At 46.0% G+C, this 144179-nt stretch overlaps 1 long non-coding RNA gene across 1 annotated transcript; it reads right to left on the bottom strand.

The window, feature by feature from the left end:
• Positions 1–65555: 65555 nt before the first annotated feature.
• On the bottom strand, positions 65556–91924 carry LOC138489027 (uncharacterized). The gene is made up of 2 exons (XR_011274744.1): positions 91371–91924; positions 65556–68532 (listed from the first exon to the last, which is right to left on the bottom strand). It is a non-coding gene; the product is annotated as an uncharacterized lncRNA (long non-coding RNA).
• Between the last annotated feature and the right edge of the window lie 52255 nt (positions 91925–144179).

The following is a 144179-nucleotide window of genomic DNA, read 5'->3' as shown; positions in this document are numbered from 1 at the left end:
GCAGGAGGAGGAGGAGGATAGCCAGGCCCTGCATTTTTTTACCCAGGACCAGCCTTTTTGGGATGCCTGATGACCAGGTCTATGGCAGGTATAGGTTTCCACCTCATATCATCCTAGACCTGCTCACTGAGTGGGAGGATGACCTCACATCACCCACCCTGTGCTCCCAAGCACTGAGCCCCTTGGAAAAGGTGCTAAATGTGCTGCATTTTTTGGCCACTGGGTCATTTCAGTGGACAACTGCCATAGTTGGGGGCGTCTCACAGCCCACGCAGACATGCTGCCTACACAAGGTGTTGGAAATCATAACTACACGCCCCTCAGTCCACAGGCACATATACATGCCCAGAACACCCGCAGAAAGGCAGGCCATGGTCCAGGACTTTTACAGGGTGGCACACTTCCCCAAAATGCTTGGTGCCATTGATTGCACCCATGTGGCCCTACGTTCACCTAGGGCCACTGAGCACATCTATCGCAATCGCAAGCATTGGCATTCCAGTCCACCCATGATAGTTTCATATTCAGAATGTCACCCCTAAACCGGGACCTGGAAACTGGGAGGCATGGCAACACATGGCTCATTGGTGAGTACAAATGCCTGTGCTCATGCATTCATGTCACACACAGACAAACAGAAAAACTCTACTAATGACAACCATTATCACATCCCCAGGGGACAGTGCCTACCCTCTGAGCTCCTACATGATGAAGCCAATACGGAACCCCACCACACCACCCCAAGTAAGATACAATGCAGCCCATATTGCAACCAGCGCCATAGTGGGGTGTACATTCGGAGTGCTGAAGTCATGCTTCCGCTCCCTTGACCACTCCAGTGAACAGATACTATATGCACCACCAGTAGTGTGCAGGATCATTGTGGCAGCATGTATCCTGCACAATGTTGCAACACGGCGGGGTGTACCGGTGGACATGGTAGTGGCCCCACATCCCCAACCACATGCACACCTGCTGCGCATGAGAGGGGAAAGGGCACGTGGCGAGGCTGCCCGTACCCAGCTTGTGGCACAATTTTTCACCTAAAATCCCACCCCTGCGGAGTGCACAGGGGCCTGGCACATTCCCGGTGACAATCGATGATGAAAAAGGGACAATCAACTGTCACTACCGTACCACCCTGAGAATGTATCCTTGGAAGTGCTACATTGTGTGCATCCCTAGCTACTTAAACCAACACAATCCCATGTGACCAAAAGGCACACGTTCAAGATGCAGTATGCCACTAACCCCATGCAAAACAGCACATCCAAATACTGGTATGTCATATAAACCCTTCCAAAACCCATGTTACCCAGCCGACACACTACACCATGGCAGGCAATGTAAAAAGTCAAAAGTAAATGCACAACACATGGCACAACTGTTCCCTCTGACACATCAAAATGAAGCCATACACAGGAACATCCATTTACCAGCATAACATATCATAAACACAGGACCCAACAGTGACAATGTCAGACAGTGACCAATCACAATAGCACAAGTGACTCAATGTGACAAAGCCACCACACGGACCCCTTCCATCTTGAGTGTGTCTCTGCTAGCTAAAGGGGGCAGGGTAACGCATACAGCATGAAGGGTATCAATGATGGAGACAGGCAAATGAAGATGTAACATCATAAAATACACATTTACCAATATCCAAAGTAAAATGCATGCTAAACATGCACTGCTCAAGCAATCATGAATCCCCACAAGGGATGTATACCCAGGTTGGACTTCAGACTGGCCACAGAAATTACGGAAGCCCAATCCCTCTGTGTAAGTTACTGTCACACGCTGCCCTCCTTGCAAGCCCATGGAAAGGGGAAGCAGGAGTGGCATATTTGTCTGGATCCCAAGCCACAAACACAAACACTAGACAAGCCTGTAATGGCCCAGCCGGAACACACAGTGGATGCCTACGGGTGCCACAAGAAGCAACACACTGTTACATGAATGCACAATCGACAGAAAAATTATACAAAAATGTCCATGGTGGACCAGGGGGTGGTGACTTTCCAGGAGGGAGGAGGTGCAGGGTGCTCCTCAACACCCACATGTGTGGATGATGAGAAAAGAAAAAACCCTCCATGGGTTCATGGCCTGCACGGCTAGCCTATAGTGGGAGAGCTCTCGCCGCTGTTGGAACCCTCTGGTGTAATATTACAAGGTGAGTGTGGCAAGGGGGGCTGACCACGCATAGTCCTGGTATGCTCCTCAACGGCAGCAAGCATGCAGGCCTGAAAGGTTTGATTCTGCATGATTACGGTACGGAGGTCCCCATGCAGCACCTCACGTGTTGCATGGAGTTCCGCCTGCAAGGCCTCACGTGATGCACGGATCTCCTCCCGGGTTGCATGGAGTTCAGCAGAGATGTTGTGTGTCATCTGCTCCAACTGCTGTTCCGCCCGTCTACCATGGCCCATCCCAAGTGCAGCCAGAGTATTTCTGAAGGAGGTGTTCTCTTCCCTCAGGGCATCCCTTTGGGCCTCTGCCTCTGCAGTCATGGCTGTGCACAGAGCCCCCAGTTCAGCCTGTCGGTCCCTGTTGGTGGCCAACATGTCCAGCCTTTGCGAGTGGCATGTGGACCGCACTGCCTGCTGCTGGAGCCCCAGCTGCCTTTCAGGGGGGGTAAAATGAAATTGGCCACCCTTTCCACGCCCTGAGCCATCATCTCACATGATGCCCCCTGTTGCTGTGCAATGGCATACATGGAATTCTCCCACACAGTATTCCCGGGTGGCACACGGCCACCACGTTGCCGGACACCACACCTGTGGAGCCCAAGGATACCTGGCCCTTGCTGCGCTGGCACTGCCTGTGGCTGCAAGACTGCATTCCTCCCTTGCTGAGCTGCCCCAGGAACAAGAGCAAGTAGTGTGGAGCATGACCCTGCATCCGTAACCACCACAGACAGACATACTAATACTGACTGGCCCCTTGAGGGGTCTACCCCCACTGCAGGTGTGTCAGACCAAAACAGCATCCGCAGCAGAATCACTCAACTGTGACAGAATGAGGGTTCAATTTCCGATTCTGCACCAGAGGCATAGGGTTCTTCAGAGGTGTACTCAGAGATGCCCCTGGCCAGGATGGTCTGGAGCACCAATGGATGTTCATGGGCTACCACCTCACGGCCTCCACTGGTGCCTGGTTGGGGCTCTGAATACTCCACCCCCTCCACCAATTCCTCCTCCTCCACTGATTCCAGTGCCTCATCACCTGCACAAAATCAAAAGAAGACATGACCACACATGTTAACAGCATAGGTCACACACATAGGTATTACAATGTTGACAGCCAACAAATGAATAAGCCATGTGACACATGACACAAACTCAGGCATGCACGCAGTGCCAATGTAATGGAATGGGACCCTGAAAGCAGACATGGATGTGTGTCAAATGGCAAAATAAGACATGTACTGCATGGTGAATAGCACCTGCATCACACACAAGCTTGTGACTGGCATAGTCCTTCCACAAACATGACAGATGCCAAAACACAGATGACACGTAGCATAGCCATGCCCAAACTGTCAACCAGACCCAGATGTAAGCTCAATACTACTGTCCATGAGCCATGTACAATGATTTGACATTTCATTGAAATCACTATGATGAAACACACATGTGTCACAGGCTGCAACGATGCTAGGGTGTTGAAATACAGTGAAGGAAGGCACATGGATTAATGAATGGCAGGTCACTTAGACATGACGCAAGTGAATAGGCATGTGGAAGGGGAGAACAGGATTCAGAAGTGTGTGGGTGCAGTGCAGTACACGTGTATGGTGTCAACTATCATTGAGAACCCAGAGGCAGTAATGTGAATGTCGTGGACTGATGGCAGTGTAATGGCAAGTGCACTAATTCTGTGTAAAGTGTTGGTAGTGGATTGTAGGGATACAGTAAACCCCACCCCCAAGGGCGGGGGATGGCTTGGAGGCAGTGCATGGCTCAAAATGGTTGTTTAGAGTACCGTGTTGTAGCAGACAGTGTGGGCAGGTGTCAATTGCATTCTTTCAGTTAACTGGGACTACAGCAGGGGAGAGGAGGACAGTAAGCACAACACATGAGGAAGCATCAGAAGTGCCCCCAGTCCCAGAGAAGCAACAACAGTAGTTGCATCGAGGCAGGAGGGCTATAACAGAGGAAGGATTATGCTCGACACAGATGAGAACCCCAAACTAATGGCCATGAGGAGCAACTGACCCTGAGTGAGCAGGAAAGGGATGATGAAATACCATGAGAAGGCCACCCTGGCCAAGTCCCCCACCGCGGCCATTGTGACAGGGTGGAGCCCATGCTAGCCAGGATTGAGAGGTGGACACGCGCCATTCGGGTTGACGTGCAGGCTTCCAATTGGGGGCTTGCACGTCATCTCGAAGAGGTCTGTAGCCTCATCAACTGGCTAGCTCAGCTTGTTTAGGGAGTTTACTTTGTGTGCTGGAAACAGCTGCAACCCCCTCCTCCTCTTCCTCACTGTGCGCCAGTCATCCTCCTGCCGTCTTCCGGCCCAGATAACACCAGGGCCCCCTGTGGACCTGTCCCAACCATGGCCGCCAGTCTGGTGGAGACCACATCCCTGCCACAGTCGGGAGTCGGAGGATCATCAGAGGTGGTCACCCCCAGCAACAGGACCAGCGGCAATGGAGGTAGTGCAGGCACCTTGCAGCAGGGCACGTGCACGACTGCCCTGGAGTTTGTCATCATCCGGGAGGCAGTCAGAGGCGCAGGCACAGGGCTTATCGGCGGCAGCAGGCTTGATTCAGGAGGCGACAGGACTCGGGGCCCTCAACATCACAGGGGCAGGTATCGGCCATCGGGCAGGAGGGTAACGTGAACCTTGGAACAAGGATGTCTTCTGTGTTGCAGCAAATTGGCTGGCAAATCGGAGAAGAGCGGCAGCAGGCAGAAGGGGCACAACTCACCATGGCCAGGGTGGAGAACACCCTGCGTCGGGCAGAGAGGCGGGTGGAGTTCCTTGAGGAGTCTCGCAGGGAGTTTGAGTGGAGCACGGAGGAGTCCCTGCAGGCCCTTGGGGTAGAGCACAGGCCCGCCTCCGGGAAATAGATGCAGAGTTCAATGATGCCCTGGCCGGAACTCTTGGGGGAAATGGTGAGTCGTAGGACTAGGAAAGGACCTAGGCTGTGTAGCCGTCAGTGTGGGCCGCACTCCTAAAATACCCAAAAGGGTTTAGATCACTTATGTTGTATCCTTCTTGAAAGTAAAAGATGACTCCAAAAGTGTTTCTACGAAGTTCTTTTATTCATAGAATTATTCTTTTCATTTATGGTAATTAATTTCCTTTTTCTGGTAACGATTGGTTAAAAGTCACCAATTCGTTACAGGCTGATATATAGGCAAAGATAAAGAACCTAGGGCTAGGGCTAATGCATTTCGGAAAACTAATTTTCCTTCTTCAGAGCCAGGTTAAGTACAAACAAATCTTTCTGTTAGAACATTACAGTAAAGCATCAGATATGCATACATTTAGTAAAACAGGGTACCCACAGTTAACAAACAGAAACATATAACACAGAGAAAAGAGAACATATATTATGTAGTTAGTGACTTTTGTAAAACAAACTGCACATATACCATTACATTGTGAAAGTTCACGATTTAGATCATTCACATTTATAAAAATTCATATCCATTGTCTGATTGCTTTTGTGTGTCACACGTTCTCGTTATGATAAATAACATAGTGCAATGCTAATACGTGTAATTGATAGCAGGTCCGGAGGGACAGGTAGTATCTAATTAATCAACCTGCTTCACCTAGTTATGACACTGAACTGAGGATGATGTTAGCACTCAGCTTGAGCGTGAGAATAGCGTTTCTTCGTGCGTTCACTGAACGCTGCAAGAAAGTGTTTACGGTGTGTTTAGATTTGTGTCACCAGTGACCGCGGATCATCTGTTCAAACGTTAATTTGCCTAATATCATGTCGGTACTGCTTACCTTGCGAACGCGTCTCGCGTTCAAGAAGCTGCAACTTCAGTGACGGTCAGTTAGAAACTGTGCTCCCGTCTCCGTGTCAATGTATAGCGTTCTCTTGGCAACGTTGATACTAAAATGGCGGTGCGCGCGAGCGTGAACCTGCCATATTGGTATGGGCGAATGTCTGTAATTGTTGAATGATGTTTTGATTAAGGTACACTAACCAGTACTATAATATGGGATAAAGTGAGAATTATGAGAATCGTGTTGTAGAAAAACGTATGCTGTATCTACAAATTGCTACTTTCTAGGTAATGTGTGTGTGAGTGTAGATCAATAAACTTGTAGACATAAAAAAATGTAAACATTAAAAACGAGGAACGGGACCTTTAGCTGTAAAAGGATCCCTAATCAACTTTACAGGGGAAAGCTGCATCTTCAATTTAAGTTCGACTTTGCACTATATGTTGTGTGGCTACATAATCAATGGTCATGCTACAATCATTAAAACTAGTCTATTCGCAAGACCTAATGCCTGTCAAGCATGGAAGGGCGGTGATATCCCATTAAGTGATACGTGAGTAACACAATAATATATGAGTAACACAATGTAATCAACTTTGAATTCGTATGCATATCGTGCAGTGCCTTAATTATGGTTCCTTAATCACAGTTACATAAATGTTCAGAAATAGCAAACATTGGCGAAACAAAATATTCAAAAATAGCAAACATTGGCGAAACCATTATGGACAAGAGTCTTATAAGAAACAATTAAGATCGAACTCATTGCTCATTCCTCGTGTTGAAAGTGCTTCCAATCTGTCGATCCAAAAAGATTCTCTCTGTTGTCTTTTCTTCTTTGTGTCCATGGAAGTGTTCCCAATGATTTCTAGTACCTGAAATTTGATTTGTGAAATATTGTGCTTCTTTTCGTTAAAGTGCTTGGCCACAGCTGAATTTAAGTTTTTGTTGCTTATACACGATTTGTGTAGGACTAGCCCACTGCCTTTGTAAATAGTTATTAGTGGTAGGTTTCCTTTATTTTTTTTTATGATTTGGAGTTCATGGACTTTGCTCCACATCTTGTGAATATTTTTTAGGATGTATATTTGGATTTAGGGATCATGGACCCTTCAGCCTTGTAAATAGTTGGACATGCTTTAATTTATTTGGATTTGTGTTCACCTTGGAGTAATGTTTTTTTTAATGATTTTGGTTTGCAATTGGAGGACAGTCATTGAACATGGACCACTTTTTGGAGTTTCAACTTTTTTAATAACACATTTCTTTTTGTTTTAAAATTCATTTTCATTTGCATTCCATTCATTATCATTTTCATGGTTAGCTTTCAGTTGGTGTGAATTTTGCTACTTAATGCATTTTTATTCCTTACAATGAAAGTGCTGTTTGCTCTCAATGGTTTGGTGCATTTGTCACTCTTCATTGGCTCTGTTACGTGTCCCTGCTGTTGAGAAATGTTGGTCATGTGTTTGCAAACATGCATGTGTGCATTTGTGATTCGCATGCCACGGGGAGTAGGACCAATGGATGGGTGTTGAGTTGCACTGTGGGGGAGGCAGCGTGTGGTGGCATTTTGGTGGATTTTTGCTACATGATTACATGGTGTACAGATGTGGGGGGTGGGGGGACATGAGTTGGGGCCTGCCTGCAGGTTGCCGTCACTGGTGGGGGTGGGGGGACATGAGTCAGGGCCTGTCTGCAGGTTGCTGTCACTGGTGGGGATGGGGGGATTTGAGTCGGAGCCTGCCTGCAGGTTGCCGTCACTGGTGGGGGTGGAGGGGACATGAGTCCACACCTGCCTGCAGGGTATGGTCACAGGTGATGGGGGGGTCCCATGTGGTGTAGGCTGCCTGCAGGGTATGGTCCCATGTGGGCTGACTGTGGTGTATGGTCAGAGGTGATGGGGGGTCCCTTGTGGTGTGGGCTGCCTGCAGGGTATGGTCCCATGTGGGCTGCCTGTTGTGTATGGTCATGGGTGATGGGGGGTCCCTTGTGGTGTGGGCTGCCTGCAGGGTATGGTCATGGGTGATGGGGGTCCTTTGTGGTGTGGGCTGCCTGTGGGGTATGGTCACGGATGTTGGGGGTCCCATGTGGTTTGGGCTGCCTGTGGGGTATGGTCACAGGTGTTGGGGGGTCCCATGTAGTCTGGGCTGCCTGCGGGGTATGGTCCCAAGTGGGCTGCCTGTGGGGTATGGTCACGGGTGATGGGGGGTCCCATGTGATGTGGGCTGCCTGTGGGGTATGGGGGTCCCTTGTGGTGTGGGTTGCCGGCGGGATATGGTCCCATGTGGGCTGCCTGCAGGGCATGGTCACAGGTGATGGGGGTCCCATGTGGTGTGGGCTGCCTTCGGGGTATGGTCCCATGTGGGCTGCCTGTGGGGTATGGTCACGGGTGATGGGGGGGTTCCTTGTGGTGTGGGCTGCCTGCAGGGTATGGTCATGGGTGATGGGGGTCCTTTGTGGTGTGGGCTGCCTGCGGGGTATGGTCACAGGTGTTGGGGGGTCCCCTGTGGTGTGGGCTGCCTGCGGGGTATGGTCACGGGCGTTGGGGGGATTCCATGTGATATGGGCTGCCTGCGGGGTATGGTCCCATGTGCGCTGCCCGTGGGGTATGGGGGATCCCTTGTGGTGTGGGCTGCCTGCGGAGTATGGTCCCATGTGGGCTGCTTGTGGGGTATGGTCACGGGTGATGGGGGGTCCTATGTGATGTGGGCTGCCTGCTGGGTATGGTCCCATGTGAGCTGCCTGTGGGGTATGGGGGGTCCCTTGTGGTGTGGGATGCCTGTGGGGTATGGTCCCATGTGGGCTGCCTGTGGGGCATGGTCACTGGTGTTGGGGAGCCCCTTGTGGTGTGGGCTGCCTGCGGGGTATGGTCCCATGTGGCCTGCCTGTGGGGTATGGTCACGGGTGATGGAAGGTCCCTTATGGTGTGGGCTGCCTGCGGGGTATGGTCCCATGTGGGCTGCCTGCGGGGTATGGTCATGGGTGATGGGGGCTCCCTTGTGGTGTGTGCTGCCTGGGGGGTGTGTTCACGGCTGATGGCAGCACGCGCGGCCCTTTTCATGCGATTTGGCTGGCACGAGCTGGATACACAATTTCGCGGGGGTACGCAAGGCCCTTTTCATGAGATTTGACTGCCGCAAGCGGGGTACGTGATTTTGCGGGGGTACGCAAGGCCCTTTTCATGCGATTTGACTGGCTTGAGCGGGGTATGAGATTTTGCAGGAGTACGCAAGGCCCTTTTCACGTGATTTGACTGGTGCGGGCAGGGTATGCGATTTTGCAGGGGTAAACAAGGCAATTTTCACGCGATTAGGCTGGTGCGAGCTGGGTACGCAATTTTGCGGGGGTACATGAGGCCCTTTTCATGCTATCTGACTGGCATGAGCGGGGTACGCAATTTCGCAGGGGTACGTGAAGCACTTTTCATGCGATTTGACTGGCGCAAGCAGGGTTTGTGATTTTGCGGAGTTACGCAAGGCCCTTTTCACGTGATTGGACTGGCGCGAGCGGGGTACGCTCTGATTTATTGCTCGATTGCGATGGACTTGAGCTGTGTGCTGGGCCACGGATGGCGCTGGGTCTTGCGCCGTATTGGACATTTCACTGGCATTTTTTCCTGCACAAGGGGCGGTGTTGGGGGCGTTACTGGCGCAGATGGACGTTCACTGCGCCAAGGCTGGTAATGGGTCGGGCAAATCATGAATACGAGTGGTGCGCAGATGCTGGTTTGCGCCCCAGCTGGCGCACGCGTGGCGCATGCTCCTTCTCTGCACGAAGCGCTTGCACTGCTTCTGCGCTGGATTGTATGAATTGGGCCCCTTGTCTTTCCCATAGCTCCTCATCAACTTCATAATGACTTCTGAGTGGTATGGGGAATGGGTGGGGACCCATTTTCCACTCTCACTGCATCAAACGAGAAGAGGGTAGAGAGGGAGCAGCAGCTGCATCATTGCAATGTATCACACGTTGAGATAGAAAGCAGCCTGAGACAGTGCCAAATGAGAAACCTCAGGCCTGGTGTTCAATCCACGATCCGGTATAACAAAATAAAAGTGCTGTGATAGTGCATTTGGCACTGTCTCAGCCTCCTTACTCCAGCACATAAGGCACTTTAGAGTATAAGCTGATGGGGAAGAGGGGTGTGTAATTATAGGTGAAGTAGAAGGATTTGGAAGAGACCATTGCAAAGGTAAGGGCAGCAAGGCAATTTGTGTATCCTATGCACAGGGTGGGGGTGCGTGATTTGCACCTGCATCACCGGTCACAACGGGAGCTAGAAGATGTGAATGTGTGAACAGGATGGTGTTGGTCCAAGCAAGACATAAGTGCATAGTGAAAGTCAGAAAAAGCAGGGTCAGTGGAAGAGGCATGAATATTGGTGAGAGACAGGAGAGAGGTCCTTACATCATCCAGAGAAGGGGTAAGAGATACAAATAAATACAAATACAAATCGTTGAAAGGATCATCAGAGCAATTTATTTGCTATAAAAGGTATATAATAAAATGAACCTTCTAGGCCATTACAATGTGTCTTTTTTGTACATCTGAGATTCCCAAATGGGGACTGGTATAAAATAAATGCATCCACCAAGCTAATACTTAGGTATGAGAGATCAAGTGCTCTAAGGTGTCAGTGTGATGCGTGTTCTTATTTTCTGCTGCTTACAGTAAAGTAGTGCAGATGGGTTAAGGATGCGTGTGTGGCATATGTTTGGGGGAATGTTTTTGTGACAGGAACAGGAGTGCGTGCAGAAGGGGATGACATAGTTGAATGGAATGTGAGTAGACTTAGTGATGTGGTAGGGGTTGGAATGTGGAATGTACCACTGGGGTTTTGGCAACAACCAAGTCCCCAAGCAGATGGCAGCTAGAAATGGTGTGCCTTTGCTGCAAATTCAAGAAGAACCTCTAAATAAAGCTTTGCAGTTTCCTGGATGTGTTCCAAGCTTTATTGCACTTGTTTTTATGAATGTAACCTGTAAATAGCAAACTAAAAACCTAATTGTTTGTAGGACTATTTTGATATCTGCAGTCTCATGATCTGGTGGTGACTGAACGAGTGTTGCCTGATGTCTACGTATGTAGCTCTAAGTCAGGTAGGCCAAGAGTGAAGTCCTGATCAAAAGCAAAGTTAGCCAAGTCTGCAAGTGTAAGGGAAAGGTGACCTATTGTTTGAGGATTTGTACAAAGGTGCATTTACCTTCCCTCTAAACAAATCAGTCCATAGATTGTGGGAGCTCCTAGACGGCCCTCATTATGAGCTGGCCGATGTGGAATTAACATGCCAGTATTATCACATACCAGCACGTGTCTGCACAGGCCAACTGTATACAAGCTGGCAAAAATCACTGGCATTACAGTCGCCAGCAGCACCAGAGCCTGTAGAAATGGCAAATCCCCCATGGAGTCCAAACGGACTCCATGGAATGGGGATTTACCACCATCAGCGGCACTTGCAATCTGGTGAATATTCGAGAACTGGCAACAGTATTACAGTTTGCTGGTATGCTGGCAGACTCGTGATGTGGGCCATGCTGGGAACATAGGTGGATGTCTTGGTAAACTGTTAGGGTAGTGGAGCAGAATATTCATTTTAATAAAAAGCTGGGTGTTTTGTAGTTACATTGGTTGTCAAGGACTGCGAGTGATATTCTGTCACCATGCAAGCCACCGTGCCTATTTTATCTTAAGCCCCAAAGGGTTTAGCTGATTTATTCTGAACGTTTTGAGGATTTTTGAAGGAAGTGTTCGAGGGTTAGGGGAAGTTTGCTTTCTTTATGTTGTGTTATTTTCTTTTATTCATGCCGTCAGGATCAGTTTGTGACATTCTGGTGGTATTACTTGAGAGAGAAAACGTCCTACAGTAATTGTGGTGCAGATTTGTCGTATGGACACCAAGGCTTATTGGAGTTTCTCAAATAAAGAAGATCTCACAAGAGGAGAACTTTCATTCGTTAAGGGCTTTGAAAATGAAGTTCCTGTTGCCCAATTTGGATAATGTGTTGACATAGGTGACCGCATGCTTTAAGCAAAATGCTATTATTTTCTCTGTGGAGTGTCACATGCAAATCCTGTTGAAGGAGCCCACTCTCCGAATCCTGCTCAAAGCACATCACATGATTCTTTAGGTGGTGGCCAGTTGACGCTGTATTGGAAATGTGCCATCCCTAGCTTAAACGTTGTGTGACTGATTCTAATACAGGGCTAAAGATTCATCTCTTCAATTAACATTATCACAGACCACTAGTCTGCAGAACTTCTTGACCCAGGCTGCATCCTCCTTTCCCTCTCTAGCCTGTATTGTCTGCCTGTAACTCCCTGTATTCCCTGGCTTTATATACTTCCAACTGTACCCTTTCACTTGTGCCCATGTCCCTGCATCCTACTACTGTAGCCCCTTGTGCACAGCTCTATTGATTGCCAGCTAGGTTTGTGCTGTATATGAACCAATACATAGTCACAGGCATGCCATTGAATTCTCCTAATTGAAGTATATGCTCTTGTTAAAAATATAAGCCACTCGTTCATTCCGAATCACACTTCATACAGTAACAAGGGTTTAAGAGTCTGCTTTGTCTTCCCGCATTACCATGTAAAGAAGTTGCTGATTCAGTGCCAGACGGGGTGCACACCTACCAATTACGGGAATAAGGGGGTTGAGCTGGGACACCTTCTAGGGGGGAAGCAAGTAGGGGCCTCAAGGAGCTGTAGCCAGCTTCAAGAACCAGGCATGGAAGGGAACAAGCAGAGACCCTTTGTATATAACACTCCATGGACACAAGGGAAGCAGCTGCACAAATAGGAGAAAGGTGAATCGGCAGTTCAGCACTTTCCATGGCTGCACCGCAGGTGGACTTCAACTCGTATGCTCACTTTTTGATCACATGGCCTGTGCGCCATGGCATGAGGGAGATTTTGAATACGATCCAGGGACATCGCTAGCTCTCGGACTCAGCATCGTATCCTTATACACAAACATCCCACAACAAGCCACACTGGACACCATTGAAGAGATTCTGTTAAACAAGCAAGACAGTGACCCGGTCCCCACCTCATTTATTCTATGGTGTGTAGAACTAGCTTTGAAAGGTAACTATTTCAGGTTCAATGTACATTTCTACCAACAGACTGAAGGGACTGCTTTGGGGGCCACCATGGCACCAAGTTCGGCAGATCTATACGTGGAGATCTTTGAAAAAACCCACATATATAGCAAGACCAATCCGTTCATTGTTAACTTCAAAAAATGGTCTTGCTATATCAATGACATTTTGGTCATCTGTTTGGCTCAACATACTGAACCCCCATCTCCAATTCACCTTGATGGCTGATAAACTATCTACCAACTTTCTTGATCTAACTATCTTCCATAGAAATGGTGTTCTCAAAGTGAAAACCTTACCAAAAACCCACCGATAAGAACTCTCTGCTAGACTACAGAAGTCACCACATTAAACACTTGCGAGACAATCTCCCGTTTGGGCAATTCTTGTACCTGAAACGCAACATTTCTGATCATGCCACCTGTGAGGCTGAAGCTAGACTACTCACAAAAAAACTCCAAGAAAGAGGCTATCCCAAAAGAATGGTTAAACATGCAGCCAAACGAGCCTTCAACAACAAAAGGGAAACGCTGCTAGAGGAAAAACCTGACAAACCACAGGAAGACAGAATCATCTGTGTGAACACTTTCATGGATCAGAGCTTACGAATCAAAAATATCATTAACAAGCACTGGAGGGTTTTGAAGACATCTGCTTGTCCTATACCATCACCTATATTTGCCTATACGAAAAGTGCTACTATAGGGAAAAGAGTTAGTAGCAGCAGACTTAAAAACAAAAAACCAACCACACTGAGTCTCCCGATGATGTGGGGCTTGACGCCACCGAGTGGACACTTCCCATGTGGAGGCTGCAGAGGTTTTAAATTAACAGCCAAATCCAAAGAAGTAGACATTGGAATCAACAAACCATGGATACCAAAGAGCCTTACCAACTGGAACACCCAGAACGTGATATATCTAATCAAGTGCCCATGCAGATTACCCTATGTAGGAAAGACTATCAGGAAAGCTAAACCTGCATCACGGAGCATAGGAGCTGCTTAAAAAATAGAACTGACAATGCACCACTGGTGAAACACTTCGCACAAATGAATCACAGTTTCGAAGACTTCACCTGGATGATCTTACAGTCGTTTAAAGGAAGCCAGACAGTGGCACTGGAGAACAGACTTTTTTAAAAAGAACAAGAGATGATCTACATGATGAAGAGTGACACAAAGGGATTTAATGACTCAGTTAATTTGGCACAAAATTAAGAACTAATTAATGCCGGCAATAATAATAGCTAAGAATGGAATCACAAGTGGGTAATGAACTGTATACTATATAGACCCTGTGACCTCTACTGTAGATCCACTGTGGATTGATAACCATGTGATGATGTTTATGATGTGTAGTGGCCTAATGCAGACAAGTGAATTGCATTTGATTGGGGTTGTTTCATTCTAGCCGTGGGGGACACTGGCTGTTTAATAGGTACACCATTTGACCTTCAAGTCTGACCTATAATGGAGTTATCACCATAGGATGTTTTCTGTGATTAGACAGTGGTTTGACATAGACATGTTAAATTAATACGATTTAGTAGAGTTTCAAGTTAACCCTGACATATGACCAGTGGGTCCTCAAAAACTCACTCCCCTCTTCTTTCTGTCCACTGTTCCAACTCCACCATCTAATAGGGCAAGTAGGATTTGGCTATCAGCGACATGCACAGGTGGCGGGTCTGCACGCGCAAGTACCCACCTGCGTGTTTTAATTTCGGTTGGGCCGCCCACATACTAATTGACCCTTTCCAATTACACATGAAAGAATTTGGGCAGTTACCAATTCTGGTTTGAATGATGGGATTGTCACAAGAATTGCCTGGCATCAATAAGCCACCTACAGCCGTAGAGACAATTGCCATAACTACATTGTATGATCTTTGATATTAGCTTGATTAAAGAATATGTGAGTCATGACTAACAACCCTGCCCCAGGAGAGGGATGCCCATGATTCCTGACATACAGGGGATCTCATTTCATAAGATTGTATACTACTAGGTAACATTCCAAGATGGCGCCCGATCTTTACAACCATAGTAGAGGAAGGACTCGAGCATACACTTGCATTACCATGGTAAATTGTATACACAGCCACTCGGCGGCTCTACAGAGACAAGCCTGGTGGTCGAGGAAGAGGCGCAGTCGGAGCACGGATGCATTCCTAAGATTCCATTTAGAGGTAAGCCCCATCCTACGGCCATGCGAGTATACTCGCCTGTTATTACACAGAGTCCCCGATAACCAGAAGAGTGATCGATTCCTGGTTTTCTTTTCTTCTTTTGTAGCATTCGCTGCTTCGTTTGTGTATCACGCCCCGCCTTTGCACCGTACGACCAACCACTTGTACACACATTCAAGAGCAGTACTTAACAAAATTAACTAAACTGAGCGGTATGAAGGCTCCCTTTAAATATTTAAATATTATAATGACTGTACGACTCATAGCCATCAGTGTGAACTCATTTGGGTCCCTGTCCCATTTTTAGGTTTTCCATTCTCAATAGGTCCGGTCCATCTTTCAAATAGGACCCAGGTCCTCCTAGGCTCATGGGCCCAATCGGGCAGGAGACTTCAGCAACAGCTCACAAGGTACATTATTGCCTACCATGTGTCTACTTAGTACAGGGTCCATTTCTTCTGCAGATTAGGACCATACACAACTTCATGTGGTCTTGACAGCAGATGCCTGACAATTTTATCTTACAGTTGAAACCTGGATTGTGATACAGTACACAGCCAGAGCCCAGATGCCAGCACAGTCCATGAACACATGACCCAGCGCTCCACCACCTGAACCCACCTACTACTTTATTATTGGCTCACACACCCTAAAGGTGAGTGGGCATAGGAGATACCTCCATGACAAGTATTTATGGCACCATGTTTTAAGCACTTTAGAAAAGCTGAGCTGTCTGCTTTTCTTCGCATGTTGAGGCAACCAAGTACTAATGCGATTGTACTTCCTTATTCATGAAGTAGTGTGCCCCCACAAGAATCTTTCAAGGTAACTTTGTAATCTTGGATTAAGGTTCTTAGTTCGAGTTAACGAACATTGAGTGGAATTCTTTAGTAATTAGCTTTTCCCCATCTTTTTTTAAGTCTATAGGTTGTATGTGATTCCCCTTTCTCCGCTTGGAGCCTCTGAATAGGATTTTGCCCATGAATATATTTCTCCTGAAGAATGTTCCACATTGATTTGTAAAGAACAGAAACATGTTGAGACTACTTTACTCTGCATGTTAGCAGAGAGAACAAACATTTTTGCAGCACCTTTGTCAAGCCCACTTTACATCTGTGCCTCGAAGGTGAGTCTAGTGTTTTTCCAGGCCTCTAGTTGCTTTAAAAATGTGATTTGCCATTTTTAGAAATCACCATGCTCTCCTGTGCTTTGGTTTCAGGGTTTGAACCCTGTTTTGGGCTCCGTTGGTGTTTCCTGGTTTTGCCCCTCCTCCCAGCACCTCTCGACCCCTGATTGGCCTCCCAATCCGGTATTGTATGGCAGGGGACCAGCCCTGCAGCACCTTCGTTGAGCACACTTTACATCTGTGCCTCGAACGGGAGTCTAGTGCTTTTCCAGGCCTCTAGTTGCTTTAAAAATGTAATTTGCCATTTTTGGAATTCACCACACTCTCCTGTGCATTGGTTTCAGGGTTTGAACCCTGTTTTGGGCTCTGTTCCTGTTTCCTGGTTCCCCCCTCCTCCCAACACCTCTCGACCCCTGATTGGCCTCCCAATCTGGTATGGAATGGCAGGAGTCCAGCCCTGAAGCACCTTTGTCGAGTACACTTTACATCTGTGCCTCGAAGGTGAGTCTAGTGCTTTTCCAGGCCTCTAGTTGCTTTACAAATGTAATTTGCCATTTTAAGAATTCACCACGCTCTCCTGTGCCTTGGTTTTAGGCCTTTGAGCCCTGTTTTGGGGCTCAAAGACCGCAGTCGCTGGAGACAGCACCAAGTGATGTAATCTAGGTCGGTGAGCCAGTCCCACGGCTACTCATGGGAGCCGGGGAAAAATCGATCTAATCGAGAGACGTACTCTCATGGCACCAAGGCGGTTTCAAATCACCCCACGGCCAGGGGGAATGGGAATGAGGAGATACAATGGAGGGCACTCCAAGAAGAGCCACTCAGACTGTAAATTCTGGTATACCTGGAAAGTAACAAGCCCACAGATTGTCCACAACAGTGTTTGTGAAGTTACTATCATGCAGGTGCTGTGTGAATGTCTCCCTTCCCACTAGTTCAGGGTATCTCGTGTTCCTTCCTTTCTGGTGCTGGCCAATGGCAGATGAATAAAGACCCGCAGGTCAGCACAATTATGTTATTACTAATTGCAAAGTGTTTACGGGGAGGAGCAGGAAGCAATGTGGTGCCAAACGGGGATGAGATGGGGTGAAAGGGGGTACGTCTGTTTGCTCCAATCACGTCTAACTAATGCATGTTTAGTTTAGCTATAGAGCTATGACGTAGTTTAACCAATAAACTTCTTGGGAACCGAGAAGTCGCAAAGTCTGAAGTCCAACTGTTTCTAATTGTACAAACATTGTATTAGGGGTATAAAACTACTGTCCATTGTGAGTCAGTTTATCAGCTCTCATCAATCAGTTCTGTTCCACTGTGTTGTTTGTTTTGTGCTCGCTCAGCTCTAAAAAAAAAACCAGTGTTACTTCTTTCCCGCTGTGCACACCTTTTTGGACTTCTGGTGGTAATTTATTCATTGTTAGCCCCAGAGGACCCCTGATAATATGATATGATATTTTATTTGTATCACGATCGTACACAAGTGTTTCAGAGCGCGACCAGGCAAAGGGAGGAGAACAATGGAGAAACAAAAACAACGACCTTACTAGGCCCAGTGACATTGAGAACACATGGAAAAGGGAAGAAGGGGAAAGTGAGAGAAGTGGAAAATGCGGAACAGAGGAGAGAAACAGAATAATAAATAAATAAATAAATAAATAAAGGGGGTTAGCAGTGGACATGCAGCCAGCAAGTGGCAAGTGCTAGATTAGTCAGATAGGGTATATCTGATAAGAGCAGAAGAGTGGGAGGGGGACTTTATGGGTACAGATACAGGCCTCAGTGCAGGGGTGGCCCGAAGGCAGTGCAGGAAGAAGGCAGGGTGAGCAGATAACTGGGCCAGAAGGTCAGAGGGTGGCCAGGTGCATAGTGCTGAGAGATAAGACAGATCAGCAGGGAAGAGGAGCGGTAAAGGCAGAAGCAAAGAGGAAGGTCTTGAGGTGCTTCCATAACTGGAGATGGTTCTCCTCAAGTTTCAAGGTAGCCAGGAGGCTGTTCCAAAGGGAGGCCCCACCCAAAGACAGAGATATAACCCCAGCTTGTTTCTTTGAAAAACGACAGACCCTGAGGGAGTTAGAAGTAGAGGAGCACAGGGCTCGAGAGGGGAGGTATTTACGGAGGGATAGTTGAAGGTATTTTGGACTCAGGCCCCATAAAGCCTTGTGGACAATGGAGAGGGTTTTAAATGTAATCATTGCATCCACAATGAGCCAATGAAGTGATTTCATAGCTGGAGAGATACGATCCCAGGGCTTGAGGCCGAGGACAAGTCTCGCCATCCTGTTCTGGATAGGTTTGTAAAGGGCAGAGAGTGGAGGCAGGTACATTTAGAAAGAGGATGTTACAGCAGTCCAACGTAGAGAGAGCCAGAGCTTGGGAGACAGTGAGCTTCTGAGGGAAAGAGTGGAAAGGCAGAGTTCCTCTAAGGTGGTGCAGTAAGAATCTTGACTTTTTAGAGACCTCAGAGATGTGTGCAGAGAAGGAAGTGTGGAGTCAAAGATGACCCCGAGTTTCTTAGTCTCACAGGTAGTGGTAGGAGGAGGGCCAAGGGAGGCCGGCCAAAGAGTGAGGGGAAAGGATGGAGAAGGTGTACCAATGAGGAGGATCTTGGTTGTATTCGCATTTAGACAAAGATCATCGGCAGCACAACAATTTTGAAGGGCGGTTAGGCAATCAGAGATGAGGGAAGAAGAGGAGGTGGCTGAAGGAAGCCTGAAAATGAGTTGGGTGTCATCAGCATAGCACGATAATGTTTTTGAGGCCCCAGCAAGATCCACAGTTCTCTCGGTCATCGGAGTGTATTCCCGCGACCACAGACCTGAAAAATGCGCAACATTCAGGAGGTGCTTCTGACGCCGAGTTCATGAAGGTCTGCCTGGTCCTGAGCGTTGCCAGCGCTCAGGAGGAGGAGTGAGCCCACACGGGAAGCTCGGTGCTAAGGGGGCTTGAGGATCTTTAGGACACGTGAGTGTAACCATGCAAGAAAGCGCTGAATCGTAGTTTTATGCCCACAGAGGGGGGTGGGGACTGTAGTTTATGGTGTGTAGGATGCATTCTCAAGGTAGGAGGATGATTGGCCATAGTGGTCATATATTCAGTACACGCCTTCCAATAAGGAGTGGACGTGTAAATGTGGGTACCACTGCATTAGAGCAGAAGGTTTATAGTCATAATGTCGACAGTCAAAATGTCGACAGTCAAAATGTCGAAAAAAAAATGTCGAAAAATAAAAAACTTTTCAATGCATTTTTTTTTTATATGGGGGGTTCCCCCCAACCCCCCTTTTTTAATTTTTTTTAAATGTTTCCCTTTTTTTTAGCTCCCAAACCCCTAAAATAAATATATAATTAAAAAAAGAGAAAGTCGACATTTTTTTTTTCGACTTTTTTTGTCGACATTTTTGTCTGTCGACATTTTTTTTTCGACATTATGACTGTCCACCAGAGCAGAAGAGGTGCGTAGTGATGGTGGACCCCAGTAGTTAGGAGTTGCGCATAGTACAGGCAATTGTATAGTTGTGTCATTTATGGGAGTCGGGTGTCACTATATAATGTAGTTGGAGTAGTATTTTGAAGAAGACGAGAAGGACACACACATGGTAGTAAGTGTTGTTTGTTTTGTCTTAAGAGCGCTGACCTAGGTGGAAGGGTCATCACCGACAGGTACCTTGTGTATAATAGCACGCTTGTCATTTTTCGCTGTAGGCAAAAGCGATAGTAGAGGAGGAGACTCAGCACCTACCTTTACTAACATAGGAGAAGGGGAGCCCATGTAGAGAACCATTGCTTACTAACTCGGAGTGAGTGGTTGGGCCTCAGGAGAAGGCCAGTGTGTTGGGTGAAAGTGCATGGGTGGGCCTGTGGAGAAGGCCAAACCAAAATTGTGAGTGTGAGTGTTGCGGGGAGAAGGGTATACAAAGAAGAGTGAGAGGGGTGCCTAGGGTAATTAGGACATAGAGAAAGGGCAGCAAAAAGGCAGGTCATTATGCCCTATCTGGATAGCCTTCTCAACCATGTATAATTTTCAGTGGGTCCAGGAGACTGCAGGCCAGTCTTTCCATATGTGGCCCAGAGAAGGAACGTTTGCTAGTAGAATAATAGAAAATATGTTCTCATATTGTTAACAAAATACAAGGGCTCAAAGTTAAACAGTAGGCAGAATATACTGGGGCTCTGGAAAATGTACAAGGAAACAAAAGGGTAGAAGATGATGAAGGAGGGAGAGGGGATAAAAAAGGGGGACAGACCAAATTCTCTGCCTCCACCCTATGGTGTCTATCCGACATTACGGCCTGCAGCAGGATATACAAACCTGCAGCGGGGAAACCCAGAGGGGGAAAAAGAGACGACAGAGAATAAGAAGCATAGAGACAACCAGCGGGATGAGGCACACAAAAGGGAGGAGAGGAAATACTTAGCAGACAATGAGAACAACATTCTGTGATGCTGGAAATGCATTGGAGGGACAGGGCCTCCATGTCCTTGTCCTGAATTCCCTTATCATATGTGTTCTGTGTTGTTGTCTGCAGAGGATCCCAATTGGGCCTCTTGGCAATGCAGCTCTTCCTCTTTTTGGTCATGGTGAACAGAGACCCTTGGGATACCCTTGTGGCACCCATGGGTGGGGATACAACCCTGTAACCCTACTGTATGTTTTTGAACACCTGTGTGTTGCCCACAGAGCAGCGTATGGGCTGATGGCATCTCCATGCTGAATGTGACAGATGCTCTGATTATGCTCTATTTTGGGATACCCAGTCCCTGACAAAGGAAGCAGTGGATTCCTGGTATAAGGCAAGATGGCCCCTGGGGCCTCCTGGTTTCTATTGTCTGTTACATTGATTTCCCAAAGTCCTGGGAATCCTTGACTCTGTCCCTTCCTCTTACTGGCTGTTGGGTGGAAGAACCATATATGGTATTGTGGAGCTGTCCAGGCCAGACTGGCTGGAGTCATCCCAATTCCCGTATGTTGTGGGTAAACCCTTGGGGTGGGATCTGTGTAAATAGAATGTGTGACCAATATGCATGCAATATTATGGGTGTCTGGTTTCTGTGTGTGTCACACAATGAATGAGACATCCCTGCTTGAAACTGACATGAATGCAGTGTGGTGTGCTGAAAGGCTGGGTGCTTGCCCCAATCCACATCCCTTGTTATGGGTGTCTGGGTGGAAATTAATAGCCTGAATGCACGTGAGCCTGATTGGCTGGCTGCATGCCTGCATGAATGCCCTTCTGTGGGATTGGCTAACTACGCCTGGCTCAGCCATAGTGAATGAGGGACAGATGTGTACATCTGGGGAGCTCTCACTTACCAATTTGTTCAGAAGATGAAGTTGAAACTTGAAGCTCATCCTTGAAGCCTAGCTGGAAGAAGAAGAATGGCTGCTAAAATCTGAAAGCTGTCAAGACTGTCGAGGACTGATCCAAGAGAGGAACTGGCTAGTAGACCTCTCCCCTAGCTATGAGGGACCATCGTGCAAAACTGCTGCTCTTCATCGTGGCACCCTGGAAGCCAGTCCTAAAAGGCTGTCGACTGGAGAAGGGGTCCGCCGAGAATCTTGAAGTAAAGCCTTGATGTCTATCAGAGTCCATTGCCATCGACCAGTACTTGGAGGATTTCCAGAAACGCTGGGAGTGAGTCAAGTCGAGTTGTGTCACCCAGAAGCTGGGACAGCTTGACGCCATGCTGCTCAATGACCGGAGCTGCAAAAGCTACACCTTGCCTCAGAACATTTGAACAAAGGGCTCCCCTGTCATCACAGCTGACCACTTTGTCCCGCCGGAGAAAGTCAAGGTCGTGGGCTACCAAGAAAAGTCAGCTGGTGTGTTTCCCGCCACTTGAAGCCGACAAAGGCATCCCAAGGACACTGACGAAGTGAAGATCTGAAGTCCAGCCTGTGGTCAAGTCCCGATCGTTGAAGCTATCCCAGGGAACTGTGTTAGCACATAACATAGTGTATGGTCATTCCTTTGTGGGGGTTTGGGGACTCACTGTACTTAAGAACCAGCCTGCATCACCTCCTGAGAGCGTAAGCCTTAGTTGCTTGTACAAGTTACCATATGAAGAGCCTTCGCTGGGGTGTTCTGTGCCTGTACTCTGCCATATATATGGCAGAAGTACAGATAACCCCCTAAAGTCTTTACACACATGTCAAGAGGTGGATGCATTATTCAACAAGAGGAGGTGCGGAGGAAGAATAGAGGGGAAAAGGGGGAATGGTTGTCAGGGAGGATAAAATTAAAATTGGACGATGAGGAACAGGAACAGGGAGAGGAAGAGACAAAGGGAGTGGCGAGAATAGTACAGTCTCATATGAGGAAGTAGTAGGGGGAGACTGTAGTGAAACAGAGAGTGGGCCCCGATAAATATGGGAGAGGGGGGAGAAAGCAAAGAAGAGGACAGGACAGCAGTGAATCCAGGAAGGATGGGTCAATCATCCTTTTTATTATTAAAAGTTTTTATTAATTGATTTTGTTTTTGATGCTTACGCATCTTTACAAAATTGTATCATATATCGACATACAATCCTTACATCATATTAGGAAGAGTTTTAAAAATTCACATATATCACAAATCCAAATATATCCATACAACATATATACAAGTTAAAAACATAAAACAATCATCGCAAATCAGTTCCATCACGAAGATAGTAAAAAATGGTTAACAATAAAGCAAATGATAGCAACACATCTCTGAAGACAAAGGTCCAGTATTGGGAGCTCAGATTATATAGATAGAGTTGTCTCAATGATTTTCACTAAGCGAACAGTTGCAATGATTATGGAGTTGCATGAACCCCACATACATCTAGACCAAATTAATTCTCGCCCAAATACAGTGAGTGTCAAATTAAAAGAAGTGTTGGCTTTTAGTCTATCTGCTTCAAAAACAGGACAGAAGAGAAACAGATGTTTTCAGGTTTCTATACAATCAGCATTATTGCAAAATCTGCAAACGGTCTCGATTGACTCTGCCGAATTACTAAACCAATGCTTGGTTCTCGCTTTAGTATGAAAAAGATCTAACCGAAAGCGCAAGTATAGATTCCGAATTTCCTCACTGGGGCAGAGCGTAAGATATTGCAAACATGGCAATTGTCTATGTCTATATAGTGCATATTCCGCAAATGAAGAGTAACAAGCAATTTGTGAAGATGTGAACGACCAATCATTCCAAAAAAGACGTTTGTGTGCTAAGCGCAATTTAGATTGAAGATCCTCTGGAAGAATATTAATACCAGAGAGTAAAGTCAATATACGCTTATTAAAGTTTGCGATGGATTGTGGATGGGAATCTCTCAACATCAAGTGAAAATCTTCATATAAGGAGTTTGCTATTGGGAAGCGCATTTGTGCGTAAGTGTTTAAAATGTGCCAGTTATGACGGGAGGCCAAGGAGTTAAGGCCAAATTTGTGGCGCAAGATGGCATTAGGCAGATATGCGGGAAGACCAAGAGTGTTTTTCCAAAGCTTAGCTTGTAATTTATTAAGAAAAATAGAAAGGTCAGGAAGACATAAATCCAATCCATATAGGAGAATTGCTTTGACCTTTTTAGAGTAGAATTCAAAAAGAGGCTGTAAAGAGAACTTGCAATATTTCCGAAAGATGATTTTCATTTGGTTTTGGAGCGGTAATACTTTTTCAATTAAAGCCTTTTGCCAAAAAGATGCAGACGAGTTATTTGACAAATTATAACCTAAATAAGTAGACTGTATGACAATCTGAATGAGATGTGAATTAATGTGCCATTGAAATTTGCGTATCTTGTTCCGTGCCGAAAGTACCAAAATAGATGATTTTGAAGAATTGATAGCTAGATTATTTTCTAAGCAAAAATGATGAAAAGATTCTAGTTTGTTCTGAAGTCCAGAGTGCGTGCTGTCAAAAAGGAGCACATCATCGGCATAGGCCAGCCATGATGGTTGTAACTTACCGAGACGGACCAAGTTGGATTTGGAAGAGTCCCATATGCCTTCGATATCAGCTAGATAAAGATTGAAAAGAAATGCAGCCAAGTTGCAGCACTGTTTTACACCAATTGCTGTTGGGATAGGTTCAGTTAGTAGCCTGTTGTTTGCAATACGCACTCTGAATGAAGTATTATGATGCATTAGTGCAATAAGTGCCACTAATGACGAGGGAAAGTTGTACTTTAACATTTTTACCCAGAGTCTACTGCGAATTACGCAGTCGAATGCAGATGAAAGGTCCAATGAGGCTATGAAAATGGGGCCGTGAGCAGGAATATGTGCAGCAGCTATAGGATGAGCAAGAATAGATGCATTAAGTTGTGTCCCCATATGTTTCCTGAAGCCTGTCTGGACTTTGTTGAGAATGTGGTTTTCCGCTATGTGAGTTTCGACTTCCTTTAAGAGTAACAGGGCAAATATTTTGGCCGCAACATCAATAAGGGCAATAGGCCTGAAATTTAAGGGATTATTCAGAGGTCCTTTTTTATGAAGCGGAATGATGATCGAACTAACCCAAGACGGAGGGAGACATTTATTGGCAAAAATTGATTGAAAAATCCTCAAGAAGACAGTGGCCCAAAAAAGCTGGTCATCTTTGACGACACAAGGTGGCAAGCCATCGGGTCCTGCGCACTTTGAGGATTTTAATTTTGAAGTTGCGACAAGGATGTCCTCTATAGACCATGGACAAAATGATGGAATGTGCGTAATTAAGTCCAAGATTTCAGTTTGTGCAAATCTCGGCGGAAGTAGATATTTTTGTTGGATGAACGTAAACCATGATTTGCCATCAATCGCTGAGTCGAATTGGGATGGGAGCCGATTAGTAACCGTCCGCAGGATTTTCCAAATATCGCGAATATTATGTTTGCAGATAAGTTTAACCATGTTTTGATTCCCTATTAAATGAAATACCGCACGGGCCGCTTTTATACTGTTCTTGTGTTTGCGTTGAAGAATTTTTTTGGCTGCATGATAGGTTGTGGTGTCGGTATAATGGAACTTATTCCTCAGTTCTTTGAATTCATGGTTTCTTTTTGTTTTCAACTTAGTGAGTGTGTTCGAAAGTAGCAATGATGAATGAGAGCTGTTTTGCTGCTTACAATTAGATTTTGCAATAGATTCGAGGTGAAAGCGGATCATATGTAGGTTCCATGAAAGAATAGACTGAGAGAGAATATCATTGTTAGGATCAGGCCACCAGTCGCGATTAACTAAAAAAGTTCGTTGCCGACAAGTTGCAATGTTCCAACGAATAGAAAGGAGATGTCTATCTGACTGAATGATAGAGAGCGCATGCATTTTAACAAAAGAAGTTGTTTCAACAGTCATAGTACAAGAAAGAATGGCGTGATCACCATAAGAAGGAAATAAGGGGATAATTGGAGAAAGTATGCCCGAAAGATGTTTAGAGGCAATTATATAGTCGATGGCAGAACTAGCATTTCCCCTTTTCCATGTAGTGAAAGACTTTAGACAGGATGATTTAATTACATGAAGATCCCAATACAAAAAAAAATTAACCCATCTTGCTCCATTTGCATAGGCACTCTTAAAGTATTTAGTGGATGTGAGAGAGGGGGCGCATTAACGGATGCAAATAGATAAGCATTAAAGTTGCCACAAATTAATAGCTCTGCTTCGGGTTGTTTGCAGGTTATGTCCATGATGGTATCATTTAGGACGTTAAGTGCTGCATCAATTGAGAGAGTCGAAGGATTCCAGTAAATTGAAATCAGCACTAAATTTTTAACTCCACAAATATTGATGTTAACGTCTATTAAGAGAAACAATTGGGTAGATAGAGTGCGATTTGTTCCCAACATGGGAGGCATTCAAGGAAATAGTTTTTGTGTCATGATTTGCAGCTGAACTGTCTACGGAGGAGCTTGCATGAGCGTTATCCTGAGAACATTTTTTGTTCATATTAGATTTGTTTCTGCGTTTTACTGCTCGCTGATGAGCTTTTTTCATTTTTCGAGACGGATGGTAGAGTTTTTTGGAAAAATCCATGGATTCAGACATCGCATTGGATTCACTCACGTCCAATATATTTATAAGAGCAGAAGGGCTGTCCGGGGAAGTGCCAACCATCTCCGTGGCTCGCATTTTGGAGCAGGTCAGCAGAGAACAGATTCGATTTAAACATAATTTGTTCAATTTGCAAGACTCTTTCATGTTATAATTTTGCAATTTCTATAGAATCAATTTTAGGGAGCAATCAACTCATGCAAGGGCAGGAGAGGGGCCAGGCTCCTTCGTACAAGCTCGGCAGTACGCTCGGGACATGATACATGAAAGTTGTGGCATGCTTCTTGAGCTAACATAAATCCTTCAATTTTAGAAAGTTTAGAAGAATTAGTTATTATACAATCTTTCATGTCTTTTAAGAGTAAATGAGTAAGTTTGTGTCCTTTGTCCAGAAGGTTTAGGATCCGTGTGAGGATTGGAAAGGAATGTAGTTTGCGTTCTAAAACATGTGAAGAATTCTCATCGTGAAGGATAGAGGACATCCGAGAATGAGGAGAGATTGGAACAGAAACAGCTTCTCGAGGGAGCTGTGTTATGGAATAATCATGTAATAAGGGATCATCAAGTTGTAGTTCCCTATGCACAGGGAGTTCATTGGATGGGGAACTTCCCATTTTGCTGGGTGCAAAAAAGGCATTAGCAGAATCACTGGGAGTAGTTGGGTTTATGAGAGGAAGTAAAGAAGGGAAAGGAGTAGGATGAAAGTGCACATGTTCCCGAAGCCCACATGAATCAGTGACAGGAGTAGATGGGCCCAAAGAGAGGCTTATTTGCATCTCTAAGGCCGCAATGATGCCAGGTGCTAACATCGAGGTGTCGGACAGGGGAATAAAAGGGTTGTCCGATTCCTCTGAGGGATTATCTGCATAGAAGTCAAGTTCATTTGCAGTTTTCAGTGTAAATGAAGTGTTTGCATCTGTTGTAACATGTGCCTCCAACAGGGCTGCATCATTGGGTAGTGCGCAGGGCGAATGAGCCCGCGAGGGGACTTCAGAACTAGGGCACGAAATTACGTGTGAGGATACAGAAATAAACGACTTCTGATCAGAGGGAATGGTGTGCATGGACTCTGGTCCTGATTTGGGAAGTTTTTTAATTAAAGAGGATTTTACAGAGTCTCGCAGGTGCTTACCATTCCTTAAAGTGGTAATGGTGCAATCCATAAGATCAGAGGCGTGTGTTGACACTGATGGATACGCGTAAAAATTGCAGTGGACACTCCAGAATAGTAAGTATCCAGGCATTAAGGAAATTCTGCCAAAGACAGAAGAAAAGCAAGGGCTATGCCCTACCAGACAATCGATGGATACTGCGCACCCGAACACCGAGCACCGCGAACAGCAAACAGTACTTTGCATGTGCGGCGCGGGTGTGCCTGGGTAATGCTATTTGAAAGAAAACAGAGGGCGTCCTCTGTGAGGAGGGGGCGGGGCTGTCGTAGCTGGGAAACACCTTCGAAAAAAATGAGAAAGGAGAGAGTGGATTAAACACACTGCGTGGCAAAGCTATGTGAGCCAACCACACAACACACAACCTTAAGTGCACAACCTCAGTGGCTTGCAGTGCTAACAGTACTCTAGGCACACAATCACCTCTGCAAGGTCAGGCAGATCAGTGTCCCGGTCAAAGACGTCCTCCTTGAGAGAAAGTAACTGAAGAACACCAGGGCTCTTTCGGCGAGGCGAGGCAGCAGAGCGGAGACAGGAGACAGCAAACAGTACTTGCTTGTGCTTCGCGGTGCGCGGCGTGGGTGCGCCTGGGTAATGCTATTTGAAAGAAAACAGAGGGCGTCCTCTGTGAGGAGGGGGCAGGGCTGTCGTAGCTGGGAAACACCTCTGCAAGGTCAGGCAGATCAGTGTCCCGGTCAAAGACGTCCTCCTTGAGAGAAAGTAACTGAAGAACACCAGGGCTCTTTCGGCGAGGCGAGGCAGCAGAGCGGAGACAGGAGACAACAAACAGTACTTTGCTTGTGCTTCGCAGGCCACAAAAGGGGGAGGTGGGAGAGGGCCCAGGGAGAAGCAGGTGCTGCTGTTACAAAAGGGGAAAAGGGATGCACATTACGTATCATGGCAGACAATGGACTGAGACAACTTAATATGTAGCCTGCCCTCCCTTGTGTCAGGGGCCAGCAAATGGATACAGATGCTTATGGAAAGACAGCTGGGGTGACGTTGGCAATAGGGGATATGAAAAGTTTATTTGCAGCCATAATAGGAGAAAAAGGGGACAAAATATGGAGCAGGTGGGGTAGAAAAGGGTGAAACTAAGCACTAACGCACAGGGTGGGGCCCCGTTCAACTGTCGAGCACATGTGTGGGAGGTTCCGAGAAGCATGTACCCAGATAGCTACGACTTAGGAACAGCAATGGCAGACAAGATGAAGCCATTTGAGGACCCGGCAGGATATATAAAACATGTGCAGGATCTCTGGATGCAGGAAACATGAAGGTGCTTGCATGCCCTTGTTTTACCATATACTGGTCAAGGGATTGCTGGCAGATGTCCAGGCATCGTTAGACAAGATTGTCGGAATAGAAGCAAAGGGATGGCAGGAAATACAGGCAACAACAGTGCACTACTGTAAAAGAAAGCAGGAGAGTGAGAAGCAGGTGGCTAAAAACGTTAGCACTTGCGGCTGCGGCATTTGCAATAGAAAAGGCAGTGACAATTACCATGGGGTGCCCCATAGTACTGCACGTGGGGCATTCGTTATATGCCATTTTGAAAAAATCTAAAATCACATTAACTACACAAAGGGCACCAGGCAATGAGGTAATACTAACAAACACAGCTATTGTGGTAGTGAGGTGTTGTGTGGTAAACCCGGCGACTTTCAGGGATGAACCTGTGGAAGAATGGGACTACGCACATGACTGCACAGCACATATAGACAGAATGGAAGGGAACATACTGGTCAAAGAAGAAGAAATAGAAGGGGCAGACATAGGGCCTCATTCTGAGGCTGGCAGCAAAGGGTTAATGGCACCGGTAAGGGTGCTGGTGCCGTTAACCCCTTACCGCGGAATACGAGGTCCTTTAGCGGTCCCGCTAAGTGCGGCTGGTTTTACCAGGCGCCCTTAGTGGGAGCCGCTAAAGGACCACAGAGCTAATAACGGGCCCGTTATTAACGGGCCCATTGTTAGCTCCCTCCCCATTCCCATTGAGCCAAATGGGGGCTCGAATGCGAATGGGGATGGGTTCCTTGAATGGGAAAATACCGGGGCCTCCAAGGTTGGAATGGCCCGGAATTTCCCCATTCAGGGAACCCGGACCCGCTATGCGGTATGGGGGTAGCCATGGCGCTATTAGCACGATGGCTACCTCCATACTCGTAATGACCCCCATAGTCTTCATTGATGGGTCATCAAGCATAGACCCCAATAAGGAAGGATACATATTAGAGCCACAGTAGTGTGATACAAGAACAGAGAATATGTAATAGCATCCCAGCAGAGGTTACCATTGCATTAGTCAACACAGGCAGCAGATTTAGTGGCAATGATCAGTGCATTAAACATGACAGAAGGGCATGCAGCTAACATATTTTCAGAATCAGCTTACGTAACATCCACAATACAATTAGTATTGGTGCAGAGGATGAGAAGGGGGTTCAGGAGAAGGAGCAGTTGCTTGGTATAATGTGCTGAGTTACTCAGGCAACTGATTGAAGCACTAAAACTGCCAGTGAACGTAGCCATAATAAAATATGCCTCCCATGCAGGTGAACAGGACCGAATATCTTTAGGGAACAAAATGACTGACAGTGCAGCCAAAGAGGCTGCCTTCTTAGCTGAGGAAAGTAAGAGACTGTATCTGGGTGTGAAAGGGAGAATGCAAATAATGGCAGTCAAGAGAGGAATGGGTCAGGTGGAGGAAAGTGTGGAATGTTTCAACACAGTACCAATTGTACAGATTATAGAGCTGCAAGTAGAGGCCCAGCTGGGGAAAAAAGATTTATAGATACAAAGCGATTGTTCCCTTTCACCCACCAATTTGATGTGGAGGCAGAACAGCACAGGGAAACCAATGACGCCCAAAGGATTGTTGGGCGTAGGATTAGAGCAGCTGCACTTTCCCATCCATGTGTCCAAAGAACACACAGCGGCAGAACAAAGCAAGTGATGGTTGTCATGGTCATGAGACCCACATCACAAAAACCTCACAGGGGACCAGGATGGACACAGTCCTGGCGCCTTTGGCGCCAGGCTCATGAACATCAATAAACAAGAACAATTCATTTTGGCACAGGAGTGCTTTTATTATTGGAACTTTCCATGTACTTTACTTAGGAGCAGCCCCACGTGTACAATATTGGGTGTGGCTGCTTCTCTGGGTTGCCTTGCACATGCTGACTCAGGGAGTGGCAGGGTGTGGCAGGGAAGCCAGGCATGATGGCCGTTCCCCACGAGCTCAGCTATATAAGCTGCTCCAATCCTAGAGGCCGGCGCTTTGCGTTATTCTGCACTTGCATGCAGTGTAACGCCCACCGCCGCCTTGGTGCAGACTTACATCGTGGAATCCAGCTTCCTGCGTTCGCACTTACCTTTGGGGACCTGCTCCCACCTGCATGAATCTTCCACTGAACCCGGCACCATTATTCCATCTTCATACCTTCCAGAACGCAGAATCTTGACCTTGACACTGCAGCACGACGCGCTCCTCATCTATGAAGACAACTCCTGCAAGGAACACGAAAGACAAGCTTAGACATTTAAAAAACCATTCCGTTTAAGGTTGTGCTACGATCAGACCTCGTGCTCATCCTTAAACCACCACTTACTTACCTGTTGTCAGATGATCGCGGATTAATTCCTCCTCGGGCTCCGAAGCTGCCGCTTGGCCGCAACTTCTTCTATTCGGAAGAAAGCAGAAGAAAGACATTATTTGATGAGCGGATGACAGTATTGAAAACAAGATTGGAACGAACAATACAAACACTTTAAGAAACAACAGGCAAGAAGAGACAAGAGAAAGAAGAAAGACACTAAACAATACGAAGTGGCATAGTCGCAGCTGGACTGGACTACCACGTGCAAGGAGCCAGTGAAGGAACTTGCTCCCATAGTACAAGTGCCCCTGCCAGAAGAAGCAGGACGGAGAGCTCATCCTCAATAATTACCAGGTGAGCTTCTGTGGGTTGGCGCATGCTCACCGAAACCACGCCCTAACTATATATCAGGTGAGCCTATATGGGTAAATGCTTACTTACCTCATTTTGGCACGAAAGGTCCGAGGGGAGTCACGATACCTCCACACCCTTCTCATTGCCTCTCGTGTTCCCGCAGGGGCAGTACCAGCATCCAGAGCAGTATACTTGTCAGCAGGTGGGGGTGAGAACCTATCCCAGGGAGCCGAATCCAGGGGGGGCTCCAACCATGCCCCAACGTCCCCGCAGACACTAGGTGAGCATAACAAGATGATCCTTTGCTTCGGGACTTAGGGGGTTTTCAGCACGAGATGGAGAAATTGTTTGCATGACATACTCAAGGACAAGCTCTTGACAACAAATCATTGTAGCTCAGACAGGGAAATCAGGATCTATTCACCTACATCACATACTTCAATCATCTCATAGCCCAGACAAACTGGCCAGAAGAAAAGAGGACTATGCTCTCTTATTGAGGGTTCCATGGAAAACTTAAAGATGTGTTAGCGCAAGTGGTGAATCCCCCTGAGGGATGTGCGGAATACATCATACTGACAGTGCATCTCAATCACAGGTTGCATGATTGCAAAATGGACAGAGCAAAAGCCGAAGGACGATCGGTCTCTGTGCAACCCCGTGAAAATGAAACCAAATCACACATACCGTCTGGACCAATGCAAATCGGTGGGTTACGGAGCCCTCTCACAGAGGCAGAAAGGGAGAAAAAAGACAGCAACAACTGTGCTTATACTGTGGTAAAGCAGGTCACTTCCTCCGAGAATGCCCAGTGAAACCCCCCAGGAAATTAGTTGGAGCAACAGACAAAAATGAAGAAGGACAGGACTCGGAAACTCCAACGCACGGCAAGCGTAGGGGTCCACTTGTTGGACGATAACAATTAATCTGTGCAGACCTCACATCTAGTCATCCCTGTGCTCTTGGTGAACCACAAACAACCATCAAAAATATATGCCTTGGAGGCATACATTGACAGTGGAGCTCATGGAAATTCCATTGACCAAGATCTGGCTGTCCAAAAAGGCCTTCCTCTCCTGTAAAAGCAGAAATCGGAGAATGTCACAACAATGGATGGATCTCAGCTATCATCCGGTCCAGTGACGCAGCATACCGAAAAAGTCAAAAAAGTTTGGTGTAGTGCTCTACCCATTGAACCTCTGGGATAGCATTCAACTGGTCAACCACCGCCACATCATCTTGGCTGGAAAGAATAGCCCAGAATGCCCTAAGATCTCTTTTGACAAGTACTCTAAGCATAAGCTCCGCATCATTTTGTAGCAAACTAGATTTTCTTGATTTGCAGTAGTTTTTATATTTTTGGCGGATAGATTTAATTTTTATTTTTTTGTTATCCCAGTCTGTATCGAGAAGTTGAGCCTCTCTGATAAGTTTCGAGTGTAGGCCTTTTCATTGGCCAACTCCTGATCAAACCCATGAGCATGAGATTTTTTAAAGATACCCTTCCCAAGAGAGCCAGAGATACTGCTGTGGAGAGCATTGAGAAAGCTATCAAAATACAGGGTGTTGAATACTGCAAGTTTCCAGGAAAAAGAGGTATGATTAAACAAAGAAATCAATTTACAGTTGAGGAGATTGATACTGGCAGGTGACCAAGGTACCCCTGTCCCTTGTCCCACAGTTTTAAGATTACGTGGCCCCCCAGCGGGCAAAAGCTTCATGGGAAAAGGAGAAAGAAATGTAACCAATAGTGACCCATGGTCACTCCATGGGTTGAAGAAAACCTCAACCTCAGACGAAAGAGCGGACAGAGAGTGATCTACATAGACATAGTCTAAAGTAGACGTTGACAGACGTCTATGCCATGTAGGGAGAGTAGCCTCATAAGAGCTATTAAGACATGTTAAACCAACTGAATCCAAAGCGAGATTCCATATTCTACCCCATACATATTTCTGGCCTCGCCGATTGTCATCCTCCAAAGCCAAACCCAGGTCGTCATAGTTGGCCTCGGACGAGATAGAACAGTCAGAGTTAAAATCATCAGCCAAAATCAATTTCCCCCTGGGATATACAGATCTCCATGCAAGTACCATATCCGTTAGACTTTCCAAGAATGGCTCGAGGGCGGCAATGCCCTTGTGCCAATATACATTAATCAAAAGAAGGTTAACCAGTCGATCAAGGGAACTGATCTCCAGAGCCATAATCCCAAATGGCGTATCCACAAGGACCTTGTTCCTGAAGCCAAAGGAAGTTCTAATTCCAATGAGAAGACCCCCAGAGGCCCTCCCTCCCGAGCTAGATTTAGCATTTTGAGAATGGATATCAAATCCATCTACAACGGGAGAGAGCAACCAGGTTTCCTGTAGGAAAAAACAGTGTGAAGCACTGATCATAAGTACTGTGTCAGTATTCGTGAAGATATGATTATTTCCCCTGGAATTCCAGGAAAGAAAAGTTAATTTATTCGGGACCAAGGCATTAATGGGTGTAGCAGAGCACTTAGAGGAGTGCTCATTTCCACAGACCTGAGGTAATCTGGGCCCAGTTTCTTGCATTGCCATTGAATCTGGGTGTAAATTGCCTCCGTTGGTGCTGTGGAGCTCTTTCCGGGTGATACACCATTGTAAGGTTTCCCCTATACTCTTCACACCCTCCATATTTACCGGGAGGCTGATTAGATTGTAGCAGATTTGCTTCAAAACCAAGCTGCATTAAACTTTCCCTTAGGCCATTATTAGTTTTAATACCACTCTTGATTTCAGAATAATATTGCTCATATCTACAAGTCCTTGAGTGGGAAAGAAAATCCTTTCCATATCGTAACTAGAAATGAGTGAAAGAGAAGGAAGTTGGTGGAAGATTTTTAATATATTTCCGCGGTTGAGACAGATAGGCATGTCTTGACCCCAAAGGCTAGTAAGCTGCAGGGTGTCCAAGGGATCTTTAGCCTCCACTGAGTGAGGTAATGAATCAGTTATACTTTTTGTAAATTGAGTTAAGGAGTCAACTTCCAGATCAGTACCCCTTGCACCCCTTATTATGGTCCTATTTTGAATTACACGTGGTCCCACAGGAAATCTTTCATACAGATTGGGAGAATTCCTATTTTGAAAAGGTTCGGGCCCGGTGGTTGGGCCTTCATGACCATTGAATGAGCCTCCATTTGGCAGTTTAGGGTGAGCTGAATTAAGAGAGTTGGGAACATAGAGACCCCCCACTGGTCTAAATCCCGTAACGCGCTCCCCCGTTATAGACTCTATGTTGGTCACGTGACCATTAAGATGGCAAGAAGGGTGATCATCTATAGAGGAAGAAGGAATAGTGGGGGCCCTATCCTGAGATGAGCCTGTAGTTGGGTTAAGAACCACCACAGTAGGTGAATTTGTACTAAGGAGCTCCTGAAATAATTGTTTCACCATGTCGAGGTTAACCATATTTGCCGGAATCAGAGTGGTAGTAGACTCAGGGTAGGTAGGATCTAAACTGGATAAGGAATTGCACGGCACGGAATAGTTGAGGATTCTGCGTCGAAGGATTCCATCGACTTACGTACAGTTTGGGTGTTCAATATAGTTGGAGCAGAGTTGTTTATAGGCTCCAGTTGAGTTGAGACTATTTTTGGATGGCAGGTGACAAGAATTTCCTCAGCCCGCCCAATATTGCCCACCACCGCAGGAGGAATATTATCCTTTGGCATATAACTGACTGCCGAAGGATCGGACTGACTGGGTACAGCTGGAGTAATATGTAGAGGGGTTAAAGTGACAGAAACATCAGCCGTGTTAGGGATAGCGGTCACAGATAGCACTGGTTCCACCAAAATCTTAATCTCCTTAGAAGGGGTAAGAGTTGTTGCACACACAGGAGCACTTGCCAGAAAAAGATTTTTAAAGAATTGATTGGAAAAAGAGTTTATTTTTTTATATTCTTCTGATTTTTAATTTTCTTTATTTGTTGGTTATGTTTTTTTTTACTATGTGAGCAAAGCCCTTTAAGTGTACCGCTTCTTTTGTGAGGTCAATGAAGTCAGGTGGCTTCTCCAGAGTAAGATGAGATTTAAAAACAAGAGAGGAGGCAACATTGTCTCCCTTAAGTGATTCAACCATTTCTAAAGTAGTAGGTTCACCAGAAAATCCCTGGGAATTGGAGGAAGGAGAATCAACGATCAACCCCTCTTGGGCTTTCTCCACTAGGGGTTTAGTAATCGGTTTTATGGAAGTGATAGGAAGTTTTACATCTGGGGCGTAGTCCGCTTGGATGCCCTCAACGTTTGTGGGGGGAATCAGAGAAGATTGATCACAGGTACCCCTGTCCGAACAATGAGGGTCAGTAGTACCTGGTACCATATTAGGAACGTTCCCCGAGAAACTATCCTTTTCCACATTAGTGGCTTTTTTAACCAGAAGCCCTCCATAATGGGTTGGCTTTGGAGGACAGAGTCTGGAGACTGTTTTATTATTGAGGGATTGTCTTCCTTAATAATTTTAACCAGCTCTTCAAATCTGTCTAGTCCTTCTATCCTATTATAGATTTCAGAGAGTAAGAGGGAGTGTGATCTAACCTCTGACCATATATTGTCATAGACACTCACAAAGGAACCAAGAACCATATTCAATGCAGAGAGTGTGGGTTGAGTTAGTTTTATTCTGTCGTCCGCTTCTTTAATGGTATGATGCAGAATAGACTCACTGGCATGAACCTTTTTTATATTTGGGAGTAAACCCCTTTCTCTAAACCAATTTTGCTTCTCTGTATACTCATCAATAAAATTAGTGAGTTCAGAAGGAGAACCCATGTAGGAGGCATCACAAGTTTGCTGGGTTACATTATTTGTGTTAGTGGAAGTAGGATCCAACTGACTCTCAGCTATTGCCTTATCTGCACATTCTATAATACTAATGTCATCAATATCATTATCTACAGGATCTTCAGTCTCCAACTTCTTTGCTACATCCGCCAGATGTGTATGGTCCAGGGTAGCCACTGTAAAAATTTAAAGCAGAGGTTTGATGAGGGTACTAGTGGCAGTCCTCCTTTTACCAAAAAAGTTAGAGATTTTTTTGCCCTTGGATGGGTTTACCCTGAGTACCCATGTTAGATTTTGTTTTAGGAGTATAAGTGGGGGTTTTATGAGTGGAGTTCATACACTATGGATTTCACTGTGGAAGTATTGGCAATACCATCAGAAGTAGCAGAGAGAGTAACATGAATAGAAGAAGTATGGTTAACCCCTTACCAGAGGAAGATACCTCTGGTGATAGATTAATGGGAGGAATACCATAGTTTCTGTTGCCCTCTGGTGGGGGAAGTTGTTGAACAATAACCTCTTTAGACAGGACAGGAGATTCTGTAGCACTTGCAACATTGTCACCCAGCACTGAGACAAGTAAAGGCAGCCTAGGTTGTAATGGGACGGGGTTGGGTGTGCAGAGTTCACCGTACTGTTATTCGGGTGATCAATGCGCACCCTTGCCCTTGGTAGACTACCCCCTTCCTCCAAATTCAAAGCTATAGTGGCTGCTCGGCGTGCTTCCTGCACATCTATGGATATATCTTGTTTTCCACTGAAGATGCAGCTGTTATTAGCTGGAGTGTGTGGGGTAATAGCCATCATATTGAATAGGTCAGTCCTATCTTGTGAGTGAATTTGGGCATGGACCAAAGGTTTTTGAAGAGAAGAATCCTGGGAGCTGTCTACTAGTGTATGTTGTGGCTTGCCCAGAGAAACAGGGATGCGATTCACTGGTGCGATACAATCTATCAAAGGAGGAGAAGGAGCCGCCACAGCAGGAAAAGCAGAATCAAAAGAAACCTCCATAGCTGCCTAGCTCCTAAGACCCTTACGTATCATCCAAACAAGTGGATAACCGGCAGGGGCGAAAGGCAGGTAACAGGAGGTGTAACAGCAGAGTAGCTCTATGGACGATAAAGTGTGGAAACTCCTAGAGTTAATGTTAAAATAGCAATCACAAGCAGGAAAAATCACAAATACTAAGACAAATGTAATAGCAGACCGTAATTTAAAAATGCACTGAATACAAGGAGTAGCTAGAACACATCACACACTACCCCAGGTACACTTTAGAATAAAATAAAAATAGATATGGATCTCTTTCTAGAATAGAGAGGATAAGGTATAAATGTATCATCAGGTATGTCCTTTAATTATTTCGACGAATAACTCATTAACTGAGTAATAGTCTCATAAATCAGCATAGAACTGAAGGAGCACCTAGTCTCAGGTAAGGAACGCCAACAGCTTGAGGAGCTGCCAGAGTCCGACACTCCCCCCTTACCCTTGAGACTGATTAAAATGTTGCAAGTAAGGTGGCAGCATATGACCTCAAGCTGGGTTACTCACGGAGCCGTTGCACAGACACAGGTCACAGCCAAACAGCAAAACAGAAGCTCCAGCCCTTACTGCCTCCAGAGCTTCATGCCGCAAGGGTGGTTGGGCCGGCAATTTGTGCAGGCTGGAAATCATGTGGTCCGTCACGTGCTCGGCAAGGGCTCTTCCCCCTCCAGGAAGCGAGTGTAACAGCAAGAGCTCAGCTCGCAGTGCTGCTGTGATGAGGAAGACTGCAGGCAGGAGCATTAGCTCGGTAAGTAAAGCACACCTTCAAAGTAACAGGAAACACGCTGCAAGGGTGGTTGGGCCGGCAATTTGTGCAGGCTGGAAGTCACGTGGTCCGTCACGCGCTCGGCCAGGGCTCCGCCCCCTCCAGGAAGCGAGTGTAGCAGCAAGAGCTCAGCTCGCAGTGCTGCTGTGATGAGGAAGACTGCAATCAGGAGCGTTAGTTCGGTAAGTAAAGCGCTCTTTCAAAGTAACAGGAAACACCTTTCTTGCCATGTTATATGCGCTTACCGCGTTTCGCACAAATAGGTGGCCTGGCTCCAAAATGGCCATGCCACGAGGTTCTTTGTCCTGTCATTTGGCCATCTTGCCCCTTCACCCTCCCAGGTCGAGTCGACCCGGGTCAGTCCTTATTTGGACATGCACTTTCCCGCAAAACCCAAAGCTTTCGCGGGCTTCTGCATGCCTTGTATGTGTGCCTCCAGGATGTGGGCTGGGATGTCTGTTCCCAATACACATCCTGGGTGCCAGAGAGTCTGGAGTGTACTGAATGCCTGGGACCACTGTGGTCCATGATTGGTCCACGTATGGAGTGAGTGTTTGTGAGCAGATCTCCCATTGGGTCCTCTTCGTTTTGGCGCGAAGGGAATTTTGGATAAGAGGAGGCCGAAAACACCACTACCATGTCGATCTCATGAGTTCACAAGAACAAAGGATAAGAAGCCAAGTATCCTGCAACAAGAAGCCGAGTCGAGGAACCGCTGGTGACCCACTGGAAGGTTTGGCACCCTGAGCCCGCTGTCGTCCTCCGAGACCCCTCTGCATCTGATCATCCTAGAAGGTCTGCGAAAGCGCTTCGACTCATTGGAATAGTGGGACCAACTATTCTCTGCACCTTCATCAAACCCTGCAAGTAAGCCTCTTCAGAAGTGTCCCTGGGCCATCCAGTGGGCTGACCAGCTTGCGCAGGACATTTGCTCTGTCACCGCTGCGGTTTCCAGGAAGCCCTTGAAACTTGGTATACTGCTTGCTCTGTGTCCACAGCACCCTCACACCGAATTTCGTACACTTGGCATTCCCAGGTCTGAAGTGAGATGAGTGCGCCCGGACCAGAGTAAACGCAGTTACCGTGTTGCCCTGATGTGGCAACGACCTGTGCACGTTCGCTGCACTCGGGACCCGCTTGACCCTGAAGCCTGCTACCGCGGAAACTACACGGTGTCGCGACGTCCTGATTGTCGCATTTGAACCTGCCAGCGAAGTGGACTGTACTGGCGAAGTCTGGGTCAGCCTGCGTCGGGGACCGGTCAGTAGTCCATACCCCAACCGGTGGCCCCTAGCACAGGAGCCCATTTTTACGCACGAAGTGGCCCCCGAGGGCCCCTTTCCTTTCCACCACTATTTCGAAATAGCAACTCCATCCTGCACTCTCAACCTGCCTCTGCCCGCAAGTGGAGGGCCTGCTTGAATAGTGGGGACTTGTTCTTCATCGACCTTATCCACCTTCCTGAGCTGCTACGACCCATGAAGAGACCCTACCTTGTCCATTGGTACAAGCGCGTGCATGTACTATTGAGCATAAGGCTCCTCTCCTCATAGGGCTTGGACTACCTCTTAGTTAGGTGTATCCTTGATGTGTAACTGGGTCTATAGATTACTTGCACTGCCTGTTTTCCTCCCCATCTAGGTGGTCTACATATTTCGTGTTTCTTAATCCATTAGACCCCTCTGGTCTTGTATATATATCGTGTTGATTATGATGTGTTGTTTTACTTCAGTATTATTGTGATTCTTTGCTATGGTCTATATTACAAAGGCCTTGTAATAAACGTGTCTGTATTTTTCATATAACACCTGTCTGGAGTAATTTGTAAGTGTCCTTGCTTTGTGTGCTCATTGTGGTCTTTCTTCACCCTCACCCCTCTTGAGACTTAGGGCCTCATCACGACTTTGGCGGTAACCCTTAAATCCGGCGGTCGCGCTATTACCGCCAGATTTAAGGCTCAGCGAAATCAGGACTTCGGCGGATTTCGCCCCAGCTCTTGGCTGGGGGGAAATCCGCTGAAAATTCACGCTATTACCGCCGCCGGGAAATCCGCGGGCGGTAAGACCGCAAATTTTCCCCATTGAGCCCAATGGGGAATGGGGCATTCCCGAATGGGCTCAATGGGGAATGGGGAATTACATTACCGGCGAACTCGTGATCCGGTGCTATTAGCGCCGGGGAGTTCGGCGGTAGGGCTAATACCGCTGGCGGTAATACCGCCGGCGTTACTGCCAAAGTCATGCTCAGGCCCTTAGTCTTGACCGCCTGCCATAGCTACCCTGATTGGTCTGGTTTGTCCAGAGGGTACCCTGTTCCAAGAAACTAGGTTGGCCTTCTGAACCTCTGCCCCTCCAGATCAGAGTTCAGAAATCCCTCTTAACAAATTGGTGTACAGCGGTGGGATAGGACTGAAGGAATCCAGTGTTGCGCACAGGCGAAGGCATTTCGAGTTATTCCTACCAGGACACATAGTGAATTGTTGTAGTATAACTTTTAAAAGGCCATAGTCCTATCTAACAGTATGGAAACAAGTACCTTGTTAACTTTAAATGCTTCGAAATCCGACACATTAAGAAAGATGTGTGCTGAAGAGGTGTTTCCTCTCAAGGCACAAAAGTAGAAATGATCCAGAGAGTCATGGACTGGCAAGAAGCTCAGTTTAGAGCTATAGCGTTCATACGCATCAACAGGCTGTAACGAACGGGGAGGCCCAGTCCCCCAGCATTTCAGTGAAACTACCCCAATACCCGCGATTGAGAATCCTGACGCTGCAACTCCGAGCACCCTGAGGAACTCCCCGCCCTCCAGTACTCAGCCCGAGAAAACAGACTCATCAGTGCTCCTCCCTAACTCTAGCATCGAGGGCGCTAAAAATGATCGACCCCCCCTCCAGCACCAAACACCACGGTCCCCGGGCTCCCGGGAACGGCTGGCCCCCGGATTCACACTTCCCATCTCCGGACTTATAAAGAAGCCAACCCAGCCAGAACCAAGGCAACGCCGAAAGTCCGCAGCTGGGTTACCGAGGTTAGCATCATGCCAAACCTCAGAGGAACCTCCATTTCAGCCAGAGGGGACAAGTCCAAATCCTCGGGCCCCCCTTGACAAAAAACTCCAGGAGGCAGCAAACCAGAAACTGAACAAACATTGCACCCTCACACCTCACCAAGTGGCGCAACAACTATCGCTGGACGAGATCTTTGCGACACAAATCAAAGCCAGAAGAACCAGCGAGGTGGCTCCACAAAGCAAACTGGAAACTCCTGGCAGGAAACATGACTCCTTAGCCCTCATGTCAGCAATAACAATAGCTCTCGCCCCCTTCTGCAAGCTCTACGAGGCATTGAGCGACTCACTGAAAGATTAAACCACCCTACTCGCAATGACCCACACCAAATTGCTTTTCCTTGAAGGGTATATAACAGTCCTGGAGGTCCGCACAAACGAAAAGATCACACCTGTCTCAGAGTGCTCCTTAGTGCTCACGGGACAGGACAGGCAGGTACCAAAGACCCACTTAAGGACAAACACCGCCTCTCAAACAGAACCCCGTTGCCCACCAAGGCGCACGGCAGAAAACCTGTCCACAACTCTAAAACAAAAGCGGGAAGGGAACTATGCGCTTTTCAGCGCGCCTACAATCAACCCTAAACCTACTCCGACGACAACAAAAGCACTGGCACCAACACCGGATAGCTCAATCCCCATAATGGAAGCCGGCAAGGTCCCGGCGGCAAAGTCAACTCGCTCCCAGGGTGTCAAGAACAGTACCACAACCCCTGGGTCCAACCCTGCACAAATTGTATTAACTCTCGGAGTCCCGCCTAGCTCAATCTTGGCAATCGACCGGCCCTCCCAAGAGCTGACGGCTAAGAACAAAACACCACCGGATAAAGCACCCGCTTCAATCGATAAACCATCTGACAACCAGCCCCCTTCAACATCACCTAAATCGGTTGACGACTTTCTGAGGGACAAGGTCGCGATGAACATCTCCCAGCACTTCAACTCAACGGCCGACTCAGACCTTATAGACCTAACATCTGATAAAGTCTATTCTCCCATCCAGCCTCAGACGGGGAGAAATGGGAGCCCGGGACCTTCACACCCCAGGTCGAGCCCCCGGGCAAGACCAAACAAAGAGACCCACCCGAAACAGCCCTCCAAACAAAAAACAGTCACTCCCCTGGCGGAAACATCATGAACCCGAGCAAAGAGAACCCGGTCGAGGTCCCGTGAAATTCAAAGAGTCCATGGAAGACCGAAAACAACTCACCTCCTAAACAAACAGATAACACAAAGACCAGAGCCGCAAACAATGACGTACAAGCTTGAACAGAAAGCCTGGAATAAAGATTTTCAAACTCTGAACAGAAACACCATACTTAGAATCTCCAGAAAAACAAACTCGCTAAAAAATCTGAGGTCAGAAGATCTGGCACTGGTAGAACCGTACCACAAAAAGGCAATAGGTAAAGCATACATACACCTAAAATCGTCCTTCCAGATAAAATATTTTGAGGAGGTCCAAAGAGAGCTACACAAGCAAGGAATCAGGATACTTGACTGGATGGAGAACAGAGGTGATGTATCACGGAGGAGAGAAAAGTCCAGAACTCCACAACCGAGACACCAACTAACTCCAAATTGGAGGAGACCTCATTCAGACTCCTATTCACGCACCCCTCGATGGAGAGCAAAGAAAACCGTTTCTCTGGCAAGTCAACATCACATAACTAACCAAGAGAATGCTAACTCAGGACCTTTTCGGAGAAACCCACCCCAAAACGCCCTTGAGAACAACAATTCGAGAGAACGAGTTTCAGATCATAACTCCCACATGGAAGCCAGGGCCAAAGAAGTAAGGGTGGTAACAGCAAAGGCGACAGAGCAAAAGCGGCAGCACTACACCCAAGTTAGAGCTCGAGACGTCAAATCCCAGGACGTGCAACCGTCCCCAAAACAAATCAACGACAGAATCAGAGAACACCCACCGTTATAGGAGGATCAAAACACAAGGACCTCGTTCTGGTCCAGGCTGCCGAACGTTTTTTCACTATCCTCGAAAAAAAAATAGCAACCCGAGGCCCCCGCAGCAGGGCCGGACCGGGCGAACGGAGAAGAATCCCCCGGGGCTGCAGCTAACATCCTCAAACTAGGATCTTGGAACACGTGTGGGTTCAAACATCTGACGCAAAGAGGAGGAATCAACCTAGGGCAGTTTGACATCTTGGCCCTACAAGAAACATGGCTTACGGAGGTTCCAGCTCTTGATGGCTTTGAAATTGTGCTCGCGCCGGCTGTGAAAAGCCGCCTTGGCAGGCCATCATCAGGAATTCTCCTGGCGGCCCGAGCGGGCAGCGGAATCAGCATATCAAAAGTTCTAGAAACCTCGAAACATCACCTGGTTGCCACATTGTCGTGGGACAACAAACCAGCACGAGATAAACCAAACAAAGACGCGGGTCTGATGGTTATCCTTGGAATCATCGTGGTGTACTGGAACCCTCAAGTAATTTCGGACGCAAAGTTCCTCAAACTGATCGAAACAGCAATCGATTCCCTCCGTGTGGATGAAAACACAGCCCACATAATAATATGCGGAGACTTAAACGCAACCTGCCAGACAAGAACGGCATGGCCAAGAGCAGCGAACCGAAAGAGCAAATCTGAAGACAGAGGAACCCAATGGAACGACTTGATGGCGTCAAGAGGGCTTCTCAATATGGCCCAGTCATTTCCCAACCCAAACAGACTCCCGACATGGGAAAGAATGAATAAGCCTGCTACAATAGATTACATCTTCATATCCCCAGAAACTCAGATGGTGATGTCCTCTTTTGACGTGATCAAAACCGAAGCGAGTGACCACAACTTACTTCAAGCCTCCTGGTACTCATTCAGAGGAAAAAACACCTCGACGGGCTACTCGGTCGAAAGCAACAACCAAGGGACCCGCCTCAGACTAACGGAAGAACGCATCGCCCATTTAACATCAAAATACAGAGCGGGCGGTCCATCACCAGACTACCAACCACTCTTAAGCCCCTTTAAAGTCACCTCGAAAGGGACAAAATCCACGGTCTTGACCAAATCCCATAACTTCGACAAACAGGTGGTGGAAAGAAGGGCAGTACTGAGAAGACTAAGAAGGCGGATCAAAACTAACTACTCGGAAGCTATGCAAGAAGAACTGACAGTGGAAACGAAAAAATACAAAGCCTGGATAAAAATCTACCGCATAACCTTATATCAAAACGACTCAGAAGCCATGTTGAAAAAGGGGGCCGGAAAAGACGCCAGAGAATTCTGGAAACTGTTAAATCAAGCGGGTCCCGCAAACCAAACAATCCCCTGTAACGCAGTAAGTGAAGAAAACTGGAAAACTTACTTCACCGATCTGTTTCAGGAACCACCATCAGCGTCTCCCTCAACTCAAGCTGAGGCTGAAACAGAGTGGGTCAACGTTTCTGATAAAGAAGACATCCAAGACGCACTCAGAAAACTCAAAGCCTCGCGAGCACCAGGCCCAGACGGGATCGCAAATATCGACTTGAAATCTCACGCTGAAAACTGGGTCCCCTTCATCAGCCAGGTGTTCAGCAACTGCTCAACCACTAGAACCATCCCGAGGTCCTGGACTTCTGCCATAGTGGTCCCTATCTAAAAAAAGGGAGCAAAGTCAAACCCACAGAACTACTGACCAATCGCACTCCTGGACACAATCGAGAACATATACGGGTCACTGCTGCTAAAACGATTCCAAAAATGGGCGAGGGCAGCTCCTTGTGCAGACCCATTTCAAGCAGGCTTTAAGAAAAACTCATCTGCCACGGTAAACATTATGCTACTGAGCATTATCAAAAGCAAGACCATTCAATCCACATCGAGAGTCTTTCTCTCATTTATAGACCTATCGCAAGAATTTGACCTGGTGGATCGAACAAAGCTATGGGAGAAGTTAACAGCATGGGATTGCCCCCCGAGCATCCTCGCCCCAATAAAAGCCCTCCACAAGGCCACCACCATGAGGGTCAAGCTAAACCAGCAGGGCCTACTCTCAGGAGAGATCCCGACTAATCGAGGTGTGAAACAGGGGTGCCCGTTGGCACCAGAACTCTTCATAGCCTTCATTGGTGACCTGAAAGAAATAAACAAGAGTTCCAGATCATTCCACCCCAAAATAGGCAACGTACCAACAGCACGTTTGCTATACCCCGATGACATCACCTTACTGGACAGAACAGAAATCGGTCTCCAGAGACAAATGACGGACCTGGCTGACTACATCAAGCAGGCAAACCTTCTCATAAACAAAGCAAAAACAAAAGTCCTCATACTGGAAAAAGAACCCAGAAGACTGAAGCGCTTCAAATGGAGCCTGGAAAAAGTCAACGTCGAAACAGTGCAAAACTTCAGATACCTGGGAATAATAATAAATAGCACTCCTACAGACTCAGCCATGCAAAAAGACCTTTGGAGGAAAACCAGACTACTGCCCTCCCAAGCCCGACTTCTGGATAAGAAGTTCGGTCGCTTCTCACTGATACCTACGATAAGGTTCTACAAAGCCAAGGTGATACCTGCCTTGACGTATGGAGCGGAGGCGATGCCAGCTATTCCAATGACAATATGGAAAAAACTCGAGGGCTTCTTTTGGAAAGCAGTCCTGAACCTCCCGAACTCCACCCAGATCGAAGCAATCAGGCGTGAACTGGGCCTCTCTTCACTGAGTGCCAAAGTGAACCTAGCGAGCATATCCCTATATAGGAAAACAATCCTTCCCGACGCGCCCCACCTCTACAACCTAATAGACCTGGAGATCAAAGCAGGCACCTGTAGGTTGATTGTCAAATGGGCCGAGCAGATACAATCGCAGTTGACCGAAATTGGTTGCTCCAACGAAGACCAACAAAATAAAAAAAAAATTGGAAGAAGCAGACTGGATTGACACCCAAGAGCGCGCCAAAGGAAACAAAACACTGGCTCTTTTTCCTCATTCCCCAAAGAAGCTAAATCAAACAACACAACTACTCAGAAGATTCCCAAGCAAACCATTACGGCAATTCCTCCTAAGAGCCCGCTTAAACTTGCTACACACCAACGAGATCCTGTTCTTGAGAGGTCAGTCACCCTCCAAAACCTGCCGCTTATGCAAAGCTGACACAGAAACAATTAGACATCTGCTACTCCAATGTCCTGGGACTGAACACGCTCGTCAAGCCTATCTACTCCCTCTCCTGGAAACCCACGTCGTGAGTGAAGAGGAAATATGGTGGGCTCGTCTAATCAGCGGCCAGAAGACAAACTGGTCTATTGCAGCGGCAAAAATCTTACAGGACGCCTTAGCGCAGTGCTCACAAGGGGCGTCTGCCAAAGTCACCGTCTAATCAAAGCAAAATCAAGCACTTGTTAAAATCCAGAAAGATGGATAAACACAATAAAAAAAAATAAATAAAAAAAAAAAAGATTCAGAGAGTATAAGAAAAAAGAAGGTGGTTCTTGGGTATCTTATGTAACTGAATCCTTAAAGAACTTGACTGGCTGGGTTGAAGGATATAAGGTTTCTACCTTATGCTGGAACATATTTTTGCATCTTCTTCCGCTGAGCTTAAGCAGCATTTGGCAGATTTAAAGTAGATAGATCCTAAAAAGCTAGCTATTGGAGCAGATTTCTAGGTGTCACATCGAGTGTCCCATAAGGACAAGACTCATCCTGGTAAGCAGGAGGAAGGTAAAAAGTCCAAAGATAAGGAAGGTGGGGAAACCAATAAATGTTCTTCCCAAAAGGGCCACAAAAAGAAAAATAAGGGTAAGACACAAGAGAACTCACAGGGTAGTGGAGGTCAGCCTCCGAAACAGAACTCTGGTTATAGTAAGCCTCCCTATGTGAACAGACCCAATGGATCTTGTGTTGCTTGTGGAGCAACTGACCACGTGAAGGGGGATCCCAGATGTACGGGCAAAACCTTGGGGGTCCACTCTGCTAATCTGGCCTTCTCCTCCTACGAGGAAGAAGAGATTATCAGAGCATCCTTCTCCTCATCCTCAGACTCCCTCCTCAGAGGAATAGAAGCTGAGGTAGTTTTAGTTTCCCTGGGTTCCTGGGAGCCTAAAGTCTCAGAGGCTTATGCTAGGATTCCAGATAACACCATGCACTACTTTAAGGACAGTGTGCTGATCAATGGAGTAGATACTCCAGCTATTAGGGATAGTGGGTGGAGTCAGACTGTAGTGGATTCTACCTTGGTAGACCCAGAGGAAGTTGCCAGAGCTACTCTGATGCCCACTAAATTGAGTGATGGCCCACCTCTCATGTTCCCAGTAATACCTGTAAATCTTACTATCAATGGTACAGCAGTCAGAATTCCAGTGAGCATTCAGAGGAGTGTCCCAGGAAAGGTCTTGTTGGGCAATGATCTCCAAGCTTTAGGGCTTGTGGGAGACACTGCTGACAGACCCTGCACAAGGTCTCAAATGAGGGCAGCACTAGCCAAGACCAATGCCCTGCCCCAGCCAAAGGGGAAACCCAAGGCTAAAGGAGTCATAAATGCAAAAAGAGGGAAAGAAAATATTCCCCCTAACTCACCTACCACTGAGGTGGAGGTAGTTGATCAATCACCAGGACCTGACAAGGAGGTGGTGATGCCTGAAGTATTTGACCCCAATGACTATCTTGAACTAAACGATTTGTTAGTAATAGGTGGTCCTGACCGGGAAGAATTCAGTAAAGGCCAACATGAGTGCCCATCTCTGGAAGGCCTAAGGACACAGGCCTGCTCCCAGCTTGAGGGTGAACCTCCTGGGAAGCTTTGGATTTATTGGGATGGTGGGCTCCTGTATAGCGAGCCTACAGAGTCTACAGAAGGAGACCATAAGAGGTTGGTGGTTCCCCTTGCTGTACGACCCTTCCTCCTGCAGCTGGCGCATGAAGTGCCCATTGCTGGTCACCTTGGTATTAAGAGGACCAAGCAAAGGTTATCCATGCAATTCTACTAGCCCAAGATGGGAGTGCAAGTAGAAAGTCACTGCAGGAGTTGTGCCTCCTGCCAATTATCTGTTAAGAGTGGTTCAACAATCCAAGCTCCATTGGTACCACTCCCAGTTGTGGGGGTACCATTTGAGAGGGTAGGGATCAACATTGTTGGTCCCCTTGACCCCCAAACATCCTCAGGCAATAGGTTTATCCTGGTGCTGGTCGACCATGCCACCAGGTATCCTGAGTCCATCCCATTGAAAACTGTGCAAAAGCTTTACTTGGCATCTTTACTAGGGTTGGCTTCCCTAAAGAAGTTGTGTCTGACAGAGGCAGCAACTTTATGTCAAAGTATATGCAGGCTATGTGGAAAGAATGTGGGGTCACCTATACATTTTCTTCCGCATACCACCCCTAGACCAATGGTCTGGTATAAAGGTTTAACAGGACCTTGAAAAGTATGATTGGGGCTCTGGAAGAACCTCTAAGAAGAAAATGGGATCTTCTTTTACCATGCTTACTGTTTGCCTACAGAGAGGTACCACAAGAGGGTGTTGGCTTCAGTCCCTTTGAACCTCTGTTTGGTCACCCTATACGGGGACCCTTAGCCATAGTCAAGGAGGGATGGGAGATGCCCACTCCCCCCATTACTACCAACACCGTAGACTATGTGCTAGGGCTCAGAAAACGGATGGTACTCCTGATGGGTTTGGCTAGTGACAAGTTGAAGGCAGGACAAGCTCTGGTGAAGCATTGGTATGACCACAAAGCTTCCCTCATCAACTTTACACCTGGTAAGAAAGTTCTGATCATGAATCCCATAAGGCCTAGGGATTTACAGGATAAATGGTCAGGCCCTTACACAGTGGTGGAGTCACTGGGTGAGGTCAACTATTTAGTGGACCTTGGAAGGCCTGGACAGGCTCCAAAAGTGTTCCATGTAAATAGGCTGAAGGCTTTCATCCCAATAGTTGAAATCGCAGTACTGCTATTGGCTTCTGATGTTGAGGAAGAGGAGTCTGAACCTCTTACTGACCTATTCCAAAGCAGTCCTTCAGATAGCTCCATTGAGGGTGTCTGAGTGGCCCCTCACCTGACTTCTGATCAGCAGGCTGAGGTGAAAAGTTTGCTTAGGCAATTTTCCCCCCTGTTTTCACAGTCCCTTGGTTTGACACCTTGGTGCAAACATAACATAGACACAGGAGACAGTGTACCTACCAAAAGTAGGGGATACAGAATGTCAGACAAAGTACGGTCTTACATTAAGACGGAGGTCAACAAAATGTTGGATCTCGGGGTGATTGAATCCTCTAGTAGTTCTTGGTCCAGCCCTGTGGTTTTGGTTCCAAAAGCAGGTACTTCTGAATTGAGGTTCTGTGTGGATTACAGGGCTCTGAATGCTGTCACCAAGACAGATGCACACCCCTTGCCTAGAACAGATGAGCTGGTGGATACCTTGGGCGCCTCCAATTACCTCAGCATGTTTGACCTCACTGCAGGCTATTGGCAAATAGCCCTTGCAGAACATGCCAAGGAGAAGACAGATTTCTCAACTCCAGAGGGCCTTTACCAGTTCAGGGTAATGCCTTTTGGGTTGAAGAACGCACCTGCCACCTTCCAGAGGCTTGTGAATCGTGTTGAATGGGTTGGACAAATTCCGTCTTGCATATCTGGATGATATAGCAGTTTTCAGTGCCACCTGGGACGACCATGTGAAACACCTTGCGATTGTGTTACAGGCTCTTCAGATTGCCCACTTGACCATAAAGTCCAATAAGTTCCAGATTGGACAAGGCTCAGTGGTTTACCTTCGACATGAAGTAGGTGGAGGGAGGATATAGCCTCTCCCCAGTAAAGTACAAGCAGTACAAGACTGGCCTACCCCCACTACAAAGACCCAAGTGAGAGCCTTCTTAGGACTCACTGGGTATTACAGAAATTTCATGGCAGACTATGGCACCATAGCTGCCCCTCTGACTGCTCTCACTACTCCAAAGAAACCCAAGAAGGTAACTTGGATGGAAGAGTGTGAGAAGGCCTTCAATGGCTTAAAAGACTCCTTGTGCCAGACCCCTCTGCTCAGGGTCCCTGATTACCAAATACCTTTTATTGTGCAGACAGATGCCTCTGACACTGGGATAGGAGCTGTACTATCGCAAGTAGAAGAGAAGGGTAAGGAACACCCTATTGGCTTCATTAGTCACCAGCTTATGGACAGAGAGCTCAGATGGTCCACAGCAGAGAAAGAATGTTTCTCTGTTGTGTGGGCCCTATGGAAGCTGAGGTCCTACCTCTATGGGACCCACTTCACTGTGCAAACTGACCATAAGCCCTTAAAGTGGCTAATGAACATGAAGGGAGAGAATCCAAAGTTGCTTAGGTGGTCCATAAGTCTGCAAGGCTTTGACTTCACTATTGAGCATAGGCCACGTGTCCAACATAGCAATGCTGATGAGTTGTCCAGAATGTTTAACCGACCTGAACAAGAAACTCATCCAGGGGTGGATTAGTTCCCCCTGTCCTTAGTCTGGGAAGGGCAAGTCTTAGGAAATATTTCATATTAGAATGTAATTTTCCCTCCATATATCAACCCCCAAAAGTTTTGCTGCTGTTTTCCACCCTGATCTAACCTTTGCCAGAGAAGCGCAGCCCTCAGCCGCACTCCTCTGGGTTTTCGCTCACTTCTTATGGGGAAACTGACATGCCCTTAAGACAGTCAGTACTTGGAGACTTTGTTTCCCTTAGTCCTTTCCTCATGTTGCAGCTTTTGTGCAACATGTAACAAGAGTGCAATGTAACTTGCTTTACCGCACCCTTGGGTCTCTAGTCATTTCCAAGACCCTAGAAACTCTCGCTGGACTTTTTATGAACTGTGCAGATGTGTCACGGACAGGACTGGTGGCAGCTATCGTCTTTCTTATGTTTTGAACCCTTTCTTGCCACATTATCCGCGCTTACTGCGTTTGGCACGAATAGGTGTCCTGGCTCCAAAATGGCCATGCCACGAGCTTATTTGTCCTGTCCTTTGGCCATCTTGCCCATTCACCCTCCCCAGGTCCAGTCGACCTGGGTCAGTCCTTATTTGGACATACACTTTCCCATGAAAACTAAAGCTTTCGCGGGTTTCTGCATGCCTTGTGTGTGTGCCTCCAGGATGTGGGCTGGGATGTCTGTTCCCAATACACATCCTGGGTGCCAGAGAGTCTGGAGTGTCCTGAATGCCTGGCACCAGTGTGGTCCGTGATTGGTCCACGTATGGATTGAGTGTTTGTGAGCAGATCTCGCATTGGGTCCTCTCCGTTTTGGCGCAAAGGGAACTTTGGATAAGAGGAGGCCGAAAACAGCACTACCATGTCGATCTCCTGAGTTCACACGAACAAAGGATAAGGAGCCAAAGTATCCTGCAACAAGAAGCCGAGTCAAGGAACAGCTGGTGACCCGCTGGAAGTTTTGGCACCCTGAGCCCGCTGTCGTCCTGCGAATCCCCTCTGCATCTGATCGTCCTAGAAGGTCTGCGAAGGCGCTTCGACCCATTGGAATAGTGGGACCAACTATTCTCGGCACCTTCATCAAACCCTGCAACTAAGCCTCTTCGGAAGTGTCCCTGGGCCATCCAGTGGGCTGACCAGCTTACGCAGGACATTTGCTCTGTCACCGCCGCTGTTTCGAGGAAGCCCTCGAAACTTGGTATACTGCTTGCTCTCTGTCCACAGCACCCTCACACCGAATTTCGTACACTTGGCATTCCCAGGTCTGAAGTGAGATGAGTGCGCCCGGACCGGAGTAAACGCGGTTACCGTGTTGCCCTGCTGTGGCAATGACCTGTGCACGTTCACTGCACTCGTGACCCACTTGACGCTGAAGCCTGCTACCGCAGAAACTACACAGTGTCGAGACGTCCTGATTGTCGCATTCGAACCTGCCAGTGAAGTGGACTGTACCGGCGAAGTCTGGGTCTGCCTGCGTCGGGGACCGGTCAGTAGTCCATACCCCAACCGGTTGCCCCTAGCACAGGAGCCCATTTTTGCACACAAAGTGGCCCCTGAGGGCCCCTTTCCTTTTCACCGCTATTGCAATATAGCACCTCCATCCCACACTCTCAACCTGCCTCGGCCCGCAAGTGGAGGGCCTGCTTGAATAGTGGGGACTTGTTCTTCATCGAACCTATCCACCTTCCTGAGCTGCTAGCGACCCATGAAGAGACCATACCTTCTCCATTGGCACAGCGCATGCATGTACTATTGAGCATAAGGCTCCTCTCTTCGTAGGGCTTGGACTGCCTCTTAGTTAGGTGTATCCTTGATGTGTAACTGGGTCTATAGATTACTTGCACTGCCTGTTTTCCCCCCCATCTAGGTGGTGTACATATTATGTGCTTCTTAATCCGTTAGACCCCTTTTGTCTTGTATATATATTGTGTTGATTGTGATGTGTTGGTTTACTTCAATATTATTGTTATTCTTTGCTATGGTCTATATTACAAAGGCCTTGTAATAAATGTGTCTATATTTTTAATATAACACCTGTCTGGAGTAATTTGTAAGTGTCCTTGCTTTGTGTGCTCATTGAGGTCTTTCAGTCACCCTCACCTCTCTTGAGACTTAGTCTTGACCGCCTGCCATAGCTACCCTGATTGGTCTGGCTTGTCCAGAGGTTACCCTGTTCCAAGAAACTAGGCTGGCCTTCTGAACCTCTGCCCCTCCAGGTCAGAGTTCAGAAATCCCTCTTAACAAGCATTCCAATTTTTCATGAATGACATGCTCTGTAAATTATTGGACGTTTGCGCACTTGTTTAAATTGCCAAAGTTCTCATTTACTCAACTTCCAGAGAGGATCACGTCGGTCATGTCCGGGCAGTTTTAGAGAAGGTTTGACAGCATCAGCTGTATGCCAAGTTGGAAAAATGTTTCTTCCATGTGACAGAGGTCGAATTTCTCAGCTTTATGCTCACACCACAAGGCGTACACATGGACACAAGCAAGGTGGATTCTATCCTGCAATGGCCCTCACCAACGTCCACAAAAGTAGTACAAAGTGTGCTCGGATTTGCCAACTTATATCATCCATTTATTCCCGGGTTCTCTCAGATCGTACATCCAATTACCTCCCTGCTGAGAAAAAACAAGAAATTCCATTGGTCTATGGAAGCAGAGGAACCCTTCCAGAAGATGAATCAAGCATTCACAACATCACCAGTTCTTCGACACCCTCGACCAGATCTACCATATGTGGTCGAAACAGATGCCTCCAATGTAGCAATGGGAGCGGTATTGTCGCAACGGGACCCTGGAACAGGACAGTTACATCCTGTGGCATTCTGGTCCCGTAAATTGTCTGCACCCGAATTGAACTATGCAATCACGGACAAAGACTTGCTGGCGATTAAAGCAGCATTTAAAGTATGGAGACATTAGGGGTCATTACAAGGTTGGAGGTAAGTAACAGTCCTTACCGGCATGGAGCAAATACTGTGTCCGTGTAGTAAAGAGCGTGCTAATAGAGGGCTATTACGAGTTTGCGGGCACAGATTTCCGCAATGCCAGTAACGACTTTCCCGTCATGCCATTAAAGTAAAAAAAATTGACCTTAGCGGCATCATGGAAAGCGCAGACAGCACTGCTGGCATCAATGGAAACGGCAATAGCAGCGGTGACCGCTAATAGCAGTCACCGTAAATAAGCGGAACCGGAAGTAGCATAATTGCACAGGAATGGGAAAGAGCATGGCAGCCATCTTGGAAAACACAATCCATTGCCATCCTCAGCACTCAGGACCTGCAGCACATTGCTGGCCACACATATCTACCTCCCCTGAGACAAACATGCCTAAGGCAGTAAAAAAAGGCACCTCCCGGCAGCGCAAAGAGTGCTTTAATGTAGACAAACTTACAGTGCTGGCTGAGACCCTGGCTGACAATGTCGAGGTTGTATTTGCAACCAGCCTCAAGAGAGAGGCAGTGTTGAAGAAAAAAGAAATTTGGGAACTAGTTGCACAAAGAGTCAGCGCAGTAGGCAACACCCCCGCACAACAAAGGATGTCCGGAAGAGATGGGATGACCTGCGCCTGCGAGTCTGGAACATCCTGTCCGCAAAGAGGAGCCTGGCCATGGCTACTGGTGGAGGACCAAGTTAACCAATAAAACTAAGCCGGTGGGAGGAGATCTTCACCAGCACGATTGGCATAGAGGCCATCGAAGGTGTTGGCGAGATGGAGCACGGCGCCACCTCATCGGCAGAAGGAGGTTAGTGTCCTAAGAAAACACTGTAATGCAAAGTATGATGATAGTCCACCAATTTGTCTGTCTAAAGAGGCAATGCATGGCCCAATACATCCACATTCCCAGCCTAGATGCCATCCGCAGCACACACAAATGCACATGAATGCAGCATGGCAATGCCATACCTGACACACACCACACATATATGAAAATGGCATAAGTCACATAAATAAGTGGAACCGGAAGTAGCGTCATGGCACAGGAACGGGAAACAGCATGGTGGCCATCTTGGAAAACACAATCCATTGCCACCCTCAGCACTCAGGACCTGCAGCACATTGCTGACCACACATATCTACCTCCCATGAGACAAACATGCCCAGGCAGTAAAAAAAGGCACCTCCCGCCAGCGCAAAGAGCACTTTAATGAAGAGGAACTTACAGTGCTGGCTGAGACCCTGGCTGACAATGCCAAGGTGGTATTCGCAACCAGCCTCAAGAGAGAGGCAGTGTTGAAGAAAAAAGAAATCTGGGAACTCATTGCACAAAGAGTCAGCGCAGTAGGCAACACCCCGCACAACAAAAGATCTCCGGAAGAGATGGGATGACCTGCGCCTGCGAGTCAGGAACATCCTGTCCGCAATTAGGAGCCTGGCCATGGCTACTGGTGTAGTTCACCAATAAAACTAAGCCTGTGGAAGGAGATCTGCGCCAGCACGATTGGCATAGAGGCCATCGAAGGTGTTGGCGAGATGGAGCTTGGCGCCACCTCATCGGCAGAAGGAGGTTAGTGTCCTAAGAAAACACTGTAATGCAAAGTATGATGAGAGTCCACCAATTTGTCTGTCTAAAGAGGCAATGCATGGCCCAATACATCCACATTCCCTGCCTAGATGTCGTTTGCAGCACCGACACATGCACATGCACATGCATGCAGCATGGCAATGCCATACCTGACACACACCACACATATGTGAAAATGGCATAAGTCACACTGCACGCAGGCCACAACAGAAATGCATGTCACATAGCATATGGCCGCCCCAACATGAGTGACCCCGACGGATGCCTGCATGCTCCACCCATATAGCAAGTAACATCATCATCAAAACTCCACTGTCTAATTCCCTCTAATCTGTAGAAGAGCAATGATACAAATGTATGCATGATGCTTGTCAAACCATCACACATATCACACATACCATCCCTCTCTTGTTCAGATCCTGACAGTGCAGCCCAGCACTCACCCCCACAGGCATCTACACTCCGGAAGAGGGCCAGGGATGAAGGCAACAGGCCTTCCACTTCCAAAGTGCCAGAAAAGCCACGACAGGCAATGAAGACCAATACTGCCCAGGATGCCACGGCACTGGTGCTGGTGAGGACCATCACCACAGTCCCCACAACACCTGTGACAGCTGCACAAGAGACAGTCGATGGGGCACAATCAGCAGAAAACAGCTCTGTTGGGGAGGCAGCAGCTACGGCACTCCTGGCAGATGATGACGTGCAGGGCCAGGTATGTGTGCCTGTCGAGGACGACTCCTCGGACCTACCTGCTACACCAAGTCCCGCCCCATCCCCCCAGTTCACACCTGTCAACTCCGACCATGACAGCACCCTGGAGCAGTCTGGGTGGGAGTCCGTACAAGGGAGCATGAGTCCCACGGAGGACCCAACTGGATTTGCCCATGTCACACATGCACCATCATCCACTGGTTTACAGGTGGGGTGCAGCAGGCAGAACATGCAGCAGAGTGCCAGGAGGAACTCACTGCCCTAGTGAGACAGTTAATGGAAGACAGTGCCCAAGCAAGGCAGGAGGGACACAAAAACACTGCATCCCTGAGGCAGGTCATTGTGGAAAGCACCAACAGGTTATGCGAGGAGGTGTCTGCCTTGAGACAGGTGCTCACCCGCATTGTAGATTCCATGGAGGCTGAGCGTCCAGCCTCCAGAATGGAGCAAGTGGCCACCCCTTCTTCGTCAAGCTCCACCGAAACCAGCCCCCTGTGTTGGTCAGCGTGCAGCCTGCGCCGCTTGGACATGCCACCACCAAGTGGGAGGATGTAGATGGGGGCAGCCTGATGAAGGCAACTGACACATGAAGCATTTGCTTGGACACCATGTGTGGGGGAGTTGTGGGGGAGGGGAAGGGGGAGGGGGTGAGGGTGTGTGGGGGCGTTGTGGGGGGAGGGTGGTGAGGATGTGTGGGGGAGTTGTGGGGGAGGCAGAGAGGGTGAGGTGTGTGGGGGAGTTGTGGGGGTGGGGGAGGGGAGTGAGGGTGCATGGGGTGGAGGGTTTCAGCACTTTAATATTTTTTGGACAGTTAAATATACCCGTTGTGTGAAAAAAAATTCTTGAGTGGATATTCCTTATTGCATATGTGTCATTTATTGATATACAGTGCATATTGTACATGTACTCCCACACCCAGAGCCCTCTGTCCGACTTCCATGTCAGCCTCTGAACCAATGTGTGTCAGAAATATTGTGCAATCACTGACTGATGCACAGCACATCCCTCCTGTGCATCGGCACCATGATGATGTGCACCCACATCTTCTTCATCCCCTTCATCATCACCAGGTGGTTGCAGTTCAATGTCAGGGGGCAGGGGCACTTTCCATTGGATACACATGTTGTGCAGCATGACACATGCCATGATGATCTTGGCCACCTTCTCATGCCTGTAGTGGAGTGTCCCATCCGATCGGCTAAGGCAGCGAAACTGTGCCTTCAACAGGCCAAAGTTCTGCTCGATGACCACACGGGTACGGGTATGGGAACAATTGTAGTCCTCCTCGTGCCTGTTCTGTGGGTTTCGGACAGGGGCGAGGAGCCACAGCTTCAGGGGATAGCCACTATCCCCTGCATGAGAGGTAATAAAAGGTATATGTCAGTCAAATCATGATGGACAGCTGTACTAGTCACACATGCCTGCAGATTATCGTTGGTCACATGCACATGTCCCTGGTTGTATGCACACAATCTGAATGTCCTCAATGTGTTCTATGCCATGGCTTTATGGCATGGGTTGCATCTCCAAGATGATACATGGTGTACACTGCCTTGATGTTGCTCATGCATTGTGGATGCATAACGCTGTGTTTGTGTGAAATTAGTGATGTGTTGTGTTCTGTATGATTTTCTAACTGGCAGCGTTGGCAGTAGGCTCTGCAATATTAGGCATTCAGCGCAGATTATTACGATGGTGACATGCTGCACTTCTGTGGTGGTGGTGGCCCTGTGACAAGCTGTGGATTTCCTTGGTGATTTTGTTCAGTGCACTCCCATGGATGCATGTCCTGTGTAGTGATTTGCTGAAGACATTTACATAGTGATTATTTGCAGCATGTTGCTGGATTGTGTTACGGAGGGTGAGGTACGATGATGGGTGGTGGACGTGTTGTGGGATGTGGGGTGTTTTTAAGTTTGCATGTTGTGATAGGTGTCCAGCAAATTTAATTGCTATGGGATTTGGTTGTCATGTTCAGTTAGGGATGCTTTGGGGCACAGTGTTTTGTGATGTGCACATCATGCTGTCACATCAACAATGACACCATGGTGGTGTGTGCATTTATCCCCCCATTTCACTGCCATGTGCCTGTCATGCAACTTACCAAGCAGCCAGGCACATCATCCTGCATGTCGCTCCATGTAGCATGGTAGCGTGGAGTTCCGCAGGTCCATTAAAGTCATGAGTTGATCCGGGATATCGGGCACGACAATATGTGATGATCTTGCTGGCGTCACATACCATCTGCACATTGATGGAGTGGTATTGCTTGCGGTTGCAGTACACTGCCTCCATGGCATGCGGGACCACCAACTCCACGTGGGTGCAGTCGGGGGCACCTATACAATTCGGCATGCCTGCCAGTGCATGGAAGCCAACATTTGTATCAAAAATCTCCTGGGGAGTCCGTGGTAGGGATATATAGTCCCTTGTGTGCTTCAGGAGGGCATCCAATACTTGGTTCAGCATGCGAGAAAATAAGGGTTGTGATATGCCATGCATGTGCCCCACTGTGTGCTGGTATTTTGTTGAGGCTGACAATGTTGTTGTGTATTATGCCCACAATAGTGCTGATAGTGTCCCGGTCCAGACGGTACAGGGTGTGGATCTGCTCAGGGGTTAGGTTTAATGGACTGGCTCTGATGTGAGGGATTGGGGACTGCCTGCGTGGTATCACTGGCTGCACTGCTGGGCCTGTCTCATCCTCCTTCTCCTCCTGCGTCTCCTCTGTCGTGCCTTCTGTTGTTGTTGTTGTTGCTGGTGTAGCAATGCAAGCATGTCCTCCAGCCCCAGTATTGCTACTACTAGTGGAATCATTTTGGTGTGGGAAGGGGTGTGAGTGTGCTCCTTTTGTGCTGGCCCAGACTCCATTGCCTCCACCTGTGCTGATTGTGTGCACCTGTGGCAGTTGGGAACACTGCACATAGCATTTTACAGGTGGTTCACGATGCCGGTATTACCGGCATGACGTTATCCCCTATTAGCACCTTCATGATGCCAGTTTTTGCATGTCCGCTTGACTTGTGATGTCCTCCCATTAGCGGCATCCCGGTATTACCGGCCTAAAGGACCGCGTGCCCGCGCCCCTGCCGCTATTAGAGGCACCGTTATTAGCGGTGCCTCAAATACCGGGGTCTTAGGTCAGAATAGCCCAGAGCGGTATGCGATGCCGGTAATGTTTTACTGGCATCATTTTTCCATTACCTCCAACCTCGTAATGACCCCCACTATCTCCTTGGAGCTAGACATACAATTACCGTCATCACGGATCACTGTAACCTACAATACTTAATACTAAAGCACAGTCATCACACCAACTTCTCTGGGCTCTCTTCTTTGCAGAATACAACTTTATCATCACGTATAGACCCGTAGTACGCAATGGAAAGGCAGACGCCCTATCACGCATGAGTGAGGAAAAAAAAGCTTTTACCACATCAGATCCCATGGCCATCATTCCTGAAGAACGTATCCAAAATAAAATTGCTGCAACCACCTGCTTGGACGACTTAAAATTCAACCTGCAATCCCAGATGAACCAATCAGCACAACAAGAATGGCTTTTAAAGGGAGACCAATATACCATAGAAAATAACCTACCATACTTTCAAGGACAACTGTACATCCCTGACAAAAAATTGCAAAACCAAATCATAGAAAACTATCATGATTCATTAGTGGAAGGACATCCATGAATAGCCAAAACTCAGGCTAAAATAAAGAAAAACTACAGGTGGCCAACGTGGAGAAAGGAAATAGGCCAGTTTATCGCCACCTGTGGTGTCTGCGCACAACACAAGTCTCAAAAGCAAAACCTTGTGGGTTTACTACGTCCATTGATGAACTGCCCAGCCAGCCAAAAAGGTCCTTGGCATACACTGTCAATGGATTTCATTACAGATCTTCCTCCCTGCAACGGGTACAACACCATCTTGGTTATTGCGGATTTGTTCTCCAAAATGGCCCATTTCATCCCTTTGAAAGGACTCCCAACTGCTTCTGCTCTTGCTACCGTATTTCTGAAACAGATTGTTTGGCTGCACGGGTTTCCATCAATACCAATATCAGATAGTGGAACTCAATTTGTTTCTGCCTTTTGGAGAAGATGTAAAATTGCCAAAATCGACCTTAGACTGTCCACAAGCCTTCACTCTCAAACCGATGGACAAACCGAATGGCCAATCAAACTTTAGAGCAAAATTTAAGATGTATGTTGCAGCAATCCGAATGCTCTTGGAAAAATATACTTCGTATATGGGACAAAGTATGGGACAAAGTCCCTTTTACACTGTGTACGGACATCCATGGACATGCGTTTTTCAATCCACTCGATCCATTGGAAATGCCAGCGATAAGAACCTTACACAAAACTATCATTCAAGTCTTTAAAGAAGCAACAGAACATTTGACCAAGGCCAAGGAGAGACAGAAGCAGTTTGCAAATCGAGACCGAAAGGAAGCTCCAAATTACCAGATTGGAGACAAGGTTTGGCTATCCTCCAGAAACATCCTTCTGAAAGGACCAAGGGCCTTCCGACCCAGATACCTGGGACCCTACTCTATCAAGGCTGTAATCAGTCCTGCTGCTATGAAATTGGAGCTGCCATCCCACATGCAAATCCACCCGTATTTCATGTCTCTCTCCTCAAACCAATGAAACCAGGTACGAGGATCAATACCCCACCAGAGCCCGAGATAATAGAAGGAGAACCGGAATATGAAGTCAAGGCTATCCTAGATTCTAAGGTAGCTTGGTCCAAATTGTATTACCTCGTAGACTGGAAAGGCTATGGACCTCAAGACCGAACATGGCAACCTAGTGAACATGTCCACGCACCACGACTAATCAGACAGTTCCATCACAATAACCCAACCAAACCAGGACCAGGAGGAGTACCACCCTTGAGAGGGGGCCTTGAGGGGGAGTGCTGTCATGGTCACGGGACCAAAGTCACAAAAACCACACAGGGGGCCCGGATGGACACAGTCCTGGTGCCTTTGGTGCCAGGCTCATGAACAACAATAAACAAAAACACTTCATTTTGGCGCAGGAGTGCTTTTATTATTGGAACTTTCCATGTACTTTACTTAGGAGCAGCCCCACGTGTACAATATTGAGTGTGGCTGCTTCTCTGGGTTGCCTTGCATGTACTGACTCAGGGAGTGGCAGGGTGTGGCAGGCAAGCCAGGCCTGATGGTCGTGTCCCAGAAGCTCAGCTGTATAAGCTGCTCCAATCCTAGAGGCTGTGCTTCGTATTATTCTGCACTCGCATGCAGCGTAATGCTCACTGCCGTCTGGGTGCAGACTTACCTCTTGGAATCCACTTTCGTGCCTTCACACTTACCTTTGGGGACCTGCTCCCACCTGCACGCATCTTCCACTAAACCTGGCACCATTATTCCATCTTCATACCTTCCGGAATGCAGACTCTTGACACTGCAGCACGACGTGCTCCTCATCTATGAAGACAACTCCTGCAAGGAACACGAAAGACAAGCTTAGACATTTAAAAAAACATTCAGTTTAAGGTTGTGCTACCATTTCACCTCACGCTCATCCTTAAACCACCACTTACCTGTTGTCAGATTATCGCGGATTCATTCCTCTTCCATCCGGCTTCGTCTCGGGCTCCGAAGCTGCCACTTGGCCGCAACCTCTCCTATTCGGAAGAAAGCAGAAGAAAGACATTATTTAATGAGCGAATGACAGTATTGAAAACAAGATTGGAACAAACAGTACAAACACTTTAAGAAACAACAGGCAAGAAGAGACAACAGAAAGAACAAAGACACTTACCAACACGAAGTGGCATAGTCGCAGCTGGACTGGACTACCAAGTGCAAGGAGCCATTGAAGGAACTTGGTCCCGTAGTACAAGCGCCCCTGCCAGAAGAAGCAGGATGGAGATCTCATCATCAATAATTACCAGGTGATCTTCCATGGGTCAGCGCATGCTCACAGAAACCACTCTTTGGGAAGAAGGGTTTGAGAGGGGAAGTAGTCACAGCTTGACAAACTCACCTCCTCTCATATTTCTGCAGGAGCAGTGCTACCACTTACCACAGCCCACTGAATACTTGCAGGGGAGAAGCCGGACAGGGGTGATCACATTCCAGGGAGAACTGCAACTGTACCCCAATGTCCCCGCAGAGACCAGGTGAGCATAACAATGGTACGTTCCAAATCTACATGAGCGAGGTTATGGGGAATTGTGTGGTGTGTCAGCAGTTTATGTCCAGCCATACTTTGTAGTCTGTAAAGGGAACATTGCCACGACCGGAAGGGCCCTTCTATCACATGCACATTGACTATGATGATATGCAAGACAGATTTGCCTCTTATCGGTGCATGCTAGTTGTGGTCTGTCCAATTTCACGTTGGCTTGAGGCGGGCCCTGTGCTAAAAATTACACAAAGTCAGCCGCAATGTTGTTAGTACGGGACGTGTTTTCGAGGTGGGGTTATGTGAAGAGATAAGGTCAGATAATGGGCACAATTTTTCCAATGACCTTTTCACAGAAATAATGCACCTCCTGGGAATAAAACACGGCTATGCACAGTGTACCAGCCACAAGGGAACAGGATTGTTGAGAGATTGATTAAAGAACGCTTTGCAAAGCTAACACTGACATTGTGTAAACACTGGCTTTATTGCCTCCCATTGGTGATTTTTGCCTTTCGCAACTCACTCAGTGCAGATCTTCACTTGACTCTGCAAGAAATTGTAACTGGCAGGAGGATGCATGCACCTTTCCCTCCTGCAAGTTCAATTTCTAATGCTAATACCACAGCACAGGTTCTGGGAGAAGAGCTCCAACATACTTAACTGAAATGGCAACTGCCTCAAATACATTGCCAGCCAGTTTCAAAGTTAAACAAGTCGGCTGACCAACACTGAAGAACAGACAAGTGAGCACAGAGAAGAATTCTCAATTGCACAGCACCTCTATCCAGTGGACAAAGTACTCTTCCGTAACATCGTAGGGAGGTGGCAGGAGCCAAGGTTCACTGGCCCTTACGTAGTTTTGTACGCAACACCCACAGCTGTGAAAGTGGAAGAAATGAGGGCATGGGCAAATATCTGTGATGTCCGCAAGGTCAACAACAGCACCACAGAAGGAGAAGAGTTAAAGGCAACTTGATGGGAAGTATAACGCAATTATCATTGACATTTTATACAGCTATCAGACTTTATTGAAAGCCCACAGAGGGAGAAGGAGGTGGGCAAGGGACAAATGGGGGGTATAAATGTATTTATTTATTTATTGTGTATTTGTAAGGCAATTATACAAAAAGAAATTGTGTTTCAAAGCGCCCAAAGGGTAAAGGGGAGGGAACATGGGAAGAAAGGCAAATAGAAATAAACAGTACTGGAGAAGGGCGGTTCTACTAGGCCTTGTGAGCATTCAGAATGTGCAAGTGCAAGGAGAGAGGGAAGGGACAGTGAAGTAGGTAAGTGCTAGGAGTTCCACAATGGGGACGTGCCATGGAGTCAGTTGTGTGCAACAGTAAGTGTCTGGCAGATATTGCTTCGTACAAAGTGAACACCTGCCAATAATACGTACAGGCCTGTGAGAAGCCAGCGGGTGCCTGAATGCAATTGCTGGGATAGGGTGAGGACGATTGGGCAAAAGACTGGGACCCAGAAGGATGCATAATATCCCAGGCCACCAATCTCAGCAACTGTGGGGTATTAGCACAGGAGTGAGAGGGGGACGGAGGAGGTAAAGAGGAAAGTCTTGAGGAGCTTCCGGAATGTGAGGCGATCTGGCTCAAGATGAAGAGGAGAGAGATCTGACACCAGCTTGGTGCTTAGAAAACTGCCTGACACGCAGGGAGTTGGAGCTGGAGGAGTGTAAATATCTGGAAGAAAAGTATTTGGTGAGAGGAATTTGTAGATAGATCCGTTCTCTGCCCCTGACAGCCTTATGGATGATGCAGAGGGATTTGAATTTGATCCTTGCAGCAACCGGGGGCCAGTGGAGGAATTTAAAGGTAGGAGAGATACAGTCTCTGGGCTTGAGGCCAAGGATAAGTCTTGCTGCCCTGTTATGGTCAAATTGGAGAGGGCAAAGAGAGGAAGAGGGTAGATTAAGGACAAGGTTTTTACAGTAGTCCAGCCTAGAGAGTACCAGAGCTCTGGAGACATTGAACTTCTGGTGGAAAGTGAGGAAAAGAAGGATACCTCTGAGGAGGTGGAGTTGAAAATGGGACTTCTTGCCAAGGTCCAAGATGTGAGGGAGGAAAGAGCGAGAGTAGTTGAAGATGACGCCAAGGTTTCTGGCTTCAGATGTGGGAGAAGGGGGAGAGCCTCTAGAGGGTGGCCAGAGTCAAGGAAGGAAAGTTAGAGTGGGAGTCCCATTAGGAAGGATCTCAGTCTTGCTGACATTGAGGCAGAGCTCATCGGAGGCACACCAGGACTGGAGAGTAGATAGGCATTCAGGAATGGTATAGGAAGTAGAGCGAGCATAAGAGGGATGTTTTAAAAATAGATGGTTGTCATCTGCATAACATTGGAAATGAGGGAGAATGTGGAGATAAGATGAGCAAGCGGAGCGAGACAGACATTAAAGAGCCAGGGTGAGAGGTTAGAGCCCTAGGGAGTGCCACAGGTGGGGATAGAGGTAGGAGAGGAGAAAGAGCCCAGAATGGGAGGGAAGCTCAGTGAGGAAGGAGGTCAGCCAGTCCAGTGCCCGCTCCGAGATACCAAGGATATCATGGAGCCATTTTATGTGGATGGAGTGGTTGACCATGTCAAATGCAGAAGGTGTAAATTGAAGAAGGTATAAATATATTGTGAAAAATATAGGGATAGGATTGATTTTTCTCTTTCTTATTTCTCTCTTCATTCTCTTCTGGTTCCTACTATATAAAGAAATTAGGGGAGTTCACACTGACAATGGAAAGGAGACACGTGTTAAGAGAAGTATTTTACGCACTGAGACGTTCTATGATTCCATTAGGAAGGGAGGAGACAAAGCATCTTGGAACGTGTGGTATGAACAAATGAAAGCGTGGGGAGAGATAGCACTAATGTCAGTTGCTATGTGTGCTCACTAATCCCACACATTACAGGGAGACCTGTTGGGTATTTTTGTGGAGATTTGGGGCCTGACAGTATTTTCTTACTGCCAAAATAATCATTCAGATTGGGCTATGTATAACAATAACACAGTGCATATGCATTATTTCAGCACACAGACCTATTTAAATGGCATGCGCGGTTGGTATGTATGTATAGTGGTGAGCATAATTCCTTTGGTTTATTTGTGGCCCCAATATCCAGAACCCCTTGTTTTGTTTAGATTTTTCGTGTGATCACTAGAGAGACCTCAGGCCTACATTTCAGAAATACCCCATCTTCAGTTTTAATGTGCCACCATGGGCGATTCCCACTGAATTATTTACAACAGTGAGCAATTTTCACTACCTCATATACGGTAGTGATCTATGTCTCGGGTCTCTAAATTTTACTGACTCATATACCTTCAGCAAAAGGCTATTTTACACCTAGTCACTTATTAGGTTTTGTCCAGAAAACACCCACTTATATACTGAATGGAATCATGCACACAACTACCGCCAGCCTTATTTTTTAGTTACCTTAAAAATGACAATTGCACTGTTTAAACATTTCCCCACGTTTAAACATTTCCCCACCACAAAGGAAAGAGAAAAATAAAACACACTATCCGTCTGCTTTCAGATATGTTTTTAAATGAAATGGCACACTCAATGTTGTCAGTAACAAAATGAGAATAGAACGACAAGAGCAGTCTAATTCGCAACTTTAAACATGTTGATAAAACACTGGAATTCCCTCTCCTACACTGACTGAAGAGCTTCACACTCATACACTGCCCCCACACGCTGCAGAGTAATTACCTTATCTATTCTGTATGTATTTTTCTCCGGCTGTTCATTTTCTGAATGTGGCAATTCCCTTGAAGAGCACCCCCAGCGAAAACAGGCATCTGTTCTTAAACCGGGGTTATTGCCTGGAACTCCCAGCTTCTGCAATGTAGTTGGGATCTGCTTCTCCCTCAATTATGAACTGCCCAGCCAGCCAAAAAGGTCCTTCTCCCAGCTCTACCAAAATCGTCTGCCCTCTCCCCCTTTTCAAGATTCTACAGGAAAACTTGGTTACCGAATGCTTGTCCAATAAGATTCTATCATGTCATCTCCTCCCTCACTGCACAATGGCTTATTTTTTTTACAGTTGCAACTGTAACACACTGATTTCCTGCTTATTCGAAGTCTTTGCTTCCTGCAGTTACTGTGGACAGAGCACAGAAAGGCAAAAGAAAAAAAAACTTGAATGTGTGTTTAAAACTGATTTTCAGAGTAGGCCTCATTTTGCAGTGAAGACACATTCTTTTATTAATGAGTTATAATTATTAGTCTTGTTAGTGAGATTAGTTTGTTAATTACCAAATGTGTCTCTTGCAACATAGGCATTTCAGGTGAGAAATGGTGTGCATTTTGAAGGTACAGATGTGTGCTTTTAACTGTGAAAAATGTATTTGCATTTTATATGTAAAAATCGTTTTTGACTGAATAACCTGCCCTTACTTATATGTCCATGTTACACTGGCAACACATAGCTTGAAACAACTGCATCATAGCAATGCACCAAACCCATGCAGTGGTGCTGCATAAAAAAAAACATGCTACACATTTATCCTGTGCAGTAGTGCTGTACTCTGTGCTGTACTCTGTGCTGCAACACGCTAAATAACCTTACATATATCCTCCTTTTTTTTAGAACTTAGCTACGATCCAAGCCAATTTCTAAAAACAAGTTTGCCCCCCACCCTTCTTTTAAAATGCATGTGTATTGGGATATCTTTCTCTTCCTGACGTAGCTACCAGAATCAGCAACATTTTTATTTTTACTGATAGCAAAATCAACCATCCACCCATGATTAGCACCAGGACAGCCAAACACACTATTGAGCGTTCCCCCCAGGTTCCCCAATTAAATCTTTCCACTTCTATTATCCCCAGATTAATAACTGTAATATTGTTTTTTCTCAAATTCATTTTTATAACATGTCTTTCTTTGTGATTCAATAAATATTCCACATCCGGATCTATTGGAAAAGTGTCCCTTTGAAAAAAATCAATATTTTCCACTTGGCTTTCCCAAATATCGTTTGTTACATGTCACAATGTTACAATGTTAACCCTCCAATTGACACAATTGTATCCTTTGGAACCTGTAAATAAAAAACATTATATTTCACCTGTTTAACCACGTATGTTCCATGGTTCAAATGTACTACTGTCATGTTCTTTAAGCAGGTGCTGACCAACCATTTACCTCTGACCATCTTAGCCTGTGCCAGTTCTTCACTCCCAATATTGCTAATAATCACTTCACATCCTTCTGATATACTTGGGTCAGATTTCAAACCACAAATAGCATATGTGGCATCAGGAACAAACAGTTTACCTGGACACATATAATTTTGGTCTTTAAATTTGACACTTGTTTCCAGGTTTGGTATTAAGTAAACTTCAGGTTCCCATGACTGAAATGCCACCACTTCTGGAGTCTTAATCTTAATAAATGTATCCTCTTGCCAAAATCCCACGTTGTGTACCCACTTCGTTTGATAAATAAGTTCAGGAGCTACATATGGGATGCATAGCAAAAATCCAATTTCTAGTCTTTTCAGGTCCACATATAATGGCATTGCATTACCCATTTCAAATGCAATTTTTACCTGTACCACATTAATTTCCCTCCTGGTCAATCTTTCTATCATTTGACGAATAATATCCTGCGAAACAAAATACAAGGGGATATGTCCTTGAATCAATTGTGAAACTGCAGTTTGAACTTCTCTCATATAATTTGTTAATAGTCTATCAACAGGACTCATTATGTTCAATATTTCATTTAAAGTTCTGTCATGTTTAATAATTAGCTTCGTTGCCCGTTGCATCACATCCGCTTGTTCATTTAGAATGATTGCAGTTTCATTTATGAATCTTACTTGTTCATCCAGTCCTCCTCTAATCCCATCTAATTTTTTTTGTATTATTTCTAGGTCAATACTCAGTTGTTGCGCTTTAGTACTCAGTGTTCCTACCGAAATAGCATTGGCTGTTGATATTGTGGCACCTATTATGGCTCCAACTATAAACATTACCAATGATATTGCGAGCATCACCGCACCTCTCTTTCCTCTCCTCTTCTTAATGTCTGCTGAATTCACAAATGTTTTCTCCAATTGCATCAATATATCTCTTATCGACTGCTTAGCGTCCTCTTTTTTTATTTCCAGCCACTCTTTAGTCTGTTCAATTTTAATTCTGGTATTGTTCAAATGTTTTTCAATCAAAATCTCAGGATTCAATGGTATCTAGATATTTTGGAAAATCATCCTTCTATCACTCATGACGAATCCTGGTGCCTCTTCCACCGCGATACCAGATGCTGGTCCAGGTTCAATGACCACCTGTGCTTCTGAATTCTTGAAGATCCCTCCGAATATCATCACCATTAAACATATTGTTGGTGTCATCTTTAATGCTGATCGCTTTGCAGCCTTGGTCTTCACCCCCCTTCGGGGCTTTCCCGGAATCCGTCCACGTGGGCTCCAGGACTCCATCGTCTCCCGTGGCCTCTGATCCTGGAACCTCCGATCAAATAATGTTAATTTTCTAAATCAAATAGAAAAGAAACAAATTAAATACATAGCACAATACCAACTTCACCCGTTTGCCAAAAATAAAACATGCTTGGTAAAAACATTTCGCTTTTTTTTTTTTTCGTTCTGAAATTAAACACAAGTTAAAAAATAAAACAAGCATACATAAAACAACATTTAACATTCAATCTATTTTCATTCTGCATACTAATCCCATAAATTCCTTTTTTTAAAAAAACTTTTTAATTTATTTATGTATTTATTTATTTTTTAATATAATATGTGTTTGCATTATCTATATTTTATATATATATATACATATATTACAGTGTTTATGTGCCATTATAACAATCAACTTTTTAACTTCTCTGTCACTGCCTCCTGACTGTACCCATTTATTTTATCTTTTTGTGTTTAAGGGACTTTATCTGTTTCTACATGCTCAAGCTGCCTGATCCCGTGTCTGGGATGGCATGGCTTGATCTGATTTACGTGGACAAACTGCTCTATCGCCGTTTCACCTTCATTTTTCAAAATTTTATAAACCACAGGAGAGACCTTATCTATAATTCGAAATGGCCCCTGCCAGATGCTAGAAATTTAGAATTTTTATGTTTACTTTTTCCAAAATGAAACTTGTACACCTGATCCCCAACACTGTATTCTCTCACTGATGTTCTTTTATCATAGTATGTCTTAGCACTGTCAGCAGCCCTTTCCAGATTTCTCTGCACAAAAGCAAATGCATGTTGCAAATGCTTCCTCAGTTCATCAATGTACTCATGAACTGTGGATGCACTCACAAGTGTCTGCTCATGTGTTCTGTATAGCAGGTGTTGTGATAACACCATTTTCCTACCTGTCAAGACCTCTTGGGGGCTAACACCTGTTGCTTTGGCAGGAGTTGATCTGATTGCCACTAAAACTAAAGGTAGACGTAAATCCCAGCTGGAACCTGCTTCTGCCACGAATTTCTTTAAAATATCCACAACAGACCTATTGCTCCTTTCAACTGTACCTGAAGACGCTGCCCGATATGCGATATGTAGTTTCCTTTTCACACCTAGTATTTGCCATACCTTACTCATTAGAGTACTTGTGAAATTACTTCCTCTGTCTGACTCAATTCTTTGTGGCAACCCAAACCTTGAGAACACATGGTTCACAAGCAACGTGGCTGCTGTTTGCGCACTACAATCTGGTGCAGGAATGCATTCAATCCACTTCGACATCAAACATACCACACTTAAAATATAACGGTTTCCCCTGCTCGACCTTTTTAAAGGGCCTACATAGTCTATTTGCAAATCTGACCATGGGAGAGTTAGGCCTCTTTTCATCAATGGTGCTCTATGCATTGGTGAAGCAGGTTTAAATTGGGTGCACCAATTTTAGACATCCTCTAGTATATAATTCCACATCTTGGGACATATGTGGCCAGTAAGCGTAATCTTTTAGTATCTCCAATGTTTTTTGTGAACCTCTGTGGCCTGCAGTTATGGCATCATGTGCATGGTGTAGCATCAGCCCTCTGAATGAAAGGGGTACCACCCACTGTATTTGTCCTGTTATGGACTCTCTAATCATGAGTCCATCCTGTAATCTAATTTGTTTTTTTATTCTTTACTAGCACCCTCAACTCTTCTTTTCCCATGCAATCATTTTCTGTTAAAGGGTTTTGTTCAGGATCTATTAAATGATTGTAATAGATTCCCAAAATTCGATCATTCTTTTGTGCCTCAATCAAATCTTAGTCTGGCGTATCATGACTCCATTGTACCGCTGGTTGATCTACCTCCTTTGGTGCTTTAGAACGTGTTACTGCATCAATCTGTATTTCAACCAGTAAATCATCAATAGGTAGCAATTCTCCCATCACAGCCCCAATTTTAGCCAGGTGGTCTGCCTTATCATTTCCCTCCTTATCCTCTCCTGGTGTTTTTAAATGCCCACAAATTTTTCTCCAGTATATTGTTAGATCATTCTCTGACACCAATTTGCCTATGGCTTGTATCATTTTTCCATGTTTAAGTGGCTTTTTGTTGTATGTAATCATTCCTCTTGCTTTCCAGCCAGGTAAATACTCCACAAAACTATTCTGTGCATAGTCAGAATCAGTCACCAGGACAATTCCACTGAACTTTCTATCAACTGCAGTAGTAATTGCTTTATAAATGGCTGCCAATTCCGCCACTTGACTGCTCCTAGCTCCAATCCTCATCCCTATACTGGGGACTCCTTCACATTTCAACCAGACATTTCCTATTCCTGACACTAATTGTTTATTACTGTCATTTTCAATGTGAAAAGCACAACCATCCACATATACAGTTGGCAAATCCTTGCATGTTTTTTCGTCAAAAGCTTTGTGTGGTGATTGTTCAAATTCCTGCCAATTAGGTTCCACTTCCATTTCATTTGATATTTGTTCAGCTGCGCAGTCATGTAAGTCGGCTAACCCTTGAGCAATTGGGCTCTTTTTATTTTGTCCATATCTCACTTTTATAGGAAAACCTTGTAATGCCATGAAGTGATTCTGGACTGCGCTAGATTACCTGACCTAATTCTTTTACTCTCTAAAAACTGCAAAGGTTGATGATTTGTTTCAATAATCACCTTTTCTCCCAGAACAATGGGGCGAAAATGTTGTAGCGCCCACACAGTGGTTAATAGGGCCTTTTCACATTCATTAAATTTCATTTCAACTTGGGAAAATGCCTTACTTGCATAGGCAATTGTTTTGTGATTCAAATCATGTTTTTGTGATAACACTGCTGACATACAATGTTCAGAAAAACCTATTTCTATAAAGAAATCCCTACCTTTTATGGGATATGCTAAACATGGTGCCTTTACCAGACATTCCTTCAGTTTAGCCACTGCCTCAGACTGCTCTTTTTCCCATTTCCAGGGAGTATTCAGTTTAAGCAGTTTAGTCAATGGTTGAGTGATTTCAGCATAATTTTCAATGAATTTTCTGTTATACCCTGTCATTCCTAACAAACTTTTTACTCCTTTCACATTCTTAGGATTTTTTAATCTTTGTATGGCCTCTATCTTCTTCTTTTGTGGATTTAGCCCATGTTCAGTCACTTCATGGCCTAGAAAGTTCACTTTTTTCTTGCACCATTGTGCTTTTTGCAAAGATACTTTGGCGCCTGCTTTCTGCAATTGGCCAAGCACATGTCTTATTTCATCAAAATGGCTTTTCAGGCCTTCATTTTTTATCAAGACATCATCCACGTAAACTATGGTTCCTCTTTCCGCTGCATCAGGCATGGCCTTTCTCAAAAATATGCCAAATTCTCTCCCACTATTGATGTACCCGAACGGCGTTCTAAGCCAGGCGTATTGAGTCCTGTCAAATGTAAAGGAAAATAAATTCTGTATCTCCTCTGCCAATGGCACGCACCAATATCCAGATGTGAGATCTAATGTGGTAAACACTTTTGAACCATGTACCTGAGCTAGGCCCTGATCAATGAATGGCAATGGCCATCTGGACACTGGTACTCTTTTATTTAACTCCCTCAAGTCTGCACATAGCCGCCATTGACCATTTGGCTTTAACACACCTAAAATAGGTGTATTGGATGTGCTATGAATGGGCCTGATGATTCCCCGCGATTCCACATTTTTAATAATCTCTGCCAATGATTCTAAACATGCCAGCGGTAGTCTATACTGGCGTACAAACACTGGACTTCTGCTACACCCTTCTGGTAGTGTGGCCACATGTAAATCAGTTAAACCACAATCATAAGCATCTTTTGCAAACACATCCTTAAATTCCATAAATATCTCCCTCAGATTGTTTCTATCCTCATCGCTGTTACATGCATCTGCTAATAAAATCTGCTCTTCTACCATTTTGGAAAATTCTGGAAAATCTTCTGGTAAGGGAATCTCGGCTTTCTCCTCTAACTGTGTGGCTGTGTCTTTTTGTAACACTGCCAATTTGGGCTGCCACAATGGGCTGATTTTCTGTTTCATTTTCATTTAAATCAAATGTGATGCAATTTTCTTGATGGCCGCACACTGTCTCATTTGAATCATAAGGGTACACAGAATGAATTTTAAATATTCCTTTGGGCTCAGAATTCAGGTATTCTGGAAACTCACCCTTAGCATCTACATACCTTTCAGGTATATTTCCAATCACCATGTTACTTAGATCTGCAGCATAATGTGATTTTTGTATAGCCATTCCTAATGGGGAGTTTTCCTCTAAAAGAATGTCTTGACAACCTTTGTTATTCAACATCATTTTTACAGACCCTTCACCAATATCTACCAATGGAGTGTATTCATAATCCAGGCCCTGCTGTTTTATGGATTCATTCAGGCACACAAATGCATCAGAATCTTTCATCTGCTGTCCATTTCTGCACTTCAGTGTTATTGCAACCTGTTTGGTGAATGCAGGAATAATAGTATCCTTCCTCATCTGTAATTCAACTGCATATGGGACCAGCTGCGCGCAATGAAAAGCTTTTCTTTTGTCTTCACATTCAGGTGCAGGCCCACCGAGGCGTGACCATATCTTTTGATTAAGGAAATCTAACACATGCACATCCTATGCATGATGTCGTTGCCCATGTAAAAGTCATTTTGTGCTCCACTCACTATCCACACATTATGGTGAATTGTTTTTTGTCCAATGTTAATTTTCAGCATGCATCTGCCTGCAATTCGGTTTTCAAAGTCTGGACTGTCCAAACCAGAGACATATTGGTACTTAATTCTAAATTTCGGGATCTCCTCCCTCTCCATCATTTTTTGCAATAATTTCTCATTAATGAAACTCCTTTCCTGTTCAAGCGCTAGAGTGCTTTTATTGTTTATTTATGTCATTTATACCAATATGAACCCATGGTTGCTCATGCTCCATGTGTATTTCAGCAAGAGTGGTAATGTGTTTTTCTGAATCTGTTTTAGGAGCAATATTCTGTATGCATGTTTTCTATTTTAAATAAAAACGTAATGTGTGCTCATCTATGGCAGTCTGCCAATTTTTCCTTGGGTCCAAGTATATTTGTACAGGTAGTTTTTCATTGTCGCTCTGCATTTTGTCTTGACACATCAATATAACAGTGACACTAGGTATGCAACTATTCTGGAGATAGACCTCCACTGCATCATTTGTTTTGGCAACGGTGTGACATTCATTTATGTTGCTGTTTTGTGATTTTAATTTCTTAGGCCTCAATGGTTTTTTTGTTAAAAACCACAGTACTCCATTTACCCCATCTATGAGAGGAGACAATCTTTTCAGGCATCTGTCCCCATCAAAAATGGAATTTCACAAATAGATGTGATCAATACCTCTTGTTTCATTCTGTGCTTTCCTATTTTTATGTCAACCTCAGTGACACCTACAATGGGCACCTCCTCCCCATTAAAGTTATGCACTGGACCTTGGTTTTCCCTCACTGTGACCTGATTCTGTGGGGATCTCTCTTCATTGATACTCTTTACCAATTCTTTAGACATAATTGTGGCCTGTGCGCCAGTGTCAATCATTGCAAATGTTTGGCATTTTTCTTCTACAGTGATGGGAGAATAATACCTGTCCTCAACTTCCTCTAACATACATAAGAAATGCGAATTATTACTTATTTCAGGGCTCACCTTTCTCAGGCCTTTTTCACTTTTGGCTAAGCATATTGGTAAATGAAAAGACATGTTTTCCTCATTTTTGCCCATTTCTGCGCGAGATACTTTATCCAATTCTCCATTTTTAGAGTTTTTTTGGAGTGTGGCCACTGTTCGCCCATCCATCCGGGTATCATCAGAGACCACATTACAACCTTCCAACTGAACATGTGTAACAACATCATCCAGCAATTTGTCATTGTTTAATTCTGTGCATTTGTGATCATTTAGTGTGGAACCAGCCCTTTGAGCCTCTTCAAAAATACATGGCTCAAAGAATTCTTCAGGTGATTGACTTGTACCCTCCTTTTGAGTATTTGCTTTTTCTGCCTGTGTTTGGTCATTGTCTTGCTTGCCCAGGGAAGGAGCTGTAGCATCCCCACTTACTCCCTGTTCACTGATATTCCCCATGCATGAGTCATTTTTCTTAAATCTGTCCCTTTGTTCTTTTGGAATTCCTGATGTTTCTTTTTCATTTGTACAAATCTTCACTGTTTGATTTAGCTCCAGGTTAAACCGTACCTCTTTTATTAGAAGTATTTGCATTTTCTGTTACATGTTCATTTATTGGTGCTTTCACTTTTAAATCATTAGGCATCTCAGAGTCATTATGTAAAATTACATCAGAGCAATCTGTCTTTTTGGCACTGCAGGTATCATAGGTACTTAGTCACTTCTCAGAAGCCCCCCCGGTCATTGCTATGGCCATCAGCCCCCTCATTGGATGGTTGTTTTTGCGCTGTATATAGCTTTCCTATTTGCTCAGCTAACATTTTCACTTGGGCCTCGAGGCACTGAAACCTTTCCATCTCTCTAGAATCCTCTTTCTGTGGCCTAGGTCGATATTGGTTGTTTTCCCCCTGACTGGATCTATTCTGATACCTCTCAGGTGATTGATTTCTATTGGGATGGTTCCTGAACTCTTGATTCATTTGTGGAGGGGAGCAGGGCGCGCCCATCCTTTGGTTATAGTCCCCTGGTGGAGAATCATTGTACTGACGTGGATTGTAGTTCATGTTCTGCCTCATGTCCTGTCTCTCAGATTGTGAGTACTGGCCCCTATGTTGATTCCCATTATCGGTAAACCGATCCACATATCGGGGTCTATCCTGATTACCATATATCATAGTGTTGGGATCAAATCTGCTCTGTGTCCCCAATGTCTGGTAGGGACCATCATTTCTTTGATCTTGGTTTTGTCTCTGGTTATTATTCATACCTGACATATCAGGCCGATATCCTGCCCGGGGTCTATCCCCTAAATACCTAGGGCTGATGTAGCTCTCCCTATTGCTAGGATCATGTGATTGGAACATTGGTACAGGAAAGGGCGATCTTTGTTGATTACCCCTTTGTTCAGATGTCACATTATTTTTGCCTGGACTTTGGGCAGACTCAAGGGACATTTTGGCTGACCTGATTTCCATCACTGTGGCTGAGGGTTCTTTAGATTTAGGTCTAGTATCTTTCATTTTATCACCTTCTCTACCCTGACAATAGAGTACCTCATATAGTTTTGCGCTTTGATGTACAATCCATTCAAGGGACTTGTCACGGTCAAATTCACGGACCAATTGTGATATGATGTCTTTCTGAAGCCCATAGAAGTATGCAGTTTTAAACTCATTAGAATTGGGGTCAAAAGATACATCAAAGCGAGAAAATGCTCTTTTTAAGTCCTGTAAAAATTGGCGAGGGGATGTATTAGGGCCAGCAGTGATTGTGTAAGCGACTTTCTTTGCCTCCTGCAATGACTGGAAAGGAGAAAAATGACACCTAATCTCTTTTTCAAACTCTGCCCATGTCATACTCTGCTGTTCATTCAATCCTCTTATGATACTGGCCGTCGGGGCATCTAAAGTTAAATGAAAAAACTGCCTGTACTGTTCCTTAGGTATCTGGAGTGCTTTAAAAATGTCATGCACCGCTTCTAAATGGTCCTCTATGCAGCATTCACCTCCCTTTTTAAATGGTTTGATCAGAGTTTTAATAGATTTCATTATCTTTATGGGGCTACTTATTGTAATGCATGGAATTGCACCACTTTGCGATTCAATCCTGGTTTCAGGTGTATGGGATTGGTGGCGCCCCCCACTGGGTGTATCAAATCCCCCAAGGGTGCTGCAGCCAAGCCCACTCACCAGCCCAGTCACTGGGGCACCAACTCTTTGGGTAGAAATAGAATTCACCTCAACTCCATTAAAGGTGGTGCCTTGCCACTTATCCTGGGACCTGGGAATGCACATTTGCTGTTCTAAGTCCTTACACTTTTTAAGGAGTCTGTTTGCTTCATTTTGCAAATAGTTATTTTCATCACTCATCTTATTAATCACCTCCTGCATGTCGTACATTTGCATTTGGCATTCATTGAACTCTTTATGTCTCTTGTCTCTTTCTTGAGTCATTTAATCATTTCTTGTTCTGCACTCTGGAGATCACATTCTTTTTCACAATGTTCTTTTTGTAAAATCTGCATTTCTGAAACAACCTCATCTTTATCTTGGCTAATGTGGTCCACTAAGGCTTTTAAATGTACCAATTCTTGCTCACTGTCTTCAAACTGTTTCTTGCTTTTGCACAATTGAGAATCTAAATCCCTGCATTTTAACTGCATGTCTTTTTGGCATACATCAAATTCTGCTCTTAACATGTCCTCTTTCTTATTTGCCCCATCTAGGTCAGTCTTCAATCTGTTAATTAGCTGGGTGTCATTTTCTTGCATTCGCAGGGACCTATTCAAAATAAACCAGATCTTGGCACAAAGTCATACCAGACAATCTTTCTCTGCATGTTTGTCACTTGCATTTAATAATCTCAAAAGGCAAATCTGAATTATGCTGCCTGCTGCAAAAATACTGTCTAGTTTTTCTTTCTGCACTTCACCATGAATGCAGTCGTGCCATTCTGTGGCATTGTTCGACGACCACGTCCCATGTGCAAATAACTTTGCCTCTAGATACTGCACTAGCTCTGGGAATGTGGCTTCCATTTGAGACATTCTGAAATGCGTTTTAGTGGCACACTGCTATTATAAAAATGGGTTCCCTTTAATGTGCAAATGGCAGTGTGAGACACGCTTGCCACGCCCAGTAGGTACTCTATGATCACTTTCCCGGCCAATGCACCATAAATATGTTGGGTATTTTTGTGGAGATTTGGGGCCTGACGGTATTTTCTTACTGCCAAAATAATCATTCAGATTGGGCTATGTATAACAATAACACAGTGCATATGCATTATTTCAGCACGCAGACCTATTTAGATGGCATGCGCGGTTGGTATGTATGTATAGTGGTGAGCATAATTCCTTTGGTTTATTTGTGACCCCAATATCCAGAACCCCTTGTTTTGTTTAGATTTTTTGTGTGATCACTAGAGAGACCTCAGGCCTACATTTCAGAAATACCACATCTTCAGTTTTAGTGTGCCACCATGGGCGATTCCCACTGAATTATTTACAACAGTGAGCTATATGTGGTAATTTTCACTACCTCATATACGGTAGTGAACTATGTCCCAGGTCTCTAATTTTTGCTGACTCATGTACCTTCAGCAAAAGGCTATTTTACACCCAGTCACTTATTAGGTTCTGTCCAGAAAACACCCACTTATATACTGAATGGAATCATGCACACAACTACCGCCAAGCCTTATTTTTTAGTTACCTTAAAAATGACAATTGCACTGTTTAAACATTTCCCCACGTTTAAACATTTCCCCACCACAAAGGAAAGAGAAAAATAAAACACACTATCCGTCTGCTTTCAGATATTTTTTTGTATTATAAAAATTGAAAAAATGGCACACTCAATGTTGTCAGTAACAAAATGAGAATAGAACGACAAGAGCAGTCTAATTCGCAACTTTAAACATGTTGATAAAACACTGGAATTCCCTCTCCTACACTGACTGAAGAGCTTCACACACATACACTGCCCCCACACGCTGCAGAGTAATTACCTTATCTATTCCGCATGTATTTTTCTCCGGCTGTTCATTTTCTGAATGTGGCAATTCCCTTGAAGAGCACCCCCAGCGAAAACAGGCATCTGTTCTTAAACCGGGGTTATTGCCTGGAAATCCCAGGTTCTGCAATGTAGTTGGGATCTGCTTCTCCCTCAATTATGAACTGCCCAGTCAGCCAAAAAGGTCCTTCTCCCAGCTCTGCCAAAATCGTCTGCCCTCTCCCCCTTTTCAAGATTCTACAGGAAAACTTGGTTACCGAATGCTTGTCCAATAAGATTCTATCATGTCGTCTCCTCCCTCACTACACAATGGCTTATTTTTTTTACAGTTGCAACTGTAACAAACTGGTTTCCTGCTTATTCGAAGTCTTTGCTTCCTGCAGTTACTGTGGACAGAGCGCAGAAAGGCAAAAGAAAAAAAAACTTGAATGTGTGTTTAAAACTGATTTTCAGAGTAGGCCTCATTTTGCAGTGAAGACACATTCTTTTATTAATGAGTATTAATTATTAGTCTTGTTAGTGAGATTAGTTTGTTAATTACCAAATGTGTCTCTTGCAACATAGGCATTTCAGGTGAGAAATGGTGTGCATTTTGAAGGTACAGATGTGTGCTTTTAACTGTGAAAAATGTATTTGCATTTTATATGTAAAAATCGTTTTTGACTGAATAACCTGCCCTTACTTATATGTCCATGTTACACTGGCAACACATAGCTTGAAACAACTGCATCATAGCAATGCACCAAACCCATGCAGTGGTGCTGCATAAAAAAAAACATGCTACACATTTATCCTGTGCAGTAGTGCTGTACTCTGTTCTGTACTCTGTTCTGTACTCTGTGCTGTAACACGCTAAATAACCTTTCAGACCAAAATAATTCCTGCTGCAAGAGGTAGCAGCATAGGCGGCGGATGCACTTTTCCTATGCAGAACTCGGGGACTGTTTCAGGGAAACATTGTAGAAGTGAAATGGATAGACGAAAGGGAGGAGGTACATGCAGACAATTACATACAACTTGAAAGCACGGTCAGGGAAGAGGCAACAAAACATGTGATACTGGAGTACAATACAGAAGGGGCACAAAGGGCGGAGCAATTGGCTAATGCCCATAGGAGAATATATTGCAAAACCTCAACAGGGCATGATATACCATGGTGCCACACAAGATCTCTGATGCAAACAAGGGCTTGAGTGTTTCACAATGGAAGGTGGGAACGTGGGATGATGCAGTACCACACAGAAGGGCTGCTGGGATATGAAGAGAGCGTGATAAAGAAAATAAATAATGAATGCAGAGCAATATGGAATATGAACACACATGCATTAATATGGATAGACGAGAAACACTGTGAAGTGGTCATAAAGACACTTACACAGCATTCTTTATGTTTCAGAGCAACAGGGGCGACCGTACTGGGGATGAACGCTGGCTGTGAGAGGACAATGAGCATCCCAGTGTTGCAGAAAGGGACAGCAGCAGTGTTGAATTTCTGGTGGGCTTGTGGATACAAAGCTTATGCCCAGCTACCTCGAGACTGGGAAAGAAGATGCGCACTTGTGAACCTCTCCAACCCCGCATTTGTCTTGCCCTTTGGGGACCTGTTACCTTTCAACAAACATTCTACAACATGGCAGAAGACAAAGCAGAAGGAGGTGAGAGACAAGCAAGGGCAAGTGACGAGAAAGAAAAGGAACAGCAACTATATATCTGCCGAGTCAGCCCTGAGTTTGGATGCAATCCCCCAACACTTAAGACTTTTTGACAAAGCAACAGTTTTCTTCACATCCCTACTTCTCCCCGGGGTACAAGCAGCCGACAATGTTAAATGGCTGCAGATTACCTGCTATGAGGTGCTTAAGTAGGAAAATGCAACTGAAAATGGTCTGAACGCCGAAGAGCTCTGTGCCATGTGCCAGATGGCCCTACAGAACAGATTTGTTATTGATTTAATGTCTGCAATGGAAGGCGGGGTCTGCCACAAAATTGGAAGCAGCTGTTGCACAGCAATTTCTGCTACTGATGCTGCCAAAGGAACTCGCATGGAGGCTGTCGAGAAGATATGTACACTACCAGAGGCGTAGACAGGTTAGGGCCTGAGCGGGCAAGGCCCACCCAAAATCTGTAAATAACCATTCAGCAGCTGTGTGTACACATTTATAGATGTTAATGTGACTGTGGTAGGCCCTACTAAATTAGCTTCAGGACTCACTTGATAGAAGACCCTTGCAACGCCTCTGTACACTACATGAGAAAATCAGAAAAGAAACACATGATACTTCCTCGGACAGTTGGCTGGACTCACTATTTGCCTGGGTGCCAGAGTGGCTGGTGGCTGTGTTCAAAATAACTGTGCCTGTGCTTGTTGTGATGCTCATTGCCTTCTGCGTCGGCGGCCCAAAGCAAAAGTATGGTATATAATGTCTGCTAATAAAAATAGTGATGAAGATAGTGAGCTAGAAAAGCAACCAACCAGGATGAATGAAGGACAAGACGGAGTGCCTGAGGTTTTTATAGAACCCCCACCAAATGCAGAAGACTATGCTCCCTAGATTGGATGGGGTTGTTCAATAATTGGGGACACAGTGAAAGGGTATGAGGAAGAAAGAGGGGACTTGGACAGGGTAACACAGCTATGGCTGCCCAAGGAGCAAAGTAGGGGAAGGATGTGTCAATCGAAAGATCGATCGAAGGGGGAATGTAAAGAAGGTGCTGGTTCAGTGCCAGACAGGGGGGTGAACCTACCAATTGTGGGAATAAGGGGGATGGGCTGAGACAACTTCTAGGAGGGAAAGAAAGGGTGCCTCAAAGAGCTATAGCCTGCCCTAAGAACCAGGCATGGAAGGGAACATGGGGGGACACTTTGTATATAACACACCATGGACCCAAGGGAATCAGCTGAACAAATATGAGAAAGGTGAAGCCGCTGGTAACCACTCTCCATGGTGGCACTGCAGGTGGGCTTCACGTTGTATGCTCACTTTTTTATCACATGGCCCATGCGGCATGGCATGAGGGAGGGGGAAGCTAAATTCAGGGTGATCTTCTCCAGCAGACCGCAGTTGCTGGAGACAGCACCAAGTGATGTAGTCAAAGTCGGTGAGCCAGTCCGACCGCTACTCATGGTAGCTGGGAAAATCGACCGATTCCAGAGAGGTATTCGCATAGCATCAAGGTGGCTTCAAATCGCCCCATGGCCTTCGGGCATGAGGAGATGGAATGGAGGGCGCTCCAAGAAGAGCCAATCAGATGGTAAATTCTGGTGTGCCTGGAAAAGAACATGCCCACACAGTGTCCACAACAGTGTTTGTGAAATTACTATCTTGCAGGTGATGTGTGTGTTAATGTCTCCCTTCCCACTAGTTCAGGGTATCTCGTGTACCTTCCTTTCTGGTGCTGACCAGTGGCAGATGAATGAAGACCCGCAGGTCAGCACAATTATGTTATTACTAATTGAAAAGTGTTTATAGGGAGGAGCAGGAAGCAATGTGGCACCACACGGGGAGGACGTGGGCTGAAAGGGGGTAGGTCTGTTTGCTCGAATCACGTCTAACTAATGTATGTTTGGCTATAGGGGTATGAAGAAAACCACAAAGAGTGATGCCTCACGGAACTGTAGTTCAGTCCAATCGCTTCATGGATTTTGTCCAATGCAATATGAGAAATATTGAACCAGTATTGGCCTTTGTGCTCACATAAAATTGCCTTTTGGTACTTCAAAGTCCTGCGTTCATAAATTACACTGGAAAGTAAAATTGCAGGTTTTAGCAATCCCAGGACATCCCGAACATGTTGTTATGGCACAACACAGGGGCCTCCTGTTATGCAATCTCTTTTCTTGACTTCATTATTGTTAGAATGTAGCAGCAGGTAAATGTTTTCACTGCAAGCACCACAATGCACATATGTGGATCCACCAATCAGATCGCTCCTAACAGTACAAGTCTATGTCCTATCCCTAAAGGGTGCTATTTTATTGCTGTTCTGAGGAAGAAGACAAGTATTACTATTCACATTCCCTGGTTTGTTTTCATTGAGAATATATGTGATTAATCCATTAGACTCTCACATTATAGTAAACCATTTTCATCCTGCAACTACTTTACTGTTCAAGGAGGGTAGGCTTTTAGTTCGAACACACGCTAATGGCAACATGTGCACTTGTTAGCTATATGCTCAACAGGGAGTCATGGTGACAGTTGAGCTTGACACGGCTCGCGATTTCAATTACAGTCTGAAGCAGGCTTTTAGTGACCAGATCATCGTGAGAGACTCCTCTTTAGCCCTTAACTCTGGGACGCTTGAAGGAAAGAACATGTTCTGTGTGACTAGCGGATCCTTTCTAATCAGAGGGAGAGAGATGTCTTTGTTGCAAAGGCAGGGTGTTCAGAAATGGAGAAGAAGGATAGAGCTTTGCAGGAGCAGCCTAATTATTCAGTCCAACATTAAAGGGAGCATTTCCACAGGGAGCCTAGCCATCACCCTAAATCCTAAGCCGGGGAAAATGCACACAATCATCTTTTAATCTAAACTCTTACAACCTTCCACCACATTGACTGTGGGCAGCGAGTGAGTTCCAATCACAAAATGCATTGAGGCCATATACATGGGGAAAGAGAGCTATATAAATAACTGAATGCAATACAATAGATAGATTTCTGTTGTTACTTAGCACATATACAATTGTGTAGTGGAAGCTTTCGAGGAACCATCTGCCTCTATACATCCACGGACAAGGCTAACCACTTTGATACTACTACGGTGGCAATTTGTCATGGTAGATAAACATATTAACATAACATAAGATGAACATTCTGGCCTTTCTGGTGGCGAGCATTTCACATCTTCAGTTAAGCCCTCATATAAGAGGAAACACCCGGCTGACACCAGGGCGATGGGTGAATGTGTGAGAGGGAGAAGTAAGACCCGAGTTAAGGGGAGTAGAAGTGGTAAGGAGGAGGAGGAGGAGTCTAGGTAGAACTGCCCACTCCTCACCAAGGATCTATGTGATCACTGCGACCACACATAATTGCGACTGCAAATTAAACCCTCTTAACACCACCCCGTACCACCCCCATATTACTATAATATTCCATACCCCCCACATATATATGTGGTGTAAAGGGGGTGTTTAAAAAAATCAGGCCGTCGCAATTATGAGGGCGACATTTTGGGCCATTACCCTCACCAACAGGTGTCAATCAAAACGCATGTAAAAAGACAACACACTGGAACCTCTCCCGCAAGCAAAGAGTGCATAGCACACAAAAAACAATCACTCTAAATTAGAGAAGAGGGACCGCGTTTCATGCCAACAATCAAGGAGCTGAGTCTGGATATGGTGCACATATGTTGATCAGAATATGTCTGGAAGCCTCACTTTCCTCTACTGGGTGTTCACTCCCAGTCTCTATTGATTGGCTTGTTGGTGCAGAAGAATACTCCATGTACCTTTAGGTACAGGAGACTGAAGAGTGTGACTAAGCAGGGTAAAGATTTGAGAAACCCATTGGATGTAGCTTTCTTGAAAATGCTGTCATGCAAATGGCAACATACAAAGATGCCGAAATTCTGTAAAAAATACGGAATCAGTTCCAATAACATACAGACAAGTAAATCCCAAGTCTCCTTTTCCTTGGGGAAATATGTACACAGAGAAGAGAAAGATCCCCTTAAGAACAGTTGCATTGATTCTTGCTGATACGAAAATATGTCTAAGTCCCTTGTGGATTGGATATTTTGAGTTGCACTTTCATTTCTCAGGAGTGGCCAGCTATGCCTATTGAATAGAGGGGCAGTCCTTCTCTCTTTTCCATGGATGCTGATCTGTAAATGGGATGTTCCCAATGGCTGTGGAGAGAAACCTTCAGTGAGGTCTTCTGCTCCTGAAAGTCTTCCAACGTCTCAATTTCTCTGCTTGCCTTGTTTTCCAAGGGTGGCCTTACAAGTTCAGAGAACTGGAGGGAAAAATGATTCCATGAGCAAAATCCCAGCCCCTTTCTATTATTGACCACTTGACATAGATGACCACCTGACATAGATGAAGGCTCATTTCATTGCTTGTCCATTTTCTCTGTCCAGTGAACCCTAATCCCTCCATCTCTGCTTGCCAGGAATTACAATTTAGCCAGATCCAGGTATTCAATGAATGGCAAAAGCATCCCCACTGGGCCCCATCTAGCTTGAGAGACATTTCTGGCACTATGGTTGAAACAAGAGACTCTTGGGGGTCTCTAATGGCTTATCCTGAATGCTCGAGAAAGGCTAAGCATGTTGCTATATGAGAGAGTAATGTGGTGAGACTTGCTGAGGAAGAAGGGAGGCCCCTAAAGTCACCTTCATCCCCATGATCTATCAAGGGCAAAGTTATGTGATCACTATGCTTCCCTAACCATGCCATATGGCTGTGGGCATTGTGGTGGCTACTTCTCCCCTGACATTCACAGACTGAGTGTATACTTTGTCAGTGCTGGGTGTCAAAGGAGTTGCACAGCAGACTTGTTGTGCTCCCTGATGCTGTGGCGTGGAGTGCTATTTGCAAATATGTTGAAAGGAAATAGTGCCATGATTTTATGTCCGGCATCTCACACTCATTCATTAGGGGCCACATATTGCAAGATTTCCTTAAATAATGTGTATTCCAAATGTGGAGTTGCTCAGACATATTCCCAATGGGAAGTGAGTTCTACATAACACCATAACAGGTTTCTGGAATAACAAATCCCCTTTCAAGTGCTATTAGAAACATTCAAAATGTGTCCCTTGGCTATTCAATGAATTATGATAAAAAATACTGTAAAATTCACAAGCAATACCAAAACATGCTACCTTTTCTAGGACTTTGATCTATCTCTACTCTACTCTCTGCCCTCTGTAACTCATCCAAAACAGGACTGCGAGACTTGTCCTTGGCATCAAGGCCAGGGATTGTATCTCTCCAAGACTGAAATCTCTGCAGTAGCTCCCAGTGGAGGTGAGCATTAAGTTCAAAACCGTCTGCGTTATCCACGAGGCCTTCTGGGGCCTGCAACCTCAATACTTCAACTCTCTCTTCCTAAATATCTTCCTTCTCAAGCTCTTCGCTCATCCGCCTCCAACTCCCTCAGGGTTAGTCGCTTCTCTAAGCAGCGAGTTGGTGGTAGATCTCTTTCTTCTGCTGGGGCCTCCCTCTGGAACAGCCTCCCTGCCTCTCTGAAACTTGAGAAGAACCATCTCTGGTTCCAGAAGCACCTCAAGACCTTCCTCTTTGCTTCAGATTTCCTACCTCCTCCTCTCCCCTGCTGATCTCCTGGATGAATCTGAAACTGCACTGGTTACCTGGTCACCCTCTGATCTCAGGGCCAGGTCACCTCCCCACCAGTTGCACACCTGCACTGCCCCCCTGGAAACCCTCGCACTTGGGGACTGTTCTGCATCCCTACAGCCCCTAATTGCACTTGACACTGGATGTTTGCACTTACCCTTGCACTTGCCACGAGCTGGGCACACTTTTATTTATTGACTTTATTTATTTTACTGTTATCCTATGTACTGCACTTCCCCCTCCCCTTTCCCCCTGCACTTTTCCCCTTCCCTCCTCCCCTGCACTTGCGCGATCTCAATGTCTCCTGGCCTAGTAGGTTCGTTGTTTCTGTCTTCCCTCTGTTTCCCCTCCCTTGCCTCGTTGCGCGTTGAAACACTTGTGTATAGGTGCGTTATAAATCCCATATCATATCATATCATATCTGCCACCCCGCTGACTTAAAAGGGACTGACAGATAGACTCAAAAATTGATGATCCTTACGAAGAGATAAGAAAATACTGTCAGTTTAAAAAAAACATGAAATAAAACCGCAATGTGCACCAACATATATTCAAAAGAATAATTGCCAGTTGATTTTCTCATTCCTCCTGAAGGGAAATGTGTATTTGAAATAAAAAAATCCCAAATGTTTCCTGTGTAAGAATTTGAAACACTTGGCTGCCTAAAATGTCTGTTGACAATTTTGAACACAAATGATTTTAGTTGGCTCCCGGTGTAGTTAGGAGATGAAAAATGTCAGTATTGTTTATTTATTTATTGATTTATTACATGTGTTAATACACCCAAACCCAGAGGTATCACAGTGTAGGTTACAGGTTACTTGCTGGTTACATATTGGAGCATACTTAAAACATTAGGGGACAGGGTAAGGGGACAAACAAATCAACTTAGCAGAGAATACGTTGTTACAATGCATAGGGAGAAGGTAGTCAACCAGGTGTTACAAGTCTTAGTAACAGTCTAACGCGATAGGAATATACATAACAGAGGAATATATACAACAGGTGATAACAGTTCTGAGGGTGTGATTAAGGCCAGTGTTAGCGTTAGAATTTGTTATAAATCCAAGTTTTTCATAATTTCTTGAAATGGGTGTGGGAGGTTTCATTGCTGATGTTAGCTGGGAGTGAATTCCAAAGTCTGTGGGCGGCGAACAAAAAATGGACATCACTGGTTCTCTTAAGGGGTTTTACAGGTGAGGCATTGGTTGAGGTAGGTGGGGGCATTTTGGGTAATACATTTATGCGTGGTGAGACTTTTGGGTGGGATTCTTGCTCATATTGGAAGCCAATGAACATCTTTCCTGACTTGTGAGATTTGGTCTCTTTTGTTTATGCCTAGTGCTGCTCTCAATGATATGTTTTGAAGAAAGAGTATGTTACAATAGTCTAACTTGGACTTGGCTGCTCTGGCAAGTGTGATACAGTTCTGTGTAGAGAGGAATTGTCTACGGAGAGAGATAAGTTTGGTTGTGTACGATGTGGAGGAGGCGAGAGAATTGATATGTTTGCTCATGGTTGGGCTGGAGTCAAGATAAACTCCTAGGTTTTTACTTGGTTGGAGATAGGGATGGGGGTACCATCTATATCAACAAAGGTGCAGTCTTGGGGCAGTTTTTTTAGTTGAGCTGGTGAACCCACAATGAGAATCTCCGTCTTTTCACCATTCAAACAGAGGCTGTTAGTTGCCATCCAGTTCCGGATGAGGGAGTAGATTTTATTTATGATAATTGTGTCATGATCTTTATTTCCTGTGATTTGGATAGGTGTTTGCATGTCATCAGCGAAATTGGTGTATATTACTTCCATATCGTCCAAAGCTGCAAAGAGCAGCTTAGTGTAGGCATTGTATAATGTAGGGGAGAGACAGGATCCTTGTGGTACACCCAGAGGGACATGTATAGGGCCAGCTGTTATGCTCACCTGATATCCACGGGGATGCCACACGATGCTGGAAGGGAGGCTGTGCGCCGACCTGGACCCCTCTCCGCTGGTTTGTGTGTTGACTGGAGGGCAGGTTCTATAACAGGAGAGTGGAGGTTTAGATGCTGAGCCTGTGATGGGGTTCCCACCTCCCACTGACCAAGTCCCTTCCCTTAGGGATATGCCTCACCTTAGTTTCTTGAGTGTGAAGTTCTCCGTCCTGCATCTCAGTGGTGCTGGGGTGCGTGTAGTCGAGGGCATTCTGAAGGCCTAGTTACTTCACTGGTCTTCTGCCCGTGCTCCGGGTCCAGTCCGGCTGTGACACTGACTTGTTTAAAGTGCGCAGGTGAGTGCCTTTTAGTCTTTTGTTCCCTGTGCTTTTCTGTGTTTTTTCCCTTTCTTGGCTCTTAATGTCTCTTTCTGCCTTTCACAGTAATTGTTGCTGTTGTGGAGCTGTAACGCCGGATGATTGGTAATTGGAACAGATAATTGTTCCCTGCTAATGCTGTTCTTGTTTTTGCAGGTTGCGGTGCGCTCCAGAGATGGGTGAACCACCGAGCGCGGACTGATGAGCAGATGGAAGATGGAGCTGCTACTTACAGGTAAGCGTTCTTGATAATGTTGTCCTTGTTCTTGCAGGTTGCCGGTGGAATCAAGGAGTGATGCTGCAGAATCAGGTCACCGGGAGAAGCAGATGAGCTCGAGCTGGACAACGTGAGCGTTACGCTGCAGGAGTGCAGAATAACGTGAAGCGTGAATCCCAGTTCGGGCATGGCTTATATATCCAGCCACACCTGAAGATTCAACCACACCCAAAAGACCCATCTGCATGCTTCAGTTCATGGAACTGAGCTACAGGAAGTGCCTCCATGGTGGATTTAGCCCCAGAATGGGCTTGCCTTATACTGGATAATGAGCCTGGCGCCAAAGGCCCCAGGACTGTCTCCATGTCTGCTGTTGATGGGTCTTTTGGACCCTTGGAGTCACTGTGGGGGGCTGCAACCTGACAGCTGGCAGGGGGCTGTTAAAACTGAGGGGGTCAGGGATAGGAATCATGACAGAGCTGCCTCATCACCTAAAGCTACCCTGGAGGTTCAATCTGATAGGAACAATTTGGTCCAGGCACTTGCATTTTGTGAGAAGTGAAAATTGTTGGAAAGGGCTAGGCATAGTTTATCGTGGTTTACCAAATCAAATGCCACTGAGAGGTCGAGTAATAACAAGATGCAGAGTTTGCCTGAGTCTCTGAGGACATCCATCTGATTTTTGAAGTCGAAAAGGGCTGTCTCAGTGCTGTGTTTGGGACAAAATCCGGATTTTCTGTCACCTAACAAATGATTGTTCTCGAGATGGGATTATACTTGGGTGTAAGATATTTTGTCTATTATTTTAAGGAGAAAAGGAACTTTTGTGATGGGTCTGTAGTTGGTGGGGATGGAGGGGTCTAGGGAGTTTTTTTAGCAGAGGTGTTACCCAGGCTTCTTTAACGTCTCAGGGGACTGAGCTAGCGCTAAAGGAGGTATTAATAAAATTTGTGATAATGGGGACTAATGTAGGGGAACTTGTTTTAACTAGTATAGCTGGGAAGCTGTCACCTTTGCAGTAGGAGGGTTTGAGTGTTGGATACTTGGTCCTGAGTGACCTTGATGAAATCGAATTGGGATATTCTGGTTGAGGTTGTCCATGAGACAGTAGGGTTGGTTTTGACACTATTGTCCAGTTATTTTCTTTTTAGTAGAATTTTATCTTGGAGGGAGTTGATTTTAGTGGCCAGGGTTTTGCTAACTGAGATTAGGCTGGGGGGAGGTGGGAGTTTCCAACTCTCCAAGTATTTGCGAATAGCTCTTTTCTATTAGAGGCAGCATTGGTGATGTGTAAATTAAGCAAGTTGGATTTATGTGTAATGATAGTATGTTTATATTTCTGAGAGAGGATTTGGGGTTCTTTAGTACCTTCCTTGGTAGGGTCTTTTCTAGTGAGGTGTTCTAATGCTCTTTTGTTTCTCCTGAGTTTTATAAGCTTGTCGTTAAACCAGGAATGCTGTGTTTGGGTAGTTTGGGTTTGAGTGGGGCTATTTCGTCAATGGCTGTTTTAAGACATGCATGGTAAGAATGAGATAGGCTACCTGGGTTGATGGTGGTAGTTGGTTGATCCTTTAGCAATTTGTTGAGGATGGGAGAGAAATAGTCATGGGTAAGTTTATGTGAGTTTCTTACTAGTATTGGGATGAGTGGTACTGAGGATACTTCTAGGGCTTTGCTGGTTGAGACATTAAATCGGATGAGAAAGTGGTCTGACCAAAAGACGTTGATGATGTCTACAAGTTGAACTTTAGTGTTCAGGGTTAGTATCCAGTCAAGGATTCTACCTTTGGAATGGGTAGGTGCATTCACGATTCGAGAGAATTGCATATCGTGGAGAGCTTTGTAGAATGCTGTAGCTTTGTGGTTAAGGGGGTCACTGAAACAACCAAGGTTCATGTTGCCGAGTAAAATGAATTTAGTCTTATGTTTGAGCATCAGGGTTATGTATAAGGGGATGTCGGTCTCCGGTTGGCTAGCAGAACTAGGTGATCTGTAAAGAAGTAGTAAGTTAATGGTAGTTTTAGGATCTGTGGTTATGTTGAGGGTGAGAAGCTTGTTACAGACTCTGAACTGTAAAGAGGTTTTGGAGATAATGACTACTCCTCCCCTCACAGTATCTTGACGGTCGGTTCCAAGTATGTTATAGTCTGATGGGATCGCTAATGTCAGTTGTATACCTGAAGCTGGGTGTAACCACGTTTCAGTTAGAGCTATAAAGTCTAAATCATGTTCCAGAAGGAGATTGTGTATTTCAGTGGCATGTGCGCCAAGGGATCGCATGTTTAGTAAAGCGCCTTTCAGATGTGGGGAACTAGGAGCATTCTGCGAAGCAGTTGTAGGGGTGTAGATATGTAATAAGGTACGCAGAGCACAATAAGCAGGTAAAACATTGCTGTTACAATTTTGTAGGCGATGAATAGTACCCATCGATAAACAATATAAAAGTGGGGGTAGATAATAGGATGACAATGCAGAACAGGGAGACAAATGGTGGTGGTACACAGCCAGTGAGTTATTTGGAGACAGAAGGAAACGGGCTCAGATAGAAACGCTTGTAATTCACAATAAGTTCACATATACAATAGTAATCGGTCAGGAGCTCTATATCTGCGTAAAGTAAGGACAATCCTACTTCCTTGTTCCTTTCAGGCTATAGTAAACTTGATAGGCGAGGTACACAGCTATATGGCCGAGACAAAGGGCACAACAATAGTAGTATCAGCTGGATTTTGATGGTCGATTTGCAGGTGGGGCAACTAATAGCAAAAGAGCCTAGAGATATACTAGTTCAAAAGAAACATTGCAAAACAAAGCGAACAGCATATGGGCCTTTGACATAACGTGTGGAGGAACGGCGTTAGATGGTGAGGTCATAAGATAGTTATAACAGTACCAGCTAGCATAGAATTCTGTACTGATTACGCTAGTGGTAGGCAGTGGCACTGGCGTCCATTAGAAGGGCACACTTACCCTATTGGTTAAATAGAAGCACAGCATTTCATTATTGTTCAATTGTTCGTAATGATCAGGTCTTGGCGAAGGGGATCGCCTGTGATTTAGTAGTCCAGAGAGTATGAGGGCTAAGGCACTGGGTACTGCAAGGGGGAAAGTGCAGAATATTGCACCGTACGGCAGGTGTGCATGGACAGGCACAGACATGATATGCCCTTAAGTGGTGGCCCTTAGGGGGTGCACCGGCTCTCGCCTTCGAGTGGTGATGTGTCCCAAATAAATACAGCTGCAGCCTAGCCAAGGCTGTTCATGTTGCCTACCAACTGAGTCCACAACACGCAGGCCGCCATTTTGGGAAGGGTCCTCGTGTGTTGCCTGGCTCAAAGGGGTATAAAGGAGGCAGGCAATAGCAGAAGCACATGGATGCTGATACTCATGAGGATGGATTCACTCTTCAACGTGAGCTTACCCATGCAGGAGAAGTGGGTAGGAGACTCGGCTATTGGATTCGCGTGTCACGTTTCTCCTGAAGCCGACGCTGGATCCACGGAGCAGGCTCCTGCCCTCCATGGCAGTAGCTGGTATGAATACAGGCACAGACAGGATATGCCTTTAAGTGGTGGCCCTTAGGGGGTGGACCGGCTCTCGCATTCCGGCGGCGAAGTGTCCCAAATAAACACAGCTGCAGCCTATCCAAGGCTGGACATGTTGCCTAGCAACAGAGCGCACAACGCGCAGGCCACCATTTTGGGAAGGGTACTCATGTGTTGCCAGGCTCAAAGGAGTGTAGAGGAGGCAGGCAATAGCAGAAGCACATGGGTGCTGATAATCATGAGGATGGATGCACTCTTCAAAGTGAGCTTACCCAGGCAGGATAAGTGAGAAGGAGGCTTGGCTATTGGATTCACGTGTCGCGCTTCTCCTGAAGTTAACGCTGGATCCACGGAGCGGGCTCCTGCCCTCCAAGGCACTAGCTGGTATGAATAAAGGCACAGACAGGATATGCCCTTAAGTGGTGGCCCTTAGGGGGTGGACCGGCTCTCGCCTTCCGGTGGTGACGTGTCCCAAATAAACACAGCTGCAGCCTATCCGATGCTGGACATGTTGCCTAGCAACGGAGTGCACAATGCGCAGGATGCCATTTTGGGAAGGGTCCTCGTTTGTTTCCAGGCTCAAAGGGGTGTAAAGGAGGCAGGCAATAGCAGAAGCACACAGTGCTGAAAATCACAAGGATGGATTCACTCTTCAAAGTGAGCTTACACAGGCAGGATAAAAGGGAAGGAGACTCGGCTGTTGGATGTGCATGTCGCGCTTCTCCTGAAGCCAACCCTGGATCCATAGAGCGGGCTCCTGCCCTCCAAGGCAGTAGCTGATATGAATACATGCGCAGACAGGATATGCCCTTAAGTGGCAGCCCTTATGTGGTGGACCAGCTCTTGCCTTCCGATTGTTGTACAGCTCAGGTCCAAACCACTGTCAGGAAGGGGCCTCATGCATAAATTGCTGATTTAACATCGAAATTAAACTTATAACTTACGGTTACATGTGTGAGAAGTCACATTAGGCTTGACAAAAAGAGTGACTCATGTAAGTAGGATACTACTGGCCAATGGGGAAGTCTACTTGATAAAAATGTACAACCTATCATGAATTATCAAAGCCAGGAGGATACCCTCTAGATGATATCATGAATTATCAAAACAAGGAGGATGCCCTCTAGATCAATACTCATGCTGATAATAGGAGGCCATACTTGAGAGATGGAGAGAGCGCTAAACTGGAAAGTCTGATTCATGAAAACATTCCAAAATTAAGTATTTATCTTAGTTCACTTCCCAGCCATTAGTTAAGAACACTGGAATTTTATTCGAAGAATAGTTGGCTCTGTGAATAGAAATAGAGTTGTCTCTAGAAGAAAGGGAACATCCAAAAAGCGGGTTAACATCAGAGAAAACAATGGAATCTCTGCTCAATGCAGAGATATCATCAGACCCCTGGCATTCTCCCTAAAGCAACATCTGTAAAACTATTGGGAAAACCATTCGACGTTCATGAAGTCAAAGCATCCATCACACAAACTGCTCTACAAGGTAGGAGATTGTTGGTTTCTGAGATAAATAGATCCAGCCCAGAACAAACCTAGCAAGCAATCACTGCTAGATTATTGAACAAGAACACAAGTATTTACTGTGAGGTACTTTACGGCAATCATATGAAACATTACAAATATAAAGTCACAGCTGTGCTGTGGCACCTTGAAGCATTTGTTGCACTAGATGGAATTTCCATGCAAAATAATTTGGACCCAATAACTGGACAGACCCAAAGGAGATGGAAAAGTACTGCTTTAATCTCAAGAAGTGAAGCATGGCAAATATTCACTCATCAATTCGATTCATGCAGGATCACACTGTCTTATCATTTGTTTTTACCTATACAATGCTAGATGCGTCATCTATGATGTCATCCTACGTGGCAAACATTAAAGATCTATCAAGGGGTTCGATTGGATTATGGGATCCTCTCTACCTATAGAAAATGTGCATGTTAGTCTCTCATTGGTGATTTCTTATTTGTGAGACACACCCTGAGCTATTTCTAAACATGTGGTGTAAGGCACTCGTTATAGCAGAAAATGTAGCAGCTGGATAATACTTTGCAACATTGTACGTAACAGTGCATGGCAGGCTATTCTAATTGGTCAAATCCAACCTTGGACATTTGGCTTGCTAGCAGCACGTACATAGAAACAAAACCCAGGATGGTCGGAGATACGTCAGTTCTTTCTTTGTTTCCTAAGTATGCCAGTGTATTCTATTTGAAGATTGGCCTTGCCAGTCAGCACAGCCTCAGGACATCTTAGCGAGTGTAGGTACAGTGTTATCTTAGCTTCAGGCCTAATGAATAGCCCTTGTTTGCAAGCTCTTCATTACGTGTTGTAAGACCATGAATTCGTCCATATGAACAGTGCTTTTATCCTATTTTGATGCCACTTTTGCTGGGTGCAGATCTTCTTTTGTCCTTTCAGAGACTTGCTCACTCTATCCCATATGGACTTTGTGCCTTTTAATCACCCAATATTTGACATCAGTTAATGTTCGTGTTCTTCCTAATCTTTTGAAAATATGTTCTTGAGTATTGTCTGCTCGTGAACTCCCTTTGTGCTTTTTCTTTATCTCTCGAAATAGCATCCTTGGTTCAAAGCCAAGGTACTCCCCTATTTCGCAAGAAAAACAGCATCTTCATCATCTTTCCATATTAAACTCTGGGCTCGCATTTTGAGCTAACTGGGTTTATTTACATGAGCTGTCCTCCAACTTGTTCTAATTTTAGTCCTAAACGTTGAATACATACCTCTCATAAGCTTCTATGCATTCTTTCTACTATTGCATTTAGTGTATTTACAGTTATTGACCGGGGGTCATTTCATTCTTCTTTGTATTCATAAATACTGCATCATAACGTATGTGATTCTATTGATGCTTCAGTTACATCGTAATTCTTAAGTATTTTCATATCTTTTCAGCATAGGGTCATATATCTTCTTTTGGATATTCTTTTGCTGTTATAAGACTTTGTTTAGCATGCATTTATGGTGCGCATCATTTTATTCATGGCAGATTTTCAACAACTCGGCAAGGAACATCCCTTTTGGTATGTTTCCTCTAATGTTTCCACATGAGGGCATCTTCTGCATGGCTGCCTGAGAACATTTCATTTTTTATGCAGTTGACATGGTAGAGAGATTTTGCATAAACCTGTACATGAGTTTCCCAATTATAGCTCCTCGTCTGTTACTCCAGTAGGGTTTGGGTGTGGGGGTGTTGACTAGGGAGAATGCATCCACTTGCTCCTCTACATTCACCCCTCTAGTCGCCTTCTTGATCAGACTCCTTGCTTCCTCTTTTGCAATTCCTGCTTCATCTTCTTCAATCATCATTCGTGTTACCCTCCTCAGGGGACCCGCATACTTTAGGTGTTCATCCATGCTCCAGATCACCAATCAACAATCTCCTGCTGGTGCACAAAATATCTATCGTCCCATATATTTTTTCTAATCCTGGGGATAATAGAACTTTGTTCCTGGAAGTGCAAGAGAACTCTTATTTATATTTCCTCAGGCACCTTCTTCTGTTTGCATCTGTTCTTCAGTATGTTTGTTAATGTCAATTATTATTTTCATTCCAATAGCTTTTTTTATTGTTTTCTGACATTGTCCCAAGATGATCTTTATGAGACAGAATCCCAACATTACTAATAGTAATATTGCTCCAAGTAGTTTAAAAGCATTTGCCAACCATGATGGAATTGATTCAATCAATGATGAAAACCAATCATCTCCTGCTGTTTTATCAGTGTTGTCTTCCATCTGTGTATGCAACGTTGTCAGCATAGTAATGGCTTTTGTCAATGTCCCATTTTCTCCATCATGAGCAGATGTGAATGTACAACAAGAAGTTCCGACCTTGGCGCATGCACCTCCTTCCATTGCTGTTATCAGATCCAGAACATTCCTGTTCTGGACAGTCATCAGCCTGATGGCTCTCGGTTTCCTTTATTGCATCAAATCCTTTTATTGTTGCATTGACCGTCTGCAACAATTCCCATCTTGTAATCTGGAGCCACTTGGCATTTACTGCCATTTGAAGTCCTGGTATGAACATAGCTGTCAATATCATAGCAGTTTTGCTGAATAGTTTGTATTCATTCGGAATGTTGTCATAAGCCTCTTGGACTTTGATGAGAAGTAACTCTCTCTTTTTAGTCAACGAAGAAGTGATCTCTTCCTTCTGTTATATTCGTTCATTTTCATTCAATATGGAGGTCACTTTGGGGAATCACTAGTGCTGGGACATGTACATTTACTATGGAACACACTCCCCAATCCTTAGGCAACTGCATGTAGGCTCTGGATCCACAAGTCCAACATCAATCCATTAGAAGTGCAGTTCCTCCATTCATCCCCAGTAAATCAATTATTTCTTCACATCCTTTATTTTTCCCAACATAGACCTTGTCATCTTTCTTGAAGCAGGTTGTTGCATTCTTCAAGTGTGACATATGTACTGGTCCTGCTTCGTTCTCAATCCATGTTAATAGTCTTACATACTTGGCCCATGATTCTAGGCATTCATCATTCACCTTCTGCAGTTCATGAATTCCTGATTTTTTCAATAAGTGTGCCAGGCATGATATTAAACCATTTTCCCATCCAGTGCTGATTGCTACACGCCCATACACCAACAACTGTGTCCTTTCCCAACATCCTGGTTCCCCTGATGTTACAGTCATATCGGAACAATTCATTCTCTTAATTTCAACAACTTGTATCTCTTCTCCAAATTGGGACGGATACATAAGTCTTTTGTATGTCCATCCTAATCTACTCACAATCTTCTTTGTGTTTACATATGTGTCTTCATAGGGAAATGTTTGTCTTGATGGGCATCTTAGAGTTGCCCACTTCCCTTCAAATTGGAATCATGTAGTGCAAGCTGCTAAATGACTGAGACATTTGGTATCATGAGCAGACATTTATCTTGCAATTAATGTCCACACCACATTCATGGCATAGGGTATTAAAAAAACAGACATAGCAATTTTCTTCTGATGTTCTTCCTCCCACCTCTTTCATGTTCTGATACCTTACATTTTTTGTCAAGTGAGCCGACTTATATAGATAGGAATTAATACTTTCATTATCTTCTCCAGCACCTCTTTTTGTCTGGGAAAAGGTTTGTTTTTAACACCAGACCATAATGGGGTTTTTGGTCTTTTAATCTGGAAAATGGGAACAATGGGAGTGATAGGGGATGTCTTATTTCCTTCTTTCTCACTGCTTATGATATTTGTAAGTGCCAATCTTATAAGGAGAATGATCAAGATCAGAATACCCACAAAAAATCCACAAATTATTCTTCGTTTGGTACATATTTTTCGTGAAGCTATAGTTCTTACTTCTTGAAACATATCCATTGTTTTCACCTTATTTTTGCTTTAGTTCATTTTTTAAAATAATTTTAACTGTTAAGTCAAATTTATAACAAAAACTGTAAAATGATTGCCAAAACAATTCTGAAAACAATAACACCATTTTTTGGCTCCCCGAAAATGTCACTATATTCGTATTCCTTCTTATCAATGGAGGGAAGACTGAAGTATATAAGAGAACACAGCAAGTAAGAATGTATGGACAATTGCAACATAAAAACTTAAATATTGGATCCCCGCTTTAATTATTCTATAGTTGTCTTTATTTCAGTTCTAGAGACCTTATTTCAATAAGCCCACGTCATATGGACTTGTGGTCCATAAAACTCTTTGCACTTTTTCCATGTCTTCCTGAAAAAATTGTGCCTTTATTTTCACCAATGCCATTCTCTGTGGTACCTCTATGCCTTCAACCTTAATCCAATAAGGGAGACTTATAAAGAGTACTAATTCATCATCTGAATATTCATCCTTAAATAGTTTCTCATCTGTCAGATCTGTCAATCTATATCCTTCTTTGAAGGCTATCATTGTCCTCCATCCTCTTCCCTCATCGTCTGTCACATGAAGCATCAACTTTTCTTCTCTTACCACTCCTGCTTCTAATTCTAAAGGAATAATTTGCCCTTTCTCATCATCCATGGGTATTTCTGGCCTCAACAAAATTGTACCTAGCAACCTTATTATTTTATCTGTTAATTTAGGTAACCATGATAGTAAAACATGTACTCCATATAAGAATACTTCCTCATCTAGAGGGACTCCTCATAATGCTTTTCTTCCTCTGAAAGCTAGGATAGGTTCCCTCACATTTATATAATGTATTCCCGGGGTGGAACACAATATGCCTTTTTCAGTAAAATATATTGTCAAGTTGAGATTTGTCACCAAATCACGTCCTAATATATTCACTGGTGTCTGTCTACAATATATCAATGGCCTAGACATCTTGTGTTCTCCTATAGAAATAGGTAATTCATCTGTAAATGGAACTAAAGTCAAAGCCCCAGTAAATCATTGAGCATTCATGGCAATGCCTGACACGGAAAATGTTCCCTTCTGGACAGTGGAACAAATCGCTCCTGTTTCTACAAGGAATGAGTGTGTCTTTCCTTCTATCATCACCTCAACCCTTGGTTTCTCTTGGGGGTCTGGTGTTACCAATAATACTGAACACATTAGATTGTCCTGTGGGCTGTCCTATTGTGGAAATAAATGAATCCCTGTGCCTGTGAAAAGATATCCTCCAACCACAGTCACGCTCCCTAATTTGGGTTTGACTATCTGTGTAGGTCCTGTATCCATCTGCCATTGTAATGTGCCTGTGTGTTGCAGTGGGTTACATTGTACCAGTTGAGTGGGTGCCTGTTGCATTTGCATGGGTGCTTGCTGTTGCTGCCCTTGTAATGCTTGTATTTGCATTGTTATTTGTTGGAATTGCTGTGGTTGTGACACTTGTGTTTGTGGTGGAGCTTGCTGAAACTGCTGTGGTTGTGGCGCGTGTGCCTGATTTTGCGTGCGATCTTGGCCATAATATCCTTGTGGATCTGTCTTATATTGTGGAGCGTATCCCATCCCTCCTCTTGAAGATTGCCAATTCTGCTGTGGCAGCTGCTCTACTTCTACAGACTCTGCCCATGTGCCCTAATTGCCCACAATTCCAACATATCAATGAGTGTCCAGCATGAAATCCTCAAGTTCATTGAGGGTTTTGAAATCCTCCCTGTCCTCCTCCTCGAAGCCCATTCTCTCTGCCTCAAGGCATATAATTATTCCCATTCTGATCTTGAGTATTGACTATGTTATTTTGCTGTGGGAATTGTACTATTTGCGCCGTGCTTCCCTCATTGCTTGTCCGCACTGCTCCCTCTATGACTGGGGTGCACAACATACGGCCTTCGGGCAAAATGCGGCCCTCCATCCCGCAAAATGCGTCCCGCCAACAGTGTTTACTTTTGTAATGAGATATGGCCCACTTCAAGCAGTTGGCCGCATTTTATTACATAAGTAAACTGATGACAGGGACTGTCTGCACCTCTACCCAAAGCGGCTATTAACATGATGTTTATCTCCTTTACAATGTATGTCCCCTCTCCGCTGTTTAGAATTAAAAGCAGTCTTGAGGAGGGGGGGGTAGAGGGTGCATACATGATAATGGAGATAAAGATACGGTTAATAGACGCTAATTATCAAAAGATGGGGAGCCAGCAGTCTCCCTTGTGTATTATTTTTTGTGCGCCAATGTAGGCCATTTAAGCTATGCAGTCCAATTCGCTGATGTCTCAATAGAGAGGCAACATTAGAATCTTCAGAAGCAAACGGGAACTAAAAGACAGAGGGCTGGGAGGGGGGGGTCGAGAACACGCCTTGGTGCATCTCTTCACAATCACATGCCAAGGGGCACTGCTAGGTGCGCTGTAAGGGGGATTCCGTGACCCCACAGCAACCCAAAAAATAAATAGGACACGGTGCAAAGTACTAGCACCTGTTTTAAAACAGAAGTGAGTGAGAAGCGTATTTGTTTATTACGTAGTAATTCAAAAGTGGAACTGTATGTGCCGCATGAACTAAAACATGGCATTGGGTGCCAGGCAGCCGCGTGCTTGGCACTTTGGTCCATGGAGGACTTGTCTCAAATGATCAGTACTTATTGCCCATTGTGCAGTGGGATACATCTCTGCCCCAAGCCTATTTAAGTTTTGCCCCCATGTTATATGCAGTGTGCACGTTTTTACCCTTCTTAACGGGTAAACAAAAGCAATATATTTGATAAAAACAAGGCCATTAAAAAAACAATTGTTGCAAGAATTGCGATTTGAATCCAGCTTCTGCGGGTGCCAGCCTTTCCGATCCGTCCAACCCCCGTCACAACCAGCACTGTGGCCGAGGCTGGCAGAGGCACGCACAGGTGGTCACACGTCATGCCCTAGCTCAGTAAGATCCTGCACATTGGCAGCAGCATTGCATCCAGTGCTACCCACCTGCAGAGGTGCCCAATGCATCCAAACCCCGTCACAACCAGTGATGTGGCGAAGGCTGGCAGAAGCGCATGCAGGAGGTCACACGTCAAGCCCTAGCTCAGTAAGATCCTGTGCATTGGCAGCAGGCATTGCATCCAGTGCTACCCACCTGCAGAGGTGCCCAATGCATCCAAACCCCGTCACAACCAGTGATGTGGCGAAGGCTGGCAGAAGCGCATGCAGGAGGTCACACGTCAAGCCCTAGCTCAGTAAGGTCCTGCGCATTGGCAGCAGGCATTGCATCCAGTGCTACCCACCTGCTGAGATGCCCAATGCATCCAAACCCTGTCACAACCAGCGGCTCGTGTCTGTATGGGTATGTATGCATGGTGTATGCTTGTTAGTCTGTATGCTGGGGTGGGGGTGGCGGGGTTCAGGTCTGTATGGGTATGTATGCATGGTGCATGCTTGGTAGTCTGTATGGTGGGGGTTTTGGGTCTGTATGGGTATGTATGCATGGTGTATGCTTGGTAGGTTGTACGGTGGGGGTTTTGGTCTATATGAGTATTTATGCATGGTGTATGCTTGGTAGTCTGTATAGTTTTGGTTGGGGAGTGGGGGCCACAGGGCATAGTGTTTGCTTGGGGGTCGGGGGCATGGGGCATAGTGTTTGGTTGGGGAGCAGAGGGCATGGTGTTTTGTTGGGGACTGGGGGCCATGCAGCATAGTGTTTGGTTGGGAACTGGGGGCCATGGGGCATAGTGTTTGTTTGGGGTCCATGAGGCATAGTGTTTGGTTGAGAGGTGGGGGCCATGGGGCATAGTGTTTGGGTGGGGAGTGGGGGCCATGGGGCACAGTGTTTGGTTGGGGGGGTGGGGCCATGGGGCATAGTGTTTGGGTGGGGGGCCATGGGGCATAGTGTTTGGGTGGGGGGGTGGTGGGCCATGGGGCATAGTGTTTGGGTGGGGGGGTGGGGGGCCATGGGGCATAGTGTTTGGGTTGGGGGTGGGAGCCATGGGGCATAGTGTTTGGTTGGGGGACATGGGGCACAGTGTTTGGTTGGGGGTGGGAGCCATGGGGCACAGTGTTTGGTTGGGGGGGTGGGGGCCATGGGGCACAGTGTTTGGTTGGGAAGTGGTGGCAATGGGGCTAGTGTTTGGTTGGGGGTGGGAGCCATGGGGCATAGTGTTTGGTTGGGGGATATGGGACAGAGTGTTTGGTTGGGGGGTGGGGACACGGGGCATAGTGTTTGCTTGGGCCATGGGGCACAGTGTTTGGTTGAGAGGTGGTGGCCATGGGGAATAATGTTTGGTTGGGTCAATGGAGCATAGTGTCACACTCCAAGAGTGAACCCAATAATAAAGCTAAAACAGGCACAATTAGGAGATGAACATCCTTTGCTTTTTGTGGAAACCTGATTCAACGAAGGCCAAACTCCTCTTTGCCAAACCAAACAGCAAAGTATAGTAGTCCAAAAAAACGGAATGTCCAATCAAGGGTCAATAAAATATATATACTTTAATTAAAGATGATATGCTATAACTAAATAGAAATAAACAACAATGGAAAATGTGTAGTATAAAATGTAAGTTTGAAATACAAATAGTTACACCTCAAAAACGTATTCTTTTTCCATGTGCTTAATGAAAAGGGGGGGGTTGAAAAAGCCACCTGCCACGCCACGACCCGCCACGCCTACCGCCCCACCCACATTTATCTTTCGGCCCACTATAGGCTTCACGTAAGGTACTGTCGGCCCTCTGTCAAATTAGTTGTGCACTCCTGCTCTATGATATATTTTGACCATTTGTTCTGCACCAACTTTGCATCTTCTTGCTTTCTTCTTTCAGCTTTTTTCTCATCCTTTTCTTTCAATTATCTACAATAATGCACGATTGCCAATTGAATCTCTGGCCATGGTTTTGCTTCCATTCCCACCTGTTTCTTTAACTGCCGCAGTACTGGTTCTGTCAGCCCTTGACATAATATGTGGTAAAATAATGGAACAGTTTTATCCCATGGGTCATACGTCTTTGCATTCCATTTATCTTAAATATCCTGAATAAACGAAATGGGGTCCTCATACTCCCTCATCTTCCTAGTCAATATCGCCCCAATAACTGATGTATCTGGTTATTGAACTCTAACCGCTCACCATATATCTGCTCTACAATTATTGAATGGCCCTCCATCATACATTGTATTTTGTGCAGTTACTTTTGGGTGCCTTGCTCTTTAAAAAAAAATCATCATTTCTTTCCCCTAGAATAGATGACAATAGGCCTTTTATAACGCTGATAGCTAACTCCATCGCTGACGTCCTTTTCTCCAATTCCTTAATCCATTTTCCTGCACTGGAAGTCAAACGCGGCAGTGTGCTTTTTAAATGATCCTTATCCATCTGGGGCCATGGTACAAATGGTGGTAGACCCCCTCCTTTCTCTAATAGTGGGAATTGTGAAAACCCTGATCCCTTGTCATACCTAACCACCCTCCTTAGCATTATCATCACCTATTTGTTGTCTCCCTGGCAGTGCCCTTAGTCTACTCAGATAGAGTGGGAATGCATACCCTTTACTGTACGATCGTACTTGTGGTTGTTCAATATATGATACTGGTTCTAGCGTTTTTCTTATAGGGTTCTCTAAATCTAGCCATTTTACCCCTTTATCTACGCTTGATTCTCTTGAAAACCCAAACACGCCTTCTTCTTGAGCTCTTTATTTTATTTCCTTTCCTCAACTGACATCATTATACCCCAACTTGTGTGACTATTATCCTCTTCTGCATCCTCAAAATCTATCCTGCTTAAAGATATAATCCTATGATCATTTATCCTAACATCACCTAAGCTTCCTCCTGTTCCCCTGAAGGATGCTTCTTGTTCGCCCTCTTGAGTTCTATGCCCTTCCATATCTCTCATGTGTCTACATACTCTTCACATTCTTGTTCCTATACTTTCTGTAACTTCCTCTCTCCATGTTGGCATATCTAATGGTTCTTGCCATCCCCCACGGGACGGTTGTGATTCTCTCTCTTCTTCGATTTGTTCTTGTGTTTCTATGGGTATTATGCTTCTACGGCATAAATAATAAATCTCATCATCCTTAAATCCCCTGCTTCTATTCATTTCTTCCTCCCTTGTAATTTCCCTTGATTCCTCTTCCTCCTGCCTTCTTTGTAACCTACATTCTTTCAGTCTTTGAGTTTCTACTTCTTCTTGCTTCCCCTCTCCTGACCTCTCATTCTCCCTCTTTGCCTAATGTCTCCTTCGTTCTTCCCTTCGTTTACATTCCTTGTCTCTCTCATGTTTATATATATATGTATATATATATATTTTACTTGTTTATGGTTTATAAGTAATAAACCTTTACAAAACAGTTACAATAAGTTAAAAGATAAAAAAGCAAGTAAACATAAAACATAAGAATTCTGACATACATTATTTTTTATGTTAACAGAAAATTTAAATTACAGTCCAAAAGACAGTTTGGTTTAAACAAAACCTATCTGCAATGCTTAAGGCTGTAAATCACGATCATAATTATATCACATAATGACAAGAGTAGCATATAATAACCCATCATTTTCAATGAGAGGGCAAGAAGACTGTTTAGACATTGACCCAGATACCTCTTTATAGCATTTATGAACTGACTTAGATTTAATTCCTCTAGAGGCAGAAAATCTCTGGTCATCAGTGGTGTATCATTGAGGCTTTAACTTACTACCTGCATACAATTTTAAGGCCAACATAATATTTCATCTAGATCAGCTTTCGATCAATTTAGCACATTCGTTTAACCTCAGTTAACCTATATGATCTAGTATATGCAACACTAGTTTTGGAAACACTGGTTTTCCGAATCTGTCATCTTTTTGTTAGAGACATCTATTAGCCTGCAATCTTCACATACAAATCTAACAATAACCAATTTTAATGCTATTGTTTTCCCATGGAGCATATTCCACCATAAATCATCAATATTAACACAAGCAGGGTCATAGACAAATTTACCAAATGCACTCACATGTTGAAATTAGAAGCCATCACATTCCAATAGCAGATGTTTCAATGTTTCAATTATTAGATTGCTATGACAGAAACGACATATAATATGTTTTATTTTATCCCGTGCACGGATTTGAAGGATTTCACCAGTAGGTAGCACGTTAAAGCGAAATCTCGAATAGAGAGTGCACCAATTAGGATCAGGAAATTTGATAAGGTAAGACTCCGGATTAGCCATGAGCTTCCCATTTTGGACTAGATGATAGTTTATCCTAGTGGCACGAACACTCTCAGTTGTACTCAACCAATCTCTGTAATACAGAAACCGCTTTACTCTATCAGGATTAGATAATAGAGTTTTGTGCGTTAATCCAATATTTTCAAGAACTTGAAGACAATCGATCTGAAGGGTCGGTAGCCATTTTGACGTTGAGGCACCCATTCTTCACTTGTTGCTCATTATAGCATAAAGACAGTTTTCATGTGCCACAAGCAAATTTCAATACAAAGCCATCCTTCTCCATAGAGCCATACAGCCCAATGACAAAAGACTCAGTTAAAAGCATATAGCATTTAAAGGAACGCATTTCCGGAGGTAGGAAATAACCTTGCACCATATTTTAGATTCAAGCTTATATAAAAGTTGTGATGAGTAAAAGGGTAGAATCTTAAAACCATAAAGTAATTTTGATACCACTTTTAACTTATAAAACCTTAGGTGTGGAATTAAGGAGTATTGGCCTTATTTTTGAGCCAACTTTTTGAACTGAGAAATCAAATTACCAGTTCTATCTAAAACCTAATTCCAGTACAGATGATTTGTGCAGCCACTTAGCACAGGGAAACTCAAATAACGCATTGGTCTTATTTTTATCAAAGTATAGTTATCCAGGGTCCATCTAAAACAGGGCATTTTGTTTGGTTTGTTAAACAGATTATGACTGATTTCTTTTCATTTATAATTAAGCCGTTTTCCGTAACATAAAGAGAAAGAGCAGCGAGCTTCCATTGAAGGCCAATAGGAGCACCATCAACCAGCAGGAAATCTTCTGCATAGGCACACCAACTTATCCTGTTTCCCTCAACATTGGGAGAGATCAAGAAAGTAGTTTCTAAGGGCTCACCCACATCTGATACTTATAAATTAAAAAGAGTCAGAGCAAATAAACACCCCTGCCTAAATCCATTAGATGCCTTTATGATACGTGATAAATTGCCTTCCATATTTAAATGTTTCTGAATTACTGAACCCTCATGAAGATAGATAAGAATTTCTAAGATCCCCTGAGGCATCCCAAGAAACAGCAGCTTTGACCATAGTATTATTCTATCCACTTCATCAAATGCAAGGGAATGATTAATAGATGCCACCAAAAAAATAGGACTCACTAATTTCCTGCGAGCTTTTTCGAGCAGCAAGGTAAATAGCAGACCCCCTATTTCTGTCTGATGCCTTTCGGAAAACCAAACTGTTGATCAGATAGGATGTGATTTGATTCGGCCCATTCAACTATATGTTTCAGGACAAGACCTGCGCAAAAATGTTTGACTCAGCATCTATAATTGCTATAGGGCAGTAATTTGAAGGTAACCGCCTGTCCCTTTTTTTATATATTGGAATGATATAGGAGACCCTCAAAGAAGCCGGAATAGTACGGCTAATCTTAATGTCAGAAAATAAAAGAAAAAGGGCTTTCGCCCAAACCTCTGAATTTGCTTTTAAGCTGACATTTGCCAGACCGTTAGGTCCCACTGCCCTAGAAGAACTAGAGGATTTAATCTTATGTTCAATGAGCGAGATAGACAAGTTACTTTCCCAAGGATAGTTTCTAGTGACACACAAATCGTTAGTGATTGCAAATTTTCCTGCATAGAAAGAGGAAAAATAGTTGACCGAGGTGTCCTCCTGGACATAGATCGATTGTAAAGCTAACTGTGAGGATTCCAAATAAAGTCTCTCTTAAGGCGGTCATCATGGCTTAATTGTCTGCTTGAAGCATGGAAGCTTTATGATTTTTTAGCCAATTCTTCTTTGCCCGTTTGATTACTCAAATTCTTTATGCTTTTGTTTCATGATCCATTAGGGACGTTAATGTCCTTCTAATACATCGGTTAAACCAGTTTTTTTTTGTCTCACCAAAGGATCAGAAACATGGAATCTAGGAGATCGATGTGGCATGCTTTTGAATGGTCAAGCAAGAATTTTAAATAGTCTGGAAAGAGAGTGACAGAGAACAGGTGTTGCCTTTTGGACCAGGTGTTAGTATGATGTTCGTGAAGAAAGGTAGTATTTAATTAATTTACATTTCCCTCGTGCCATTTAATACGATTTCCTGAATCACCAGTTACTAGCAATCCGTCATTAATTCTACCGTAATTGGTGGAATTAGGAACCCATGCCAAATTGGCCTTGAGAATTCTATGATCACTTAATTCTGAGTCTACCACCGAAAATTTAACACCAACATTAAAGAGCATCTTCCAGATAAAAATATGGTCGATGCTAAATTTTGATTGCCCATTTGACCATGTAAACTCATCTATTGAGGAATTAAATGAGACATTCACGTGAGATAAACCCCAACTTTCGAACAGATTGCGCCAAATCTGGCCTTGGATCACTTTCCGCGAGGAGCCATAAGGGACACCCTCGATCATTCGATTGTTTTTCATATTACGAGTTGAAATAGAGCCCATCTTTTTATTCAGGCCAAGACGTATTTAATTTCTGAGTTCAGCTTTCCCGCAACTATGATGTGTAGTCCTCTATATTTAAGCAACAAGGTCACCAGGCAAGTGTTTAACATTGCTATAATATCTGCCAGTTCAAAAATAGGGTTCCAAGACTCCTGCGGTTAAATCCACAGTTTCGAGGATTTGTGTTCCTACAACATTTTGAACTGTGATTAATAAACCACCTCAGGGTCTACCTCGAAGCCCAATACTAGCTAACCGATGTGTGCAGTTGTAAACATCAAATTGAAGGGGAGTGGTCATCCAAGATTCTTGGATACAAATCAGCTCGTATAATTTGAATTTAGCACAAAGTGCTTTAGACACCAAGAAATTGGAATGACCTCTAGAATCCCATGACAGAATATTCCAATAAATGGATTCATAGGAGGGACTAAAGGTTTTGCTGAAGGGATTTTGTTTGCGATATAGATTCCCTCAACGAAAGTGCAAGCCATCTCCAACCTTGCTTTTCCTCACCCTGAAACGGGGCTTGTCTGTTATTAGAATCTTGCATTTCCTGTTCACAGGTTTGTGCTCTGTTCACAAATTCTTCAATATCCCTTCCTTGTGCCAAACCATTGCTAAATATTAGAATATTGTACCCCATTCGGTTAAATTGTTCAGATTCTTGTAGAATGATGTTCAATATCTTTTGAGAATTTGGAACAATCCGGACATGATCATATCTGGTGGGGTGTATGAAATCCACAAGTTTGAGGTTGGCTGAAGAAATCATCCTTAGCCTTGGAATTTCATTCAGTAGGGATAGAATACGAAAGCGATGTAGGGATGAGGGACAGCCTGCATTGCATAAGTTATAAAGGAGAATGCTAGGTAGTTCAGGAAATGCAATTCTGCGCCAGATAACATTTCACAGATCACTATCATTGACATGAATGGGGAGCTGGGTCCTGTGTTCACTTGGCCTCCTATCTGCCTGTAATTCATTAGCTTACTATTCTGTTTGGAATTTATTCGCCGACACATTGGTATTCACTTTATAATTTTCTGGATCCATCCTGGAATTTGTATTAGTACACGGCACAGTGTAAGTTTGATTCATATGACTCTCACTTGTCGATACCAGATCTCGAGTGTTAGTGCTTAGAGTTGAACCAAGTTTCTGATCTAAGTTACTTAAACTGGACAAGCCAAGAAGCAACTCCATCATTGTCGTTTTTATGATATTTATTAATGCTTGATTTTGGGAATCTTTATCAGCTCCATTCAGGGCATGCGATGGAGAGTTTAAGATAGGCACCAGCATGGTTCAAATTTTTGAGTCTTAATCTTATCTCGTGACACAAGATTAACTAAAGGCCAACAATCCTGGTCAAACCACTGCCCAGGAATACAGAAAATTGAGTTATGAAATGAAGAATTGGCTATCAGCTACCAACCCGCCCACGCACTCAGCCTAACAGCCCAACAGCACCTGCAAGGCACTTCCGGGTGCGCACACGGGTGCGCATGCACCTGTGCTCTTGTAGGCTGCTGGGCATCAGTAGGCGGAGCTTAGAGGTGATGGGAGAATCTGAGTAAGAAAAGAAAGAAAGAACACAACGTAAGATCCTATGAACGTAGAACGTTGAAAACACTGGTAGCGAAACGCTACAATGTAGATAGTGAGTCAAAGCGTTGGAGACAACAGTCCATGCTTAGATAGCAATAAAGACCATCGGTTAAAGACCATGGGTTAGATTAAAGTCATTCAGGTCCCAACAGTATATTTACTTCAAATGTTGTTTCCATGCACATTGCGCCGTCCCACAACGAGCGGAGCTTCCTCTTGCCGACTAGTGGCTCCAGATGAACTTCACAGGCAAGAACCGACTGGGTGAACACCGCAAATAAAACATGCAGCGTGACTCGAGTAGAACTCCCAGCCCAACAGCACCTGCAAGGCACTTCTGGGTGCGGGCGCAGGTGCGCCTGCACCTGTGCTCTTGTAGGCTGCTGGGTGTCAGCAGGTGGAGCTTAGAGGTGACGGGAGAATCTGAGTAAGAAAAGAAAGAGAGAACACAACTTAAGAGCCTATGAACGTAGAACGTTAAAAACATCTGTAGCTAAATGCTACAATGCAGATAGTGACTCAAAGCATTGGAGACCACAGTCCATGCTTTGAGAGCAACAAAGACCATGGGTTAAAGACCATGGGTTAGATTAAAGTTATTCAAGTCCCAACAGTATATTTACTTCAAAAGTTGTTTCCATGCATATTGCGCCATCCCACAACGAGCGGAGCTTCCTCTTGCCGACTAGTGGCTCCAGATGAACTTCCCAGGCAAGAACCGACAGTGTGAACACCACAAATCAAACATGCAGCATGACTTCAGTAGAACTCCCAGCTCAACAGCACTTGCAAGGCACTTCTGGGTGCGCGCGCAGGTGCGCCTGCACCTGTGCTCTTGTAGGCTGCTGGGCATCGGTAGGTGGAGCTTAGAGGTGACGGGAGGATTTCAAAAGTTGTTTCCATGTGCTTTGCACTGTCCCACAACGAGCAGAGCTTCCTCTTGCCGACTAGTAGCTCCAGATGAACTTCACAGGCAAGAACCAACTGTGTGAACACCGCAAATCAAACATGCAGCGTAACTCGAGTAGAACTCCCAGCCCAACAGCCCTTGCAAGGCACTTCACTCCTGTTTATATAGCTTCTCTTCTTCCTTTTATTTTGCCTTTTTATCTTGTTCTTCCTTTTCTTCTCTTTCTTCACTCATACCTTTATCTTCTAATTTTAGTAGTTTTTAAATATATAATTTCAATATTTTTGTGTAGGCACCATCAATCGCCACTCGTATTACAAAAGATCAAGAGGATCCCCTATCTTTATTATTATTTCGAACAATAAGATTTATTTGACACTATTTTCCCTACTCCTTCGTTTATACTCACTGTAAAAAAATGTTTTATATCGTTCTTGTTTTTTAGTATCTTTAGAATGTCTCCTTTACTCCTATATTGGTTTTATTTGATACTAACCTTTTGATCGAAGTCGATCCTTTTGTCAAAAAGGGGGCTGAAAAATCTCTTTTATTTATTTTATCTGAATGTATTCTTTCTTTGTTTTTACTGTTTATTTTTAACACATTATTTTTCATACAATCGTATTATACCCTTTGGTGTCGATTCATGGAATTAATGTGCGCCAAAAATTCCCGCGCAGAGGTGCCAAAACGTGCGATTCGCAGTAAAAGTGCGAAAATCGCAGTGCAAGTGTGAAAATCACAGGGAAACCAGCGCACATCGATTCATGGAAGTCCGTGCGCGAGAAAAACATTGTATGTGCGCTGAAAAAGTGCGCCGCGCACGCCGGCGCACAGGTCATCCAACAGCGTGCGCCACGGCCACTGCGAAATCGCACATAGCGCGGCGCACATCACAAAAGTAGGCGGAACACGGGGCGTAACACTCGGAATGGGGAACAACGCGTGAAAATATGGGCATCACGGGGGAAGTACAGGAGGCAAGTGCGCGGAACGCCCACACGCTCGCCTACAACCCGTATTCATGGAATCGAATAGGGCAAACCAGCGCACGGTCAAAGACGCGCACAGGGCCAAACAAGTACACCACAAGAAAGCAGGCGGTAGCGTCCCTGCGCCTGAAATATAGGTGCGCCAAAATGTGCGCTAACAAAAAGCACCCATATACAGCCATGATGAATGGTCCATACAGTGGCCCTCTGGGACAAATGAGATGCAAAGGGGTACCGACAAACACGGACACCCGCTGTGTGAAAAATAGCGTGTGCGTGTGTTTCGGGATGCGCGGGAAGTTCCACACGCGATTGGCCTGGGTACGTATACTTCGGGGTGCGCGGGAAGTTCCACACGCGATTGGCCTGGGTACGTGTGTTTCGGGATGCACGGGAAGTTCCACACGCGATTGGCCTGGGTACCTGTACTTCGGGGTGCGCGGGAAGTTCCACACGCGATTGGCCTGGGTACGTGTGTTTCGGGATGCGCGGGAAGTTCCACACGCGATTGGCATGGGTAAGTGTACTTCGGGGTGCACGGGAAGTTCCACACGCGATTGGCCTGGGTACGTGTGTTTCGGGATGCGCAGGAAGTTCCACACGCGATTGGCCTGGGTACGTGTACTTCGGGGTGCGTGGGAAGTTCCACACGCGATTGGCCTGGGTACGTGTGTTTTGGGATGCGAGGGAGGTTCCACACGCTATTGGCCTGGGTACGTGTGTTTCGGGATGCGCGGGAGGTTCCACACGCGATTGGCCTGGGTACGTGTACTTCGGGGTGCGCGGGAAGTCCCACACGCGATTGGCCTGGGTATGTGTGTTTCGGGATGCGCGGGAGGTTCCACACGCGATTGGTCTGGGTACATGTGTTTCGGGATGCGGCGGGAAGTTCCACACGCGATTGGCCTGGGTACGTGTGTTTCGGGATGCGCGGGAGGTTCCGCACGCGATTGGCCTGGGTACGTGTACTTCGGGGTGCGCGGGAAGTTCCACACGCGATTGGCCTGGGTACGTGTACTTCGGGGTGCTCGGGAAGTCCCACATGCGATTTCAGCAGGGTACGTGTATTCTGAGGTGCGCGGTTAGTTTCACACATGATTTCAGAAGGGTACGTGTATTTCGGTGGTGCCGGGGAGTGCTACACGTGATTTGGCCGTGTGGGTCCTCCCAGGTGTTCCCTCTACACCCAACACGGCCCCTGCAGGCAGCCCACACCACAGGGGAATACCCTGCACCCCTGCTCATGTCCCACAGGCAACCCATCCACCATGGCCATGCCCCCCAGCCAACCCACATGTCACCTTGCACTACTGATCACCAACACATGTCTCCCAGCACCCCCACCCCCCAGCACTGTGGGGCACCCCCAACAGGCCCCCACTCATGTCCAACTCATGTCTCCCAGCACCCCCACCCCCAGCACTGTGGTGCACCCTCCACCAGGCCCCCACTCATGTCTCCCATCACCCCCACCCCCAGCACTGTGGGGCACCCTCCACCAGGCTACCACAGTGCAGGGGCACCCTCCATCAGGCCCCCACTCATGTCTCCCAGCACCCCCGCCCCCCAGCATCCAGGGGCACCCTCCACCAGGCCCCCACCCATGTCTCCTTGCACCCCCACCCCCCAGCAGTGCAGGGCACCCTCCACCAGGCCCCCACTCATGTCTCCCACCACCCCCACCCCCCAGCACTGTGGAGCACCTTCCACCAGGCCCCCACTCATGTCTCCCTGCACCCCCACCCCCAGCAGTGCAGGGCACCCTCCACCAGGCCCCCACTCATGTCTCCCAGCACCCCCATACCCCAGCAGAGCAGGGGCATCCTCCACCAGGCCCCCACCCATGTCTCCCAGCACCCCCACCCCCCAGCAGTGCAGGGCACCCTCCACCAGGCCCCCACTCATGTCTCCCAGCACCCCCACCCCCCAGCAGTGCAGGACACCCTCCACCAGGCCCCCACTCATGTCTCCCAGCACCCGCAGTCCCCAGCAGTGCAGCGAACCCTCCACCAGGCCCCCACTCATGTCCAACTCATGTCTCCCATCACCCCCACCCCCCAGCAGTGCAGGGGCACCCTCCACCAGGCCCCTACTCATGTCTCCCAGCACCCCACCCCCCAGCATCCAGGGGCACCCTTCACCAGGCCCCCACTCATGTATCCCTGCACCCCCACCCCCCAGCAGTGCAGGGCACTCTCCACCAGGCCCCCACTCATGTCTCCCACCACCCCCACCCCCCAGCACTGTGGTGCAACCGCCACCAGGCCCCCACTCATGTCTCCCTGCACCCCCACCCCCCAGCAGTGCAGGGCACCCTCCACCAGGCCCCCACTCATGTCCAACTCATGTCTCCCATCACCCCGACCCCCCCAGTAGTGCAGGGGCACCCTCCACCAGGCCCCCACTCATGTCTCCCTGCACCCCCACCCCCAGCAATGCAGGGCACCCTCCACCAGGCCCCCACTCATGTCTCCCACCACCCCCACCCCTCAGCAGTGCAGGGGCAGCCTCCACCAGGCCCCCACTCATGTCTCCCTGCACCCCCACCCCCCAGCAGTGCAGGGCACCCTCCGCCAGGCCCCCACTCATGTCTCCCAGCACCCCCACCCCCCAGCAATGCAGGGGCACCCTCCTCCTGGCCCCCACTGATGTCTCCCAGCACCCCCACCCCCCAGCATCCAGGGGCCCCCTCCACCAGGCCCCCACTCATGTCTACCAGCACCCCCACACCCCAGCAGTGCAGGGCACCCTCCACCAGGCCCCCACTCATGTCTCCCAGCACTCCCACCCCCCAGCAGTGCAGAGCACCCTCCACCAGGCCCCCACTCATGTCCAACTCATGTCTCCCATTACCCCCACCCCCCAGCAGTGCAGGGGGACCCTCCAGCAGGCCCCCACTCATGTCTCCCAGCACCCCCACCCCCCAGCATCCAGGGGCACCCTCCACCAGGCCCCCACTCATGTCCAACTCATGTCTCCCATCACCCCCACCCCCCAGCAGTGCAGGGCACCCTCCACCAGGCCCCACTCATGTCCCCCTGCACCCCCACCCCCCAGCATCCAGGGGCACCCTCCACCAGGCCCCCACTCATGTCTCCCAGCACCCCACCCCCCAGCATCCAGGGGCACCCTCCACCAGGCCCCCACTCATGTCTCCCTGCACCCCCACCCCCCAGCAGTGCAGGGCACCCCCCACCTCCCAGCACTGTGGTGCACCCTCCACCAGGCCCCCACTCATGTCTCCCATCACCCCCACCCCCCAGCACTGTGGGGCACCCTCCACCAGGCCCCCACTCATGTCTCCCTGCACCCCCACCCCCCAGCAGTGCAGGGCACCCTCCACCAGGCCCCCACTCATGTCTCCCACCACCCCCACCCCCCAGCACTGTGGTGCACCCTCCACCAGGCCCCCACTCATGTCTCCCTGCACCCCCACCCCCCAGCAGTGCAGGGCACCCTCCACCAGGCCCCCACTCATGTCTCCCAGCACCCCCACCCCCCAGCAGTGCAGGGGCACCCTCCACCAGGCCCCCACTCATGTCTCCCAACACCCCCACCCCCAGCAGTGCAGGGGCACCCTCCACCAGGCCCCCACTCATGTCTCCCAGCACCCCCACCCCCCAGCATCCAGGGGCACCCTCCACCAGTCCCCCACTCATGTATCCCAGCACCCCCACCCGCCAGCAGTGCAGGGCACCCTCTACCAGGCCCCCACTCATGTCTCCACGCACCCCCACCCCCAGCAGTGCAGGGCACCCTCCACCAGGCCCCCACTCATGTCCAACACATGTCTCCAATCACCCCCACCCCCCAGCACTGTGGTGCACCCACCACCAGGCCCCCACTCATGTCTCCCAGCACCCCCACCCCCCAGCAGTGCAGGGGCATCCTCCACCAGGCCCCCACTCAGGTCTCCCAGCACCCCCACCCACCAGCATCCAGCGGCACCCTCCACCAGGCCCCCACTCATGTCTCCCATCACCCCCACCCCCCAGCACTGTGGGGCACCCTCCACCAGTCCCCCACTCATGTCTCCCTTCACCCCCACTCCCCAGCAGTGCAGGGCACCCTCCACCAGGCCTCCACTCATGTCTCCCACCACCCCCACCCCCCAGCACTGTGGTGCACCCTCCACCAGGCCCCCACTCATGTCTCCCTGCACCCCCACCCCCCAGCAGTGCAGGGCACCCTCCACCAGGCTCCCACTCATGTCTCCCAGCACCCCCACCCCCAGCAGTGCAGGGGCACCCTCCACCATGCCCCCACCCATGTCTCCCAGCACCCCCACCCCCCAGCAGTGCAGGGGCACCCTCCACCAGGCCCCCACTCATGTCTCCCAGCACCCCCACCCCCCAGCATCCAGGGGCACCCTCCACCAGGCCCCCACTCATGTCTCCCAGCACCCCCACCCCCAGCAGTGCAGGGCACCCTCTACCAGGTCCCCACTCATGTCTCCGAGCATCCCCACCCCCCAGCAGTGCAGGGCACCCTCCACCAGGCCCCCACTCATGTCCAACTGATTTCTCCCATCGCCCCCACCCCCCAGCACTGTGGTGCATCCTCCACCATGGCCCCCACTCATGTCTCCCAGCACCACCACCCCCCAGCAGTGCAGGGGCACCCTCCACCAGGCCCCCACTCATGTCTCCCAGCACTCCCACCCACCAGTATCCAGCGGCACCCTCCACCAGGCCCCCACTCATGTCTCCCAGCACCCCCCTCCCCAGCAGTGCAGGGCACCCTCCACCAGGCCCCGACTCATGTCTCCCAGCACCCCCACCCCCCAGCAGTGCAGGGGCACCCTCCACCAGGCCCCCACTCATGTCTCCCAGCACCCCCACCCGCCAGCATCCAGAGGCACCCTCCACCAGGCCCCCACTCATGTCTCCCAGCACACCCACCCCCCAGCAGTGCAGGGCACCCTCCACCAGGCCCCCACTCATGTCTCCCAGCACCCCCACCCCCCAGCAGTGCAGGGCACCCTCCACCAGGCCCCCACACATGTCCAACTCATGTCTCCCATCACCCCCACCCCCCAGCAGTGCAGGGGCACCCTCCACCAGGCCCCCACTCATGTCTCCCAGCACCCCCATCCCCCAGCATCCACGGGCACCCTCCACCAGGCCCCCACTCATGTCCAACTCATGTCTCCCATCACCCCCACCCCCCAGCTGTGCAGGGCACCCTCCACCAGGCCCCCACTCATGTCTCCCAGCACCCCCACCCCCCAGCATCTAGGGGCACCCTCCACCAGGCCCCCACTCATGTCCCCCTGCACCCCCACCCTCCAGCATCCGGGGGCACCCTCCACCAGGCCCCCACTCATGTCCCCCAGCCAACATGTCATCACAATCTAGATCCCTGGCCCTTATGGTCAGCCTCCAAATGCCAAACACACACCCGAGTATTGCATCCACCCACTTAGAAATGGCAATAACATGATAGAACCCCAATTGCAAGTTTGGAAATGAACACATGCCCCTCACATACACCCAATGGGTGTCAGTGAATGTCAAAACCCATATCATGATATGCATGAAACCAATGAGATGATACTACACATTGAAGTTTGAAGAAAAAATATGTATTAAAAGCAACATAAATTGAAGCAAAAATAAACAGACAATAATGGAAATTAAAAAAAAAAAAAACAGCATGTCCGTGAAATAATGCAAAACCACAAATCATAATCCAAAGGAAAGGTGTCCAAAGTCACAGTCCACAAAAGTAAATCCAATGGAAAAAAATTAAAATCGAAAACCATTGCTCCATGGGTAAATCATAAAAAAAAAGAAAATCCAAAAGTCAACTATATACAGATAAACAATCCAGGGTCCATGATCCCAACAGAAGAAATGAAACCTATATAATAACACTACCTAAAAAAAAGAAACTATATACAAAAATGTGGCCCATTGTCCAAAAGGTCCAAAGAAAATGCTAAACCAAAGGAAACCTAACACTAATTACAGAACTGTTTACAAGGGCAGCGGGCTAGTCCGACGGCTCACTTCGGGATGTTTCGGGCCAGGGCATCATCGAACTCCTGCTCAATGTCCCGGAGGCGGTCCTCCTCCATGGCCCCGAGGGTCTGCAGGGCCGTCGACATGTTCACCCCCAACTCCCTGCGGATTGCCTCGAGGCACTCGGCCCGCCTCAGGGCCCTCTGCATGGAGTTCTCTGCCCTGACCATCGTGAGCCGTGCCTCTTCCGCCCGCTGCCGCTCCGCATCTATGGCGTGGCCCAACCGCTGCCACACGGAAGACACTTCCCATCCTGGGTCCTCCTGCCCTCCGGCCGATGCCTGCCCCTCCGATGTCGATGGCTCCGAGCCATCATGGCTCCCACCACGTTGCTGCTGCTGCTGTGCCTCTGCCCGTGCACTGCCTCCTGCTGCCTGCACATCCTCCGCTGGCTGGGGTGCAGTCGTTGATGTGGCCACCCCTGCTGGACGTCCGACTCCCAGCCTGGCCGCACCGTCACAGGCAGCTCCACAGGGCACCCAGGTGACTAATGGGTGGGAAGATGGCACGGAGGATGACTGGCGCATAGGGGGTTCAGTTGAGGAGGGGGTCTGAGCAAGCCCCATCAAACGGCGGAATCCGGCCTGGATGACCTGTCCCAGTCGGCCGACGCGCTCAACGAGCCATTCGAGATGACGTGCAGTCTCCTCATGAAAAGACTGCAGGTCACCTCGCATGGCCGTTGACGCAACGCCACACCAGTCAGGACAGGCTCAACCCGGACCCGGATAGCCAGGTCCGCAGGCAGAGGAAGGCCAGTTATCGTGAGCTCATCCCCTGCCTGAAAACGGGTCTGGACGTAGGCATCCCTGCTGGTGCAAGATGATGCAGTGACAGGATCAGGGACAGGATTGCACACAGGCACCTCCGCGGCGACCTGTGCTGCCTCCTGTCCCTGGTCCTGCACTGCACCACTAGCACCAGTGGAATCCCCACCTCCAGACCCCATCTCTGTTGCTTGCACGGCCACCTCCTCCACCAAACCCCCCACCAACCTGGATGACTCCGTGCCATCTTCCCCCGTTGGGCCCTGTGGGGTCCCAGCTGCCCCTTCTGCTGCCGAGGAGTCCAACTCTGACCTCCAACTCTTGGACCTCCCCCCGGCAGCTGCGGGTTGGGACGCGGCACCGGACTCCTCACTCCCTGACGAGATCACAACCTGGGAGGGGAGCCGGGCCTTGCGTCTCCGGCTGGCGGTGCGACCCCCGCCGCTGTGCTCCACAGCACCTTCTCCGCCCTCTTCATCAGTTGACGCTGCAGACACGGACAAATAAAACACAGGCATCAGGGCACTGTACAGTGGACACATACACACATGACAGTTGCACATCAGTGGCATTGGCAAACCTCAGACATGGCATCACAATCGCCAACACACATGTCATTTCAACTTGCACACATGAGCCATACCACAGCCATATCGCAACTACCAGCACCATCCATACACATACAACAGCATGAGCAGGCAAAGGTGAGCCAGACATCAGATGCAACACAGGGAGTGCACTACACATGCACGCACACCACCACACTTGCATGCATGTGTACACCTCAGCCAACTGTCGCAGTGTTCAGATGGGCATCCATGTCACATCTGCCAATCAGGCTTCCACATCCCGCTGTCACATGCATCCATGTTGCATCACTGTTGCACCCTTGTCAAATGCACACACATGCACATGTACACAGTGCTGATACATGCAGCAGAAAACAACATACATGCGTGACATCACGAACATGCCTACTTACATACACATTCATCCAAACACATGTGCCCACACAACTGCATTTGGCATGCAAGCCTACACACACAAGCACCATCCATGTCTCACACATGACAGCCCTCGCATGTGTTAGCCTCACAGCCCTGTACACCCACACCCATACTCGGCCCCATACAAACATATGTGCAACCTGCATACTACTGGCACATCACCACACGCACAGCTTACAATCATGATGCATGTACACTTACCGCTCTACTCCAGACGGGTCTGCCTCTCAAGGACCTGGACGTGGAGCACTGGGGATATGCGTTCCAGGACCCTCATCTGATCTTCCGACAAGTGGCCCGGCGCCCCTTAGCATCCGCTGCCTTCAAGAGGCGCTGGGCCTTGTTGAGGGTCCTGGACCTGAAGTCCTCCCAGCGCTTCTTGACATGTTGGAAGTCGCGGACTGCCACCCCCTGCGCGTTTATGGCAGTCACGATGTCCGTCCAGATACGAGTTCGTCCTTCCTTGTCGGCGCGCACACTTCCGAAGAGGGCATCATACTGCCCCAGGACTTGCTCCACCAGGATACCAACTTCCCTGGCACTGAAGCTGGTGCCCCTCTGCCTCTCAGGACGGGGGTTGTCAGTGGTGCCAGATGTTGCAGTGCCCGACATGACAACCCCAGAGGCAGGAGTGGGTGGGCAACTGGGTCCTGGGGCTGGGCTGTGGAGCGATGGAATCCCAGTCGGGAGTCTTCGGTTCCAGCAGGGGTGGTCACAGCAACAGCACCCCTGGCTGATGTGCAGGCAGCAAATGGCAGGGCACGTGGGCAGCAGGCAGTCAGGCAGCAGCAGATGGCAGGTGGGAGCGTGCTCGGGGCTCTGGGGTGCAGTATTTCGGCCTTCTGGGCAGGAGCGTGGTCTTCCGTGTGCTTACGCGTGGCCAGCTTGATACGGAGTGATTTTGCACGTGAAAATCCTGCACGTCTGCGTGTAAATCGAGGAAAGGCCCTTAGCGCGTATGCACGTCAGCACGCATATGCGATTTCATTGGACCTAAGTCCCTTAGCACGTAAGCGTGTCTGTGACGTGACGCGCGCGGGAGTTTCCCTCATAACATGTGATGACACAGCACACTTGGATTTCCACCAATCGTGTGTGAAACTTCCTGCGCACCCCAGAAATACACGTACCCAGGCCAATCGCGTGTGGAACTTCCCGCGCACCCCGAAGTACACGTACCCAGGCCAATCCCGTGTACGCTCACTTCCCTCCGATTACACGCAATGACACTCGGACGTGCAGTTTTTTTTCAGAAAGAGTTAAAATAGCAAAACAAGAATGCGCTTTTTTAAATTAACAAACAAGGTTTCTTTACACTAGGGGGGACTATGAAGATGCAAACGACACGACAGCGCAGCCACCAGCCAGGGATATCACTGGTTGGTTTGGCCTGCCGAGACGCTCGCCTTTCTTCAGAAAATATATCAGCACAAAGATGATTTTAACACTACTATTACAAAGGTCTATAGGGTAAGAGAAAGAGTTCAGGCAGGGGGGACTATGAAGATGCAAACGACACGACAGCGCAGCCACCAGCCCAGGATATCACTGGTTGGTTTGGCCTGCCGAGACGCTCGCCTTTCTTCAGAAAATATATCAGCACAAAGATGATTTTAACACTACTATTACAAAGGTCTATAGGGTAAGAGAAAGAGTTCAGGCAAGACAAAATATTCTAGCAATACAGTTCTGGATATAAGAGAATGGGTATGGATAGGGATGACTTATGGACAATACATATGCTAGGGACAATCCTGTGCTATAGATACTCACTACCAATGTTTGGAATGGACCCGTCAGAGATCTGGTCAGAGATTTTCTGGACTGGAATTCTGCTAGCACACCGGACTGGACACTGCACGGTGGGACTGGACTGGATCTCACGGGTTCTGGTTCGCAGCTATCTGGTCACAGCTCGGCTCTACTGGGTTGGATCTCTTGATTCTGGCAATAATTCTTAGCAAGAAAGCAGCAACAGCACAGCCAGGGTGTTCTTGGGTTCCCCTTAGAGATCTGGGGTAAAATCTGGTTTCAGGATTTTTAAAGGCCAAGCTGAGAATGGTTCAGCTTTGGAAATGGGCCTTTCTGCTTTCAGAGTTCTGGAGTCTGGAGTCTTGACTATGGATTTCTCTTTCAAAGTGCTCCGCCAGCAATCGGTTGTTGAGTGAATGTGTGTCTGTCTAGGTCCTAAGCTATCTCTATTTATATATTTTCTAAAGGGGTGGGTATGCTGAATTCTACTAGGCACACCCCCTGGTATTCTATTGGTTAGGGTCTTTCCTCTCCCCTGATTTGTGAAGAAAACAGGGTGTCATCATGACAGTGTGTTTTATGGTCCAGGGAAAAACCTCCCCTTTTTTTCTGCACAGGAAATCTATTTTTCATACCAGATATATTTACAATTTTACAAACTTGCTAGCAATAGCATGTTTATATCCCATATTTGGTGGAGCAAGTATTCATCCGAGCCCCATCGCGGTGAGATCTTGGGTCTAGATTTGGCAATTTTTTGCACTTTTGGTCTGGTACGCAATGTCGGATTTATCCCCAATTTTACACGCATGTGCGCATGATATCTGGGCATAATTATGTGAAGTTTCATGTTTCTGGCATCACCACAATTGCTACAAAACCACAAATTCTGTGGTCATTTCCCTGAACATAGCACCAAGTTCTGAGTATTTTTAAAATGTGACCAGAAATTTCACATTAACAATACTGTATGTTTACAATTTCGCACATTTCCGGGTCAGTCCTTTTCAAAAATATACTTTTCTGTGTTTTCAGAATATAGAACACTGTCTGTCCCGCCCCCAAAGTTTTGGTGGGTCAAGAGAAATCCCTGCCCCTTTCCTCTAGCAAGGGTTTCTGTTGACACTAGCATCTGCATATTCTTTTCAGCCAAGGGAGTCCTTTGTCTCTCCCAGGAGCAGCAGAACAAAATCCCCTCCCCTCTTCATTAAAACCTGACTAGGAGTCCTGGGCTTTGATGAGAAGCAAGAGAGATGCCTTTTTTTGGGGCAACTGTAAAATTTTCTTTGAAGTTCTTTGGCTTGCATCAGATTTACTTTAAAGTCAATTGTTACATTTTTCTTAGTTGAAAAATAAACGTACACTTTTTTTAAACAGGCAAACATATCTCTAATACCAGTCTTTTTAAACATAGAGATTAAATAGTTGCAACCTGTATTGCTTTTGATGACAATTCACTTAATTCCAACCATTTGATTTTCATTGCACAAGTTTAAGCTTCAAGTGTAATTAAATGACAGCTTTCATACAGGGAGCCAACGGTACTGCGCCCATATTTTACTGATTTTCACAGGCATGCACACTCTTAAATGTGGATATTCTTATGATGGATTCTGCTTCTCCTGACATTGTGTGCTTCTGTTAATTCTTTAAATGAAGTGATGGGTAACACCCAGCAAGGATGTTGGACATTTCCTGATGTTTTGAACCATTATTTTGCAATTTCAGCAGCCAAGGAAGAAAGGATTTCTGAGCACCATTGGGTTTCCTTGTAATAAAGCACTGCCTTTCATGAAGTTTCCATTTGCACTCTGTGGGCAGCCCAATGACAGGTTTCAGCAGTGTGGTCTCCTGTTCCACCACTGACACAGGAAAAGTAGATTGGCAGCCATCTTTTCTGGTTTCACTGCTCAATTTTCAGAGGTTTAGCGTGCGTAGGGCTTTTTGCAGCCATTTTGCTGGTTCTGGTACCACCAGCACACAGTGATGTCGCAGGGCGGAGACTAGTGGGTCAGTACATCCCACAAGCCCCCCCCTCACGATTTGGCTTTGACCGCCCATCAATGGGAAGTCGCGAGATTGGGATGATCAGTTTCTTTTCTTTCTGGTCCAAATGGCAAAATTCATCTGCTTCTCCCATCTGTGGTGGATCGACCGGTTTTCTTCGCCGATTCCTGATGAGAGTATGGAGTGATACCCCGGGCCCCTTGGATCTTTCCTTCCGGTCCCTGGGTGGTCCTCCTTGGTTTTAGTCTCCATGGTTTCCAATTCTAGGATGACAAAGCAAAAGCATATTTGGAGACATTTCCCCACCACTATTTATGTAGTGGGGCAGATATATACATTTTAACATATGAGGACAATTTTTTCTATTTTCAATTTATTGATTATACAGATGGAATAGTTTTTCTAGTTGGAATTCTACGGAGCTGGAGTGACCCCCTCTGGGGTTCCAGAAGAATCCTCTAGTTGCTGCAGAGTGTGCCTAGGATTGCAACACTTCAGTTGGTATGGACCCACTTATCTTCCGCCTCTGCCAAATTGCCTTTGGGAGTGTGGATTTTGTAGGCGACTGGTGATATTTTGTCTACAATTTCAAAAGGACCCCTCCAGCTAGGCAAAAATGTGCGCTGTTTGCCTGGTTCCTTTGGAAATTGCATAAGTAGACCCTGTCTCCATACATGGTATTCTTTTCTAGTAGTTTTTAAGTCATATTGGGTCTTCATGCTGTCTGCAGATCTTTCTAGATTTCACTGAGCATATGTAAAAGCATGTTGAAGGGGTTTTCTCAGATTTTCAACATACTCAAGAGTTGTGGAGGCATTGATCAATGTCTGCTCTTGGGTTATGTAGAGCAGATGCTGGGGAAGCACCATCCTGCGTCCAGTCATCAGCTCAAACAGTGACATTTTAGTTGCAGATGAAGGGGTAGATCTGATGGCCATTAGGACAAGAGGAAATCGAATATCTCAACTTGGGCCAGAATCTGCCACAAACTTTTTTAATATGCTCACAATTGTTTTGTTGTATATCTCCACTGCACCACTAGAGGCTCGCCGGTAGGCAATGTGTAATTTCCTTTTCACCCCAAGTATCTCCCACATCTTTGTCATTACTTCGCTGGTGAAGTTGCTACCTCGGTCTGACTCGATCCTTTGGGGTAGTCCAAAACGTTAGAAGATGTGGTTGATCATCAGGGTAGCTGCTGTTTCTGCCTTGCAATTTGGGGCTGGGAGACATTCCACCCATTTAGTAAACAAGCATGTCATGGTCAACATGTACTTGTTCCCCTTAGAGGAGCGAATCACGCGCCTGATAAAATCAACTTGTAAATCTGACCAAAGCAGTGTCATCTCCCTCTTTTGGAGAGTCGCACAGTGTGTGAAGGATGTTGGCTGAAATTGTGCACACACAAGACACCCCTTCAAGTATTGGTTGAGGTCCTGCCCCATGTGTGGCCAGTATGCAACCTCTCTTAAGATTTCAAGTGTTGTATGAAACCCACGATGACCGGCTGTGGCCGCATCATGGGCGTGACTTAACATCAGGCTTCAGAATGAGGTAGGGACCACCCACTGATCATGGCCAGCTAGGGATCTCCTCACCAACAAAACGTATTGGATTCGGAACATTTTTGGACATTTCATCAACACTCTGAGGTCCTCTTTCCCTATCTAATCGGTGTCTGTCAGAGGAAAGTTCTCAGGGTCCTCAATGTGTTGATAAAACTTACCAATTATTGGATCCCCTTTTCGAGCCGTAATCAAATCAGCATCTGGGGTCTCCTTACTCCTTTGCGCAGTTGAGAGTTAATTGTGAGCATTTATCTGGGAACTAGTGCTAGCAGTGACCTGGATTTCCCCCAACACGGACTCGATCTCAAGTAGATCCCCTTGGATGGCTCCAGTTTTGGCCAGCTGATCAGCTCGGTCCTTTCCAGTTTTGTCTGGTCCCTCTACTTTAGAATGACCCTTGATCTTTTTCCAGTAGATGGTCATCCCATTTGAGGAGACCAGATCATCAATATTTTGGATTAATTTCCCATGTTTCAATGGTTTGTTATTAGCACATAGCATGCCTCTGGTTTTCCAGTTAACCAGGTGCTCCACAAACTCGTTCCGTACATAATCCGAATCTGTGATTATGACCAGTTTGTGGAGTTGGTGTTGGACAGCAGTGAGGATGGCTTGATGCACAGCCATCAACTCTGCCACTTGACTACTTTGGGGACCGATTTTTTACCCAGTGGAGGGTTCAGGGGCATCATTTACCCATGCATTCCCTACGCTGGCCACAAGTTCTTTTTCCCGTTGTTGTCAACATGGTAGGAGCCTCCATCCACATAGACAGTGGGCATTCCCTCACACTGGTCTTCTTCAAAGACTTTGTGTGAGGAATTAAGGTATGCCTCCATGTTGTCCTTGATTTTAATACTTTTGTCCTTGAGACAGTTTTCTCTGACACAATCATGCAAGTCAGCCAGACCTTGTGCGAGGGGGCTCTTCTTGTTTTGGCCATATCTGACCTCCACAGGAAAGCCTTGCATTGACAGAATCCAGGAAGTTATTCAGGAATTACTCACATTTCTGGCCCAGATTCTGTCACTTTGGAGATATTGCAGAGGCTGCTGTGGAGTCTCCACTATGATGTGTTCCCCCTGGATAAACGGGCGGTAATTCTTCAATGCCCACACCATTGCCAGGAGTGCCTTCTCACAATCGTTGAATTTTTCCACCACAGAGGATAAAGTTTTACTTGCATAGGAGATTACTTTATTGACCTTGTCATGCTTTTGGTATAATACTGCAGTCAAGCATGGATTTGAGAACCCTATTTTTTTTTATTTTTTTTTATTTAATATAGTGCAAAGTGAAGTGCAAAACTCAAATCAATAATTTACCTTAATACTCCTCTTAAAATTAACTTTTTAAATGTCATTACTTAACAAAAACAAAAAAAAGAATACAAAAGGAAAACTTTCTCTGCATATTAACTAAATTGTTACGTTAGTCGAGTAGGCTCTGTCCAAGATTTCTTCCTATTTTGTTCAGTGAACTTTCAAGTGTATTTTACTGGGTATAACTCTAGCAGAAGTTGAAGTTGGTCTAAAAATCTCATCATTGCTATCAGCAGCGATTTACATTCAGTAATGTGTAGTTGCCTCCACCATTCTTCTAGAGTATACGTCTGGTATCGATTCATCTCTCTCCTTAAACAGTTCTCATGTTTGTCTTTCAGTTCAACACATGTAAGGACAAAATGTTTTAAATGTTCTTCCCCTACAGCGCAAAATCTGCATTTTGTGTTTCCTGGTGAGATTTGACATCTATTTCTCAATATTTCCTTGGTTTCGAGAATGTTTAATCGAAATCTTAGGTATAGCCTTCTTAGGCGTTTACAGGGTGCAATGATCAGGTATTTTTGCAGAATGGCACGTTTTTTTACTTCTGGAGGAGAATTTTGAATGGATTTCTGATTTGTTCTTCTCTTGCCAATGTCAATCCAATCAAGATCTAGCAACTTTCTTTTTACTGCATCTGGGTTGCACCAGAGTGTTTTTTCATCTGTCCCCATGTGGTTCAAAATTACTTTACACTGTTGCTTCCATTCGACTAGCGCTGATTTCTTTCTCGTGTCGTTGCCCATTAAAATTTTCAGAGGTAGTAGATTTGCTTCTATGTAGGTTTTCCTGAATAACGTTAGTTTATTCCATGTTATTCTCGCATTTAAGGAAGAGATCCCCATTTCGTACAGGACACAGGCGGTCGGTGTACTTTGTGGAATCTGCAAGATTTTCTTCCAAAAGAACCCTTTGCATCTTTGTTTGTTTGTTTGTTTGTTTATTTATTTGTATGGCGCACCTTACCCAGGGGCAACAGGGCGCAGGCAGAAGATAATTCGAAGCTTACAATGTTGCAGAAATATACACTTTGAGGTAGTGAAAGAGATAATCATAATTACTGAATAAGAAATGTACAAGTCTTCATACATACAAAGTCAATATCTATGCAGGGGTAAATATACAAATATACAAATATGTACAGGGCTGTTAGAGGCGGGTACTCCTGAGAAAAAATATTCAGGATTATAGGAATAGCAGGTATGGAAATGTATACAGATCTTCACACATAAAAGGTCAATATCTATACAGGAGGTAAGTGTACAGATGTGTGCTGTAAGGGCTGTTAGAGGCGAGGGCGAAGTCGTGAACAAGGTATCACTATCTGTGCCTAGGTATAGACAGTGCAGCTACATACTAGGGTTATTGGAGTTAAGGTGACTGATGAGGTGTCTTCTAAAGTGTAGATATGGTTGGTCAGCTCTTAGGTTGTGTGGCAGAGAATTCCAGAGCATGGCAGCTTTCACCGGGAAACTGTTCCCATCAATGGTGGAGAGTTTGAATCTGGGAATTATCAGGCGGTTGGAATAGATAGTTCTTGTTTGTCGGATGGAGGACTTTCTCTTTACCTTGTCCATCAGGTAGCTGGGGGCGGCATTGTTGAGGGCTTTATGGGTTAGGGAGGACAACTTTAGTTTGATTTTGTTGTCTGTGGAGAGCCATTTCTGTTGGCGTCTGGTGGAAGAGATATGATCTCTCTTAATAATGCCGAGGGCAGCTCTCAAGGCATTATTTTGTAGGATTTGAAGCCTGTGGATAATGGCTTTGTTAGCGCCACTATAGAGGGCATTACAATAATCGAGCCTAGATAATATCAGTGCTCTTGCCAGGATCAAGCAGCTGTCATTGGATAGGAATGGTCTGCCTGCCCTTATTAATTTGCAGGTGTACGCAGTGGTGGATGCTAGTGAGTTGACCTGTTTAGTGAATGACATAGTGGCATCTAGATAAAAGCCGAGGGTTTTTACTTCCCTGGATACTCTAATGAGATTGCCATCTATGTTGAATTCGGCATAATCAAGGCCTAGTTTGTTGATATTAGCGGGGGAACCTAAGATGATGAGCTCTGTCTTGTCATCATTCAGGCATAGGCCATGCGATACCATCCATGCCTGAATGATGAGATATACCCTATTCACCAACTCTCTGTCCTTACTGTGATCCCCTGAAAGTGGGAGGAGAATCTGAGTGTCATCAGCATAGTTAGTGTAGGTGACACCCAGATGGTCCAGATCGTCAAACAGGGGTTTGGTGAAGATGTTATATAGTGTAGGGGAGACGCATGAGCCCTGCGGGACTCCACAAGTAATAGGAGAGGGGTCTGCTGCTGCTGAAGGGGAGAAGACTCTCATGGTTCTCTCGCTCAGAAAGGATTCAATCCATTTGATAGCTTCTGGGGAGAAGTGAGCAGCTGAGTCAAGGTGTTTGCAGAGGACCTTGTGGTCGACGAGGTCGAAAGCCGCGGAGAGGTCAAGTAAGAGGAGGAGTGCTGTCTTGCCCTTGTCCCTCAGATCATCAATTTGGGTTTTCAGATCGATGAGGGCTGTTTCCGTGCCGTGTAGTGGGCGGAAACCTGATTGTCTGGAGCCTAGTAACTTGTGCAGTTCTAGGTATTTTTGAATCTGGACATAGGCGACTTTGTCCAAGATTTTCAGTAGGAAATGGTGATGGGTCGGTAGTTAGTGGGGATGAGGGGATCAAGCGTTTGTTTTTTGAGGAGGGGGAGCACCCAAGATTGTTTTAACTTGGTGGGGATGCTACCTGAGGAGAAAGAGGCGTTAATGAGTTTAGAGATAAAGGGCGACATGTCTCTGGCTGCGTCCATTATTATGTGTGCGGGGCAGATATCGCCTTTACAGTTTGATGGTTTAAGGGAAAGGATGATTTTCTCAACCTCCAGGGCGGTGGTTTTAGAGAAGGTGAACGAGTTGATGTGTGTACTTGGTGAGGTAATGGGTGGAGGTATGGGAGGGTTAGTGAGGTTAAGGGAATCTTTTTTTAGTTGAATTTTGTTTTGTAAGGTGTTTATTTTATTTGCTAGTGCTTGTTGGATGTCTGTGCACCAGGTCTGGTTCTTAGTGCAGGTGTCGGGTGTAGCAATGGGTGACTCAAGTTCCTTCAGTATGGAAAAGAGCTCCTTCATACTTGAATTGGCATTGGCAATGCGGATGTTATAGGAATTCCGTTTGGCTAAGCAGATTTCAGCTTTGTAATGACGAGAAATTGTGTCAAGGATGGCTTTCTTTTCACTGGAGGGGCATAGTTTCCAATCAGCTTCACATTTTCGCTTTTTTAGGCGGAGGGCTTTGAGTTTGGGTGTATACCATTTGTTTAAATGGGTTTTTGGCTTGCTGGTGCGAAGTTTGAGTGGGGCAATTTTGTCCATGGTGGATAACATGATTTTATTATATTCGTGGACTAGTGTGTTGGGGTCTAGATTGTCTGGTAATGCGTTTAAGGTTGGAAGGATAGCTGGGATGATTTTTTCTATTGAAATATTTTTCTTGTTTCTTGTGAGGCAGGGTGGTGCCAATGACACGGTGGTGGTAGTTGATCTAGAGGTCAGTAAGTTGAAAGAGACCAACGAGTGGTCGGTCCAGGGTAGTGGTGTGGTGGCGGTGATGACCGCTGAGCAATTAGCATCAGCAACCCAGTCTAGGGTTCTACCCTTCAGGTGGGTGGGTAGGTTGACTTTTTGGGAGAGTCCGAGTGATGATATCGTATTGGCTATGGTAGATGCATGTAAGTCTGCTGGGTCGTTGAACCCTAGGTTGAGGTCGCCTAGTAGCAGTAGTTGTGAGGTGGTTTTCGCATTGTTAGAGATTAGGTTGTGTAGATCTTCCTCGAATGTTCCAAGTGGACCTGGTGGTCTGTAGATCAGGTGGATAGTGAGGGATTGGGTGTGATTTATGGGGAGTTTGGCAGTGAGGGATTCACACGACTGCAGAGTTTGGGTCGGGGCTAGTCTGAGAGCTAAGCTTGCTTTGGATATGATGGCGATGCCACCGCCCCGGTTACCTACACGGTCCTGCCTAGATATAGTGTAGCCGTCTGGGATGGCCAACATTAGAGATGGGCCTGCTGCATTGTGGAGCCACGTTTCGGTTAGGGCAATAAAGTCTAATTTATCTTTGGTAATTAGGTCTGCTATATCGAGGGCATGTGCGACCAATGATCTGGTATTGAGGAGAGCTCCTTTGTAGGAGTGTGCATCTGTTTTTACCAAGATGTTTGTAAGAGTGATAGGTTTGGACTTGGTTGTGGGGATAGTGGTGCCTTTGGTGGACCTTTTGGCTTCGCATTTGGAATCAGACAGGGATCTTCGGGGCGGCTCATAGAGTTGAGTCTGGGGCGAAGTTTGTTGTTTCTTTCGGTGGTAGGGCAGGGGTGGGAGGCAAAGGTTTTGGGTCCTAACTTGCAATAATATCTTGGGTGTGAATGGTCAGGATAGTACCTAGTTGTGGGGGAATTGTAGGTGAGATTAGAGCCTGGCTGGGGGAGGGGGGCTCCTGAGCCAGTCTCCTGGATGGGAGTGTCTGGGGATGTGGGCGTGGCCATTGCACAGAAGATGAGTAATATGGTTAGCATTTTCTACAGTACTGCGCTGGCGTTATGTAGGAGTGGGAGTAGCAATTTAGGTGCTATATAGGAGATGGGGTGGGCAGGGGCGAGAAGCAATACGAATACGTAACATTCAATTCAGGCAAGGCAGTAAAGGTGCAATAGGTAGATAGGGTGGTAACGCCTAGGTTCAGTATGTTGTCAAGGGGTGAACTCTGGGTTGTGGTAGGGACTCAGTAGTCTCTAGGAGGACATGGGTGGCTATGTAATCGGAGCATATGCAGGAATAGTGGTAGCCAGCGAATATACGGTGGGGTATCACCTAGATTTGAATAACACGATAGGCAATAATGCCGTGGGGTATCACCTAGATTTGAATAACACGATAGGCAATAATGCAGTGGGGTATCACCTAGATTCGAGTAACACGATAGGCAATAATGCAGTGGGGTATTATCTAGATTTAAATAACACAATAGGCAATAATGCAGTGGGTATCACCTAGATTCGGGTAACACAATAGGCAATAATGCAGTGGGGTATTATCTAGATTTAAATAACACAATAGGCAATAATGCAGTGGGTATCACCTAGATTCGAGTAACACAATAGGCAATAATGCAGTGGGTATCACCTAGATTCGAGTAACACAATAGGCAATAATGCAGTGGGGTATTATCTAGATTTAAATAACACAATAGGCAATAATGCAGTGGGTATCACCTAGATTCGAGTAACACAATAGGCAATAATGCAGTGGGTATCACCTAGATTCGAGTAACACAATAGGCAATAATGCAGTGGGTATCACCTAGATTCGAGTAACACAATAGGCAATAATGCAGTGGGGTTTTATCTAGATTCAAATACCACAATTTAGCAATAATGCAGTGGGGTATCACCTAGATTCAAATAACACAATAGGCAATAATGCAGTGGGGTATTACTTAACAGTCCTGCACACTGGTTATGCATTTGGTTACTATTTCCTGGGGTATCCTGGGGTGTCACAGACACACATAATGCTGGAGATAATGGTAGCTGGCAGTAGTGCAGTAGTGAAGGCCAAAAGTTACCTAGGATAAGGTGTGCATAGGGTATTGCAGACGGCAAATTTGGGCATAAACAGACACAGAGACAGGTGTCAGGTGGCAGCGTTAGCTTACCTGGAGCGGTAAGGGCAGAGTTCCTGGCCCCTGGCTCCTATGGCTCCAAACAGGCACCCAGCAGGCCTTAGTGTGGCCTTCGTGAGGGCCGGCGTATCCGCCTGCCGGCGGATGTTCGAATGAAGAAAGAGGCGGTCTCAGCCTCGTTTTGGCGCCGCACTGCGCCCGGCATGGAGAGGTCAGGCAGGCCTCTTGTCCATAACGTTGCATCGTATCTAAACATGTTCTCCGCTCCGTATGTTAAAATCGGAGTTACATTACTTTCATAGAATCTTTTTACTGGCAGGCATGAAAATTTACCATTCTTTTTTGTATTATGACACCCTGCGTTGTTCGTTGTTTGCACGTACAATTTTCTTCTCATGGGTTTGTCAAATATGCTAGAATTAATGGTTGTTCCTAGATATCTTGTTTGAGGGACTTTATTCAGTTTCTTTGGCCCAAGAGTCCAACTTAGTCTTTGATTGCTTTTCATCCTTCCCCTTTTATTTTCTAGGACAAGGATTTCAGACTTTGTCAGGTTAATCTCTAAACCCAAATCTTTTGTAAAGGTGTCCAACGCTGACAATTTTCTTTGCAGGCCAATGGGTGTACAGTCCAGAATAACCATGTCATAAGCATATAGTATATGGTGTACCTGCACTCCGTTTATCAGCGGTGGAAATGATACCGCTTTTGTCAGGGCTACTCCAACTTCCATTATATAGAAGTTGAAGAGTGTTGCTCCAAGGGGGCATCCCTGTTTCACTCCCCTCTCCGTTCTTTTTGGGTTTGTTAGGTTTCCATCGCTGTCCAGCCTTACTTTGATATACGCATTGGAGTATAGTTCTTTGATGGCTTGAATTAGACTCTCATTGCGCCCTCGCTCTTTCAGTTTGGACCACAGGGTTTCTCTATCGACACCATCAAATGCATTTGCCATATCGATAAACGCCAGGTAAACCTTTTGCCCTGTTCTGATGGCGTCAATTTTAGAACCTTATCTCCAAGAAGAACTCCTTGTTTTTGACAGGGTAAGCTAGGCAAGGCGCTTGTGAGAGGCTTCTTTTGAGTTGTCTTACTGCCTTGGCTTGTTCTGGACCCCACTCCCACTTGACCCCCCCCATCAAAAGATGGATCAGGGGTCTTGTGATCTTTGCGTAGTCCTCAATGATCTTTCTGCTGTAATTAGTCAGTCCAAGGAGGTTCCTTAGTTCCTGCAGAGTCGTGGGGTCTTTTAATTTCTGGAGTGCTTCCACTTTCTTTTCCTGGGGACAGAGACCCTGAGGAGTAATCTCATGCCCCAAGAAATTGACATGGGTTCTGCACCACTGTACCTTTTGAAGGGAGTTTTTCTCCGGCAGCCCTCAACTGTGTCAGAACATAACAGATCTCTGCTATATGTTCCTCCACAGTTGAGCTTTTGACTTAAACATCATCTACATAAGCCAGGTTACCCCTTTCACCCAGGTCGGGCATGTAGAAAAATGTTACATTCATTGCCGGAGTTGATGGATACAAAGAGAGTCCGGGTCCATGTGTACTGTTGCCCCCCGAAGGTAAAGGCCAGCTTGCATTTGTCCTCCCTACTGACAGGTACAGTCCAGTACCCATTGGTCAGGTCTATTGCAGTGAATACCTGTGACCCCTGGATCTGGGCCAGCCCTTGGTCTATCTAGGAAGGAGGCCATCGGGAAGTATGGACCCGTTGGTTGAGCTCCCCAAGGTCGGCGCAGATTCTCCACTGGCCTTTGGCTTCAAATCCCCAGCACCGGATTATTGAAGGTCCTGTGGACTGGACAGTTTATTAGACGGGACTCAAGGTTCTTAATCATTTCAGTAAGGGACTCCATTGATGCGAGAGGCAAGCGATATTGCTTCACATACACTGGAGTCATGCCAGGGTCCGTGGGAATTGTTGTTGTTGTCGTGTGGATGTCGGTGCGACCAAAGTCATATGAGTCCACCGCAAAGAGATATTGAAAATCTAAGAAAACTTGTTTCAATGTTTGCTTCTGCTCCAGAGTCTCACAGGCATCAGCTAGGTCGACTCTCTCTTCAACCATCTGCATGAATCCTGGAAAGACTTCTGGTTTTGCTATCTCAGCGGCCTCCTCCAGCTAGGTGGAGAAGTCCCTGGTCAGAGTGTTGATTTGGACTGGTGGCTTCAGGTGGGGAAGGCAGTCCTCGCGGACTTGGAAAATCACTTCATCCCTCCTGAAGTCACAGGTCACATCTTCCCTACCATAAGGGCAGGAAGTGTACACCAAGAAGTTCCCCCCATGCCGGGTGAATATCTTGTTTGGTGTTGTTTTGTCATCACTATCACTGTTAAAACAATCCTTGGGGATTGGTTCTAACAGTTCATTACCTAAATCTATGGAAAAATGTCGGTCATCACCCGCCAATCCAATAATGGTGCCTACGGCTAGAGTGATACTCTTTAAGTCGCTGTTATCCACCTCTACTGGAATGGTGTTGTGTTCTATATTGTCTAGTGGTGTTGGAAATAAGCATTAAGATGAATATAGGCGTCAGGGGTTTTCAATTTCTGTCCTCTTTTAACTTTCACTTCCAGTGAGAATTGTCGGGTCCTTTCTGGGATGGTGACTTCCTCTACAAACTGAATTTCAACTGCATAATGCTTTCTCTGGGTCATCAAAACCCATGGGATTATCCGCTAATCGGGACCAAGCTTTGAAGTTTATTAGGTCCAAACTAATGGCAAAGCGATTGAGAATGTCACCGCCTAAGTAAAAGGCGGCAGTGAAGTCTCGCACAACCCAACAATTAAGGACTTTGCTCTTGTTGTCTATGGAAATTCTGAGCCTACACCTGCTTGGCAGGAGATGTTTGGAATTGGGTGTTTCCAGATCCATTTCCCATTTGTCTATCAGTTTAAATGCGGGAATGGCTGGATCTTTTGGGAGTTTGCAGAACATGGCCTCGCTGATGAAGCTCTTACCGTTGTTCACACACACTCGGGCGAGAACAGAGTCCTTCCCTTCATTTAATTGAATAGGGATGAACAACTGCTCTCCAATTTGCTGAATATCAGCCAAGCTTTGGGCTGATTTTCCATCTTTCTGGACTATAGTAGTGGGTTTTTATGATTGTGAATTTGTAAATAATTTCAGAGTGTTTCCTTCCAGTATGGAGTGCCACCATAGACTGGAAGGAAGGTTGATTTTTAGGAATAGAGAGGACCCCCCATCACCAGTTTGTTGTCCTACTGCTATTACTGTCACGTCTGGGATTTGGTTGTTCTGGAAGTGAAATACTACTTGGTCAGGTTTTTGTTTAACCATATGGCATGTGCCGTTTAAACTAACATGGTTGACACTCTGTTTCCATTTTATTGGTCGGTTAGTCTGGGTCCAGAGGATCTTGTTTACACAATCTATTAGGGGTGACAACCTACGCAGGATGTCATTCCCTAGTAAACAAGAGGTGCCCTCTAGAGTTACAACTATGACCGGGTGCTTCACCTTGTGTCGCCCAATTTTAATATCCAAATCCGCAGTCCCCTCGACGGGAATTTCCTTCCCGTCGAAGTTTTGAAGTTGTCCAGGAAGAGGGGTGAGAGGAATTTGGTATTTCTCCCCCCTTCCCGAATTTAGTTGGTCAAAGGCCCTTTTTGACAGAAGGGTAGCTTGGGATCGAGTGTCCAGTGTCCACCAGTGCCAAAATTGAACACTGCCCCTGTATTTCGACTGGGGCATAGAATCTTCCCTCCTTCTCCTCAAGGGGGCACGAATAAGGTACATTTTTGGACAACTGTTGGGTTAGCTTCTTGGTTTTGGACACTGATAGAGAGGTGATTTGGGCAGAATTCTCAATAACTATAAGGAGCCTGGAAAGCTGATGATGTTAGCTTCAAGTAGACACTTAAATTTCGTTTCTAGCATACAAAGTGACGAGGTTATGAAGGCTTTTGTGGAGGTTGTTTTTTTTCAGAAAGAGTCAAAATAGCAAAACAAGAATGCGCTTTTTAAAATTAACAAATAAGGTTTCTTTACACTAGGGGAGACTATGAATATGCAAACTACACGACAGCGCAGCCACCAGCCCAGGATATCACTGGTTGGTTTGGCCTGCTGAGACGCTTGTCTTTCTTTAGAAAATATATCAGCGCAAAGATGATTTTAACGCTACTATTACAAAGGACTATAGGGTAAGAGAAAAAGTTCAGGCAAGACAAAATATTCTAGCAATACGGTTCTAGATATAAGAGAATGGGTTTGGATAGGGATGACTTATGGAAACTACATATGCTAGGAACAATCCTATGCTATAGATACTCACTACCAATGTTTGGAATGTACCCGTCAGAGATCTGGTCAGAGATTTTCTGGACTGGAATTCTGCTAGCACACCAGACTGGACTCAAGGCGCTCTGGTTCTGCAATCAGCAAGGCACTCTGAACACTGCACGGCGGGACTGGACTGGATCTCACGGGTTCTGGTTTGCAGCTATCTGGTCACAGCTCGGCTCTACTGAGTTGGATCTCTTGATTCTGGCAATAATTCTTAGCAAGAAAGCAGGAAAAGCACAGCCAGGCTGTTCTTGGGTTCCCCTTAGAGATCTGGGGTAATATCTGGTTTCAGGATTTTTAAAGGCCAAGCTGAGAATGGTTCAGCTTTGGAAATGGGCCTTTCTGCTTTCAGAGTTCTGGAGTCTGGACAATGGATTTCTCTTTCAAAGTGCTCCACCAGCAATCGGTTGGTGAGTGAATGTGTGTCTGTCTAGGTCCTAAGCTATCTCTATTTATGTATTTTCTAAAGGGGTGGGTATGCTGAATTCTACTAGGCACACCCCCTGGTATTCTATTGGTTAGGGTCTTTCCTTTCACCTGATTTGAGAAGAAAACAGGGTGTCATTGTGGCAATGTGTTTTATGGTCCAGGGAAAAACCTCCCCTTTGTTTCTGCACAGGAAATTTATTTTTCATACAAGACATATTTACAATTTTACAAACTTGCTAGCAATAGCATGTTTATATCCCATATTTGGTGGAGCAAGTATTCATCCGAGCCCCATTGCAGTGAATTTTGGGTCTAGATTTGCAATTTTTCACCCTTTTGGTCTGGTACGCAATGTCGGATTTATCCCCAATTTTACACACATGTGCGCATGATATCTGGGCATAATCATGTGAAGTTTCATGTTTCTGGCATCACCACAATTGCTAAAAAACCACAAATTCCGTAGTCATGTCCCTGAACATAGCACCGAGTTCTGAGTACTTTTAAAACGTGACCAGATATTTCACATTAACAATACTGTATTTTTACAATTTTTACAATTTCGCACAGTTCTGTCAGTCCTTTTCAAAAATATACTTTTCTGTGCTTTCAGAATATACAACACTGTCTGTCCCGCCCCCAAAGTTTTGGTGGGTCAAGAGCAATCGCTGCCTCTTTCCTCTGGCAGGAGTTTCTGTTGACACTTGCATCTGCATATTCTTTTCAACCAAGAAAACCCTTTGTCTCTCCCAGGAGCAGCAGAGCAAAATCCCCTCCCCTCTTCATTAACACCTGACTGGGAGTTCCTGGGCGTTGATGAGAAGCAGGAGAGATGCCTTTTTTTGGGGCAACTGTAGTATTTGCTTTGAAGTTCTTTGGCTTGCATCAGATTTACTTTAAAGTCAATTGTTACATTTTTCTTAGTTGAAAAGGAAACTTACATTTTTTTTAAACAGGCATACATATCTCTAATTCCAGTCTTTTTAAACATAGAGATTAAATAGTTGCAACCTGTATTGCTTTTGATGACAAGTCACTTAATTCCAACCATTTCATTTTAACTGCACGAGTTTAAGCTTCCAGTGTAATTACATGACAGCTTTCATGCAGGCGGCCGACGGTACTGCGCCCATATTTTACTGATTTTCACAGACATGCACACTCTTAAATGTGGATATTCTTATGATGGATTCTGCTTCTCCTGACATTGTGTGCTTCTGTTAATTCTTTAAATGAAGTGATGGGTAACACCCAGCAAGGATGTTGGACATTTCCTGATGTTTTGAACCATTATTTTGCAATTTCAGCAGCCAAGGAAGACAGGATTTCAGAGCACCTTTGGGTTTCCTTGTAATAAAGCACTGCCTTTCATGAAGTTTCCATTTGCACTCTGTGGACAGCCCAATGACATGTTTCAGCAGTGTGGTCTCCTGTTCCACCACTGACACAGGCAAAGAAGATTGGCAGCCATCTTTTCCAGTTTCACTACACAATTTTCAGAGCTTTAGCACTGATGGGGCTTTTTGCGGCCATTTTGCTGGTTCTGGGGCCACCAGCACACAGTGATGTCGCAGGGCAGAGACTAGTGGGTCAGTACATCCCACAAGTGTTGACTGCTTCAACAATATTTTAATAACTGCTGTCTTATATTCTGATAAAACGCTTTAAATGTGGATTGCGTCAGCAGATTAGAACGAAGGGGGAAAGCAAGCATGGAGCCAGTACTAACCAGTTGGACCATCGTCATAAGTTTCTCATGCTGAAATAGTTGGACATGTTTCAAAGAAATCAATGAATTAACAGCAGCAGCAACTGAAAAATCATTCACTTGAGATTCTGCAATTCCTTTCTGAATTTTGGGATATCTTAGTGAATCAAAAAACACTAGACAGAGCTAGGTAGTGTGTCGACATAACACTTTCTTAAGCATCCTGTGGTAAAAAGGTAATGGGATAACAGTCATTAAGTATCCCACAGAGATCACAATAGGCAGGGAAGATAGTGAAACAAAGGACAAAGTGTGAGAATTTGTTGCACACAAGAACACACTTTAGTGTAATGTTTTTGCATTTAAATACACTGTCCTTGATTGCAAAAATCTAGAAGGATAAAGTACTAACAGTGCTCTCTTTCCACCGCTATTGAGACTCTGATCTAAGACGCTTGGAAATTAATTGAACCTCTGTAATTACTGTTGTTGGTCAACTAATGAACCTATGATACAAAAACATGCCATTTCTGTATACTAACCCATGATACATGTAATCATTTGACATATGTAAATATGAAATGTATTATGTGATAGATGTTTTTAACAAGAAAACACTTTCTATAGAAGAGGTGTTCATGAAATGAATAAAAAAGCACCTTTGCTACAAAAGAAATATCAAGGTATAGGATTGTGTCTTGTGTCTGTTGATATGCATGTCAGCAGATATCAGCTAAAGTTGGTCTAAAGCACTAGAATGCAGGAGAAGGAGGTAGTCTGTGATTTTTGTATATGCGATTGTGATTGTCCTACTATATCACAGACCCCCCAAAATCAAAAATGCAGGACCTGATCTACTGGATACATGAAACTATATATTCCAGACACGTTTGCAAGGAAAATGACCAAACAGGCTTTTCCTTCTCCGGACAAACCTAAAGGATATGAGGAGAATGTGTGATTTCTGATACTACTGTGGAACACTAAAATACCTTGTTCATTGGAAGGGTTACGCAGTCACTGCATGCTCCTGGAAGCCATCTTCTTTTGTTCATGCCCCTCATTTGCTTCACCAATTCCATCTAATGAACCCTTAAAAGCTTGGTCCCTTGCCCCAGAAAAAGAGGGTGCATACTGTCATGGTGGACGAGTATTCTCTGTGGTGCCCTTGGAAATGTTTCTACTCACTGTGCCCCATTGCTTCCACTGCTGGCTATTTTTTTTCTTGTGCCCTTATCCGACAGCTCTGCACTGTCTCTCCAAGAGCTTTTGCTTTTCTGCTTCCTCCTGCTGTTACCAAAGCTACTGCTTATCTGCCTTCTGCTGCTTACTGTCACTACTTATCCTCCACTCTTGCTACCAGTGAGTTCTTGCTACCACTGATCCTGCAGCTGCTGGTTTACCTTAGTGGACTACACTGCGTTTTATTCTTAACCAACTAGACATCCCTCTTCTCTTTGCTGGGGTTTTTGTATCTATTTGGATTTCCCCAAGGATCCCCCCCCCCAGTTTTTCCTTTGTCTTGCCTGTATCTTCAGGCAGACACCGTGGCAACGGGTAGGACCCATCCGTCCTCTTCAAGGACTGGACATCCATCAGACAGGAGAAGACTAGAATGCAACAACAGATGTCATTGTACATCAGGCAAGAGCAATACAGAGGTAAGGACCTAGACCTCAGAGTAGATTACAGTTCCCTTCAGGGTCAGTGCTAGTGACTGGTTCATGATCCAGCTATGTCCTCGTAGGTTTAGGGCACAAATTCAGAGGTACCTGCGTGCCCATCCTGGAAGCTCTTAATGGTTTGATGTTTTAGTCGGGCGACAACTAGCCTGAAGGAATTCTCCACCTACCTCAAATCAGGAATACACAATTTCTATTTACTGAATAAAGTTATTTATTTTTATGAACCCAGGATCTCCAATAATAACAATATTGATTCCCTACAGCCTCCCCCCACTTTTGGGGCAAAGAACCACAAGGATGCACAGAAGATCAATGTATTATTAAAATAGAAATAAGTAAATCAATTTAAATGTAAACAAATAATACCTCTGGGAAATTCCAGTGTCGACTGAGACTACCATGAAAAATGATCAATACACTAGACACCTCAATTTGCAATACTTCATTTAGAGGAATAGAGACTTTTGTGAGTGTTAGGGAGAATTCTCTGTTTAGGCTGAATTTCCCTACCTAGTGAGTCCCCCAGCAGCTTTGCTGGATTTCTGGGTTTATTTTTTCTCCCCTGCCAAGAGTGAGACTCTTTTACCCTCACTCTTGGACATGTTGAAGTGTGTTTTCTTGGTTAAACCTTGTGTTGAATGGGCTATGGGGTCTTTTACTCCATAGGGCCTCATGTATTTTTGTGATGTGGGTTACACAGCACCCTCTGTGCCGTGACCCAGGGGTGTCCTAGGGACTCCCCAACATAGACTCCATACCCTGGGACTGACTACTGTCTCCCAGGGCATGTAAAGTCACCAAAGACTTTGCTAGTCTTGAATCCTGAACAGAACCAGTACAAACCATCATATTGTGGACGTACTGGCTGGGGCAATTCGATTGCCCCAGGGTCTGTTAGTCGAGGGGGCACGTCTCCGTCCCCCCTGATCGAGTTTTGGCTGGTGGCAGTGGAAACTACGTTTTATATTCGACCGCGAATATTTTTCTATGGGATTTCCCATTGTTTTAGGCTAACACATTTAATTATTTATTTACGGTAGCCTTAAACATACCGCTGGTTTATATATTTATTATTATAACTCCGGTTGGGACTTTTTGCCAAAACTTGATTCTAAAATGGCGTTGGCGTTCGCCTCTGTAACTCTGACCCAAAGTGGAGCCCTTTGTTCCACTTTTGGCGGGCTTCTCCACAGAAGCCCTCCAAAGTGGTGCCACTCTGTCTGGGGTACTTAGGAGGGGTGGAGGGGGATTTAGGCACCCTGGACTGAGTTACCTTGGTAACTCAAGTCGCACTCCGTCCTGATTGGCCCAAGTGGTGAGCCGGCCGGCTCACCACTTAGCATGTTTGAGTGACAGCTAGGCTGGGTGAATGGGGGTTTGCTGCATAAAAGCAGGGCTTTGGGGACTGGAACTTGAGAAGTCGCCACAGGACCAAGAATCCGACGAGGGAAGAGCTGAGCCAACCTGCTTCGACGACACCACCCGGTGGAGCCCTGCTGAACCGTCTCACCACTTTTCCCGACGACCGAGGAGAACTCTTATCGGAGTGGCTCCTTCCCTTGACTGGTGGGGACAACCAGTTTTCGCCTTCTTTTCGCTTCTCGAGGTATCTCGTGGCCGCCTTGCCAGTGCCAAGCACCCCGGCAACCGGAACCCCACCACTTTTACCCCAACCACGAAAGTCGGTACAACCCTTTAACCGGAGGACTCCGCGGCTGGTTTCTTCCCGGGCAGTGCAACGACCTTCTTCTTCTGCTCTTCAGCGAGAACTTCTTCTCCCCTGACCGACGTCGAGCCTTGCTGCCACTGCCTGGAACAACTGCCACCGCTGGAGGACCCTTTCCGCTTAAGGTACCGTGTTCCGCCTGGCTTCCCTTGCCACCGACTGTACGGGGTAGATTTAGCCCCCGGCTTTCGAACCTGGGAGTGCCTGGAACACCCTGGCTAAACTTTCTAAGCCACTCTAAACTCTTTCTAACTCTTTGCAAGACTTTGAATCCCTAATAACAGTGTGATCTTGGGCACATTTTCGCTCCGGCTACTCTAAGAGTGGGCCCTGCCTAGTGACTTTTGCTCACCTGTGACTTTGTGCTTCTTTGAGTCTATTGCAAGTGTTCTGGACCTTAGAGTGGTGTGTTTAACCCATTTCTGTTTCTTTTTACCCCTTTCTTGAACCTACTAGAGTGTCATCTAACGTTAAGCGCTCACCTCTGTTTTAATTATGTGGTGTTAACCTAGAGTTGTCTAGAAAGGAGTAAGGGTTGAAACTGCTTTCATTATAACTGTGTTTGAAGTGTTTTTACTATACTTTGCTAGAGTGTCTTCAACTTATGTGTTCTTAAAAATAAATAACTATATACTTTTGAAACCAAGCTCTGGTCAGTGTTTGCTTGTGCTATTGTGTCTGAGTACATATTGCGTATACTTTGCATACTGCCTAACTCTTCTTGAGGGAAGTCTGACTGCTCAGCCACAGCTACCAGGTAAATCTGGGTGGTGCAGACTGCTACCAAGTGGGTTTACTGCTATACCTGTAGTCTTAAATCTTTTGCAGTGTTCCCCAAGGGAACTGCACAGGTTTCTGCCTAACACTGGTGTACAGCGGTGGGATTTGTATTGAGTATACATTTTATTGTCCTTTAGATACCTTAGTGCAACTAACCACAAAACTTAGCACTGTAAAAGTAATCCTCTAACATGTCAGTTATAGAAAGCTATAGTCAAGAGTCCCTTGCAGCCAAAACTGCTGATTGTCTAAGAGTGCTCTGTAAACATAAGGATCTCCTGACTAAGGGCAAGAAAATGGAGCTGATTGAAAGATTGTTAGCTAACCAAAGTCTGGGTGATGGTTCAGAGGAACCTACCACTCCAGCAACTGTAGATGACAGTATTGAAGTTAACATGGAGCAAAATGTTGATGATTCTGAGGAAGAGTCAGAAGAGGAGGGTGAGGCTGTTATGACTGTCCCCCCTAGGCCTCTGCCTGCTCTACCTACTGTACCTACTGGACCTTTACCAGGTCCCACATTTAGTCCTCAGTACTTTGAACTGGAGAAAATGAAACTAGAATTGGAGTATAAGAAACTTAATGCTCAAACTGACAAAGAACTAAGGCTAAGGGAAATGGAGCTCAAGTATGACTTAGAAATGAAGAAATTATCTGTTGAGAATGCTTCTCTCTCTGGCTCCTCTAGAAGTTCCAGTCCTAAAAGACCCCGGATGCCTAAAGAATTGGTTGGTATGTATGAGCCTAAGTTGGATGTGTTGGATTGGTTGTCTCTGTTTGAATATAATCATGGGCTCCAGAACATCACAGGAAATGACTTACTCACCTGGTTGTTCTCTAGGCTTCCCCCTGTTGCAACTGATGTGGTAATGGAGATGGGGGAGGAGGATAGGAAGGACTATGAATGTGTGAAACTAGCTTTGATAGCTAGGTTTGGGAAGACCCCTTCCCAGTATCTTAAGAGGTTTAGGAGCCTCAAAAAGCATGATGGTACCCCTTGGGCTACCTGGGTGAATGAATGTTTGAAAAACTTAGAGGGGTGGATTAAGGGTTACAAGGTGAACACTTATGAAGGTATGAAGAATTTGTTTATGTTGGAGACTATTTATGATGCCTGCTCTCCTGAGCTCAGACAACACTTGGCTGATTCCAGGGAATTAGATTCCCGGAAACTAGCTAAGGCTGCTGACTTGTGGGTTGCCAACAGGGCCACTCACAAGGATTCTGGGGTCACTCAGAAGAAGGATGGGGAGAAACAGCCTAAAAAGGACTCCAAAGAGAATTCTAATACTACAAATTCCAAAGAGGGCCCCAAACAAAACTATAAGGGTAAGCCACAAGGGAAACCAAATCAGGCTAGTATACCTCCTGGTCCCAGACCAGAAGGAGGTCAGAACAAGCCTCCATTCCAGCGAGCCTTTGGCTCATGCTTTGTTTGTAAGGCTACTGACCATGTGAAAGGAGATCCCAGATGTAAGGGTAAACCTTCAGGGGTCCAGCTTGCCTCCTTAGCCTTCGCTCCAGAAGAGGAAGTACATATGGCAAGTGGAAACTTTCTATTACTAGCTGATGAACCCACTGGAGTCTCAGCTAGTGTTTCTTTAGTCTCTCTGGGGTTGTGGGAACAACAGAATTTAGATGTCTATAACTCTATCCCAGATAATACTAAAGAGTATTATAAGGACAGTGTCCAGGTGAATGGTCAGGAGACTCCTGCCATTAGGGACACTGGAGCCAGCATAACTGTGGTGGATGAATCATTTTTCAAGGCAGAGGATGTTGCTAAGGCACCCAAATGCCTCACCAAGTTAGCTGGTGGGTCTGTGCAGATGTGTCCCCATTTACCAGGTCTCATCCAATGTAATGATATGGCTGTAAAAATACCTGTCAGTGTACAATGTGAAGTGCCAGGTAGGGTTCTGTTGGGTAATGACCTCAAAGCTCTTGGAGTTGTATCTCATACCCCCAGACCCCCTAGCAAAAGGTTACAGGAACTCACAAAACCTGCAAGAGAGAAAACCCTGAGAGGGTTATCTCAGGAGATGATGACAGAAATCACTCCTCTCCCACTGGAGCAACTTACTGCAGTAACTACCAGATCAGGAGCAAAGGGGCCACCCAAGACTCCTAGGAAAAAGCCAGCAGCAAGCACCCCAGTGCTTCCAACAAGGACTTCCCCTAGGTTGTCCAAAGTTACACCTGTAACTCCACCTCCAGCTGAGGCTGAGAGGGAGGTACAACCCTGTGTGGTTGAGCTAGACTCTGAGGAAGAGCTAGAAGGAGGCCCCAACCTTATTGGAGATTTGGACCCTGAGGACCATCCTGAGCTGCAGTCTTTACTGGCAGAAGGTGGGCCTAGCAGGGCAGCTTTTCGTAAGGGGCAAAGAGAATGTCCAACTCTGGAAGGTCTCCGCCACCAGGCAGCTTCTCAGGCTGATGGGCAAGAGCCTGGGAAGTATAGGTTACACTGGGAAGATGGCCTCTTCTACAGTGAACCAACTGAGTCTGAACCTGGAGACTACAAACGCCTTGTAGTCCCACAAGAGAACAGACAACAGTTCTTACAACTAGCCCATGAGATACCTTTGGCTGGTCACTTGAGTTTCAAGAAGACCAAGGAAAGGCTCTCACTCTACTTTTATTGGCCAAAGATGGGGGCTGAAGTAGACAGATATTGTAAGAGCTGCCACACCTGCCAGACTTCTGGTAAGGTTGGTTCCAAGAATGTGGCACCTTTAGTGCCTCTCCCAGTTGTGGGAGTCCCATTTGAGAGGGTAGGGATTGACATTGTTGGTCCCCTTGATCCCCCAACCTCCTCAGGCAACAGGTTTATCCTTGTTGTAGTAGACCATGCTACTAGGTACCCTGAGGCAATTCCGATGAGGACTGTTACAGCTCCGGCTGTGGCTAAGGCCCTCCTTGGTATTTTTACCAGGGTTGGGTTTCCTAAGGAGGTAATCTCTGACAGGGGGTCAAACTTTATGTCCCACTACATGAAAGCCATGTGGAAAACCTGTGGAGTTACCTACAAGTTCTCAACCGCATACCACCCTCAGACAAACGGGTTGGTTGAAAGGTTTAACAGAACCATGAAGAGCATGATAGGTGCTTTAGAAGAACCCCTTAAGAAAAAGTGGGACCTTCTACTGCCATGCCTTCTCTTTGCTTATAGAGAAGTCCCTCAGGAGGGAGTAGGTTATTCTCCCTTTGAGCTTCTCTATGGCCATCCAGTCAGAGGTCCATTGGCCCTGATTAAGGAGGGATTGGAAGGTGCTCCTCCCCTCAAGCCAGTCAGAGTGACTGACT

Source organism: Ambystoma mexicanum, chromosome 9 (assembly GCF_040938575.1).
Source record: "Ambystoma mexicanum isolate Mex_15411 chromosome 9, UKY_AmexF1_1, whole genome shotgun sequence".
Lineage (NCBI taxonomy): Eukaryota > Metazoa > Chordata > Amphibia > Caudata > Ambystomatidae > Ambystoma > Ambystoma mexicanum.
This window is presented reverse-complemented; position numbering and strand designations above follow the sequence as displayed.